Genomic DNA, 144,179 nt, shown 5'->3' with positions numbered 1-144,179 from the left:
TCTGCCCTGGGCCCCCCCGATCGCCGCTCTCAATAAAAAAAAAAAAAAAAAAAAAGTTCTGCTTACCTGACCGCGATCCTGCTCTCTCTGGTTATCGGTGGGGGCGGCCATCTTCCTGAGGCCGCGCGTGCGCAGGTGGAGTGCTCTGCTGACCGGGGCTTCAGGAAAATGGCCGCGGGATGCCGCGCATGCGCAGATGGAGATCGCGGCGGCCATTTTTATGAAGCCGCGATGCGAACAGGTAAATTCTGCGCCGCCGGCGACCCGCCCCCCGTATTGTGCCGCCCCCCGCATTGTGCCGCCCGGGGCGGCCCGCCCCCCCCTTCCTACGCCACTGCCAGTGGTAACCATTTTGAAAATTTCTATCTGCCAGCGTTCCGGTAATTGAAAATGGCATTTTCAATTACCGGAACGCTGGCAGATAGAAATTTTAGTAAACGGCTGCCCCGTACCGGGTCGTACCGGCTGAATCCCACCCCTGGTAACCTGTCATAAGCCCATACATCTGAGCACTACATAAAGCCCCGCCCACAGGACCTCCCACAGCCCCGCCCCCGGAGCACCAAACTCTTATAATTGAAAACTACAAATACAGATTGCACAACAACCACAAGATGGATTTCATCACAAAGGTATCATTTTAATCAGTATAACGGCGCCAACCTGATACTGTCTGTCCTTTATTACTATTATTATTATTATCATTATTATTATTTATTTATATAGCACCATTGATTCCATGGTACATGAGAAGGGGTTACATACAAATTACAGATATCACTTATAGTAAGCAAACTAACAATGACAGACTGATACAGAGGGGCGAGGACCCTGCCCTTGGGGCTTACATTCTACAGGATGGTGGGGAAGGAGACAATAGGTTGAGGGTTGTAGCAGCTCCGGTGTTGGTGAGGCGGTAGCTCCGCTAGTGGTGAGTAGGCAACGGGGTCAGTGCAGGCTGTAGGCTTTCCTGAAGAGGTGGATTTTCAGGTTCCGTCTGAAGGATCCGAATGTAGTTGATAGTCGGATGTGTTGGGGCAAAGAATTCCAGAGGATGGGGGATATTCGGGAGAAGTCTTGGAGGCGGTTGGGTGAGGAGCGGAGAAGTGTGGAGGAGAGAAGGAGGTGTTGGGAGGACTTGGGATATTAGTTTGGAGATATATGGAGGAGACAGATTATGGATGGCTTTGTAGGTCAGTATAAGTAATTTGAACTGGATACGCTGAGGGAATGGGAGCCAGTGAAGAGATTTGCAGAGGGGGGAAGTGGAGGAATAGTGAGGATAGAGATGAATTAGTTGGGCAGCAGAGTTAAGGATGGACTGGAGAGGTGCAAGGGTATTAACAGGGAGGCCACAGAAAAGGATGTTGCAGTAGTCAAGGTGGGAGATGATTAGGGCATGCACAAGCATTTTAGTAGATTGACAGTTGAGGAAAGGACAGATTCTGGAGATATTTTTGAGCTGGAGGCGACAGGAGGTGGAAAGAGCTTGGATGTGCGGGTTGAAGGACAGGGCAGAGTCAAGGGTTACTCCGAGGCAGCGGACTTCCGGTACGGGGGAAAGCGTGATGTCATTAAAAGTGATAGATAGGTCAGGTAAGGAAGATCTATGAGATGGAGGAAAGATGATGAGTTCAGATTTGTCCACATTGAGTTTGAGGAAGCGAGAGGAGAAGAACGAGGATATGGCTGAGACACTTCGGGATTTTGGACAGCAGAGAGGTGACGTCTGAGCCAGAGCGGTAGATCTGAGTGTCATCAGCATATAGATGGTACTGGAATCCATGGGACTTTATGAGTTGTCCCAGGCCAAGTGTACTGTGCACAATCCTGCTGACAGGTTCCCTTTAAATCTAAAGTTTAATAAGTTTGTTGTTTTCTGCTCTAGACATACCCTCAAACCCTGAGGAGGGCAGCTATCAGGTGCTGAGAAAAGCTAGGTGGCATGTGTGCTAGTGTGTGACGCAGTGCTGGCGTCTCGCTGGCCTATCAAAACGGTGAGTGATAGAAGCAATAAGTGTGACGTGGATGTGAGAACTGTCTGTGGGGTGCACTTAGGTGAGTGGACGAGTGAGTGCGGGAGGTCCCCTGTATAGTAACATCCCAGGCAGGTGTGTCGTGAGCAAGTGGTGTTCAAGAAACATTGGTGGCAGCGGTTGTGGCCAGGGGCGTAACTACCGCGGTCGCAGCGGTCGCAGTTGCGACGGGGCCCAGACTACTTAGGGGCCCCATGGACAGTAGTGAAGCCGGAGAATGAAATGACCCATGATTGCACCATTTGTGAGTGACCCGCGGCAGGGAGCCGTCACCGCTCTCTAATTATACTTACCTACTCCCGGCGCGGTCCCTGGAAGTCCCTGCTTCTTCCAGCGCTGCAGATTCTTCCTGCACTGAGCGGTCACATGGTCCCGCTCATTACAGAAATGAATATGCGGCTCCACCTCCCATAGAGGTGGAGCCTCATATTCATTTCTGTAATGAACGGGACCATGTGACCGCTCAATACAGGAAGAAGATGCAGCGGTGGAAGAAGCAGGGACGCAGCGCCAGGAGCAGCCTGCAGGTGACTGGTGGTGAGTATACAGCGCTGCGCAGCGCTGGGCGATATTTACCTCTCCTCGTTCCGGTGCGGCTCTGTCATCAGCGTCCTCTGGCAGTGACGTTCAGGTCAGAGGGCGCGGTGACGTAGTCAGTGCGCGCCCTCTGCTGAACGTCAGTGCCGAAGACGGAGCCGCATGAGGAGCAGCCAGGTAAATATTGATAGTGCCGGGGGTCCTGAGCGAAGAGAGAGAGGTGAGGTGAGTATGTGATTTATTTTTTTTATGGCAGCAAAAGCAAAAGGGGCAAGTCGCAAGTGGCTATACGGAGCATCTTATGGGGCCATAACACTTGTGCAGCGCCAGCACTATAAGGGGCAGTGGCTGTGCGGAGCATCTTATGGGGCCATAACTCTTGTGCAGCACTATAAGGGGCATTGACTGTGCGGAGCATCTTATGGGGCCATAACTCTTGTGCAGCACTATAAGGGGCATTGACTGTGCGGAGCATCTTATGGGGCCATAACACTTGTGCAGCACTATAAGGGGCAGTGGCTGTGCGGAGCATCTTATGGGGCCATAACTCTTGTGCAGCACTATAAGGGGCAAGTGGCTGTGCGGAGCATCTTGTGGGGCCATAACACTTGTGCATCACTATAAGGGGCAAGTGGCTGTGCGGAGCATCTTATGGGGCCATAACACTTGTGCAGCACTATAAGGGGCAGTGACTGTGCGGAGCATCTTATGGGGCCATAACACTTGTGCAGCACTATAAGGGGCAGTGGCTGTGCGGAGCATCTTATGGGGCCATAACACTTGTGCAGCACTATAAGGGGCAGTGACTGTGCGGAGCATCTTATGGGGCCATAACACTTGTGCAGCACTATAAGGGGCAGTGACGGTGCGGAGCATCTTATGGGGCCATAACTCTTGTGCAGCACTATAAGGGGCAGTGACTGTGTACGGAGCATCTTATGGGGCCATAACTCTAGTGCAGCACTATAAGGGACAGTGGCTGTGCGGAGCATCTTATGGGGCCATAACTCTTGTGCAGCACTATAAGGGGCATTGACTGTGCGGAGCATCTTATGGGGCCATAACTCTTGTGCAGCACTATAAGGGGCAGTGGCTGTGCGGAGCATCTTATGGGGCCATAACTCTAGTGCAGCACTATAAGGGGCATTGACTGTGCGGAGCATCTTATGGGGCCATAACACTTGTGCAGCACTATAAGGGGCAGTGGCTGTGCGGAGCATCTTATGGGGCCATAACTCTAGTGCAGCACTATAAGGGGCATTGACTGTGCGGAGCATCTTATGGGGCCATAACTCTTGTGCAGCACTATAAGGGGCAGTGGCTGTGCGGAGCATCTTATGGGGCCATAACTCTAGTGCAGCACTATAAGGGGCATTGACTGTGCGGAGCATCTTATGGGGCCATAACACTTGTGCAGCACTATAAGGGGCAGTGGCTGTGCGGAGCATCTTATGGGGCCATAACTCTAGTGCAGCACTATAAGGGGCATTGACTGTGCGGAGCATCTTATGGGGCCATAACTCTTGTGCAGCACTATAAGGGGCAGTGACAGTGTACGGAGCATCTTATGGGGCCATAACTCTTGTGCAGCACTATAAGGGGCAGTGGCTGTGCGGAGCATCTTATGGGGCCATAACTCTTGTGCAGTACTATGCAGTGGCTGTGCGGGCTGTGCTGTATATATCCCTGTGCGGGCTGTGCTGTATATATCCCTGTGCGGGCTGTGCTGTATATATCCCTGTGCGGGCTGTGCTGTATATACCCCTGTGCGGGCTGTGCTGTATATATCCCTGTGCAGGCTGTGCTGTATATATCCCTGTGCGGGCTGTGCTGTATATATCCCTGTGCGGGCTGTGCTGTATGTATCCCTGTGCGGGCTGTGCTGTATATATCCCTGTGCGGGCTGTGCTGTATATATCCCTGTGCGGGCTGTGCTGTATATATCCCTGTGCGGGCTGTGCTGCATATATCCCTGTGCGGGCTGTGCTGTATATATCCCTGTGCGGGCTGTGCTGTATATATCCCTGTGCGGGCTGTGCTGGATAAATCCCTGTGCGGGCTGTGCTGTATATATCCCTGTGCGGGCTGTGCTGGATATACCACTGTGTTGGCTGTGCTCTATATACCCCTGTGCGAGCTGTGCTGGATATACCACTGTGCGGGCTGTGCTGGATATACCACTGTGCGGGCTGTGCTGGATATACCACTGTGCGGGCTGTGCTGGATATATCCCTGTGCGGGCTGTGCTGTATATACCCCTGTGCGGGCTGTATATCCCTGTGCGGGCTGTGCTGGATATACCCCTGTGCTGGCTGTGCTGGATATACCCCTGTGCGGGCTGTGCTCTATATACCCCTGTGCGGGCTGTGCTGGATATACCACTGTGCGGGCTGTGCTGGATATACCACTGTGCGGGCTGTGCTGTATATACCCCTGTGCGGGCTGTGCTGGATATACCACTGTGCGGGCTGTGCTGGATATACCACTGTGCGGGCTGTGCTGGCACCCAACACCATGTTGCAGTGCAGGAGATTCCTGCAACAATCCGAGGCGTATCTAGGGGAAGGTGGGGGGGGCCCCATTTGGAAGTTCGCACCGGGGCCCATGACTTTGTAGTTACGCCACTGGTTGTGGCTTATCCTGACACATAATGTACAGGGAATTTGGAAAATTGTGAAAGAAACACAATTCTGACATTGTTTTTTGGGAATTATGTTTACGGCGTACATCATGTGGTAAAAATGACCTTGCACTATGATTCTCCACATCAGTATGATTACAGCGATACTAAACTTGATCAGCTTTTTTATTATTTTAGTGGTGGAAAAACATCAGGACTTTGAAATAAAAAAATTGGGAGATTGTGTTGCCATTTTCCGAGACCCCTTGTTTTAATTTTTCAGCCAATAAAGCTGTGTGAGGAGTTATTTTTTTTGTCAGGTGAGACAATGTTTTATTGATATTACTTTGGAATAGATATGACATTTTAATTGTTTCTTCCAGCATTTTTAGTGGTATGGCAGCGACCAAACAATACCGCCATATTGGCATTTTTAAATTTTTTACTGTTTCCGGAGTTTACCAGTTGGGTTAATTATCTTTATATTTTGATCGCACGGACTTTGCTTGATGCGGTGATATCACTTGACTATTTTTTTATTATTATGTTCATTTTTTATCGCTCCCTAAGCTGTACTACATACAGGGGTTCATGATGCAGCAGAACGGTGAACTTTTTGATGCGTTTTTAAAAATTTGCCATTAATAGTATAGTATAGTATATGGAGAGCATAAAAAATGCATGCAAAATTCCAATGAAATCTCCAATTGTGGAACTGAAGCATTGCTCTACTAAAAAAAAATGCATTGTAAAAAGCTGCAAAAAAAATACAATAAAAAGTTTTGACTATTTTGGTGCAAATACGTATGGAAACAATACAGCACTTCTGCACTTGTGAACATGGGTCACACTTGTGGTTTTTTATTTTTTGATCACTACTTGGAATTACAGACAAATTTAAATTTCTGGAAGGAGCTGACAATATATAGATCACATTGCTCACATATGAGGCTACAGAATTATACAATTTTGTAAATCTGAAATAAACAGGTAAAAAAAACTACAAAAAACAGTAACTTAAACTTGACTTGTGCTCTAGTAAGTTTTTATACATCTCATCCCAATCCAGCTAACCCCTATCCGTACAGTGACAGCTGGTATTGGATTGTCTGCCATGGGTGACATACCTAGTTCTCCTATATTAGACCCATTGCCATGTTCTGCTTTATGACATCACAGAAGTGTTGTCCACGAGTCATGGAATGTTCCGCAAGAACGGTCAGTGCGAGGCAATCAGAGGTAGAGAGGAGAGCTGAACACTAACCCAGAGCGACTTGTATACTGCTTGTTTACTTTATTGTATTTTTTTTTACTTTATTTCTTTTTTTGGGAGTGTTATCTACCATCCACACACACTTTTGTGTGTGTGGAGAGGAAAGCAGCCTAATGGCTGCACCCGTAGCTGGAGGAAAGTTCCAACCACGGAGACATCTCCCATATGCCAGAACATCCCCATACAGCCAGAGGCCTGAACACCACCAAAGGCAATCTGGCTTCACTGGGTATGTGATGGCAGCACTTGGTAACATCGTGCCATTTATTACCTCCCTGTTCAAAAGACCGGAAAAGGCATCGAACCGATATTTGAGAAGGAGAAGACCACAACCATATCCTTCAGTACCCGAAATTGGCCGATATGTACCACCTGCAGCAAACATCAGCGCAGAGCCAGAGGTTACGAAGAAACGCCTGATAATTACCAGAACAGAAGATGAGGTAGAGACAGAAGCCACATCGCCCAGGAGCCCATCCCCCTGGAAGGCCCTAACTTCCTCTCAAGTAATGAAACTCTTAGGTATGCCTTACGCCTATCAACCGCGTATTAAGGTGACAGCTAGAGAAGGCTACAATCCTATACCACCACACATGCCAGTCAGCTATGCTGCTAGAAACATCATGCAAGCAATGCTGAAGAGCCCACAGGATGTACGCCGGACCTACATGAGAGATGGGGGCTACCTTCCAAGTGCCAGGAATCTCATTCTCCCGAGAAGAGAAATCCGCGGGACACTATCATTTAGCCGGAGGAAAATGTAGTGGCGAGTGGCTTGCAGCATGTCCATAACAACTTCTGCAAAGCTGCTTCTCGGACAGATTTTCTGGTTTTCACTATGGCTTGCTCAATGGATTATGTTACTACAATGCCGCCTGCCCTGACCTCTGCTTGTTTCTGGATATGTTTCTGCACTGCCGCCTGCCCTGACCTCTGCTTGTTTCTGGATGTTTCTGCACTGCCGCCTGCCCTGACCTCTGCTTGTTTCTGGATATGTTTCTGCACTGCCGCCTGCCCTGACCTCTGCTTGTTTCTGGATATGTTTCTGCACTGCCGCCTGCCCTGACCTCTGCTTGTTTCTGGATATGTTTCTGCACTGCCGCCTGCCCTGACCTCTGCTTGTTTCTGGATATGTTTCTGCACTGCCGCCTGCCCTGACCTCTGCTTGCTCAATAAATTATGTTACTGCACTGCCGCCTGCCCTGACCTCTGCTTGCTCAATGGATTATGTTTCTGTGTAAATCATGTTTATTAAAGCGAATAAACAATACAAAAACAAAGTAGAATAAGAACATAATCAGTCTAATTAATAGAATCATAACTACATTTCTAGCATAAGGTTAATGACCTATCATTGTCAGGATTTTTATTGGCCAGAGCCAAGATTATCTCTTCTTCTGTTTAATAAAGTTAGTTATTATTATTATTATTATTATTATTATTACTATTATCATCAATCAATAAGAAAACCAGTCATAACTCCAAAAACTAAGTTACATATATTGGTATAAATCAAAATATGCAAAGTAAGGAAATTATTAGGAAAATAAAGAAGGAGACGAGTGAAGAGAGGAGAGAAGGGGAAGAGAAAAGGAGAGAGATAAAGACAAGAAGGTATATTGTATGAAATTAGGTATGAGGGGACTGGGTTCACCCTGCATCCCCCCCCCCCCCCCCTCCGAGCAGGTCCACATCCCCGACCGACAATGGGGAAGATAATAGCCACTTCAAATGTAAGTCGGGGTCTAGATAACCAGAAGTCTAATTCTGGGGTTTCCCTAAATACGATCCAGGGAGCCCAAGTATTGTACATTGTTTCAGGATCCCCGGTAGTCTGGTTTATCAATCGTTTCATTCTGTAAATATCATTAAGTTCTGCAACAAATTCAGAACGTGAGGGAAATTTCTCTTCTTTCCAATGTCTGAGAAGATTCTTCTTATACCTAGATATCGACAAGTCACATAAGGACAGAAGAGCTAGTTCTACTGTGGGTTGGACCTTACGAATAGATAGTTTATTATAGAGATCAAAAATTGACATCCATAATTTCTTTATAGGCGGGCAATCCCACCAGATATGGACATATGTTCCCTTTTCTTCTACGCATCTCCAGCATGTATCTGGGATCTCCGGGAACATGGCATGCACCAACGAAGGGCATCTATACCACCTTGATAAGATCTTATAGATCCTCTCCTGTGACACAGAGGACAACGAGGTCCTGAATGTAAATAACAGGATCTTGTCTCTCTCCTCTTGAGATTGAGATATCCCCAGATCATTCTCCCATTTTGAGAAAAATATTGAGAAATTGTGCATCGGGGTTTGACCTCTTTGGAAAAGATTATATAGCAGAGAGACCGTGTGGACCAGAGACTCCCTAGTAATGCAAAGTTTTTCAAAAGGAGTTAATGTTCTAATAATATTATTTTGTTTAGATGTTGTGTTTATGAAGCTTTTTAATTGTTCGTAGAAAAACCAGGTGCCAGTAGGAGGTTCCACTCCCTGAAATATTTAATGTAGGGATTTGATGCCGATTTGATTTAAATAGTCATGGATGATAGGTCTTGAGACTCTACATTTATTCAAGTAAAGGTACCGTCACATTAAGCGACGCTGCAGCGATATCGACAACGATGCCGATCGCTGCAGCGTCGCTGTGTGGTCGCTGGAGAGCTGTCACACAGACAGCTCTCCAGCGACCAACGATGCTGAAGTCCCCGGGTAACCAGGGTAAACATCGGGTTACTAAGCGCAGGTCCGCGCTTATTAACCCGATGTTTACCCTGGTTACCAGTGTAAAATGTAAAAAAAAAACAGTACATACTCACCTTCTGATGTCCGTCAGGTCCCTGGCCATCTGCTTCCTGCACTGACTGTGAGCTCCGGCCGGCCGTAAAGTAAAAGCAGAGCATAGCGGTGACGTCACCGCTGTGCTGTGCTTTATGGCCCAGGCCTTAGCGATGCTCCCGGCAGCTCCTGTTCCCAGTGATGCTTTGCGACAATGACCTGTGATGACGTAGCGGTCTCGCATGATCCTGCATCATCTGGGGTCATTTCGCAAGGCTTCGCTGGGAACGGGAGCTGCCGAGAGCATTGCGAGGATCTGGAAGGCTGCGGAGGCCGCGGGAAGGTGAGAATAGCACGATTTGTTATTTTTAAAGGGAACCTATCACCCCGTTTTTTTCGGTATGAGATAAAAATACTGTTAAATAGGGCCTGAGCTGTGCATTACAATAGTGTAGTTTGTGGACCCCGATTCCCCACCTATGCTGCCGAAATACGTTACCAAAGTAGTCATTTTCGCCTGTCAATCAGGCTGGTCAGGTCGGATGGGCGTGGCTTCTTCCCCCAGATATTGCGTAGTTTTCCGTTGGTGGCGTAGTGGTGTGCGCATGTCCAAGGTCCCCAATCCTGCACGGGGGGGTGAAAATAGCAGCGATGTCCGTTATTCCATTGGTGGTCGGTGGGCGCGGCCATCTTCCTTTGGTCGCGCGTGCGCAGAAGCGGCGCTCTGCTGGCCGCGGCTTCAGGAAAATGGCCGCGGGATGCCGCGCGTGCGCAGATGGAGATCGCGGTGGCCATTTTCCTGAAGCCGCGGCCAGCAGAGCGCCGCTTCTGCGCACGCGCGGCCAAAGGAAGATGGCCGCGCCCACCGACCACCAATGGAATAACGGACATCGCTGCTATTTTCACCCCCCCGTGCAGGATTGGGGACCTTGGACATGCGCACACCACTACGCCACCAACGGAAAACTACGCAATATCTGGGGGAAGAAGCCACGCCCATCCGACCTGACCAGCCTGATTGACAGGCGAAAATGACTACTTTGGTAACGTATTTCGGCAGCATAGGTGGGGAATCGGGGTCCACAAACTACACTATTGTAATGCACAGCTCAGGCCCTATTTAACAGTATTTTTATCTCATACCGAAAAAACGGGGTGATAGGTTCCCTTTAAAATTATTTTTAACATTATATCTTTTTACTATTAATGCTGCATAGGCAGCGTCAATAGTAAAAAGTTGGTCACACTTGTCAAAATGGGCCCCCCAGTCTCTCTAGGGCCCCGGCACTTGCCCAGATGCGCGGGTGCAGATGCCGGCCCTGATGGCGGCCCTGTGGTGGGCCCCCCACACCACTGGGCCCTGGGCTACCGCCCAGATTAACCTCATTATAATCCGCCACTGTTCAGATGTCTGTTTGTGACAGGTAGGACAGTGCCTGCTAGGGTAGGGTTATGTGGCGCCCCAGGGTCCTGGTCGTCACAGTAGCATTGTTTTCCTCAAGGGGAGAGTGATGTTACGCTTGAAGGCAAGAAGGGATAACTGCAACCAGGTACCACAAACATGCAACACATTCACACTCCAGGCCACCAGGGGGAGCTTTTGATCCTACTTGCTAGGTGACTCCCCATATATATATAACTGGTAGTCTGTAGGGAAAGTTTGTCAGTTTTCCACAGGGTTCCTGCTAGAAAACAGACAGAAGCCATCTGAGGGAGACGAAGGTTTTACGGAGCTGTGTAACCCCAGGGCAGCAGTTCCTGGAAAGAGACATACAGAAAGCTGAATTGATTGCAGCGAACATTCAGGAGAGCAAAGCACAGAAGTCGATATCAGAGGGAGACCAGCTCCGAGCAGGCTGCCACCTTCTGAGGCGCAGGACCAGTAGCTGGAACATAGAGGGTGTAAGGACCGCTATGGCTTACATCAGAGACCAGCAGGACAGCTGAACTTTACGTTACCTGTCCGACCTAACAGCCAGGAGGCACGGTGACAACCTTAGAGGCTGGGGAGTGCTAGAGTCCCTATAAACCGCCTCAAGTCACTAGTTATGTGGGTTGGGTTATGTCCTATCCTACCCGGGGGACAGAGAGAGAGACAACATCTGTGAGGACCTTATGTGAGCTTTTAGCAGTAAGGGACTACAACACTATGGCGCCAGGACCCGGTACTGAGTACCCAGCTGCCCTGACGGGGCAATCCAGTTACACAAAAATTGTTAATGGAGTTTCATCCACAAATTACTTGGTTGTTTTTTTTTCTCACTTGTCATCTGTCCATATTTTACTGCAGCAGCTATTAATCACTTACAGGACCTTTTACAGTTCGGATACTTTACTGTAGCTCTGTATGGCATCCGATTTTTTTTTTCCCCCACCCATAGACTTGAATGGGTAAGTCTCATCCGATTTACAGAAGAAACTCATGCATGCTGCATTCAGTCCATGGAAAAAAACACTAATCTGCACTGCCTCATTGAGTAACATTGCGCCAAGTACAGCCTGTTCTTTTCACTTGGACCAAAACTACGGATGCGTGACCGAGCACTTATAGTTCATGTGGATGCTCACAGGGCAGATCGATTGTCTGCAAAAAGAAAGAGCAGAAACATGTCAGTATTAGATCCAATTTGTGAATCAAACTCACCCTATTAAGTGAATGGGTCCTAGGAAGAAACAGGTCACACTCAGATGCCATCAGGGCGTTATCCCAATGCCGCCTGTTATGAAATATCCAGAAAACGGCAGAAAAAAAGGCAGAGATGTTTACCTGCCCAGGCCTCCAAACAAATGCACTAAAAGGATGCAGTGGACCCATTCAACACAGGTGCAAAAATACCGATGAGACAACCACTCACAGCCTGCAAGTCCATGGAGGGGGTGGTTGCTTGGCATATTGATGATACAGATACAGACCTTTTTTGCATCAGGGGTCAGTAACCTGCAGGGGTGGGATTCAAATTTTTAACAACAGGTCCTCTAAGTCGCGGCGGCCGGAATTTTGGCCACGCCCATTTTCAATAACCCCACCCATACTAATAAGCCACGCCCAGTGGCATGATTCATATTTTTGGAAGCAGTTTGTCTCCCTTAATGACAAGAATACGTTGTGACATACGGTATTAAAGTCATTCAAAGAAACAAACAACTAAAGCAAATGTACTGCACAGGACAATTGTCCGTGTACAAGGTGCTTTAGCTGATCAGTCCACAACATCCTTAGTTAAATTACTAAAGTAGAAGTATGAAACAGTAAACTATGTAGTACTCACTTGAAAGCAAAAATAGTATTCAAGGATTCTAACCAAAGAAAAGTTTAATACTGTAATATAATATAAAAAAGTTTAATTTTCTTTTATAAAAGTATTTAAAAGTGTTATAATAAACAGTATACAATATAAACCTTACAACAAGGTAAATCGAACTTTACAGCCCACGGATCGCAATATTAACAATATTAACAAAAACAATGCCCTCTAAAGGGAACCTGCCACTCACTATAAGTCCTCTAATCTAGTACTCAATGGAGAATCCAGGGAGGTATCCCTTTGACTCAACTGAAGTGCTATCAGAATTACAGCAATGACCATATAGCTGTTGAATGATCTTCATGCTGAATTTTGGGGGCTTTTCGCACTCTCTGGTCTGTGGCAGTATGGTGTTTCTTCCGTAACCAGGATTTGACATATTTAAGCGGCTCCCAATCCGTCACAGGTTTCCCAAGTATCTTCACAGTCATCAGATGCGATATATTAGATACAGTGAGTGCGCTTCTCTCATGTGTAGCTATATTGTTCATAATACTGAACCCTCTTTCTGCCTCTGCACTACTAACAGCGATGACTCGAACTATTTTTTTGGCCTGCTGAATGGAAGGCGGCATAGAGCGATTTGAAAGATATCGGTTATCAACAAAGTCACGGAAATCGTTTATTGGAATCTGATATTTGACTAGCTGACTTAATTGTTCCAATTTGTGTTCCCCTTCTCGCCACGGTGACAATGTAACATCAGCTGTCCACGATTCAGGCTCAAGCAAAGAGAATAGGGACAGTAAATGTTTGTAGTGGTCCGCATTGTGTTCACGTGTGTCACTGTCCATTAGTCGACTATTTGCAGTGGAAAACAAGCGGCTTTGCATATTGTCTATGACACACTGAATTAAGAGCGCTCTTGGAAGGGCAGTATTTTTCTCACTGGATTCAAAAGGAATACTTTTAAATGGCTCGGTTTGGATAATAGTACCAGCCTGTACCTCATACTTTCCGGGACAATCTTTTAAGTTTTGAAGTGCCCTAATGCACCTGCAGAGAAGTCGGTCAGCTTTCACTACAGATACCTCCCTTTCTTGTAAAGCAAGTGATAAAAGTGCTAGTTCATCTAGAATATCAATCATTAAAGCTAGATCTTTTAAAAAAGAAATGTTAGCCATCTTTTTTGCCATTCCGATGAGAGACTTAGAGCTGGAAAAATGCTGGTACAAAGCTGGATATGCTCTCCACACTGCTTTGGCAGCACGGACACTACATGCCACCCACCGAGGTCCTAGAATTCGACCTATCTTAATAATCTCCAATTCTAAATCTGCTGCAATATTGTGGAGCTGAGAATATTGTTTGTTAGAAACATGGTAGATGCTGTAGATTTTTTCCAGAAACATTTTAAAGTGATTAACTTGAGAAACTGTTTTAACAGCATCATCAAGTGCAAGCTGTATTCTGTGGCTTAAGCAGTGCCATATGACTACATTTGGGAATGCTTTTTGAATTTTGGAAGCCACACCAGACTTACTCCCCAACATGGCACTAGCCCCATCAGAGCAAAATCCAATTAAATTTTCTTGCATATACTGCTGGTCAAAGCCATTCTCCTTCAAGCAGGCAAACAGGGCATTGGTTATTGAGTCAGCACTAGTACATTCAAGCTCCTTTAAATCTACAAAGATGTTAACAGGCTCTGGAGCATCGGGAAGCTCACAACGGATGTAGATCACAAGCACACTTTTCTGTGACACAGTTGACGATTCATCAGTTACAATGGAAAATTTAGACCTGAAACTAATTATTTTCGAAAACAAAGACTTCCTCATTTCGGAGGATATATGCTGGATTATTGTTATAGCAGTCTTCCTAGAATGAAGGCCTACTCCAAGGTCCACACCAATGGTTTGCAACAGTTCAACGTGCCCTTGTATGTCAGACATAGGCCGATTATGCAGCGCTAGGCTATAAACAACATGAAAAACATTTACAGTGGAAGCCAATGCCTTCTCATGGACCCGGTCAAGTGCCTTTACTAGTGCATCATTTTTAGCGGCATTAACAATTTCCTCTGCTTTATTATGAGCTTTGGACATTGCATGTTCTCTAATTTTTTTGCAAAAAGAGGATTGCTGGTTTTTTTTCAGGGTTCCACATGGCTTCACTGAAAAAGTCTTCCACTCCTCAGAAAGATGACATGATTTGGCCCTTTCAGCTCCTAATGAGCTTCCAACTTTACTGCACACAGTACACCCCAGTTTTCCATCCTTTAGTTTGACCCATGGATGCAAGTTTGTGAAGTAGTCAATTTGTTTTTGTGACCAACATGGAACACTAAGCGGCTGGGTCTCTAATGAAGCATCAGAAACTGAACTCTGACCATCCACGATGCTGCTATCATGTATAGCTGAAGCAGTGTCATCATCAGAATGATCACATAGAACGTCAGCAACACCATGTACATCACTGCTAATCTCACTTATGACATCCGATTCAGCTACTACATTTCCCATGTTCCTTCTAACATTATCATCTTGTACATCACTGTCCAGTTCATGTAAAGCGTTGGCACCACATGAATCAGTGTTCTGGCCAATGTTAACATTGGTACCATGAACAATATTGCCACAAGTTTCAGATGCTTTATTGGCATTTGAAGTACTAGCACCAATGTTCACTTCCTCAATTCTTCCCTTCTTGTTTCCAGTGTGGAAAAAAGACAAAAGTGTAGATTGTCTCTTCATTTTGTGTGTAAATGATTCAAAAGGTTTGGTCAAACCTTGAGGCGTCTTCTATAAAGTCAATGTGGCGTCCACTGTGTTTGGAGCCAGTAGCTTTACAGTTGGTCACTAAAAATAAACAACATTCTGGGATGTATCAAGACAACTATTGAATCTAGATCAGGGGAGGTGATTATCCCGCTATGCTTTGCCCTGGTCAGACCTCACCTGTATACTGTGTACAGTTCTGGGAGCCTCAATTTAAGAAATACATCAATATACTGGAGCAAGTCCAGAGAAGAGCAACCAAGATGGTAGAAGGTCTGCAAACCACGTCCTATGAGGAGCGGCTACAAGAACTAGGAATGTTTAGTTTGTAAAAGAGAATGAGAGGAGACTTAATAGCGGTCTACAGATATCTGACAGGTAGTCACAGTGCAGAGGGATCAGTCCTATTCTCATTAGCACAAGGAAGTACAAGAAGCAATAGGATGACACTAACAGGAAGGAGATACAGATTAGACATTAGGAGACACTTTCTGACAGTGGGGGTAGTTAGAGAGTGGAACAGGCTGCCATGAGAGGTGGTGAGCTCTCCATCAATAGGAGTCGTCAAGCGGAAGCTGGATAAACATATAGTTGGGATGATTTAGGGCAGGCGCTCACGGACGATTTTGCTGCGATTATACGGTGCGTATAATCGCAGCAAAGCAGCTGTCAAACCTGCCCTGCGAGCAGGTCTGAGAGTGCTGGAGCGCATACCTGCGCTCCTGTTACAGAGCCCGCCCCGACCGCAGGTGTCCTAAACGGGACTCAGAGAGGCAGCGCGATGCTGCCTCTTTGAGTCCCGTTCAGGACACTTGCGGTCGACTCCGGGCTTTGAACAGGAGCGCAGGTATGCGCTCCCTCCAGCACTCTCAGACCCGCTCGCAGGGCAGGTTTGACAGCCGCTTTGCTGCGATTATACGCACCGTATAATCGCAGCAAAATCGTCCGTGTGCGCCTGCCCTTAGGTAAACCTGCATTCGCAGGGGGTTGGACCCGATGGCCCTTGAGGTCCCTTCCAACTCTACAATTTTATAATTCTAAGAATGCTAGCACCAAAGAACAGGGCGCTGATACTGTATACGGGAGAGGGGTGTTATACGGGTTGTGTACTACAGCTCTGCATTTCTCTATACATTATTCAAGGACCAAACAAACCTTGAGGAGTCTTCCATGATGTCAACGTGGCATCCACTGTGTTTCTAGCCAGCAGCTTCAGCTGGTAGCTAAAAATAAGAGAGAAAGTGTTAGGGGCACTGTGATGTCTATATGAACACGATCGTGTCATATACACATCAGCTTCTCCCTCCTATATAGTCCATGACTGGCTGCCACATCCAACAGGGCCCAGGGAAGGCTAGAGGGCTGCAGGGCAAAGGAGGAGGCTAGTGGGGACTGGGTGCTGCAGGGCCCAGGAGGGAGGCTACAGAGTCCAGCGGGAGGCTAGTGGGACTGGGGGCTGCAGGGCCCAGGGGGGAGGCTACAGAGTCCAGTGGGAGGCTAGTGGGACTGGCGGCTGCAGGGCCCAGGGGGAGGCTAGTGGGGACTTGGGGCTGCAGGGCCCAGGGGGAGGCTAGAGGGCTGCAGGGCCCAGGGGGAGGCTGGTGGGGACTTGGGGCTGCAGGGCCCAGGGGGAGGCTACAGGGCTGCAGGGCCCAGGGGGAGGCTAGTGGGGACTTGGGGCTGCAGGGCCCAGGGGGAGGCTAGAGGGCTGCAGGGCCCAGGGGGAGGCTGGTGGGGACTTGGGGCTGCAGGGCCCAGGGGGAGGCTACAGGGCTGCAGGGCCCAGGGGGAGGCTAGTGGGGACTTGGGGCTGCAGGGCCCAGGGGGAGGCTACAGGGCTGCAGGGCCCAGGGGGAGGCTAGTGGGGACTTGGGGCTGCAGGGCCCAGGGGAAGGCTAGAGGGCTGCAGGGCCCAGGGGGAGGCTGGTGGGGACTTGGGGCTGCAGGGCCCAGGGGGAGGCTACAGGGCACCCCCCCTCTATAATACTATCTACAAGGCACAAATACCGCCACACCATGACCAGATGACATATTACCACCACAGTGATCGAATAATATCAAATACAAGGAACAAATACCAAAACATCATGACCAGACCACATATTACCACCACATAGTGACTGAATACTATAGTACTGATCAATAATAAAAAAACCCCCACAATACTATCACCATAAGTGCCATTATACACAGGAGATCTGTACTTAGTATGCAGTGTCTGTGTACAGGTAATCCAGTGATCACCAGTGACATTATACACAGGAGCTCTGTATATAGTGTATGGGTAATACAGTGATCACCAGTGACATTATACACAGGACCTCTGTATATAGTATACAGTGTATAGTGTCAGTGTATAGGTAACACACTGACTCACCAGTGACGTCTCTAGGTGAAGTCCTTCATCTTTCATCCCGCACAGACCGCCATCACTTCATCCAGCCAGGACTCGTCTCTGCAGGAAATAACACAGTTATCTCGAGTTCCACTTGCAGAACACATTACTTAATTTTCCCAACTTTTACATTACACCACACGAAGAAGGCGACATAGTGTCACTGTACACAGTGATAGGACCGCCCCTCCATTTAAAACAGTGTACTCAAAAAATAAAATAAATACATCACTGCAGTAATAATATCCCTTAATTAGCCCCCTATGGTAATAATATTCGCCATCCTAGCCCCTGTGTGTCTCATTCCTGGCGTCAGCCATATGTTCTCCCATCCTGCCCTAATGAGTATCCATCCTGCCCCATATGATCTTCCCATCCTGCCCCATCTGTCTCCATCGTATCCATCCTGCCCCATGATCCTGCCCCATCTGTCTCCAATCCTGCCTCCAGTGTCTCCAGTCATGCCGCCATGTCTGTCATCCTGCCCCCTGTGTCTCCAATCATGCCCCGTTTCTCCATTCTGCCCCTGTGTCCAGCAATCTGCCTCTGTGTCCAGCTTTCTACCCCCGTGTCCAGCTTTCTGCCCCCCTGTGTCCAGCTTTCTGCCCCCCTGTGTCCAGCTTTCTGCCCCCCAGTGTCCAGCTTTCTGCCCCCCAGTGTCCAGCTTTCTGCCCCCCAGTGTCCAGCTTTCTGCCCCCCAGTGTCCAGCTTTCTGCCCCCCAGTGTCCAGCTTTCTGCCCCCCAGTGTCCAGCTTTCTGCCCCCCAGTGTCCAGCTTTCTGCCCCCCAGTGTCCAGCTTTCTGCCCCCCTGTGTCCAGCTTTCTGCCCCCCTGTGTCCAGCTTTCTGCCCCCCTGTGTCCAGCTTTCTGCCCCAGTGTCCAGCTTTCTGCCCCCGTGTCCAGCTTTCTGCCCCAGTGTCCAGCTTTCAGCCCCAGCGTCCAGCGTTCTGCCCCAGCGTCCATCGTTCTGCCCCAGCGTCCAGCTTTCTGACCCCCTGTGTCCAGCTTTCTGACCCCCTGTTTCCAGCTTTCTGCCCCCCTGTGTCCAGCTTTCTGCCCCAGTGTCCAGCTTTCTGCCCCCGTGTCCAGCTTTCTGCCCCAGCGTCCAGCTTTCAGCCCCAGCGTCCAGCCCCAGCGTCCAGCGTTCTGCCCCAGCGTCCATCGTTCTGCCCCAGCGTCCAGCTTTCTGACCCCAGTGTCCAGCTTTCTGCCCCTGTGTCCAGCATTCTGCCCCCCTGTGTCCTGCTTTCTGCCCCAGTGTCCAGCTTTCTGCCCCCGTGTCCAGCTTTCTGCCCCAGCGTCCAGCTTTCAGCCCCAGCGTCCAGCGTTCTGCCCCAGCGTCCATCGTTCTGCCCCAGCGTCCAGCTTTCTGACCCCCTGTGTCCAGCTTTCTGACCCCCTGTTTCCAGCTTTCTGCCCCCCTGTGTCCAGCTTTCTGCCCTGGGCCCCCCCGATCGCCGCTCTCAATAAAAAAAAAAAAAAAAAAAAAAGTTCTGCTTACCTGACCGCGATCCTGCTCTCTCTGGTTATCGGTGGGGGCGGCCATCTTCCTGAGGCCGCGCGTGCGCAGGTGGAGTGCTCTGCTGACCGGGGCTTCAGGAAAATGGCCGCGGGATGCCGCGCATGCGCAGATGGAGATCGCGGCGGCCATTTTTATGAAGCCGCGATGCGAACAGGTAAATTCTGCGCCGCCGGCGACCCGCCCCCCGTATTGTGCCGCCCCCCGCATTGTGCCGCCCTGGGCGGCCCGCCCCCCCCCTTCCTACGCCACTGCCAGTGGTAACCATTTTGAAAATTTCTATCTGCCAGCGTTCCGGTAATTGAAAATGGCATTTTCAATTACCGGAACGCTGGCAGATAGAAATTTTAGTAAACGGCTGCCCCGTACCGGGTCGTACCGGCTGAATCCCACCCCTGGTAACCTGTCATAAGCCCATACATCTGAGCACTACATAAAGCCCCGCCCACAGGACCTCCCACAGCCCCGCCCCCGGAGCACCAAACTCTTATAATTGAAAACTACAAATACAGATTGCACAACAACCACAAGATGGATTTCATCACAAAGGTATCATTTTAATCAGTATAACGGCGCCAACCTGATACTGTCTGTCCTTTATTACTATTATTATTATTATCATTATTATTATTTATTTATATAGCACCATTGATTCCATGGTACATGAGAAGGGGTTACATACAAATTACAGATATCACTTATAGTAAGCAAACTAACAATGACAGACTGATACAGAGGGGCGAGGACCCTGCCCTTGGGGCTTACATTCTACAGGATGGTGGGGAAGGAGACAATAGGTTGAGGGTTGTAGCAGCTCCGGTGTTGGTGAGGCGGTAGCTCCGCTAGTGGTGAGTAGGCAACGGGGTCAGTGCAGGCTGTAGGCTTTCCTGAAGAGGTGGATTTTCAGGTTCCGTCTGAAGGATCCGAATGTAGTTGATAGTCGGATGTGTTGGGGCAAAGAATTCCAGAGGATGGGGGATATTCGGGAGAAGTCTTGGAGGCGGTTGGGTGAGGAGCGGAGAAGTGTGGAGGAGAGAAGGAGGTGTTGGGAGGACTTGGGATATTAGTTTGGAGATATATGGAGGAGACAGATTATGGATGGCTTTGTAGGTCAGTATAAGTAATTTGAACTGGATATGCTGAGGGAATGGGAGCCAGTGAAGAGATTTGCAGAGGGGGGAAGTGGAGGAGTAGTGAGGATAGAGATGAATTAGTTGGGCAGCAGAGTTAAGGATGGACTGGAGAGGTGCAAGGGTATTAACAGGGAGGCCACAGAAAAGGATGTTGCAGTAGTCAAGGTGGGAGATGATTAGGGCATGCACAAGCATTTTAGTAGATTGACAGTTGAGGAAAGGACAGATTCTGGAGATATTTTTGAGCTGGAGGCGACAGGAGGTGGAAAGAGTTTGGATGTGCGGTTTGAAGGACAGGGCAGAGTCAAGGGTTACTCCGAGGCAGCGGACTTCCGGTACGGGGGAAAGCGTGATGTCATTAAAAGTGATAGGTAGGTCAGGTAAGGAAGATCTATGAGATGGAGGAAAGATGATGAGTTCAGATTTGTCCACATTGAGTTTGAGGAAGCGAGAGGAGAAGAACGAGGATATGGCTGAGACACTTCGGGATTTTGGACAGCAGAGAGGTGACGTCTGAGCCAGAGCGGTAGATCTGAGTGTCATCAGCATATAGATGGTACTGGAATCCATGGGACTTTATGAGTTATCCCAGGCCAAGTGTACTGTGCACAATCCTGCTGACAGGTTCCCTTTAAATCTAAAGTTTAATAAGTTTGTTGTTTTCTGCTCTAGACATACCCTCAAACCCTGAGGAGGGCAGCTATCAGGTGCTGAGAAAAGCTGGGTGGCATGTGTGCTAGTGTGTGACGCAGTGCTGGCGTCTCGCTGGCCTATCAAAACGGTGAGTGATAGAAGCAATAAGTGTGACGTGGATGTGAGAACTGTCTGTGGGGTGCACTTAGGTGAGTGGACGAGTGAGTGCGGGAGGTCCCCTGTATAGTAACATCCCAGGCAGGTGTGTCGTGAGCAAGTGGTGTTCAAGAAACATTGGTGGCAGCGGTTGTGGCCAGGGGCGTAACTACCGCGGTCGCAGCGGTCGCAGTTGCGACGGGGCCCAGACTACTTAGGGGCCCCATGGACAGTAGTGAAGCCGGAGAATGAAATGACCCATGATTGCACCATTTGTGAGTGACCCGCGGCAGGGAGCCGTCACCGCTCTCTAATTATACTTACCTACTCCCGGCGCGGTCCCTGGAAGTCCCTGCTTCTTCCAGCGCTGCAGATTCTTCCTGCACTGAGCGGTCACATGGTCCCGCTCATTACAGAAATGAATATGCGGCTCCACCTCCCATAGAGGTGGAGCCTCATATTCATTTCTGTAATGAACGGGACCATGTGACCGCTCAATACAGGAAGAAGATGCAGCGGTGGAAGAAGCAGGGACGCAGCGCCAGGAGCAGCCTGCAGGTGACTGGTGGTGAGTATACAGCGCTGCGCAGCGCTGGGCGATATTTACCTCTCCTCGTTCCGGTGCGGCTCTGTCATCAGCGTCCTCTGGCAGTGACGTTCAGGTCAGAGGGCGCGGTGACGTAGTCAGTGCGCGCCCTCTGCTGAACGTCAGTGCCGAAGACGGAGCCGCACGAGGAGCAGCCAGGTAAATATTGATAGTGCCGGGGGTCCTGAGCGAAGAGAGAGAGGTGAGGTGAGTATGTGATTTATTTTTTTTATGGCAGCAAAAGCAAAAGGGGCAAGTCGCAAGTGGCTATACGGAGCATCTTATGGGGCCATAACACTTGTGCAGCGCCAGCACTATAAGGGGCAGTGGCTGTGCGGAGCATCTTATGGGGCCATAACTCTTGTGCAGCACTATAAGGGGCATTGACTGTGCGGAGCATCTTATGGGGCCATAACTCTTGTGCAGCACTATAAGGGGCAGTGACTGTGCGGAGCATCTTATGGGGCCATAAGTCTTGTGCAGCACTATAAGGGGCAGTGACTGTGTACGGAGCATCTTATGGGGCCATAACACTTGTGCAGCACTATAAGGGGCAGTGACTGTGCGGAGCATCTTATGGGGCCATAACTCTTGTGCAGCACTATAAGGGGCAGTGACTGTGCGGAGCATCTTATGGGGCCATAAGTCTTGTGCAGCACTATAAGGGGCAGTGACTGTGTACGGAGCATCTTATGGGGCCATAACTCTTGTGCAGCACTATAAGGGGCAGTGACTGTGCGGAGCATCTTATGGGGCCATAAGTCTTGTGCAGCACTATAAGGGGCAGTGACTGTGTACGGAGCATCTTATGGGGCCATAACTCTTGTGCAGCACTATAAGGGGCAGTGCGGGCTGTGCTCTATATACCCCTGTGCGGGCTGTGCTGTATATATCCCTGTGCGGGCTGTGCTGTATATATCCCTGTGCGGGCTGTGCTGTATATACCCCTGTGCGGGCTGTGCTCTATATACCCCTGTGCGGGCTGTGCTGTATATATCCCTGTGCAGGCTGTGCTGTATATATCCCTGTGCGGGCTGTGCTGTATATATCCCTGTGCGGGCTGTGCTGTATATATCCCTGTGCGGGCTGTGCTGTATATATCCCTGTGCGGGCTGTGCTGTATATATCCCTGTGCGGGCTGTGCTGTATATATCCCTGTGCGGGCTGTGCTGTATATATCCCTGTGCGGGCTGTGCTGTATATATCCCTGTGCGGGCTGTGCTGTATATATCCCTTTGCGGGCTGTGCTGTATATATCCCTGTGCGGGCTGTGCTGTATATATCCCTGTGCGGGCTGTGCTGTATATATCCCTGTGCGGGCTGTGCTGTATATATCCCTGTGCGGGCTGTGCTGGATATAGCACTGTGTTGGCTGTGCTCTATATACCCCTGTGCGGGCTGTGCTGGATATACCACTGTGCGGGCTGTGCTGGATATACCACTGTGCGGGCTGTGCTGGATATACCACTGTGCGGGCTGTGCTGGATATATCCCTGTGCGGGCTGTGCTGGATATACCCCTGTGCGGGCTGTGCTGGATATACCCCTGTGCGGGCTGTGCTCTATATACCTATGTGCGCAGTGGCGTAACTACAAAGTTATGGGCCCCGGTGCGAACTTCCAAATGGGGCCCCCCCCCTACCCCCCCACCTTCCCCCGCCCCCGCAACCCCCCCACCTTCCCCCGCCCCGCTTCCCCTAGATACGCCTCGGACTGTTGCAGGAATCTCCTGCACTGCAACATGGTGTTGGGTGCCAGCACAGCCCGCACAGTGGTATATCCAGCACAGCCCGCACAGTGGTATATCCAGCACAGACCGCACAGTGGTATATCCAGCACAGACCGCACAGTGGTATATCCAGCACAGACTGCACAGTGGTATATCCAGCACAGACCGCACAGTGGTATATCCAGCACAGACCGCACAGTGGTATATCCAGCACAGCCCTCACAGTGGTATATCCAGCACAGACAGCACAGTGGTATATCCAGCACAGACCGCACAGTGGTATATCCAGCAGAGCCCGCACAGTGGTATATAGAGCACAGCCCGCACAGTGTTATATACAGCAGAGCCCGCACAGTGGTATATACAGCAGAGCCCGCACAGTGGTATATACAGCAGAGCCCGCACAGGGATATATACAGCAGAGCCCGCACAGGGATATATACAGCAGAGCCCGCACAGGGATATATACAGCAGAGCCCCCACAGGGGTATATACAGCAGAGCCCGCACAGTGGTATATACAGCAGAGCCCGCACAGTGGTATATACAGCAGAGCCCGCACAGGGATATATACAGCAGAGCCCGCACAGGGATATATACAGCACAGCCCCCACAGGGGTATATACAGCAGAGCCCGCACAGGGATATATACAGCACAGCCCCACAGGGGTATATACAGCACAGCCCGCACAGGGGTATATAGAGCACAGCCCACATCTCATCTCATCCCCCCCGATAATGGCCCCACAGTCCGGTTAAAAAGAAAAAAAAAAAAAAACTCTCCTCACCCTTCCTTTTGCCCGCGCTGCTCCTGGCGGCTGCAGTCTGCCCAGGACACTGCAGGTGCGCGATGATATGACGTCATCGCGCACCCGCAGTGTACTGTCAGAGGCAGAGCGGGGAATGATGGGAGAGGAAGCGTCAGGTGACGCTCTCTCCTCCCATCATTGCATTGAACTATACCGGTGTCATAGACGCCGGTATAGTTAAATGCGGCGGCGGCGGCGGCACTGGGGGGGTTCCGGGGGAGGAACAGTGCAGCGGCCCACTACTGGCATCGGCTCTTCTGGCATTTGCCAGAAGTGCCCGATGGCCAGCCTGGCCCTGCTCAGACCTGCCGGCCCGGGGCCCCTGACCTGCGGGGCCCGGTCGCAATGGCGACCGCTGCGACCGCGGTAGTTACGCCCCTGTATGTGCGGGCTGTGCTGGATATACCACTGTGTGGGCTGTGCTGGATATACCACTGTGCGGGCTGTGCTGGCACCCAACACCATGTTGCAGTGCAGGAGATTCCTGCAACAATCCGAGGCGTATCTAAGGGAAGGTGGGGGGGGGCCCCATTTGGAAGTTCGCACCGGGGCCCATGACTTTGTAGTTACGCCACTGGTTGTGGCTTATCCTGACACATAATGTACAGGGAATTTGGAAAATTGTGAAAGAAACACAATTCTGACATTGTTTTTTGGGAATTATGTTTACGGCGTACATCATGTGGTAAAAATGACCTTGCACTATGATTCTCCACATCAGTATGATTACAGCGATACTAAACTTGATCAGCTTTTTTATTATTTTAGTGGTGGAAAAAAATCAGGACTTTGAAATAAAAAAATTGGGAGATTGTGTTGCCATTTTCCGAGACCCCTTGTTTTAATTTTTCAGCCAATAAAGCTGTGTGAGGAGTTATTTTTTTGTCAGGTGAGACAGTGTTTTATTGATATTACTTTGGGATAGATATGACATTTTAATTGTTTCTTCCAGCATTTTTAGTGGTATGGCAGCGACCAAACAGTACCGCCATATTGGCATTTTTAAATTTGTTACTGTTTCCGGAGTTTACCAGTTGGGTTAATTATCTTTATATTTTGATCGCACGGACTTTGCTTGATGCGGTGATATCACTTGACTATTTTTTTATTATTATGTTCATTTTTTATCGCTCCCTAAGCTGTACTACATACAGGGGTTCATGATGCAGCACAACGGTGAACTTTTTGATGCGTTTTTAAAAATTTGCCATTAATAGTATAGTATAGTATATGGAGAGCATAAAAAATGCATGCAAAATTCCAATGAAATCTCCAATTGTGGAACTGAAGCATTGCTCTACTAAAAAAAAATGCATTGTAAAAAGCTGCAAAAAAAATACAATAAAAAGTTTTGACTATTTTGGTGCAAATACGTATGGAAACAATACAGCACTTCTGCACTTGTGAACATGGCCCAGGAGAGACTCCGGACAATTTGTACCTTCTACACCAGGGTCACACTTGTGGTTTTTTATTTTTTGATCACTACTTGGAATTACAGACAAATTTAAATTTCTGGAAGGAGCTGACAATATATAGATCACATTGCTCACATATGAGGCTACAGAATTATACAATTTTGTAAATCTGAAATAAACAGGTAAAAAAAACTACAAAAAACAGTAACTTAAACTTGACTTGTGCTCTGGTAAGTTTTTATACATCTCATCCCAATCCAGCTAACCCCTATCCGTACAGTGACAGCTGGTATTGGATTGTCTGCCATGGGTGACATACCTAGCTCTCCTATATTAGACCCGTTGCCATGTTTGGCTTTATGACATCACAGAAGTGTTGTCCACGAGTCATGGAATGTTCCGCAAGAACGGTCAGTGCGAGGCAATCAGAGGTAGAGAGGAGAGCTGAACACTAACCCAGAGCGACTTGTATACTGCTTGTTTACTTTATTGTATTTTTTTTTACTTTATTTCTTTTTTTGGGAGTGTTATCTACCATCCACACACACCTTTGTGTGTGTGGAGGGGAAAGCAGCCTAATGGCTGCACCCGTAGGTGGAAGAAAGTTCCAACCACGGAGACATCTCCCATATGCCAGAACATCCCCATACAGCCAGAGGCCTGAACACCACCAAAGGCAAACTGGCTTCACTGGGTATGTGATGGCAGCACTTGGTAACATCGTGCCATTTATTACCTCCCTGTTCAAAAGACCGGAAAAGGCATCGGACCGATATTTAAGAATGAGAAGACCACAACCATATCCTTCAGTACCCGAAATTGGCCGATATGTACCACCTGCAGCAAACATCAGCGCAGAGCCAGAGGTTACGAAGAAACGCCTGATAATTACCAGAACAGAAGATGAGGTAGAGACAGAAGCCACATCGCCCAGGAGCCCATCCCCCTGGAAGGCCCTAACTACCTCTCAAATACTGAAACTCTTAGGTATGCCTTACGCCTATCAACCGCGTATTAAGGTGACAGCTAGAGAAGGCTACAATCCTATACCACCACACATGCCAGTCAGCTATGCTGCTAGAAACATCATGCAAGCAATGCTGAAGAGCTCACAGGATGTACGCCGGACCTACATGAGAGATGGGGGCTACCTTCCAAGTGCCAGGAATCTCATTCTCCCGAGAAGAGAAATCCGCGGGACACTATCATTTAGCCGGAGGAAAATGTAGTGGCGAGTGGCTAGCAGCATGCCCATAACAACTTCTGCAAAGCTGCTTCTCGGACAGATTTTCTGGTTTTGACTATGGCTTGCTCAATGGATTATGTTACTACAATGCCGCCTGCCCCGACCTCTGCTTGTTTCCGGTTATGTTTCTGCACTGCCGCCTGCCCTGATCTCTGCTTGTTTCTGGATATGTTTCTGCACTGCCGCCTGCCCTGACCTCTGCTTGTTTCTGGATATGTTTCTGCACTGCCACCTGCCCTGATCTCTGCTTGTTTCTGGATATGTTTCTGCACTGCCGCCTGCCCTGACCTCTGCTTGCTCAATAAATTATGTTTCTGTGTAAATCATGTTTATTAAAGCGAATAAACAATACAAAAACAAAGTAGAATAAGAACATAATCAGTCTAATTAATAGAATCATAACTACATTTCTAGCATAAGGTTAATGACCTATCATTTTCAGGATTTTTATTGGCCAGAGCAAAGATTATCTCTTCTTCTGTTTAATAACGTTAGTTATTATTATTATTACTATTATAATCAATCAATAAGAAAACCAGTCATAACTCCAAAAACTAAGTTACATATATTGGTATAAATCAAAATATGCAAAGTAAGGAAATTATTAGGAAAATAAAGAAGGAGACGAGTGAAGAGAGGAGAGAAGGGGAAGAGAAAAGGAGAGAGATAAAGACAAGAAGGTATATTGTATGAAATTAGGTATGAGGGGACTGGGTTCACCCTGCTTCCCCCCCCCCCCTCCGAGCAGGTCCACATCCCCGACCGACAATGGGGAAGACAATAGCCACTTCAAATGTAAGTCGGGGTCTAGATAACCAGAAGTCTAATTCTGGGGTTTCCCTAAATACGATCCAGGGAGCCCAAGTATTGTACATTTTTTCAGGATCCCCGGTAGTCTGGTTTATCAATCGTTTCATTCTGTAAATATAATTAAGTTCTGCAACAAATTCAGAACGTGAGGGAAATTTCTCTTCTTTCCAATACCGAGGGATCGAGTTCCTAGCAGCCGTGAGGAAGTGTCTGAGAAGATTCTTCTTATACCTAGATATCGACAAGTCACATAAGGACAGAAGAGCTAGTTCTACTGTGGGTTGGACCTTACGAATAGATAGTTTATTATAGAGATCAAAAATTGACATCCATAATTTCTTTATAGGCGGGCAATCCCACCAGATATGGACATATGTTCCCTTTTCTTCTACGCATCTCCAGCATGTATCTGGGATCACCGGGAACATGGCATGCACCAAGGAAGGGCATCTATACCACCTTGATAAGATCTTATAGATCCTCTCCTGTGACACAGAGGACAACGAGGTCCTGAATGTAAATAACAGGATCTTGTCTCTCTCCTCTTGAGATAGAGATATCCCCAGATCATTCTCCCATTTTGAGAAAAATATTGGGAAATTGTGCGATGGGGTTTGACCTCTTCGGAAAAGATTATATAGCAGAGAGACCGTGTGGACCGGAAATTCCCTAGTAATGCAACGTTTTTCAAAAGGAGTTAATGTTCTAATAATATTATTTTGCTTAGATGTCTTATTTATGAAGCTTTTTAATTGTTCGTAGAAAAACCAGGTGCCAGTAGGAGGTTCCAGTCCCTGAAATATTTGATTTAAATAGTCATGGATGATAGGTCTTGAGACTCTACATTTATTCAAGTAAGTCTCCCTGTGAAACCCCGCGGGAAAAAAGGCATCATAGTATCACTCTACACAGTAACAGGACCGCCCCCCATTTAAAACAGTACACTCAAAAAATAAATACATCACTGCAGTAATAATATCCCTTAATGGGCCCCTATGGTAATAATATTCCTCATCCTAGCCCCCGTGTATCTCATTCCTGGCTTCAGCCATAAGTTCTCCCATCCTGCCCTCATGAGTATCCATTCTGCCCCATATGATCTCCCCATCCTGCCCCATCTGTCTCCATCGTATCCATCTTTCCCCATGATCCTGCACGATCTGTCTCCAACCCTGACCCATCTGTCTCCAATCCTGCCCCCAGTGTCTACAATCATGCCCCCATGTCTTTAATCCTGCCCCGTGTCTCCATTTATGCCCGTATCTCCATTCTACCCCTATGTCTCCAATCATGCCCCCATGTCTGCAATCCTGCCCCGTGTCTCCAATCATGCCCAGTGTCTCCATTCTGCCCATCTGTCTCCAATCCTGCCCCATCTGTCTCCAATCCTGCACCCAGTGTCTCCAATCCTGCCCCCAGTGTCTCCAATCCTGCCCCCAGTGTCTCCAGTCATGCCCCCATGTCTTTCATCCTGCTCCCTGTGTCTCCAATCATGCCCTGTATCTCCATTCTGCCCCCTGTGTCTCACCTTCTGCCCCCATGTCCAGCATTCTGCCCCCCGTGTCCAGCATTCTGTCCCCATATCCAGCATTCTGTCCCCATGTCCAGCATTCTGTCCCCGTGTCCAGCATTCTGCCCCCCCTGTCCAACATTCTGCCCCACATTCTGTCCCCGTGTCCAGCATTCAGCACCATGTCCAGCATTCTGCCCCATGTCCAGCATTTTGTCCCCATGTCCAGCGTTCTGCTCATGTAGCATATAACACAGCTCACGTAGTACATAGCACAGCCACGTAGCATATAGCACAGCAACGTAGCATATATCACAGCCCACGTAGCATATAACACAGCCCACGTAGTATACAGCACAGCCACGTAGTATATAACACAGCCCACGCAGCATATAACACAGCCCACTTAGTATATAACACAGCCCATGTAGCATATAGCACAGTCACGTAGTATATAGAACAGCCATGTAGTATACAGCACAGCCCACATAGTATATAGCACAACCACGTAGTGTATAACACAGCCCATGTAGTATATAGCACAGCCACGTAGCATATAGCACAGCCACGTAGTATATAACACAGCCCACATAGTATATAACACAGCCCACGCAGCATATATCACAGCCACGTAATGTATAGCACAGCCCACTTAGCACATAACACAGCCACGTAGCATATAACAGCCCACGTAGCATATAGCAGCTACGTAGTATATAACACAGGCACGTAGCATATAACACAGCCCACGTAGCATATAGCAGCCACGTAGTATATAGCACAGCCCACACAGAATATAGCACAGCCCACGTAGTATATACCACAGCCACGTAATATATACCACAGCTACGTAGTACATAGCACAGCCACATAGTATATAACACAGCCACGTAGTATATAGCAGTGTGGGTACCATATCCCTGTTAAAAAAAAAGAGAATTTAAATAAAAAATAGTTATATACTCACCTTCTAACGGCCCCCGGATCCAGCCCAGGCCTTAGCGATGCTCCCGGCAGCTCCTGTTCCCAGTGATGCTTTGCGACAATGACCTGTGATGACGTAGCGGTCTCGCATGATCCTGCATCATCTGGGGTCATTTCGCAAGGCTTCGCTGGGAACGGGAGCTGCCGAGAGCATCGCGAGGATCTGGAAGGCTGCGGAGGCCGCGGGAAGGTGAGAATAGCACGATTTGTTATTTTTTAAATTATTTTTAACATTATATCTTTTTACTATTAATGCTGCATAGGCAGCGTCAATAGTAAAAAGTTGGTCACACTTGTCAAAATGGGCCCCCCAGTCTCTCTAGGGCCCCGGCACTTGCCCAGATGCGCGGGTGCAGATGCTGGCCCTGATGGCGGCCCTGTGGTGGGCCCCCCCACACCACTGGGCCCTGGGCTACCGCCCAGATTAACCTCATTATAATCCGCCACTGTTCAGATGTCTGTTTTTGACAGGTAGGACAGTGCCTGCTAGGGTAGGGTTATGTGGCGCCCAAGGGTCCTGGTCGTCACAGTAGCATTGTTTTCCTCAAGGGGAGAGTGATGTTACGCTTGAAGGCAAGAAGGGATAACTGCAACCAGGTACCACAAACATGCAACACATTCACACTCCAGGCCACCAGGGGGAGCTTTTGATCCTACTTGCTAGGTGACTCCCCATATATATATAACTGGTAGTCTGTAGGGAAAGTTTGTCAGTTTTCCACAGGGTTCCTGCTAGAAAACAGACAGAAGCCATCTGAGGGAGACGAAGGTTTTACGGAGCTGTGTAACCCCAGGGCAGCAGTTCCTGGAAAGAGACATACAGAAAGCTGAATTGATTGCAGCGAACGTTCAGGAGAGCAAAGCACAGAAGTCGATATCAGAGGGAGACCAGCTCCGAGCAGGCTGCCTCCTTCTGAGGCGCAGGACCAGTAGCTGTAACATAGAGGGTGTAAGGACCTCTATGGCTTACATCAGAGACCAGCAGGACAGCTGAACTTTACGTTACCTGTCCGACCTAACAGCCAGGAGGCACGGTGACACCCTTAGAGGCTGGGGCGTGCTAGAGTCCCTATAAACCGCCTCAAGTCACTAGTTATGCGGGTTGGGTTATGTCCTATCCTACCCGGGGGACAGAGAGAGAGACAACATCTGTGAGGACCTTATGTGAGCTTTTAGCAGTAAGGGACTACAACACTACGGCGCCAAAGGAAAGCTTTTGATTTCCACCTGGGTAAGGGGAGTCCTAATTTGCCTTCAAGCCGGCTGGACCTTGCCTGCCCTGTGATCTGGTGCTCTGGACGGTGGATGCTGAAGTCTTCAGTAAACCAAGGTAAAGAGTCTGCAAACCTGTGTCCTCATTCTTTACTGCACTCCTCACCATCTTCCACCTACACCACGTGAACCCTGGGGATACACTTCACCTGTGGGAAGTTATACTATCAAGTTCCCATAACATCACCCCAGAGGACCCCTTAAAGCAGCGTCGGTCTCCACTGACCGAATACCACAGGTGGCATCACGAACACAAACTTTATTCCCTTTAAAGACCTTTCCCTTTTACATGGACACTCCAGGGCCATGGACCGGGTCGCCGCCGTGACATCCCCCTGTGAACTCAGGACCCGGTACTGAGTACCCCGCTGCCCTGAGGGGCAATCCAGTTACACAAAAATTGTTAATGGAGTTTCATCCACAAATTACTTGGTTGTTTTTTTTTCACTTGTCATCTGTCCATATTTTACTGCAGCAGCTATTAATCACTTACAGGACCTTTTACAGTTCGGATACTTTACTGTAGCTCTGTATGGCATCCGATTTTTTTTTTCCTCCACCCATAGACTTGAATGGGTAAGTCTCATCCGATTTACAGAAGAAACTCGTGCATGCTGCATTCAGTCCGTGGAAAAAAACACTAATCTGCACTGCCTCATTGAGTAACATTGGGCCAAGTATAGCCTGTTCTTTTCACTTGGACCAAAACTACGGATGCGTGACCGAGCACTTATAGTTCATGTGGCTGCTCACAGGGCAGATCGATTGTCTGCAAAAAGAAAGAGCAGAAACATGTCAGTATTAGATCCAATTTGTGAATCAAACTCACCCTATTAAGTGAATGGGTCCTAGGAAGAAACAGGTCACACTCAGATGCCATCAGGGCGTTATCCCAATGCCGCCTGTTATGAAATATCCAGAAAAAGGCAGAGATATTTACCTGCCCAGGCCTCCAAACAAATGCACTAAAAGGATGCAGTGGACCCATTCAACACAGGTGCAAAAATACCGATGAGACAACCACTCACAGCCTGCAAGTCCATGGAGGGGGTGGTTGCTTGGCATATTGATGATACAGATACAGACCTTTTTTGCATCAGGGATCAGTAACCTGTCATAAGCCCATACATCTGAGCACTACATAAAGCCCCGCCCACAGGACCTCCCACAGCCCCGCCCCGGAGCACCAAACTCTTATAATTGAAAACTACAAATACAGATTGCACAACAACCACAAGATGGATTTCATCACAAAGGTATCATTTTAATCAGTATAACGGCGCCAACCTGATACTGTCTGTCCTTTATTACTATTATTATTATCATTATTATTATTTATTTATATAGCACCATTGATTCCATGGTACATGAGAAGGGGTTACATACAAATTACAGAGATCACTTATAGTAAGCAAACTAACAATGACAGACTGATACAGAGGGGCGAGGACCCTGCCCTTGGGGCTTACATTCTACAGGATGGTGGGGAAGGAGACAATAGGTTGAGGGTTGTAGCAGCTCCGGTGTTGGTGAGGCGGTAGCTCCGCTAGTGGTGAGAAGGCAACGGGGTCAGTGCAGGCTGTAGGCTTTCCTGAAGAGGTGGATTTTCAGGTTCCGTCTGAAGGATCCGAATGTAGTTGATAGTCGGATGTGTTGGGGCAAAGAATTCCAGAGGATGGGGGATATTCGGGAGAAGTCTTGGAGGCGGTTGGGTGAGGAGCGGAGAAGTGTGGAGGAGAGAAGGAGGTGTTGGGAGGACTTGGGATATTAGTTTGGAGATATATGGAGGAGACAGATTATGGATGGCTTTGTAGGTCAGTATAAGTAATTTGAACTGGATACGCTAAGGGAATGGGAGCCAGTGAAGAGATTTGCAGAGGGGGGAAGTGGAGGAGTAGTGAGGATAGAGATGAATTAGTTGGGCAGCAGAGTTAAGGATGGACTGGAGAGGTGCAAGGGTATTAACAGGGAGGCCACAGAAAAGGATGTTACAGTAGTCAAGGTGGGAGATGATTAGGGCATGCACAAGCATTTTAGTAGATTGACAGTTGAGGAAAGGACAGATTCTGGAGATATTTTTGAGCTGGAGGCGACAGGAGGTGGAAAGAGTTTGGATGTGCGGGTTGAAGGACAGGGCAGAGTCAAGGGTTACTCCGAGGCAGCGGACTTCCGGTACGGGGGAAAGCGTGATGTCATTAAAAGTGATAGATAGGTCAGGTAAGGAAGATCTATGAGATGGAGGAAAGATGATGAGTTCAGATTTGTCCACATTGAGTTTGAGGAAGCGAGAGGAGAAGAACGAGGATATGGCTGAGACACTTCGGGATTTTGGACAGCAGAGAGGTGACGTCTGAGCCAGAGCGGTAGATCTGAGTGTCATCAGCATATAGATGGTACTGGAATTCATGGGACTTTATAAGTTGTCCCAGGCCAAGTGTACTGTGCACAATCCTGCTGACAGGTTCCCTTTAAATCTAAAGTTTAATAAGTTTGTTGTTTTCTGCTCTAGACATACCCTCAAACCCTGAGGAGGGCAGCTATCAGGTGCTGAGAAAAGCTAGGTGGCATGTGTGCTAGTGTGTGACGCAGTGCTGGCGTCTCGCTGGCCTATCAAAACGGTGAGTGATAGAAGCAATAAGTGTGACGTGGATGTGAGAACTGTCTGTGGGGTGCACTTAGGTGAGTGGACGAGTGAGTGCGGGAGGTCCCCTGTATAGTAACATCCCAGGCAGGTGTGTCGTGAGCAAGTGGTGTTCAAGAAACATTGGTGGCAGCGGTTGTGGCCAGGGGCGTAACTACCGCGGTCGCAGCGGTCGCAGTTGCGACGGGGCCCAGACTACTTAGGGGCCCAATGGACAGTAGTGAAGCCGGAGAATGAAATGACCCATGATTGCACCATTTGTGAGTGACCCGCGGCAGGGAGCCGTCACCGCTCTCTAATTATACTTACCTACTCCCGGCGCGGTCCCTGGAAGTCCCTGCTTCTTCCAGCGCTGCAGATTCTTCCTGCACTGAGCGGTCACATGGTCCCGCTCATTACAGAAATGAATATGCGGCTCCACCTCCCATAGAGGTGGAGCCTCATATTCATTTCTGTAATGAACGGGACCATGTGACCGCTCAATACAGGAAGAAGATGCAGCGGTGGAAGAAGCAGGGACGCAGCGCCAGGAGCAGCCTGCAGGTGACTGGTGGTGAGTATACAGCGCTGCGCAGCGCTGGGCGATATTTACCTCTCCTCGTTCCGGTGTGGCTCTGTCATCAGCGTCCTCTGGCAGTGACGTTCAGGTCAGAGGGCGCGGTGACGTAGTCAGTGCGCGCCCTCTGCTGAACGTCAGTGCCGAAGACGGAGCCGCACGAGGAGCAGCCAGGTAAATATTGATAGTGCCGGGGGTCCTGAGCGAAGAGAGAGAGGTGAGGTGAGTATGTGATTTATTTTTTTTATGGCAGCAAAAGCAAAAGGGGCAAGTCGCAAGTGGCTATACGGAGCATCTTATGGGGCCATAACACTTGTGCAGCGCCAGCACTATAAGGGGCAGTGGCTGTGCGGAGCATCTTATGGGGCCATAACTCTTGTGCAGCACTATAAGGGGCATTGACTGTGCGGAGCATCTTATGGGGCCATAACACTTGTGCAGCACTATAAGGGGCAGTGGCTGTGCGGAGCATCTTATGGGGCCATAACACTTGTGCAGCACTATAAGGGGCAGTGACTGTGCGGAGCATCTTATGGGGCCATAACACTTGTGCAGCACTATAAGGGGCATTGACTGTGCGGAGCATCTTATGGGGCCATAACACTTGTGCAGCACTATAAGGGGCAGTGACTGTGCGGAGCATCTTATGGGGCCATATCTCTTGTGCAGCACTATAAGGGGCAGTGACTGTGTACGGAGCATCTTATGGGGCCATAACTCTAGTGCAGCACTATAAGGGACAGTGGCTGTGCGGAGCATCTTATGGGGCCATAACTCTTGTGCAGCACTATAAGGGGCAGTGATTGTGTGGAGCATCTTATGGGGCCATAACTCTTGTGCAGCACTATAAGGGGCAGTGACTGTGTACGGAGCATCTTATGGGGCCATAACTCTAGTGCAGCACTATAAGGGACAGTGGCTGTGCGGAGCATCTTATGGGGCCATAACTCTTGTGCAGCACTATAAGGGGCAGTGACTGTGTACGGAGCATCTTATGGGGCCATAAGTCTTGTGCAGCACTATAAGGGGCATTGACTGTGCGGAGCATCATATGGGGCCATAACTCTTGTGCAGCACTATAAGGGGCAGTGGCTGTGCGGAGCATCTTATGGGGCCATAACTCTTGTGCAGTACTATGCAGTGGCTGTGCGGGCTGTGCTCTATATACCCCTGTGCGGGCTGTGCTGTATATATCCCTGTGCGGGCTGTGCTGTATATATCCCTGTGCGGGCTGTGCTCTATATACCCCTGTGCGGGCTGTGCTGTATATATCCCTGTGCAGGCTGTGCTGTATATATCCCTGTGCGGGCTGTGCTGTATATATCCCTGTGCGGGCTGTGCTGTATATATCCCTGTGCGGGCTGTGCTGTATATATCCCTGTGCGGGCTGTGCTGTATATATCCCTGTGCGGGCTGTGCTGTATATATCCCTGTGCGGGCTGTGCTGTATATATCCCTGTGCGGGCTGTGCTGCATATATCCCTGTGCGGGCTGTGCTGTATATATCCCTGTGCGGGCTGTGCTGTATATATCCCTGTGCGGGCTGTGCTGTATATATCCCTGTGCGGGCTGTGCTGTATATATCCCTGTGCGGGCTGTGCTGGATATACCACTGTGTTGGCTGTGCTCTATATACCCCTGTGCGAGCTGTGCTGGATATACCACTGTGCGGGCTGTGCTGGATATACCACTGTGCGGGCTGTGCTGGATATACCACTGTGCGGGCTGTGCTGGATATATCCCTGTGCGGGCTGTGCTGTATATACCCCTGTGCGGGCTGTGCTGGATATATCCCTGTGCGGGCTGTGCTGGATATACCCCTGTGCGGGCTGTGCTCTATATACCCCTGTGCGGGCTGTGCTGGATATACCACTGTGCGGGCTGTGCTGGATATACCCCTGTGCGGGCTGTGCTGGATATACCACTGTGCGGGCTGTGCTGGATATACCACTGTGCGGGCTGTGCTGGCACCCAACACCATGTTGCAGTGCAGGAGATTCCTGCAACAATCCGAGGCGTATCTAGGGGAAGGTGGGGGGGGGCCCCATTTGGAAGTTCGCACCGGGGCCCATGACTTTGTAGTTACGCCACTGGTTGTGGCTTATCCTGACACATAATGTACAGGGAATTGGGAAAATTGTGAAAGAAACACAATTCTGACATTGTTTTTTGGGAATTATGTTTACGGCGTACATCATGTGGTAAAAATGACCTTGCACTATGATTCTCCACATCAGTATGATTACAGCGATACTAAACTTGATCAGCTTTTTTATTATTTTAGTGGTGGAAAAACATCAGGACTTTGAAATAAAAAAATTGGGAGATTGTGTTGCCATTTTCCGAGACCCCTTGTTTTAATTTTTCAGCCAATAAAGCTGTGTGAGGAGTTATTTTTTTGTCAGGTGAGACAATGTTTTATTGATATTACTTTGGGATAGATATGACATTTTAATTGTTTCTTCCAGCATTTTTAGTGGTATGGCAGCGACCAAACAATACCGCCATATTGGCATTTTTAAATTTTTTACTGTTTCCGGAGTTTACCAGTTGGGTTAATTATCTTTATATTTTGATCGCACGGACTTTGCTTGATGCGGTGATATCACTTGACTATTTTTTTATTATTATGTTCATTTTTTATCGCTCCCTAAGCTGTACTACATACAGGGGTTCATGATGCAGCAGAACGGTGAACTTTTTGATGCGTTTTTAAAAATGTGCCATTAATAGTATAGTATAGTATATGGAGAGCATAAAAAATGCATGCAAAATTCCAGTGAAATCTCCAATTGTGGAACTGAAGCATTGCTCTACTAAAAAAAAATGCATTGTAAAAAGCTGCAAAAAAAATACAATAAAAAGTTTTGACTATTTTGGTGCAAATACGTATGGAAACAATACAGCACTTCTGCACTTGTGAACATGGCCCAGGAGAGACTCCGGACAATTTGTACCTTCTACACCAGGGTCACACTTGTGGTTTTTTATTTTTTGATCACTACTTGGAATTACAGACAAATTTAAATTTCTGGAAGGAGCTGACAATATATAGATCACATTGCTCACATATGAGGCTACAGAATTATACAATTTTGTAAATCTGAAATAAACAGGTAAAAAAAACTACAAAAAACAGTAACTTAAACTTGACTTGTGCTCTAGTAAGTTTTTATACATCTCATCCCAATCCAGCTAACCCCTATCCGTACAGTGACAGCTGGTATTGGATTGTCTGCCATGGGTGACATACCTAGCTCTCCTATATTAGACCCGTTGCCATGTTTGGCTTTATGACATTACAGAAGCGTTGTCCACGAGTCATGGAATGTTCCGCAAGAACGGTCAGTGCGAGGCAATCAGAGGTAGAGAGGAGAGCTGAACACTAACCCAGAGCGACTTGTATACTGCTTGTTTACTTTATTGTATTTTTTTTTACTTTATTTCTTTTTTTGGGAGTGTTATCTACCATCCACACACACCTTTGTGTGTGTGGAGGGGAAAGCAGCCTAATGGCTGCACCCGTAGGTGGAAGAAAGTTCCAACCACGGAGACATCTCCCATATGCCAGAACATCCCCATACAGCCAGAGGCCTGAACACCACCAAAGGCAAACTGGCTTCACTGGGTATGTGATGGCAGCACTTGGTAACATCGTGCCATTTATTACCTCCCTGTTCAAAAGACCGGAAAAGGCATCGGACCGATATTTAAGAATGAGAAGACCACAACCATATCCTTCAGTACCCGAAATTGGCCGATATGTACAACCTGCAGCAAACATCAGCGCAGAGCCAGAGGTTACGAAGAAACGCCTGATAATTACCAGAACAGAAGATGAGGTAGAGACAGAAGCCACACCGCCCAGGAGCCCATCCCCCTGGAAGGCCCTAACTTCCTCTCAAATACTGAAACTCTTAGGTATGCCTTACGCCTATCAACCGCGTATTAAGGTGACAGCTAGAGAAGGCTACAATCCTATACCACCACACATGCCAGTCAGCTATGCTGCTAGAAACATCATGCAAGCAATGCTGAAGAGCTCACAGGATGTACGCCGGACCTACATGAGAGATGGGGGCTACCTTCCAAGTGCCAGGAATCTCATTCTCCCGAGAAGAGAAATCCGCGGGACACTATCATTTAGCCGGAGGAAAATGTAGTGGCGAGTGGCTAGCAGCATGCCCATAACAACTTCTGCAAAGCTGCTTCTCGGACAGATTTTATGGTTTTGACTATGGCTTGCTCAATGGATTATGTTACTACAATGCTGCCTGCCCTGACCTCTGCTTGTCTCTGGATATGTTTCTGCACTGCCGCCTGCCCTGACCTCTGCTTGTTTCTGGATATGTTTCTGCACTGCCGCCTGCCCTGATCTCTGCTTGTTTCTGGATATGTTTCTGCACTGCCGCCTGCCCTGACCTCTGCTTGCTCAATAAATTATGTTACTGCACTGCCGCCTGCCCTGACTTCTGCTTGCTCAATGGATTATGTTTCTGTGTAAATCATGTTTATTAAAGCGAATAAACAATACAAAAACAAAGTAGAATAAGAACATAATCAGTCTAATTAATAGAATCATAACTACATTTCTAGCATAAGGTTAATGACCTATCATTTTCAGGATTTTTATTGGCCAGAGCCAAGATTATCTCTTCTTCTGTTTAATAACGTTAGTTATTATTATTATTACTATTATAATCAATCAATAAGAAAACCAGTCATAACTCCAAAAACTAAGTTACATATATTGGTATAAATCAAAATATGCAAAGTAAGGAAATTATTAGGAAAATAAAGAAGGAGACGAGTGAAGAGAGGAGAGAAGGGGAAGAGAAAAGGAGAGAGATGAAGACAAGAAGGTATATTGTATGAAATTAGGTATGAGGGGACTGGGTTCACCCTGCTTCCCCCCCCCCCCCCTCCGAGCAGGTCCACATCCCCGACTGACAATGGGGAAGACAATAGCCACTTCAAATGTAAGTCGGGGTCTAGATAACCAGAAGTCTAATTCTGGGGTTTCCCTAAATACGATCCAGGGAGCCCAAGTATTGTACATTTTTTCAGGATCCCCGGTAGTCTGGTTTATCAATCGTTTCATTCTGTAAATATAATTAAGTTCTGCAACAAATTCAGAACGTGAGGGAAATTTCTCTTCTTTCCAATACCGAGGGATCGAGTTCCTAGCAGCCGTGAGGAAGTGTCTGAGAAGATTCTTCTTATACCTAGATATCGACAAGTCACATAAGGACAGAAGAGCTAGTTCTACTGTGGGTTGGACCTTACGAATAGATAGTTTATTATAGAGATCAAAAATTGACATCCATAATTTCTTTATAGGCGGGCAATCCCACCAGATATGGACATATGTTCCCTTTTCTTCTACGCATCTCCAGCATGTATCTGGGATCACCGGGAACATGGCATGCACCAAGGAAGGGCATCTATACCACCTTGATAAGATCTTATAGATCCTCTCCTGTGACACAGAGGACAACGAGGTCCTGAATGTAAATAACAGGATCTTGTCTCTCTCCTCTTGAGATAGAGATATCCCCAGATCATTCTCCCATTTTGAGAAAAATATTGGGAAATTGTGCGATGGGGTTTGACCTCTTCGGAAAAGATTATATAGCAGAGAGACCGTGTGGACCGGAAATTCCCTAGTAATGCAAAGTTTTTCAAAAGGAGTTAATGTTCTAATAATATTATTTTGCTTAGATGTCTTATTTATGAAGCTTTTTAATTGTTCGTAGAAAAACCAGGTGCCAGTAGGAGGTTCCAGTCCCTGAAATATTTGATTTAAATAGTCATGGATGATAGGTCTTGAGACTCTACATTTATTCAAGTAAGTCTCCCTGTGAAACCCCGCGGGAAAAAAGGCATCATAGTATCACTCTACACAGTAACAGGACCGCCCCCCATTTAAAACAGTACACTCAAAAAATAAATACATCACTGCAGTAATAATATCCCTTAATGGGCCCCTATGGTAATAATATTCCTCATCCTAGCCCCCGTGTATCTCATTCCTGGCTTCAGCCATAAGTTCTCCCATCCTGCCCTCATGAGTATCCATTCTGCCCCATATGATCTCCCCATCCTGCCCCATCTGTCTCCATCGTATCCATCTTTCCCCATGATCCTGCACGATCTGTCTCCAACCCTGACCCATCTGTCTCCAATCCTGCCCCCAGTGTCTACAATCATGCCCCCATGTCTTTCATCCTGCCCCGTGTCTCCATTTATGCCCGTATCTCCATTCTACCCCTATGTCTCCAATCATGCCCCCATGTCTGCAATCCTGCCCCGTGTCTCCAATCATGCCCAGTGTCTCCATTCTGCCCATCTGTCTCCAATCCTGCCCCATCTGTCTCCAATCCTGCACCCAGTGTCTCCAATCCTGCCCCCAGTGTCTCCAATCCTGCCCCCAGTGTCTCCAGTCATGCCCCCATGTCTTTCATCCTGCTCCCTGTGTCTCCAATCATGCCCTGTATCTCCATTCTGCCCCCTGTGTCTCACTTTCTGCCCCCATGTCCAGCATTCTGCCCCCCGTGTCCAGCATTCTGTCCCCATATCCAGCATTCTGTCCCCATGTCCAGCATTCTGTCCCCGTGTCCAGCATTCTGTCCCCCGTGTCCAGCATTCTGCCCCCCCTGTCCAACATTCTGCCCCACATTCTGTCCCTGTGTCCAGCATTCAGCACCATGTCCAGCATTCTGCCCCATGTCCAGCATTTTGTCCGTTCTGCTCATGTAGCATATAACACAGCTCACGTAGTACATAGCACAGCCACGTAGCATATAGCACAGCAACGTAGCATATATCACAGCCCACGTAGCATATAACACAGCCCACGTAGTATACAGCACAGCCACGTAGTATATAACACAGCCCATGTAGCATATAGCACAGTCACGTAGTATATAGAACAGCCATGTAGTATACAGCACAGCCCACATAGTATATAGCACAGCCACATAGTATATAGCACAACCACGTAGTGTATAACACAGCCACGTAGTATATAGCAGTGTGGGTACCATATCCCTGTTAAAAAAAAAGAGAATTTAAATAAAAAATAGTTATATACTCACCTTCTGACGGCCCCCGGATCCAGCCCAGGCCTTAGCGATGCTCCAGGCAACTCCTGTTCCCAGTGATGCTTTGCGACAATGACCTGTGATGACGTAGCGGTCTCGCATGATCCTGCATCATCTGGGGTCATTTCGCAAGGCTTCGCTGGGAACGGGAGCTGCCGAGAGCATCGCGAGGATCTGGAAGGCTGCGGAGGCCGCGGGAAGGTGAGAATAGCACGATTTGTTATTTTTTAAATTATTTTTAACATTATATCTTTTTACTATTAATGCTGCATAGGCAGCGTCAATAGTAAAAAAGTTGGTCACACTTGTCAAAATGGGCCCCCCAGTCTCTCTAGGGCCCCGGCACTTGCCCAGATGTGCGGGTGCAGATGCCGGCCCTGATGGCGGCCCTGTGGTGGGCCCCCCCACACCACTGGGCCCTGGGCTACCGCCCAGATTAACCTAATTATAATCCGCCACTGTTCAGATGTCTGTTTTTGACAGGTAGGACAGTGCCTGCTAGGGTAGGGTTATGTGGCGCCCCAGGGTCCTGGTCGTCACAGTAGCATTGTTTTCCTCAAGGGGAGAGTGATGTTACGCTTGAAGGCAAGAAGGGATAACTGCAACCAGGTACCACAAACATGCAACACATTCACACTCCAGGCCACCAGGGGGAGCTTTTGATCCTACTTGCTAGGTGACTCCCCATATATATATAACTGGTAGTCTGTAGGGAAAGTTTGTCAGTTTTCCACAGGGTTCCTGCTAGAAAACAGACAGAAGCCATCTGAGGGAGACGAAGGTTTTACGGAGCTGTGTAACCCCAGGGCAGCAGTTCCTGGAAAGAGACATACAGAAAGCTGAATTGATTGCAGCGAACGTTCAGGAGAGCAAAGCACAGAAGTCGATATCAGAGGGAGACCAGCTCCGAGCAGGCTGCCTCCTTCTGAGGCGCAGGACCAGTAGCTGGAACATAGAGGGTGTAAGGACCTCTATGGCTTACATCAGAGACCAGCAGGACAGCTGAACTTTACGTTACCTGTCCGACCTAACAGCCAGGAGGCACGGTGACACCCTTAGAGGCTGGGGCGTGCTAGAGTCCCTATAAACCGCCTCAAGTCACTAGTTATGCGGGTTATGTCCTATCCTACCCGGGGGACAGAGAGAGAGACAACATCTGTGAGGACCTTATGTGAGCTTTTAGCAGTAAGGGACTACAACACTATGGCGCCAAAGGAAGGCTTTTGATTTCCACCTGGGTAAGGGGAGTCCTAATTTGCCTTCAAGCCGGCTGGACCTTGCCTGCCCTGTGATCTGGTGCTCTGGACTGTGGATGCTGAAGTCTTCAGTAAACCAAGGTAAAGAGTCTGCAAACCTGTGTCCTCATTCTTTACTGCACTCCTCACCATCTTCCACCTACACCACGTGAACCCTGGGGATACACTTCACCTGTGGGAAGTTATACTATCAAGCTCCCATAACATCACCCCAGAGGACCCCTTAAAGCAGCGTCGGTCTCCACTGACCGAATACCACAGGTGGCATCACGAACACAAACTTTATTCCCTTTAACCCCTTCCCGACATGTGACGGAATAGTACGTCACATGTCGGGACCCCCGCTTTGATGTGCGCTCCGGCGGTGAGCGCACATCAAAGTCGCGACATGTCAGCTGTTTTTTACAGCTGACATGTGCGCGCAATAGCGGCGGGTGAAATCGCGATCACCCGCCGCTATTAACTAGTTAAATGCCGCTGTCAAACTCAGACAGCGGCATTTAACTACCGCATCCGGCCGTGCGGCCGGATATGAGCGCATCGCCGACCCCCGTCACATGATCGGAGGTCGGCGATGCTTGTACATTGTAACCATAGAGGTCCTGGAGACCTCTATGGTTACTGATCGCCGGTGGCTGTGAGCGCCCCCCTGTGGTCGGCGCTCACAGCACACCTGCATTTTAGCTACATAACAGCGATCTGATGATCGCTGTTATGTAGCAGAGCCGATCGGGCTGTGCCTGCTTCTAGCCTCCCATGGAGGCTATAGAAGCATGGTAAAAGTTAAAAAAAAAAGTAAAAAAAAATGTGAAAAAAATAAAAAAAATATAAAAGTTTAAATCACCCCCCTTTCGCCCCAATCAAAATAAATCAATAAAAAAAAACCCCAACCTACACATATTTGGTATCGCCGCGTTCAGAATCGCCCGATCTATCAATAAAAAAAAAGCATTAACCTGATCGCTAAACGGCGTAATGAAAAAAAAATCGAAACGCCAGATTTACGTTTTTTTGGTCGCCACGACATTGCATTAAAATGCAATAACGGGCGATCAAAAGAACGTATCTGCACCAAAATGCTATCATTAAAAATGCCAGCTCGGCACGCAAAAAATAAGCCCTCACCCGACCCCAGATCACGAAAAATGGAGACGCTACGGGTATCGGAACATGGCGCAATTTTATTTATTTATTTTTTTGCAAAGTTTGGAATTTTTTTTCACCACTTAGGTAAAAAAGAACCTAGTCATGTTAGGTGTCTATGAACTCGTACTGACCTGGAGAATCATAATGGCAGGTCAGTTTTAGCATTTAGTGAACCTAGCAAAATAGGCAAGCAAAAAACAAGTGTGGGATTGCACTTTTTTTGCAATTTCACTGCACTTGGAATTTTTTTCCCGTTTTCTAGTACACGACATGGTAAAACCAATGATGTCGTTCAAAAGTACAACTCGTCCCGCAAAAAATAAGCCCTCACATGGCCAAATTGACAGAAAAATAAAAAAGTTATGGCTCTGGGAAGGAGGGGAGTGAAAAACGAAAACGGAAAAACGGAAAAAGCTCCGGGGGTGAAGGGGTTAAAGACCTTTCCCTTTTACATGGACACTCCAGGGCCATGGACCGGGTCGCCGCCGTGACATCCCCCTGTGAACTCAGGACCCGGCACCGAGTACCCAGCTGCCCTGACGGGGCGATCCAGTTACACAAAAATTGTTAATGGAGTTTCATCCACAAATTACTTGGTTGTTTTTTTTTCTCACTTGTCATCTGTCCATATTTTACTGCAGCAGCTATTAATCACTTACAGGACCTTTTACAATTCGGATACTTTACTGTAGCTCTGTATGGCATCCGATTTTTTTTTTCTGCACCCATAGACTTGAATGGGTGAGTCTCATCCGATTTACAGAAGAAACTCGTGCATGCTGCATTCAGTCCATGGAAAAAAACACTAATCTGCACTGCCTCATTGAGTAACATTGGGCCAAGTACAGCCTGTTCTTTTCACTTGGACCAAAACTACGGATGCGTGACCGGGCATTTATAGTTTATGTGGCTGCTCACAGGGCAGATCGATTGTCTGCAAAAAGAAAGAGCAGAAACATGTCAGTTTTAGATCCAATTTGTGAATCAAACTCACCCTATTAAGTGAATGGGTCCTAGGAAGAAACAGGTCACACTCAGATGCCATCAGGGCGTTATCCCAATGCCGCCTGTTATGAAATATCCAGAAAACGGCAGAAAAAAGGCAGAGATATTTACCTGCCCAGGCCTCCAAACAAAGGCACTAAAAGGATGCAGTGGACCCATTTAACACAGGTGCAAAAATACCGATGAGACAACCACTCACAGCCTGCCAATCCATGGAGGGGGTGGTTGCTTGGCATATTGATGATACAGATACAGACCTTTTTTGCATCAGGGATCAGTAACCTGTCATAAGCCCATACATCTGAGCACTACATAAAGCCCCGCCCACAGGACCTCCCACAGCCCCGCCCCGGAGCACCAAACTCTTATAATTGAAAACTACAAATACAGATTACACAACAACCACAAGACGGATTTCATCACCCAGGTATCATTTTAATCAGTATAACGGCGCCGACCTGATACTGTCTGTCCTTTATTTCTATTATTATTATTATTATCATTATTATTATTTATTTATATAGCACCATTGATTCCATGGTACATGAGAAGGGGTTACATACAAGTTACAGATATCACTTATAGTAAGCACACTAACAATGACAGACTGATACAGAGGGGCGAGGACCCTGCCCTTGGGGCTTACATTCTACAGGATGGTGGGGAAGGAGACGATAGGTTGAGGGTTGCAGCAGCTCCGGTGTTGGTGAGGCGGTAGCTTCAGTAGTGGTGAGGAGGCAGCGGGGTCAGTGCAGGCTGTAGGCTTTCCTGAAGAGGTGGATTTTCAGGTTCCGTCTGAAGGATCCTAATGTGGTTGATAGTCGGATGTGTTGGGACAAAGAATTCCAGAGGATGGGGGATATTCGGGAGAAGTCTTGAAGGCGGTTGGGTGAGGAGCGGAGAAGTGTGGAGTGTGGATTAGAGAAGGAGGTCTTGGGAGGACTTGGGAGATTAGTTCAGAGATATATGGAGGAAATAGGTTATGGATGGCTTTGTAGGTCAGTATAAGTAATTTTTGAACTGGATACGCTGAGGGAATGGGAGCCAGTGAAGAGATTTGCAGAGGGGAGAAGCGGAGGAGTAGCGAGGAGAAAGATGAATTAGTCGGGCAGCAGAGTTAAGGATGGACTGGAGATGTGCGAGAGTGTTAGCAGGGAGGCCCCAGAAAAGGATGTTGCCGTAGTCAAGGCGGGAGATGATGAGGGCATGCACAAGCATTTTAGTAGATTGACGGTTGAGGAAAGGACGGATTCTGGAGATATTTTTGAGCTGGAGGCGACAGGAGGTGGAAAGAGCTTGGATGTGCGGTTTGAAGGACAGGGCAGAGTCAAGGGTTACTCCGAGGCAGCAGACTTCCGGTAAGGGGGAAAGCGTGATGTCATTAAAAGTGATAGATAGGTCGGGTAAGGAAGAGAGATACAGGAAAGATGATGAGTTCAGATTTGTCCACATTGAGTTTGAGGAAGCGTGAGGAAAAGAAGGAGGATATGGCTGATAGACACTTCTGGATTTTGGACAGCAGAGAGGTGACATCTGGGCCAGAGAGGTAGATCTGAGTGTCATCAGCATACAGGTGGTACTGGAATCCATGGGACTTTATGAGTTGTCCCAGGCCAAGTGTACTGTGCACAATCCTGCTGACAGGTTCCCTTTAAATCTAAAGTTTAATAAGTTTGTCGTTTTCTGCTCTAGAAGTACCCTCAACCCTGAGGAGGGCACCTATCAGGTGCTGAGAGAAGCTGGGTGGCATGTGTGCTAGTGTGTGATACAGTGCAGGCGTCTCGCTGGCCTATCAAAACGGTGAGTGATAGAAGCAATAAGTGTGACGTGGATGTGAGAACTGTCTGTGGGGTGCACTTAGGTGAGTGGACGAGTGAGTGTGGGAAGTCCCCTGTATAGTAGCATCCCAGGCAGGTGTGTCGTGAGCAAGTGGTGTTCAAGAAACATTGGTGGCAGCGGTTGTGGCTTATCCTGACACATAATGTACTGGGAATTGGGAAAATTGTGAAAAAAAACACAATTCTGACATTGTTTTTTTGGGAATTATGTTTACGGCGTACATTATGTGGTAAAAATGACCTTGCACTATGATTCTCCACATCAGTATGATTACAGCGATACTAAACTTGATTAGTTTTTTTATTATTTTAGTGGTGGAAAAAAATCAGGACTTTGAAATAAAAAAATTGGGAGATTGTGTTGCCATTTTCCGAGACCCCTTGTTTTAATTTTTCAGCCAATAAAGCTGTGTGAGGAGTTATTTTTTTGTCAGGTGAGACAATGTTTTATTGATATTACTTTGGGATAGATATGACATTTTAATTGTTTCTTCCACCATTTTTAGTGGTATGGTAGTGCAGCACCCCAGAGTCCTGGTTGTTGCAGTACTGTGGCTCCGCCACTATGGGGAGCTATGTTACGTCTGATTGCACTAAGGAGTTTCTCTGACCAGGTACACTCACACCACACTTCACACTCCGGCCACCAGGGGGGGTGGTCCTATCTAGTAGGCCACTCCTCACAACTCTGGTAAAACTGGGGGTTGGACAGGAAGACAGGGAGAAGTAGCTGGGAAGAGCTAGTGAGAGGACCTGTCAGGGATGGGATCCTGGCAGACTCCTCAGAGCAGAACAAACCAGTGAACAACGGGAATACAGTGAAAGAGGAATTAGAACCAGAAGGAGTCGTGCTGTTAGACCGAGGCAACATCCTTCTGAGGCGCAAACAGTCGGTGGCCGGAACGCCGAGCAAGTAAGAGACTTTAAGTACTACTGCAAACCACGGCCGGGCAGCTAATTACAGGTTGGCTGTCTCACTTAACACCTAAGCAGACAACGGAGGCAGCTGTGGGAGAGGGGCGACTCTAGGGTCCCGGAAGAACTCCAGGCCTACCTCGTCATACGGGTGCGTCCTACCATATCATCTGGGGGACGGAGAAAGCAAACATCAGAGACAGACAGAAACAGTTGTGAGGACTATCCCGGGAGCTCAGCAGGGAAGAACTACAACACATAGCGCTAGAAGGTAGACACTGCTTCTCACCTGTAAAGAGAACTCCTGATGTGCCTTTGGACCGGCCGGTCTCTGACAACCCAGTTAACAGCGCTCTGGACTGAGGTCTCCAAAACCTTCAGTAAAGAGGTAAAGAGACTGCAACCTGGTGTCCTCATTATTTACCGCGACCTGCACCCCACAACTGCACCGTTACAACACCACTTATTTCACCGGACGTCCCCCACTGACAGACAGGGCCACGGACTGGGTCTAGCCACCGTGACAACCCCAGAACTGAGACTCAGAGGCCCGGCTCCGGGTACCCCTCGGCCCTGCGGCGGTGTGGGGGCGCTCCAACTTGGCGTCACGAACAGGATCTACTTAAGCCTGAAGAATCAGGTCATGTGTGCCTTGGAACTGTGATTTATTGCGCTTGAATTGTACTTTATTGAAAAGACTGTGTATTGCCATTTACCGCCAAAATTCGCCATTGCCGCGCACGGAGGGAGGAGCCTTAACTACGTGGGCGGAATCAGCCAAAAGAAGCGCGGAACGGAAAGCGCGGTAAGGCGCCAATCCCGGAAGAGGAACTCCGACCTCCAGCAGGTTCGTGGGAGGAAGGGACAGCCATGTCTGAGTCGGGAGGAGAGGAGGTGGCGGTCGCAGCCGCGGATGCAGGGGCAGCTCCGGTCCCCGCAGCGGACGGAGCCGCGGCCCTAATACCACCACCGGTAGCCGCAGAACCCGCTGTTCCTCCCAACCAGCCGGACGCTGCCGCTAACACAAAAGCCATAATGCCCTTCTCTATGCCGTACCTGCCCGGAGCGGCTTGGCTTCCGCGATACTCTGGGGAGTCGCATACGTTCACTGACTTTAAAGAGGGGCTCTGCAGCCTGCTCGAGTTCTATCCCCTAACCGAGCCTCAGAAGGTCCATATGATAACCGGCCAACTCTTTGGGGCGGCTCTGAGAGAATTGAAATCCTGGCCCGCTGAGGATAAAGAAACTGCACAACAGATTTTTGCCAAGCTTAAAGCCACCTTTGATACTCGCACTGCTACAGAAATTAAACTGACTTTTTATGGATGCAAACAAAGGCCACAGGATAGCTTACGGGACTATGCCCTTAATCTCCAGGAAGCGATGCGGGCCATTAAGCAGAGTGACCCCGGCAGCATGCAGGATGAGGATAAAATCCTGAAGGAGCGGTTCATTGAGGGGCTCCTGTGCAGTCACCAGCGGGGCCAATTGCACTTCCTGGCCATGCAAAATCCAGACTTGACTTTTGCGCAGTTTAAAGATAAAGCTATCCAGGCATTGCAGGAGTGACAGCCCAGCCGCGCAGTACCACCCAGGCGCCCCGCTCTCACATACCACCAGGAGTTGGCATCGGATACCCCAGTTGCTGCGGAGGCCGACGCCCAGAGCTTCGAGGACGACTCTCCTGCAGGACTCTGTCTCCAGATGCAAGAGCTAACCAAGAGCGTTGTTGCCCTGGCCCGGACGGTGCAGTCCCTACAGGAGGCCCCCAAAGAGAAGATCCAGTTGGCTTCCAGCCCGGAGGATGTCCCTTGGATGCGACAGAGGAGGACTCCGCCGACCAGGAGCCGGCCCGACGATCGCTTCCACCAGGATGGACGACCCATCTGCCGCCGCTGTCACCAGGTGGGCCATCTTGAAAGGTACTGTCCTTTAAACGAGCAACCGCTGGGGCAAAGGGCCAACCCCCAGGAGTAGGACGGTCAGGCCCGCAGCATTGGAGAACCAAGTATATTGGAGGACGACTAGTTCTCCCCGTAGTGATTGATGGAATCCCCTTGAACGCTTTGCTGGACACCGGTTCTCAGGTGACGACTATACCTTACGTGCTCTACAAACGGTATTGGGAGGACGCTGATATTACTCGTGGCCCTGACGATGATTTCACCATAATTGCCAGTAATGGTCAGCCGTTGCCACAAGTGGGGTATAAGGAGGTCACCATCAAAGTGGGGCGGGTGGAATTGAAAGCCCAAGGGATTGTGATTGTAGATATTGATCGTCGAGAATGTAATCCCATGATGACTCTTGGTACTAATGTTATAGAAAATTGTCTTGCAGAAGTGATTGTTTTGTTGCAACAGGTGGCAGAAACCGCTGGCCACAGTGAGCAACGTGCCCTGCAGAAGGAAATCAGAGCTCTGATGCAGAGACAGCAGGTAGAGCTGACTGGTGGTGAGATTGGTCGTGTCACTGTGAGTGATTCAAACCCCATCGCGATACCCCCCAAGAGTGAAATGTTAATATGGTGTCGAGCAGCCATAGGCCTCAGGGGTAAGGACTACCAGGCCTTGGTAGAACCCGTATATTCAGACAATAGGCCTACTGTTCTGACAGCCCGGGGGGTGGTCGACGTCCGACAGGGGAGAGTGCCCGTACGTGTCCTCAATTGTGGGGAGGAAGAGGTCCACCTAACCAAGTATACCACGCTCGCCAAACTGTTCACTGTCAATAATAGTGTAATACAGACACCTGAACCCTTGGTCCCGTCAAACGTGGTGGAGAACAAAGGTTCTGCAGAGCACTCGAAAGACTGGTGTCGGGAATTGCATGTGGGCACTGACTCTACCCCATCTCATCAAATACAGGGGGCTTACAGGGTGGTACACGAGTACGAGCAGGTATTCAGCAAACACCCCTCAGATTTTGGGCAGGTGAAAGGGATCCAACATCACATCCCCACGGGAGATCACCGACCCATAAAAGAGAGATATCGCCCTGTACCCCCAGCTCATTACCAGTGTGCCAAGGACATGTTACGGGAAATGAAGGAGGCTGGGGTGGTGAGAGACAGCTGTAGCCCCTGGGCAGCTCCGTTAGTCCTTGTTAAAAAGAAAGATGGTACAATGAGGATGTGTGTTGATTACAGGCAGTTGAATCGCATTACACATAAGGACGCATACCCACTGCCCAGGATAGAGGAGTCTCTGGCTGCCTTAAAATCTGCTAACTACTTCTCTACCTTAGATCTCACCAGTGGGTACTGGCAGGTTCCTGTGGCGGAGGCGGACAAAGAGAAGACGGCCTTCACGACGCCAGTGGGTCTCTGTGAGTTCAACTACATGCCCTTCGGATTGTGCAATGCTCCCGGAACGTTCCAGAGGATGATGGAGTGCTGCCTGGGACACCTGAACTTTGAAACCGTGCTGCTATATCTGGATGACGTCATAGTCTTCTCTAAAACCTACGAAGACCATCTGAAGCACCTGGCCGAGGTGTTTGAAGCCTTGTCCAACTTCGGCCTAAAAGTGAAACCGTCCAAGTGTCATCTGCTGAAACCTAAAGTGCAGTACCTGGGCCATGTGGTGAGCGCTGAAGGAGTGGCCCCAGACCCCGACAAGGTCACAGTGATCAAGGACTGGCCAAAGCCCAGTGACCTCCACGAAGTCCGGCAGTTCCTCGGGCTGGTAGGCTATTACCGGAGGTTCATTAAAGACTTCACCAAGAAGGCCGCACCCTTGCAAAACCTGTTGGTGGGCCAACCAAAGAAGACCAAGGGGAAGAACACCCCCTTTGACTGGAACGGGGAGATGGAGGAATCCTTCACCTGCTTGAAGTCGGCGCTGACGGGAGAAGAGGTACTGGCTTACCCCGAATGCTTGAAGTCGGCGCTGATGGGAGAAGAGGTACTGGCTTACCCCGAATACGACCAACCGTTTGTGCTGTACACAGATGCCAGTAATGTGGGACTAGGAGCCGTGCTGTCTCAAGTCCAGAAAGGCAAAGAAAGAGTGATCGCTTACGCCAGCAGGAAACTCCGTCCCACGGAAAGGAACCCTGACAACTACAGTTCCTTCAAACTGGAATTCCTTGCCCTTGTCTGGGCAGTGACAGAGAGGTTTAAGCACTACCTGGCCTCCGCGAAATTCACCGTCTTCACGGACAACAATCCGCTAACGCATCTGGATACTGCCAAACTCGGGGCTTTGGAACAACGGTGGATGGCCCGGCTGTCCAACTATGATTTCACCATCAAATATCGGGCAGGACACCAGAATGCCAATGCCGATGCTCTGTCCCGAATGCCCAATTTACCAGAAGTGGGAGAAGACCCGGAGGCACTTGAAGAGGTGGAGCTGCCTGCCTTCCATCGCCCCAAAGCCACTCAGAACTCTCACCATGTGAAGAACAGGCACAAGAACCAACCGGATGCCACGCTGAATCCCCTGCCCCACCACGGATGGGCAGAAACCCAGGATAGTGACCCCGCGGTCCGTCAGGTGAAGGAACTCTTGACGCAGGCTGGGTTGCACCCTGGCCCAGATGATCCACAAGAAACCCAACAGCTGTGGAAGGGGAGAAGCAAACTGTTTATCCATGATGGCAAGTTGTGCAGGAGGAGCATCGACCCACGTACTCATGAATTGGTGTGGCAGATAGTGGTGCCAAGGCGAGATGCGCCCATGGTTCTGGGAGCCTACCATGATGGAGCCGGACACTTCGGATGGAGGAAGCTGGAGAAGCTGCTCCGAGGGAGGTTCTATTGGATTGGCATGAAGAGAACCATTGAGAAGTGGTGTCGGGAGTGTGGTCCATGTAGTCTGCGCAGGAAGGACCGTGACAGTCAACGGGCTCCCCTGCGGCCTATCATCACCAAACGGCCGCTCGAACTGGTCGTGCTGGATCATGTGAAGCTGACACCTAGCCGGTCGGGCTATATCTACGCCCTTACCATCGTGGACCACTACTCCAGGTTTTTGGTGGTTGTGCCTGTCAAGGATCTAACAGCTAGGACTGCCGCCAGGGCCTTCCAGCAGCACTTTTGTAGGCCCCATGGCTACCCAGAGAAAGTACTGACCGATCAGGGGCCTGCATTCGAAGCGGAAGTGTTCCAAGAATTCTGCCAGTTGTACGGGTGTAAGAAGATCAGAACTACACCGTACCACCCTCAAACCAACGGGATGTGTGAGAAGATGAACCAGGTAGTAATCGATTTATTGAAGACCTTGCCTGTGGAGGAACGGAACCTGTGGCCGACAAAGTTGCCTGACTTGGTGGATATGTACAACCACATCCCAGTAAGTTCCACCAACTGTACTCCAGCGTACCTGATGCGAGGAAGGTCTAGTCGGTTACCCGTTGATCTGGACATGGGGGTCCTAGTACCCGAAGATACCTCGCCGGATGCAGATTGGGATGCAGAAAGGCAGCAATGGTACCGCGAAGTACAGGAGTGTGTAGAGAGAAGTCTCGCCCAGGCTAGGCAGAAGCAAGAAAGGGACTACAACCAACACGCTCCTGCGATTCCCCTGTCACCTGGTGAGCAAGTACTTAAACGAAAGAGGAGATTACACAAGCTCGATGACCAATGGGAAGCAGAACCGTATACCATCCTGCCATCCGACTTCGACAACACAAAGGTCTGTCTCATCAGCAAGGACAGAGGGGAGACCTCGACAGCGGTATCCAGGGATCACCTTAAGGTCTGCCCCGATAAGTTAAAAGAGAGGGGCACGGCCCCAGAAATCTCCCCGCCGGTGGAAAAGGAGAAGATGTTCCATACTGTCCTTGGTGACTTTCCCCAGTCCTGGACTCAGATAAACCAAGCCGTCGTGGTACCTGTCATAATGTTTCAACAGCCGGACCCGCCAGAAACGATGGTGGTACCAGATCATCTGGCCCCGCTACCTCAACGAGCCTTACCTGATGAAGCCATGCCAACCATTCAGCCGGCAAATCCTCCCTCTGCTATCAGTGAATCTGCTGTACCCACTGTTGATAACCGCAGCTCTGAGAGCCCCAACCTGCCAGTGCTACCCAGACTCACTAGAAGTGTAGTTAGAAGACAGTGCACTACACCAGCGGTAGCAAGCATAGCGGGCCCTGTTAGGCCAATAGCAACCCCTGCGCTGCGAAGGTCCACACGCAGCACTCAAAATCAAACTCCCCTCCGCTACAAAACTTGGAGGTATTGATAAGGGCTGCTATTTAATTGAAAATGTTTGTATGCATATCTTTTTGTTACAGGTTTTTAAATGGACACTAGTAATGGACGGTGAATTGCTCAAAAACTTTCATAAGGGGGACCCCTTTGTTTACCCGGGGTCCCCGCTGTTTCAACCACTGAACTGAGAGTCATAAACTGTGCATGACCTAACTTTTGCAGCGTTCAAGAATCCTCACCTCCCGTAAAGGGAAGCATAGTTATGTTCAATTGTTATGCTATTTCAAAAATTTGTGTGTTTCCTGTTAACATGTATTATTGTTCTTGTTTTCCCAGTCCCGGAGTACTGGATTTAACCGGGGGGGAGTGCAGCACCCCAGAGTCCTGGTTGTTGCAGTACTGTGGCTCCGCCACTATGGGGAGCTATGGTACGTCTGATTGCACTAAGGAGTTTCTCTGACCAGGTACACTCACACCACACTTCACACTCCGGCCACCAGGGGGGGTGGTCCTATCTAGTAGGCCACTCCTCACAACTCTGGTAAAACTGGGGGTTGGACAGGAAGACAGGGAGAAGTAGCTGGGAAGAGCTAGTGAGAGGACCTGTCAGGGATGGGATCCTGGCAGACTCCTCAGAGCAGAACAAACCAGTGAACAACGGGAATACAGTGAAAGAGGAATTAGAACCAGAAGGAGTCGTGCTGTTAGACCGAGGCAACATCCTTCTGAGGCGCAAACAGTCGGTGGCCGGAACATCGAGCAAGTAAGAGACTTTAAGTACTACTGCAAACCACGGCCGGGCAGCTAATTACAGGTTGGCTGTCTCACTTAACACCTAAGCAGACAACGGAGGCAGCTGTGGGAGAGGGGCGACTCTAGGGTCCCGGAAGAACTCCAGGCCTACCCCGTCATACGGGTGCGTCCTACCATATCATCTGGGGGACGGAGAAAGCGAACATCAGAGACAGACAGAAACAGTTGTGAGGACTATCCCGGGAGCTCAGCAGGGAAGAACTACAACACATAGCGCTAGAAGGTAGACACTGATTCTCACCTGTAAAGAGAACTCCTGATGTGCCTTTGGACCGGCCGGTCTCTGACAACCCAGTTAACAGCGCTATGGACTGAGGTCTCCAAAACCTTCAGTAAAGAGACTGCAACCTGGTGTCCTCATTATTTACCGCGACCTGCACCCCACAACTGCACCGTTACAACACCACTTATTTCACCGGACGTCCCCCACTGACAGACAGGGCCACGGACTGGGTCTACCCACCGTGACAACCCCAGAACTGAGACTCAGAGGCCCGGCTCCGGGTACCCCTCGGCCCTGCGGCGGTGTGGGGGCGCTCCAGTAGCGACCAAACAACATCGCCATGTTGGCATTTTTAAAATTTGTTACTGTTTCCGGAGTTTACCAGTTGGGTTAATTATCTTTATATTTTGATCGCACGGACTTTGCTTGATGCGGTGATATCACTTGACTATTTTTTTATTATTATGTTCATTTTTTATCGCTTCCTAAGCTGTACTACATACAGGGGTTAATGATGCAGCAGAATGGTGAACTTTTTGCTGCTTTTTTAAAAAATTGCCATTATACTGTAGTATATGGAGAGCATAAAAAATGCATGCAAAATTCCAATGAAATCTCCAATTGTGGAACTGAAGCATTCCTCTACTAAAAAAATGCATTGAAAAAAGCTGCAACAATAATACAATAAAAAGTTTTAATTATTTTGGTGCAAATATGTATGGAAACAATACAGCACTTCTGCACTTGTGAACATGGCCCAGGAGAGACTCCGGACAATTTGTACCTTCTACACCAGGGTCACACTTGTGGTTATTTATTTTTTGATCACTACTTGGAATTACAGACAAATTTAAATTTCTGGAAGGAGCTGACAATATATAGATCACTTTGCTCACATATGAGGCTACAGAATTATACAATTTTGTAAATATGAAATAAACAGGTAAAAAAAACTACAAAAAACAGTAACTTAAACTTGACTCGTGCTCTAGTAAGTTTTTATACATCTCATCCCAATCCAGCTAACCCCTATCCGTACAGTGACAGCTGGTATTGGATTGTCTGCCATGGGTGACATACCTAGTTCTCCTATATTAGACCCGTTGCCATGTTCGGCTTTATGACATCACAGAAGCGTTGTCCACGAGTCATGGAATGTTCCACAAGAACGGTCAGTGCGAGGCAATCAGAGGTAGAGAGGAGAGCTGAACACTAACCCAGAGCGACTTGTATACTACTTGTTTACTTTATTGTATTTTTTTTACTTTATTTCTTTTTTGGGAGTGTTATCTACCATCCACACACACTTTTGTGTGTGTGGAGAGGAAAGCAGCCTAATGGCTGCACCCGTAGGTGGAAGAAAGTTCCAACCACGGAGACATCTCCCATATGCCAGAACATCCCCATACAGCCAGAGGCCTGAACACCACCAAAGGCAAACTGGCTTCACTGGGTATGTGATGGCAGCACTTGGTAACATCGTGCCATTTATTACCTCCCTGTTCAAAAGACCGGAAAAGGCATCGGACCGATATTTGAGGACGAGAAGACCACAACCATATCCTTCAGTACCCGAAATTGGCCAATATGTACAACCTGCAGCAAACATCAGCGCAGAGCCAGAGGTTACGAAGAAACGCCTGATAATTACCAGAACAGAAGATGAGGTAGAGACAGAAGCCACATCGCCCAGGAGCCCATCCCCCTGGAAGGCCCTAACTTCCTCTCAAATACTGAAACTCTTAGGTATGCCTTACGCCTATCAACCGCGTATTAAGGTGACAGCTAGAGAAGGCTACAATCCTATACCACCACACATGCCAGTCAGCTATGCTGCTAGAAACATCATGCAAGCAATGCTGAAGAGCCCACAGGATGTACGCCGGACCTACATGAGAGATGGGGGCTACCTTCCAAGTGCCAGGAATCTCATTCTCCCGAGAAGAGAAATCCGCGGGACACTATCATTTAGCCGGAGGAAAATGTAGTGGCGAGTGGCTAGCAGCATGCCCATAACAACTTCTGCAAAGCTGCTTCTCGGACAGATTTTCTGGTTTTGACTATGGCTTGCTCAATGGATTATGTTACTACAATGCCGCCTGCCCTGACCTCTGCTTGTCTCTGGATATGTTTCTGCACTGCCGCCTGCCCTGACCTCTGCTTGTTTCTGGATATGTTTCTGCACTGCCACCTGCCCTGACCTCTGCTTGTTTCTGGATATGTTTCTGCACTGCCGCCTGCCCTGACCTCTGCTTGCTCAATAAATTATGTTACTGCACTGCCGCCTGCCCTGACTTCTGCTTGCTCAATGGATTATGTTTCTGTGTAAATCATGTTTATTAAAGTGAATAAACAATACAAAAACAAAGTAGAATAAGAACATAATCAGTCTAATTAATAGAATCATAACTACATTTCTAGCATAAGGTTAATGACCTATCATTTTCAGGATTTTTATTGGCCAGAGCCAAGATTATCTCTTCTTCTGTTTAATAACGTTAGTTATTATTATTATTATTATTATTATTATTACTATTATAATCAATCAATAAGAAAACCAGTCATAACTCCAAAAACTAAGTTACATATATTGGTATAAATCAAAATATGCAAAGTAAGGAAATTATTAGGAAAATAATGAAGGAGACGAGTGAAGAGAGGAGAGAAGGGGAAGAGAAAAGGAGAGAGATAAAGACAAGAAGGTATATTGTATGAAATTAGGTATGAGGGGACTGGGTTCACCCTGCATCCCCCCCCCCCCCCCCCGAGCAGGTCCACATCCCCGACCGACAATGGGGAAGATAATAGCCACTTCAAATGTAAGTCGGGGTCTAGATAACCAGAAGTCTAATTCTGGGGTTTCCCTAAATACGATCCAGGGAGCCCAAGTATTGTACATTTTTTCAGGATCCCCGGTAGTCTGGTTTATCAATCGTTTCATTCTGTAAATATAATTAAGTTCTGCAACAAATTCAGAACGTGAGGGAAATTTCTCTTCTTTCCAATACCGAGGGATCGAGTTCCTAGCAGCCGTGAGGAAGTGTCTGAGAAGATTCTTCTTATACCTAGATATCGACAAGTCACATAAGGACGGAAGAGCTAGTTCTACTGTGGGTTGGACCTTACGAATAGATAGTTTATTATAGAGATCAAAAATTGACATCCATAATTTCTTTATAGGCGGGCAATCCCACCAGATATGGACATATGTTCCCTTTTCTTCTACGCATCTCCAGCATGTATCTGGGATCACCGGGAACATGGCATGCACCAAGGAAGGGCATCTATACCACCTTGATAAGATCTTATAGATCCTCTCCTGTGACACAGAGGACAACGAGGTCCTGAATGTAAATAACAGGATCTTGTCTCTCTCCTCTTGAGATAGAGATATCCCCAGATCATTCTCCCATTTTGAGAAAAATATTGGGAAATTGTGCGATGGGGTTTGACCTCTTCGGAAAAGATTATATAGCAGAGAGACCGTGTGGACCGGAAATTCCCTAGTAATGCAAAGTTTTTCAAAAGGAGTTAATGTTCTAATAATATTATTTTGCTTAGATGTCTTATTTATGAAGCTTTTTAATTGTTCGTAGAAAAACCAGGTGCCAGTAGGAGGTTCCAGTCCCTGAAATATTTGATTTAAATAGTCATGGATGATAGGTCTTGAGACTCTACATTTATTCAAGTAAGTCTCCCTGTGAAACCCCGCGGGAAAAAAGGCATCATAGTATCACTCTACACAGTAACAGGACCGCCCCCAATTTAAAACAGTATACTCAAAAAATAAATACATCACTGCAGTAATAATATCCCTTAATTAGCCCCTATGGTAATAATATTCCTCATCCTAGCCCCCGTGTATCTCATTCCTGGCTTCAGCCATAAGTTCTCCCATCCTGCCCTCATGAGTATCCATTCTGCCCCATATGATCTCCCCATCCTGCCCCATCTGTCTCCATCGTATCCATCCTTCCCCATGATCCTGCACGATCTGTCTCCAACCCTGACCCATCTGTCTCCAATCCTGCCCCCAGTGTCTACAATCATGCCCCCATGTCTTTCATCCTGCCCCGTGTCTCCATTTATGCCCGTATCTCCATTCTACCCCTATGTCTCCAATCATGCCCCCATGTCTGCAATCCTGCCCCGTGTCTCCAATCATGCCCAGTGTCTCCATTCTGCCCATCTGTCTCCAATCCTGCCCCATCTGTCTCCAATCCTGCACCCAGTGTCTCCAATCCTGCCCCCAGTGTCTCCAATCCTGCCCCCAGTGTCTCCAGTCATGCCCCCATGTCTTTCATCCTGCTCCCTGTGTCTCCAATCATGCCCTGTATCTCCATTCTGCCCCCTGTGTCTCACTTTCTGCCCCCATGTCCAGCATTCTGCCCCCCGTGTCCAGCATTCTGTCCCCATATCCAGCATTCTGTCCCCATGTCCAGCATTCTGTCCCCGTGTCCAGCATTCTGTCCCCCGTGTCCAGCATTCTGCCCCCCCTGTCCAACATTCTGCCCCACATTCTGTCCCTGTGTCCAGCATTCAGCACCATGTCCAGCATTCTGCCCCATGTCCAGCATTTTGTCCGTTCTGCTCATGTAGCATATAACACAGCTCACGTAGTACATAGCACAGCCACGTAGCATATAGCACAGCAACGTAGCATATATCACAGCCCACGTAGCATATAACACAGCCCACGTAGTATACAGCACAGCCACGTAGTATATAACACAGCCCACGCAGCATATAACACAGCCCACTTAGTATATAACACAGCCCATGTAGCATATAGCACAGTCACGTAGTATATAGAACAGCCATGTAGTATACAGCACAGCCCACATAGTATATAGCACAGCCACATAGTATATAGCACAACCACGTAGTGTATAACACAGCCCATGTAGTATATAGCACAGCCACGTAGCATATAGCACAGCCACGTAGTATATAACACAGCCCACATAGTATATAACACAGCCCACGCAGCATATATCACAGCCACGTAATGTATAGCACAGCCCACTTAGCACATAACACAGCCACGTAGCATATAACAGCCCACATAGCATATAGCAGCTACGTAGTATATAACACAGGCACGTAGCATATAACACAGCCCACGTAGCATATAGCAGCCACGTAGTATATAGCACAGCCCACACAGAATATAGCACAGCCCACGTAGTATATACCACAGCCACGTAATATATACCACAGCTACGTAGTACATAGCACAGCCACACAGTATATAACACAGCCACGTAGTATATAGCAGTGTGGGTACCATATCCCTGTTAAAAAAAAAGAGAATTTAAATAAAAAATAGTTATATACTCACCTTCTGACGGCCCCCGGATCCAGCCCAGGCCTTAGCGATGCTCCCGGCAGCTCCTGTTCCCAGTGATGCTTTGCGACAATGACCTGTGATGACGTAGCGGTCTCGCATGATCCTGCATCATCTGGGGTCATTTCGCAAGGCTTCGCTGGGAACGGGAGCTGCCGAGAGCATCGCGAGGATCTGGAAGGCTGCGGAGGCCGCGGGAAGGTGAGAATAGCACGATTTGTTATTTTTTAAATTATTTTTAACATTATATCTTTTTACTATTAATGCTGCATAGGCAGCGTCAATAGTAAAAAGTTGGTCACACTTGTCAAAATGGGCCCCCCAGTCTCTCTAGGGCCCCGGCACTTGCCCAGATGCGCGGGTGCAGATGCTGGCCCTGATGGCGGCCCTGTGGTGGGCCCCCCCACACCACTGGGCCCTGGGCTACCGCCCAGATTATCCTCATTATAATCCGCCACTGTTCAGATGTCTGTTTTTGACAGGTAGGACAGTGCCTGCTAGGGTAGGGTTATGTGGCGCCCCAGGGTCCTGGTCGTCACAGTAGCATTGTTTTCCTCAAGGGGAGAGTGATGTTACGCTTGAAGGCAAGAAGGGATAACTGCAACCAGGTACCACAAACATGCAACACATTCACACTCCAGGCCACCAGGGGGAGCTTTTGATCCTACTTGCTAGGTGACTCCCCATATATATATAACTGGTAGTCTGTAGGGAAAGTTTGTCAGTTTTCCACAGGGTTCCTGCTAGAAAACAGACAGAAGCCATCTGAGGGAGACGAAGGTTTTACGGAGCTGTGTAACCCCAGGGCAGCAGTTCCTGGAAAGAGACATACAGAAAGCTGAATTGATTGCAGCGAACGTTCAGGAGAGCAAAGCACAGAAGTCGATATCAGAGGGAGACCAGCTCCGAGCAGGCTGCCTCCTTCTGAGGCGCAGGACCAGTAGCTGGAACATAGAGGGTGTAAGGACCTCTATGGCTTACATCAGAGACCAGCAGGACAGCTGAACTTTACGTTACCTGTCCGACCTAACAGCCAGGAGGCACGGTGACACCCTTAGAGGCTGGGGCGTGCTAGAGTCCCTATAAACCGCATCAAGTCACTAGTTATGCGTAGGGTTGAGCGACTTTCATTTTTTTAAGATCGAGTAGGGTTTTGGGAAACCCGATTTTGTCCAGAGTCGAGTCGAGTGCAGTCGGCCGATTATCGCTAAAAGTCGGGGATCGACCGAAACACGAAACCCAATGCAAGTCAATGGGGAAGCATAGTCGGCAGTGAGTGGAGGCCAGGAAAACACCTACAGTGCCCATTTTAATGCCAAAAACATCCATTCTTGTTTCTGAAGCTTGCCAATCTTAATTAACTGTATAATAATAGTTGGGCATAGGGAATTGGGGGAAAGTTGTGGGGGGAGTAGGGCTGGCTCAAGTTTTTCGTGGGCCCAGGAAATGCGGACTACGTCACGGCGGTGTTGCAGGGAAAGGTAAGTATTTAAAAGTTGCAAGTGCTGTGATCCTGAGCAAGCAGGGGGGGGCCCACTCGTTCGCATTGCCACTGGCACAGGGCCCCTCAAAGTACGGCGGTGTGTTTGCATGGCGGGGGCGCCTCCCACCAGCAGCGACACTTTTGCGTACTCTGAGGGGCCCTGTGCCAGTGACGTCGCCAACGAGTATGCCCCCCCACCTGATGAAGGAACCTGCACTTTCATCTGCACCTTCCTCTTTGTCCCTGTGTAAGGTGGTATAACATGCGGGAAGGGGAACCTTACTTTCAGCAGGGACAGATTCTGGCTGTGTAGAGTACAAGGGGAATGTAGTGGTCTAGGTCAATGTACCAGCAGACTCATTTAGCAGTGGCTGGGCAATGGGCAGGATGAGGAGGAAACAGATATAGGGCCAAAGAATAAAGTAGGCTACATGCAGTTCAAAATTGGTAACAGGACTAAACAGGCGGCATTGCTTTGTTCAGTGGAGTAGCAAACCCAAGAGCAGCAGACACTGTTTCAAGGGCCTAACCACACTAGTAGGCCAAATGCAGTTTAATATCTGATAGTATAGGGCGAAAGCCAGAATGTGGAAGATCAGCTTTGTTCAGTTGAGGACAACACCAGGGAGGGGCAGACACCTTTAGTAGGCCGGAAAAGCCTATTGCAATTTTTAAAATGGTAATTTGGAGCAGAAGGTTGAAGCTCAGCTTTATTTAGTTGAGGGCAACACCAGGGAGGGGCAGAAGCCGTTAGTAGGCCCTAACCACCATTTTTTTTTTTAAAACCACTTAATGAGAGCCGGAAGGTTGAAGCTCAGCTTTATTTAGTTGAGGACAACACCAGGCAGGGGCACACAGACAGACACCTTTAGTAGGCCGGAAAAGCCTATTGCATTTTTCAAAATGGTAATTTGGAGCAGAAGGTTGAAGCTCAGCTTTATTTAGTTGAGGGCAACACCAGGCAGGGGCACACAGACAGACACCTTTAGTAGGCCGGAAAAGCCTATTGCATTTTTCAAAATGGTAATTTGGAGCAGAAGGTTGAAGCTCAGCTTTATTTAGTTGAGGGCAACACCAGGGAGGGGCAGAAGCCGTTAGTAGGCCCTAACCACCATTTTTTTTTTTTAAAACCACTTAATGAGAGCCGGAAGGTTGAAGCTCAGCTTTATTTAGTTGAGGACAACACCAGGCAGGGGCACACAGACAGACACCTTTAGTAGGCCGGAAAAGCCTATTGCATTTTTCAAAATGGTAATTTGGAGCAGAAGGTTGAAGCTCAGCTTTATTTAGTTGAGGGCAACACCAGGCAGGGGCACACAGACAGACACCTTTAGTAGGCCAGAAAAGCCTATTGCATTTTTCAAAATGGTAATTTGGAGCAGAAGGTTGAAGCTCAGCTTTATTTAGTTGAGGGCAACACCAGGGAGGGGCAGAAGCCGTTAGTAGGCCCTAACCACCATTTTTTTTTTTTAAAACCACTTAATGAGAGCCGGAAGGTTGAAGCTCAGCTTTATTTAGTTGAGGACAACACCAGGCAGGGGCACACAGACAGACACCTTTAGTAGGCCGGAAAAGCCTATTGCATTTTTCAAAATGGTAATTTGGAGCAGAAGGTTGAAGCTCAGCTTTATTTAGTTGAGGGCAACACCAGGCAGGGGCACACAGACAGACACCTTTAGTAGGCCGGAAAAGCCTATTGCATTTTTCAAAATGGTAATTTGGAGCAGAAGGTTGAAGCTCAGCTTTATTTAGTTGAGGGCAACACCAGGCAGGGGCACACAGACAGACACCTTTAGTAGGCCGGAAAAGCCTATTGCATTTTTCAAAATGGTAATTTGGAGCAGAAGGTTGAAGCTCAGCTTTATTTAGTTGAGGACAACACCAGGCAGGGGCACACAGACAGACACCTTTAGTAGGCCGGAAAAGCCTATTGCATTTTTCAAAATGGTAATTTGGAGCAGAAGGTTGAAGCTCAGCTTTATTTAGTTGAGGGCAACACCAGGGAGGGGCAGAAGCCGTTAGTAGGCCCTAACCACCATTTTTTTTTTTTAAAACCACTTAATGAGAGCCGGAAGGTTGAATCTCAGCTTTATTTAGTTGAGGACAACACCAGGCAGGGGCACACAGACAGACACCTTTAGTAGGCCGGAAAAGCCTATTGCATTTTTCAAAATGGTAATTTGGAGCAGAAGGTTGAAGCTCAGCTTTATTTAGTTGAGGGCAACACCAGGCAGGGGCACACAGACAGACACCTTTAGTAGGCCAGAAAAGCCTATTGCATTTTTCAAAATGGTAATTTGGAGCAGAAGGTTGAAGCTCAGCTTTATTTAGTTGAGGGCAACACCAGGGAGGGGCAGAAGCCGTTAGTAGGCCCTAACCACCATTTTTTTTTTTTAAAACCACTTAATGAGAGCCGGAAGGTTGAAGCTCAGCTTTATTTAGTTGAGGACAACACCAGGCAGGGGCACACAGACAGACACCTTTAGTAGGCCGGAAAAGCCTATTGCATTTTTCAAAATGGTAATTTGGAGCAGAAGGTTGAAGCTCAGCTTTATTTAGTTGAGGGCAACACCAGGCAGGGGCACACAGACAGACACCTTTAGTAGGCCGGAAAAGCCTATTGCATTTTTCAAAATGGTAATTTGGAGCAGAAGGTTGAAGCTCAGCTTTATTTAGTTGAGGGCAACACCAGGCAGGGGCACACAGACAGACACCTTTAGTAGGCCGGAAAAGCCTATTGCATTTTTCAAAATGGTAATTTGGAGCAGAAGGTTGAAGCTCAGCTTTATTTAGTTGAGGACAACACCAGGCAGGGGCACACAGACAGACACCTTTAGTAGGCCGGAAAAGCCTATTGCATTTTTCAAAATGGTAATTTGGAGCAGAAGGTTGAAGCTCAGCTTTATTTAGTTGAGGGCAACACCAGGGAGGGGCAGAAGCCGTTAGTAGGCCCTAACCACCATTTTTTTTTTTTAAAACCACTTAATGAGAGCCGGAAGGTTGAATCTCAGCTTTATTTAGTTGAGGACAACACCAGGCAGGGGCACACAGACAGACACCTTTAGTAGGCCGGAAAAGCCTATTGCATTTTTCAAAATGGTAATTTGGAGCAGAAGGTTGAAGCTCAGCTTTATTTAGTTGAGGGCAACACCAGGCAGGGGCACACAGACAGACACCTTTAGTAGGCCAGAAAAGCCTATTGCATTTTTCAAAATGGTAATTTGGAGCAGAAGGTTGAAGCTCAGCTTTATTTAGTTGAGGGCAACACCAGGGAGGGGCAGAAGCCGTTAGTAGGCCCTAACCACCATTTTTTTTTTTTAAAACCACTTAATGAGAGCCGGAAGGTTGAAGCTCAGCTTTATTTAGTTGAGGACAACACCAGGCAGGGGCACACAGACAGACACCTTTAGTAGGCCGGAAAAGCCTATTGCATTTTTCAAAATGGTAATTTGGAGCAGAAGGTTGAAGCTCAGCTTTATTTAGTTGAGGGCAACACCAGGCAGGGGCACACAGACAGACACCTTTAGTAGGCCGGAAAAGCCTATTGCATTTTTCAAAATGGTAATTTGGAGCAGAAGGTTGAAGCTCAGCTTTATTTAGTTGAGGGCAACACCAGGCAGGGGCACACAGACAGACACCTTTAGTAGGCCGGAAAAGCCTATTGCATTTTTCAAAATGGTAATTTGGAGCAGAAGGTTGAAGCTCAGCTTTATTTAGTTGAGGACAACACCAGGCAGGGGCACACAGACAGACACCTTTAGTAGGCCGGAAAAGCCTATTGCATTTTTCAAAATGGTAATTTGGAGCAGAAGGTTGAAGCTCAGCTTTATTTAGTTGAGGGCAACACCAGGGAGGGGCAGAAGCCGTTAGTAGGCCCTAACCACCATTTTTTTTTTTTAAAACCACTTAATGAGAGCCGGAAGGTTGAAGCTCAGCTTTATTTAGTTGAGGACAACACCAGGGAGGGGCAGAAGCCGTTAGTAGGCCCTAACCACCATTTTTTTTTTTAAAACCACTTAATGAGAGCCGGAAGGTTGAAGCTCAGCTTTATTTAGTTGAGGACAACACCAGGGAGGGGCAGAAGCCGTTAGTAGGCCCTAACCACCATTTTTTTTTTTAAAACCACTTAATGAGAGCCGGAAGGTTGAAGCTCAGCTTTATTTAGTTGAGGACAACACCAGGCAGGGGCACACAGACAGACACCTTTAGTAGGCCGGAAAAGCCTATTGCATTTTTCAAAATGGTAATTTGGAGCAGAAGGTTGAAGCTCAGCTTTATTTAGTTGAGGGCAACACCAGGGAGGGGCAGAAGCCGTTAGTAGGCCCTAACCAAAGTTGAAGGCCAAATGCAGTTTAATTTCTGATACTATAGGCCGAAAGCCAGAAGGTGGAAGCTCCGATTTAGACAGTGGAGGACAATTTGAATTAGGGACTGCAGACAGACTTAGTAGGCTGTCCCCTGTGGACCATGCATCCACCACATTAACCCATTGCGCCGTAATGGACACGTAATCTTCCGTGGCCATGCCTACATGTCCATGCGTCTGTTGTCAGGTGCACCTTTGTACTCACAGATTGCCAGAGTGCATGGACAATGCGGTCTTCTACATGCTGGTGGAGGGTTGGGATGGCTTTTCTCGCAAAAGAAGTGTCGACTAGGGTTGAGCGACTTTCATTTTTTTAAGATCGAGTAGGGTTTTGGGAAACCCGATTTTGTCCAGAGTCGAGTCGAGTGCAGTCGGCCGATTATCGCTAAAAGTCGGGGATCGACCGAAACACGAAACCCAATGCAAGTCAATGGGGAAGCATAGTCGGCAGTGAGTGGAGGCCAGGAAAACACCTACAGTGCCCATTTTAATGCCAAAAACATCCATTCTTGTTTCTGAAGCTTGCCAATCTTAATTAACTGTATAATAATAGTTGGGCATAGGGAATTGGGGGAAAGTTGTGGGGGGAGTAGGGCTGGCTCAAGTTTTTCGTGGGCCCAGGAAATGCGGACTACGTCACGGCGGTGTTGCAGGGAAAGGTAAGTATTTAAAAGTTGCAAGTGCTGTGATCCTGAGCAAGCAGGGGGGGGCCCACTCGTTCGCATTGCCACTGGCACAGGGCCCCTCAAAGTACGGCGGTGTGTTTGCATGGCGGGGGCGCCTCCCACCAGCAGCGACACTTTTGCGTACTCTGAGGGGCCCTGTGCCAGTGACGTCGCCAACGAGTATGCCCCCCCACCTGATGAAGGAACCTGCACTTTCATCTGCACCTTCCTCTTTGTCCCTGTGTAAGGTGGTATAACATGCGGGAAGGGGAACCTTACTTTCAGCAGGGACAGATTCTGGCTGTGTAGAGTACAAGGGGAATGTAGTGGTCTAGGTCAATGTACCAGCAGACTCATTTAGCAGTGGCTGGGCAATGGGCAGGATGAGGAGGAAACAGATATAGGGCCAAAGAATAAAGTAGGCTACATGCAGTTCAAAATTGGTAACAGGACTAAACAGGCGGCATTGCTTTGTTCAGTGGAGTAGCAAACCCAAGAGCAGCAGACACTGTTTCAAGGGCCTAACCACACTAGTAGGCCAAATGCAGTTTAATATCTGATAGTATAGGGCGAAAGCCAGAATGTGGAAGCTCAGCTTTGTTCAGTTGAGGACAACACCAGGGAGGGGCAGACACCTTTAGTAGGCCGGAAAAGCCTATTGCATTTTTTAAAATGGTAATTTGGAGCAGAAGGTTGAAGCTCAGCTTTATTTAGTTGAGGGCAACACCAGGGAGGGGCAGAAGCCGTTAGTAGGCCCTAACCACCATTTTTTTTTTTTTTAAAACCACTTAATGAGAGCCGGAAGGTTGAAGCTCAGCTTTATTTAGTTGAGGACAACACCAGGGAGGGGCAGAAGCCGTTAGTAGGCCCTAACCACCATTTTTTTTTTAAAAACACATAATGAGAGCCGGAAGGTTGAAGCTCAGCTTTATTTAGTTGAGGACAACACCAGGGAGGGGCAGAAGCCGTTAGTAGGCCCTAACCACCATTTTTTTTTTTTTTAAAACCACATAATGAGAGCCGGAAGGTTGAAGCTCAGCTTTATTTAGTTGAGGACAACACCAGGGAGGGGCAGAAGCCGTTAGTAGGCCCTAACCACCATTTTTTTTTTTTAAACCACATAATGAGAGCCGGAAGGTTGAAGCTCAGCTTTATTTAGTTGAGGACAACACCAGGGAGGGGCAGAAGCCGTTAGTAGGCCCTAACCACCATTTTTTTTTTTTAAACCACATAATGAGAGCCGGAAGGTTGAAGCTCAGCTTTATTTAGTTGAGGACAACACCAGGGAGGGGCAGAAGCCGTTAGTAGGCCCTAACCACCATTTTTTTTTTTTAAACCACATAATGAGAGCCGGAAGGTTGAAGCTCAGCTTTATTTAGTTGAGGACAACACCAGGGAGGGGCAGAAGCCGTTAGTAGGCCCTAACCACCATTTTTTTTTTTTAAACCACATAATGAGAGCCGGAAGGTTGAAGCTCAGCTTTATTTAGTTGAGGACAACACCAGGGAGGGGCAGAAGCCGTTAGTAGGCCCTAACCACCAATTTTTTTTTTTTTAAAACCACTTAATGAGAGCCGGAAGGTTGAAGCTCAGCTTTATTTAGTTGAGGACAACACCAGGGAGGGGCAGAAGCCGTTAGTAGGCCCTAACCACCATTTTTTTTTTTTTTAAAACCACTTAATGAGAGCCGGAAGGTTGAAGCTCAGCTTTATTTAGTTGAGGACAACACCAGGGAGGGGCAGAAGCCGTTAGTAGGCCCTAACCACCAATTTTTTTTTTTTTAAAACCACTTAATGAGAGCCGGAAGGTTGAAGCTCAGCTTTATTTAGTTGAGGACAACACCAGGGAGGGGCAGAAGCCGTTAGTAGGCCCTAACCACCATTTTTTTTTTTTTTAAAACCACTTAATGAGAGCCGGAAGGTTGAAGCTCAGCTTTATTTAGTTGAGGACAACACCAGGGAGGGGCAGAAGCCGTTAGTAGGCCCTAACCACCAATTTTTTTTTTTTTAAAACCACTTAATGAGAGCCGGAAGGTTGAAGCTCAGCTTTATTTAGTTGAGGACAACACCAGGGAGGGGCAGAAGCCGTTAGTAGGCCCTAACCACCATTTTTTTTTAAAAACCACTTAATGAGAGCCGGAAGGTTGAAGCTCAGCTTTATTTAGTTGAGGACAACACCAGGGAGGGGCAGAAGCCGTTAGTAGGCCCTAACCACCATTTTTTTTTAAAAACCACTTAATGAGAGCCGGAAGGTTGAAGCTCAGCTTTATTTAGTTGAGGACAACACCAGGGAGGGGCAGAAGCCGTTAGTAGGCCCTAACCACCATTTTTTTTTAAAAACCACTTAATGAGAGCCGGAAGGTTGAAGCTCAGCTTTATTTAGTTGAGGACAACACCAGGGAGGGGCAGAAGCCGTTAGTAGGCCCTAACCACCAATTTTTTTTTTTTTAAAACCACTTAATGAGAGCCGGAAGGTTGAAGCTCAGCTTTATTTAGTTGAGGGCAACACCAGGGAGGGGCAGAAGCCGTTAGTAGGCCCTAACCAAAGTTGAAGGCCAAATGCAGTTTAATTTCTGATACTATAGGCCGAAAGCCAGAAGGTGGAAGTTCCGATTTAGACAGTGGAGGACAATTTGAATTAGGGACTGCAGACAGACTTAGTAGGCTGTCCCCTGTGGACCATGCATCCACCACATTAACCCATTGCGCCGTAATGGACACGTAATCTTCCGTGGCCATGCCTACAGGTCCATGCGTCTGTTGTCAGGTGCACCTTTGTACTCACAGATTGCCAGAGTGCATGGACAATGCGGTCTTCTACATGCTGGTGGAGGGTTGGGATGGCTTTTCTCGCAAAAGAAGTGTCGACTGGTTAGCTTGTAGCGTGGTACAGCGTAGTCCATCATGGCCTTATTAATAGTAAATAAAATATATAACTAGGCTCTATGAACTTTTAAATAGGTTCCAGGGGTACACGGGCAGCATTGGTGTGGTCAGTGGAGGAGTATTGCAAGTAGGGGCTGCAGACAGGCTATCAAAGGCCTAAAATAACAAACAGTAGGCAGTCATGGCAGTTTTACATCGGTTACATGGATACACAGGCAGGCACTCCAGGCAGCATTGTGGTCAGTGGAGGAGTATTGCAAGTAGGGGCCGCAGACAGGCTATCAAAGGCCTAAAATAACAAACAATAGGCTCATGGCAGTTTTACAGCGGTTACATGGATACACGGGCAGGCAGCTTGGTGGTCAGTGGAGGAGTATTTAAAGTAGGGACCGCAGACAGGCTATCAAAGGCCTAAAATAACAAACAGTAGGCAGTCATGGCAGTTTTACATCGGTTACATGGATACACAGGCAGGCACTCCAGGCAGCATTGTGGTCAGTGGAGGAGTATTGCAAGTAGGGGCCGCAGACAGGCTATCAAAGGCCTAAAATAACAAACAGTAGGCAGTCATGGCAGTTTTACATCGGTTACATGGATACACAGGCAGCTAGGTGGTGAGTGGAGGAGTATTTAAAGTAAGGACCGCAGACAGGCTATCAAAGGCCTAACATAACAAACAATAGGCTCATGGCAGTTTTACAGCGGTTACATGGATACACGGGCAGGCAGCTTGGTGGTGAGTGGAGGAGTATTTAAAGTATGGACCGCAGACAGGCTTCGAAGGCCTAACACAATAAAATGGGCTGGCTGTAGGCACTTTAAAATTGGTTCCAGGGGTACACGGGCAGCAGTGGTCTGGTCAGTGGAGGCCTAGTGGAAGTATGGACCGCAGACAGGCTTCGAAGGCCTAACACAATAAAATGGGCTGACTGTAGGCACTTTAAAATTGGTTCCAGGGGTACACGGGCAGCAGTGGTCTGGTCAGTGGAGGACTAGTGGAAGTATGGACCGCAGACAGGCTTCGAAGGCCTAACACAATAAAATGGGCTGGCTGTAGGCACTTTAAAATTGGTTCCAGGGGTACACGGGCAGCAGTGGTCTGGTCAGTGGAGGACTAGTGGAAGGAGGGAGCGCAGAAAGGCTTCAAAGGCCTAACATAACAAACAATAGGCTCATGGCAGTTTTACAGCGGTTACATGGATACACGGGCAGGCAGCTTGGTGGTGGTGAGTGGAGGAGTATTTAAAGTAGGGACCGCAGACAGGCTATCAAAGGCCTAACATAAAAAAACAATAGGCTCATGGCAGTTTCACAGCGGTTACATGGATACACGGGCAGGCAGCTTGGTGGTGGTGAGTGGAGGAGTATTTAAAGTAGGGACCGCAGACAGGCTATCAAAGGCCTAACATAACAAACAATAGGCTCATGGCAGTTTTACAGCGGTTACATGGATACACGGGCAGGCAGCTTGGTGCTGAGTGGAGGAGTATTTAAAGTATGGACCGCAGACAGGCTTCGAAGGCCTAACACAATAAAATGGGCTGGCTGTAGGCACTTTAAAATTGGTTCCAGGGGTACACGGGCAGCAGTGGTCTGGTCAGTGGAGGCCTAGTGGAAGTATGGACCGCAGACAGGCTTCGAAGGCCTAACACAATAAAATGGGCTGACTGTAGGCACTTTAAAATTGGTTCCAGGGGTACACGGGCAGCAGTGGTCTGGTCAGTGGAGGACTAGTGGAAGTATGGACCGCAGACAGGCTTCGAAGGCCTAACACAATAAAATGGGCTGGCTGTAGGCACTTTAAAATTGGTTCCAGGGGTACACGGGCAGCAGTGGTCTGGTCAGTGGAGGCCTAGTGGAAGTATGGACCGCAGACAGGCTTCGAAGGCCTAACACAATAAAATGGGCTGGCTGTAGGCACTTTAAAATTGGTTCCAGGGGTACACGGGCAGCAGTGGTCTGGTCAGTGGAGGCCTAGTGGAAGGAGGGACCGCAGACAGGCTTCGAAGGCCTAACACAATAAAATGGGCTGGCTGTAGGCACTTTAAAATTGGTTCCAGGGGTACACGGGCAGCAGTGGTCTGGTCAGTGGAGGACTAGTGGAAGGAGGGAGCGCAGAAAGGCTTCAAAGGCCTAACATAACAAACAATAGGCTCATGGCAGTTTTACAGCGGTTACATGGATACACGGGCAGGCAGCTTGGTGGTGGTGAGTGGAGGAGTATTTAAAGTAGGGACCGCAGACAGGCTATCAAAGGCCTAACATAACAAACAATAGGCTCATGGCAGTTTTACAGCGGTTGCATGGATACACGGGCAGGCAGCTTGGTGCTGAGTGGAGGAGTATTTAAAGTATGGACCGCAGACAGGCTTCGAAGGCCTAAAATAACAAACAATAGGCTCATGGCAGTTTTACAGCGGTTACATGGATACACGGGCAGGCAGCTTGGTGGTCAGTGGAGGAGTAGGGACCGCAGACAGGCTATCAAAGGCCTAAAATAACAAACAATAGGCTCATGGCAGTTTTACAGCGGTTACATGGATACACGGGCAGGCAGCTTGGTGCTGAGTGGAGGAGTAGTGCAAGGAGTGTCTGTCCCAGTACTCCCAAAATATAAATAGATGTTAATGTCTCGCAAAACAACCAAAACAAAAAAAAAGATGGCATACTTAGGTACAGGGGTGGGCTCATCTGCTGTGTTTCTGACATAGTAATTTGGCAGTAACTATTTAATGGTGCCAATATAGGACACAGACACAGACTACTTTAAGTTGCATCATAGATGTCTACAAATTTGTATTGTCAGTGCCAGACATTGAATGATGTCAGCGAATAGACTAAAGATTGGTGGAGCTGTGCGACATAATTTTGCACGTAGTAGAGCCCAGTTTGAGCTGGGGTAGGGGGGAACTCTCTTGAGGCCGGCGGGACCGCCCCAGGGCCACTCATGTTACAACGGTGTGTCTGACGTTGGGTGCGCACCACCACCGCCAGAGACACTACATTGTACTATGAGGGACCCAGTAGCAATGCCGTCAACCAAAAGCGAGCACACCCACCTCTTCAGACAAACAGCAGTCTCACGGGTGCTTGCGCCAAGTCGCGATACCACGGCCCCGTGTGGGGAGTTTGGCCATTTAGGGAGGTGTAAACATGTCGTATGCTGTACAATCTGCAGCAGCAAATTAGACATTAGAAAAGTAATTCACAGGCAAGAGCTTTTCATAGGAAAGCTAGGTGTCGGCCGGGCAAGGTGGGGCAAAAGATTTTGAAATCCAGTTGTGGTTCATTTTAATGAATGTTAGATCGTCAACATTTTGGGTAGCCAGACGAGTCCTTTTTTCGGTTAATATTGACCCTGCAGCACTGAATACTCTTTCTGATAGGACACTTGCTGCCGGGCAAGCAAGCTCCTGCAATGCATATTCTGCCAATTCTGGCCAGGTGTCTAATTTGGAGGCCCAGTAATCAAATGGGAATGACGGTTGAGGGAGAACATCGATAAGGGATGAAAAATAGTTAGTAACCATACTGGACAAATGTTGTCTCCTGTCACTTTCAATTGATGCAGCAGTACCTGTCCTGTCTGCGGTCATAGCAAAATCACTCCACAACCTGGTCAGAAAACCCCTCTGTCCAACGCCACTTCTGATGTGTGCACCCCTAACACTCCTAGTCTGCTGCCCCCTGGAGCTCGTGTGAGAACGATCACGTGCGCTGTGTGCTGGGAATGCCTGAAGCAAACGGTCAACAAGAGTTGATTGTTTGGTTGCTAATATTAGTTCCAAGTTCTCATGTGGCATAATATTTTGCAATTTGCCTTTATAGCGTGGATCAAGGAGGCAGGCCAACCAGTAATCGTCATCGTTCATCATTTTCGTAATGCGTGTGTCCCTTTGTAGGATACGTAAGGCATAATCCGCCATGTGGGCCAAAGTTCCACTTGTCAAATCTCCGGTTGTGATTGGTTGAGGGGCAGTTGCAGGCAAATCTACGTCACTTGTGTCCCTCAAAAAACCAGAACCCGGCCGTGACACGCAACCAATTTCCTGTGCCCCCGTGAAAGTTTCCGCATTAAAAATATACTCATCCCCATCATCCTCCTCGTCCTCCACCTCCTCTTCGCCCGCTACCTCGTCCTGTACACTGCCCTGACCAGACAATGGCTGACTGTCATCAAGGCTTCCCTCTTCCTCTGGTGCAGACGCCTGCTCCTTTATGTGCGTCAAACTTTGCATCAGCAGACGCATTAGGGGGATGCTCATGCTTATTACGGCGTTGTCTGCACTAACCAGCCGTGTGCATTCCTCAAAACACTGAAGGACTTGACACATGTCTTGTATCTTCGACCACTGCACACCTGACAACTCCATGTCTGCCATCCTACTGCCTGCCCGTGTATCCTCCCACAAATAAATAACAGCACGCCTCTGTTCGCACAGTCTCTGAAGCATGTGCAGTGTTGAGTTCCACCTTGTTGCAACGTCTATGATTAGGCGATGCTGGGGAAGGTTCAAAGACCGCTGATAGGTCTGCATACGGCTGGCGTGTACAGGCGAACGTCGGATATGTGAGCAAAGTGCACGCACTTTGAGGAGCAGGTCGGAGAACCCAGGATAAGTTTTCAATAAGCACTGCACCACCAGGTTTAAGGTGTGAGCCAGGCAAGGAATGTGTTTCAGTTGGGAAAGGGAGATGGCAGCCATGAAATTCCTTCCGTTATCACTCACTACCTTGCCTGCCTCAAGATCTACTGTGCCCAGCCACGACTGCGTTTCTTGTTGCAAGAACTCGGACAGAACTTCCGCGGTGTGTCTGTTGTCGCCCAAACACTTCATAGCCAATACAGCCTGCTGACGCTTGGCAGTAGCTGGCCCATAATGGGACAACTGGTGTGCAACAGTGTCATCTGCCGATGGAGTGGTTGGCCGACTGCGTTCTGTGGAAGAGCTGTAGCTTCTGCAGGAGGACGAGGAGGAGGAGGAGGGGGTGCGAACGCCTACAGCCAACTGTTTCCTAGACCGTGGGCTAGGCACAACTGTCCCTAAATTGATGTCGCCTGTGGACCCTGCATCCACCACATTCACCCAGTGTGCCGTGATGGACACATAACGTCCCTGGCCATGCCTACTGGTCCATGCATCTGTAGTCAGGTGCACCTTTGTACTCACAGATTGCCTGAGTGCATGGACGATGCGCTGTTTAACATGCTGGTGCAGGGCTGGGATGGCTTTTCTGGAAAAAAAGTGTCGACTGGGTAGCTCGTATCGTGGTTCAGCGTACTCCATCAGGGCTTTGAAAGCTTCGCTTTCAACTAACCGGTAGGGCATCATCTCTAACGAGATTAGTCTAGCTATGTGGGCGTTAAAACCCTGTGTACGCGGATGCGAGGATAAGTACTTCCTTTTTCTAACCAGAGTCTCATGTAGGGTGAGCTGGACTGGAGAGCTGTAGATCGTGGAACTTTCGGGTGTGCCGGTGGACATGGCAGACTGAGAGACGGTTGGAGACGGTATTGTTTCCGCCGGTGCCCTACATGCAATATTTCCTCCTACAAAACTGGTGATTCCCTGACCCTGACTGCTTTTGGCTGGCAAAGAAACCTGCACAGATACTGCCGGTGGTGCGGAAAATGGTGGCCTTACAGTGACGGAAGGGATGTTGCGTTGCTGACTAGCTTCATTGGCCGAGGGTGCTACAACCTTGAGGGACGTTTGGTAGTTAGTCCAGGCTTGAGAATGCATGGTGGTTAAGTGTCTATGCATGCAACTAGTATTTAGACTTTTCAGATTCTGACCTCTGCTTAAGCTAGTTGAACATTTTTGACAGATGACTTTGCGCTGATCAGTTGGATGTTGTTTAAAAAAATGCCAGACTGCACTCTTCCTAGACTCTGATCCCTTTTCAGGGATTGCAGACTGAGCTTTAACCGGATGGCAACGCTGTGCTCCAACAGGTTTTGGCTTTGACACGCGTTTTGGTCCAGATACGGGCCCGGCAGATGGAACCTGTTGCGATGTTGATGCCTGCTGCGGCCCCTCCTCCACCTCCGCTTCTGAACTACTGCCGCCTGCACCCTGTTCCCCCAATGGCTGCCAATCGGGGTCAATAACTGGGTCATCTATTACCTCCTCTTCGAGCTCGTGTGCAACTTCGTCTGTGTCACTGTGTCGGTCGGTGGTATAGCGTTCGTGGCGGGGCAACATAGTCTCATCAGGGTCTGATTGTGGATCTGTACCCTGAGAGGGCAATGTGGTGGTCTGAGTCAAAGGAGCAGCATAGTACTCTGGCTGTGGCTGTGCATCAGTGCACTCCATGTCAGAATATACTTGTAATGGGCATGGCCTGTTAAATGTTTCACTTTCTAAGCCAGGGACGGTATGTGTAAAGAGCTCCATGGAGTGACCCGTTGTGTCGCCTGCTGCATCCTTCTCTCTTGTTGTAGTTTTTGCTGAGGAGGACAAGGAAGCGACTTGTCCCTGACCGTGAACATCCACAAGCGACGCGCTGCTTTTACATTTACCAGTTTCGGAAGAGGAGGCAAAAGAGCTAGAGGCTGAGTCTGCAATGTAAGCCAAAACTTGCTGTTGCTGCTCCGCCTTTAAAAGCGGTTTTCCTACTCCCAGAAAAGAGAGCGTTCGAGGCCTTGTGTAGCCTGACGACGAAACTGGCTCCACAGCTCCAGACTTAGGTGGAATATTTTTATCCCCACGACCACCTGATGCTCCACTACCACTACCATCATTACCAGCTGACAATGAACGCCCACGACGACCTCTTGCACCAGACTTCCTCATTGTTTTAAAATCTTAACCAAAGTAACTTTATTTGTTGCTATCAAACAACTTACACGGTGAGCTATAACTTCAGTATGATTTCAATATCCCTTAACAGGTTGGTGAGACCACAAGGAAAATCAGGCACAATGTTACACACTCTGTTTTCTGTGGCACAAAATCACAGAGATGACACACACGCAGGACTGTCACTCAAGCACTAATGTCAATATTAATCTCCCACCTAATTTATTTATTTTTTTTTCTCAGGGAGACTTTAGAAACCAAATAATATTAAAAAAAAAAAAAAAAAAGGCTTTCTATGGCCCACAATTAGAGAGAGAGAGGTGGCACAACCAGGAGTCAAGACTGGCGCACAAGCTGAAAGGGCAATATTACTCTCCCACTGTTTTTTATGTTTTTTTTGTTTTTTTCAGGGAGACTTTAGAAACCAAATAATATTAAAAAAACCAAAAAAAAAAAAGGCTTTCTATGGCCCACTGAATGAGAGGGAGAGAGGTGGCACACCCAGGAGTCAAGACTGGCACACAAGCTGAAAGGGCAATATTACTCTCCCACTGTTTTTTTATGTATTTTTTGTTTTTTCAGGGAGACTTTAGAAACCCAATAATATTTAAAAAAAAAAATAAATAGGCTTTCTATGGCCCACTGAATGAGAGGGAGAGAGGTGGCACACCCAGGAGTCAAGACTGGCACACAAGCTGAAAGGGCAATATTACTCTCCCACTGTTTTTTTAGGTTTTTTTTTTTTTTTCAGGGAGAATTAGAAACCAAATAATATTAAAAAAAAAAAAAATAGGCTTTCTATGGCCCACTGAATGAAAGGGAGAGAGGTGGCACACCCAGGAGTCAAGACTGGCACACAAGCTGAAAGGGCAATATTACTCTCCCACTGTTTTTTTATGTATTTTTTGTTTTTTCAGGGAGACTTTAGAAACCCAATAATATTTTAAAAAAAAAATAAATAGGCTTTCTATGGCCCACTGAATGAGAGGGAGAGAGGTGGCACACCCAGGAGTCAAGACTGGCACACAAGCTGAAAGGGCAATATTACTCTCCCACTGTTTTTTTATGTATTTTTTGTTTTTTTCAGGGAGACTTTAGAAACCAAATAATATTAAAAAAACCAAAAAAAAAAAAGGCTTTCTATGGCCCACAATTAGAGAGAGAGAGGTGGCACAACCAGGAGTCAAGACTGGCGCACAAGCTGAAAGGGCAATATTACTCTCCCACTGTTTTTTATGTTTTTTTTTGTTTTTTTCAGGGAGACTTTAGAAACCAAATAATATTAAAAAAACCAAAAAAAAAAAAGGCTTTCTATGGCCCACTGAATGAGAGGGAGAGAGGTGGCACACCCAGGAGTCAAGACTGGCACACAAGCTGAAAGGGCAATATTACTCTCCCACTGTTTTTTTATGTATTTTTTGTTTTTTTCAGGGAGACTTTAGAAACCCAATAATATTTTAAAAAAAAAATAAATAGGCTTTCTATGGCCCACTGAATGAGAGGGAGAGAGGTGGCACACCCAGGAGTCAAGACTGGCACACAAGCTGAAAGGGCAATATTACTCTCCCACTGTTTTTTTAGGTTTTTTTTTTTTTTCAGGGAGACTTTTGAAACCAAATAATATTAAAAAAAAAAAAAAAAAAAAAAATATAGGCTTGCTATAGCCCACTGAATGAGAGATAGCGCACACACAGCAGTGGCACACAAGCCCTGACTGAGGCCAATATTTTTCTCCCACTGATTGATGTAGTGTTTCTGTGTTGAGGTAGATTTTAGAACACAAATCACGGAAAAAATAAATAGGCTTTCTATGGCCCACTCAGTGAGAGATGGCACACACAGGGATGGCACTGTAGCAGAAATGCCAATCTTAATCTCCCCCAAAAAAAAATCAAAAAAAAAAAAAAAACTGTCCTACAATTACTATCTCCCTGCAGTAATGTAAGCCAGGTATGGCAGGCAGCAATAGGAGTGGACTGATGCACAAATTAAATAAAAAGTGTGGACAAACAAAAAAGATAGCTGTGCAGAAAGGAAGGAACAAGAGGATATGTGCTTTGAAAAAAGCAGTTGGTTTCCACAGTGGCGTACACACAGCAATACAGCTATCACGGAGCCTTCTAGGGCAGCCCAATGAGCTACAGCGCTGAGGGGAAAAAAAAAAAAAAATAGCTTCCACTGTTCCTGCACACCGAAGGTGGTGTTGGACAGTGGAAATCGCTGCAGCACAAGCGGTTTGGTGGTTAGTGGACCCTGCCTAACGCTCTCCCTGCTTCTGATGAAGCGGCAGCAACCTGTCCCTAAGCTCAGATCAGCAGCAGTAAGATGGCGGTCGGCGGGAACGCCCCTTTATAGCCCCTGTGACGCCGCAGACAGCAAGCCAATCACTGCAATGCCCTTCTCTAAGATGGTGGGGACCAGGATCTATGTCATCACGCTGCCCACACTCTGCGTTCACCTTCATTGGCTGAGAAATGGCGCTTTTCGCGTCATTGAAACGCGACTTTGGCGCGAAAGTCGCGTACCGCATGGCCGACAAGCACAGGGGTCGGATCGGGTTTCATGAGACGCCGACTTAGCCAAAAGTCGGCGACTTTTGAAAATGATCGACCCGTTTCGCTCAACCCTAGTGTCGACTGGTTAGCTTGTAGCGTGGTACAGCGTAGTCCATCATGGCCTTATTAATAGTAAATAAAATATATAACTAGGCTCTATGAACTTTTAAATAGGTTCCAGGGGTACACGGGCAGCATTGGTGTGGTCAGTGGAGGAGTATTGCAAGTAGGGGCTGCAGACAGGCTATCAAAGGCCTAAAATAACAAACAATAGGCTCATGGCAGTTTTACAGCGGTTACATGGATACACGGGCAGGCAGCTTGGTGGTGGTGAGTGGAGGAGTATTTAAAGTAGGGACCGCAGACAGGCTTCAAAGGCCTAACATAAGAAAATGGGCTGGCTGTAGGCACTTTATAATTGGTTCCAGGGGTACACGGGCAGCAGTGGTCTGGTCAGTGGAGGACTAGTGGAAGGAGGGACCGCAGACAGGCTTCAAAGGCCTAAAATAACAAACAATAGGCTCATGGCAGTTTTACAGCGGTTACATGGATACACGGGCAGGCAGCTTGGTGGTCAGTGGAGGAGTATTTAAAGTAGGGACCGCAGACAGGCTATCAAAGGCCTAACATAAGAAAATGGGCTGGCTGTAGGCACTTTATAATTGGTTCCAGGGGTACACGGGCAGCAGTGGTCTGGTCAGTGGAGGACTAGTGGAAGGAGGGACCGCAGACAGGCTTCAAAGGCCTAAAATAACAAACAATAGGCTTATGGCAGTTTTACAGCGGTTACATGGATACACGGGCAGGCAGCTTGGTGGTGAGTGGAGGAGTATTTAAAGTAGGGACCGCAGACAGGCTATCAAAGGCCTAACATAACAAACAATAGGCTCATGGCAGTTTTACAGCGGTTACATGGATACACGGGCAGGCAGCTTGGTGGTGAGTGGAGGAGTATTTAAAGTAGGGACCGCAGACAGGCTATCAAAGGCCTAACATAACAAACAATAGGCTCATGGCAGTTTTACAGCGGTTACATGGATACACGGGCAGGCAGCTTGGTGGTCAGTGGAGGAGTATTTAAAGTAGGGACCGCAGACAGGCTTCAAAGGCCTAACATAAGAAAATGGGCTGGCTGTAGGCACTTTATAATTGGTTCCAGGGGTACACGGGCAGCAGTGGTCTGGTCAGTGGAGGAGTACTTAAAGTAGGGACCGCAGACAGGCTATCAAAGGCCTAAAATAACAAACAATAGGCTCATGGCAGTTTTACAGCGGTTACATGGATACACGGGCAGGCAGCTTGGTGGTGAGTGGAGGAGTATTTAAAGTAGGGACCGCAGACAGGCTATCAAAGGCCTAACATAACAAACAATAGGCTCATGGCAGTTTTACAGCGGTTACATGGATACACGGGCAGGCAGCTTGGTGGTGGTGAGTGGAGGAGTATTTAAAGTAGGGACCGCAGACAGGCTTCAAAGGCCTAACATAAGAAAATGGGCTGGCTGTAGGCACTTTATAATTGGTTCCAGGGGTACACGGGCAGCAGTGGTCTGGTCAGTGGAGGACTAGTGGAAGGAGGGACCGCAGACAGGCTTCAAAGGCCTAAAATAACAAACAATAGGCTCATGGCAGTTTTACAGCGGTTACATGGATACACGGGCAGGCAGCTTGGTGGTCAGTGGAGGAGTATTTAAAGTAGGGACCGCAGACAGGCTTCAAAGGCCTAACATAAGAAAATGGGCTGGCTGTAGGCACTTTATAATTGGTTCCAGGGGTACACGGGCAGCAGTGGTCTGGTCAGTGGAGGACTAGTGGAAGGAGGGACCGCAGACAGGCTTCAAAGGCCTAAAATAACAAACAATAGGCTCATGGCAGTTTTACAGCGGTTACATGGATACACGGGCAGGCAGCTTGGTGGTCAGTGGAGGAGTATTTAAAGTAGGGACCGCAGACAGGCTATCAAAGGCCTAACATAAGAAAATGGGCTGGCTGTAGGCACTTTATAATTGGTTCCAGGGGTACACGGGCAGCAGTGGTCTGGTCAGTGGAGGACTAGTGGAAGGAGGGACCGCAGACAGGCTTCAAAGGCCTAAAATAACAAACAATAGGCTTATGGCAGTTTTACAGCGGTTACATGGATACACGGGCAGGCAGCTTGGTGGTGAGTGGAGGAGTATTTAAAGTAGGGACCGCAGACAGGCTATCAAAGGCCTAAAATAACAAACAATAGGCTCATGGCAGCTTTACAGCGGTTACATGGATACACAGGCAGCTTGGTGGTGAGTGGAGGAGTAGTGCAAGGAGTGTCTGTCCCAGTACTCCCAAAATATAAATAGATGTTAATGTCTCGCAAAACAACCAAAACAAAAAAAAAGGTGGCATACTTAGGTACAGGGGTGGGCTCATCTACTGAGTTTCTGACATAGTAATTTGGCAGTAACTATTTAATGGTGCCAATATAGGACACAGACACAGACTACTTTAAGTTGCATCATAGATGTCTACAAATTTGTATTGTCAGTGCCAGACATTGAATGATGTCAGCGAATAGACTAAAGATTGGTGGAGCTGTGCGACATAATTTTGGACGTGGTAGAGCACATTTTGAGCTGGGGTAGGGGGGAACTCTCTTGAGGCCGGCGGGACCGCCCCAGGGCCCCTCATGTTACAACGGTGTGTCTGACGTTGGGTGCGCACCACCACCGCCAGAGACACTACATTGTACTATGAGGGACCCAGTAGCAATGCCGTCAACCAAAAGCGAGCACACCCACCTCTTCAGACAAACAGCAGTCTCACGGGTGCTTGCGCCAAGTCGCGATACCACGGCCCCGTGTGGGGAGTTTTGCCATTTAGGGAGGTGTAAACATGTCGTATGCTGTACAATCAGCTGCAGCAAATTAGACATTAGAAAAGTAATTCACAGGCAAGAGCTTTTCATAGGAAAGCTAGGTGTCGGCCGGGCAAGGTGGGGCAAAAGATTTCGAAATCCAGTTGTGGTTCATTTTAATGAATGTTAGATCGTCAACATTTTGGGTAGCCAGACGAGTCCTTTTTTCGGTTAATATTGAACCTGCAGCACTGAATACTCTTTCTGATAGGACACTTGCTGCCGGGCAAGCAAGCTCCTGCAATGCATATTCTGCCAATTCTGGCCAGGTGTCTAATTTGGAGGCCCAGTAATCAAATGGGAATGACGGTTGAGGAAGAACATCGATAAGGGATGAAAAATAGTTAGTAACCATACTGGACAAATGTTGTCTCCTGTCACTTTCAATTGATGCAGCAGTACCTGTCCTGTCTGCGGTCATAGCAAAATCACTCCACAACCTGGTCAGAAAACCCCTCTGTCCAACGCCACTTCTGATGTGTGCACCCCTAACACTCCTAGTCTGCTGCCCCCTGGAGCTCGTGTGAGAACGATCACGTGCGCTGTGTGCTGGGAATGCCTGAAGCAAACGGTCAACAAGAGTTGATTGTTTGGTTGCTAATATTAGTTCCAAGTTCTCATGTGGCATAATATTTTGCAATTTGCCTTTATAGCGTGGATCAAGGAGGCAGGCCAACCAGTAATCGTCATCGTTCATCATTTTCGTAATGCGTGTGTCCCTTTTTAGGATACGTAAGGCATAATCCGCCATGTGGGCCAAAGTTCCAGTTGTCAAATCTCCGGTTGTGATTGGTTGAGGGGCAGTTGCAGGCAAATCTACGTCACTTGTGTCCCTCAAAAAACCAGAACCCGGCCGTGACACGCAACCAATTTCCTGTGCCCCCGGGAAAGGTTCGGCATTAAAAATATACTCATCCCCATCATCCTCCTCGTCCTCCACCTCCTCTTCGCCCGCTACCTCGTCCTGTACACTGCCCTGACCAGACAATGGCTGACTGTCATCAAGGCTTTCCTCTTCCTCTGGTGCAGACGCCTGCTCCTTTATGTGCGTCAAACTTTGCATCAGCAGACGCATTAGGGGGATGCTCATGCTTATTACGGCGTTGTCTGCACTAACCAGCCGTGTGCATTCCTCAAAACACTGAAGGACTTGACACATGTCTTGTATCTTCGACCACTGCACACCTGACAACTCCATGTCTGCCATCCTACTGCCTGCCCGTGTATCCTCCCACAAATAAATAACAGCACGCCTCTGTTCGCACAGTCTCTGAAGCATGTGCAGTGTTGAGTTCCACCTTGTTGCAACGTCTATGATTAGGCGATGCTGGGGAAGGTTCAAAGACCGCTGATAGGTCTGCATACGGCTGGCGTGTACAGGCGAACGTCGGATATGTGAGCAAAGTGCACGCACTTTGAGGAGCAGGTCGGAGAACCCAGGATAAGTTTTCAATAAGCACTGCACCACCAGGTTTAAGGTGTGAGCCAGGCAAGGAATGTGTTTCAGTTGGGAAAGGGAGATGGCAGCCATGAAATTCCTTCCGTTATCACTCACTACCTTGCCTGCCTCAAGATCTACTGTGCCCAGCCACGACTGTGTTTCTTGTTGCAAGAACTCGGACAGAACTTCCGCGGTGTGTCTGTTGTCGCCCAAGCACTTCATAGCCAATACAGCCTGCTGACGCTTGGCAGTAGCTGGCCCATAATGGGACAACTGGTGTGCAACAGTGTCATCTGCCGATGGAGTGGTTGGCAGACTGCGTTCTGTGGAAGAGCTGTAGCTTCTGCAGGAGGACGAGGAGGAGGAGGAGGAGGGGGTGCGAACGCCTACAGCCAACTGTTTCCTAGACCGTGGGCTAGGCACAACTGTCCCTAAATTGATGTCGCCTGTGGACCCTGCATCCACCACATTCACCCAGTGTGCCGTGATGGACACATAACGTCCCTGGCCATGCCTACTGGTCCATGCATCTGTAGTCAGGTGCACCTTTGTACTCACAGATTGCCTGAGTGCATGGACGATGCGCTGTTTAACATGCTGGTGCAGGGCTGGGATGGCTTTTCTGGAAAAAAAGTGTCGACTGGGTAGCTCGTATCGTGGTTCAGCGTACTCCATCAGGGCTTTGAAAGCTTCGCTTTCAACTAACCGGTAGGGCATCATCTCTAACGAGATTAGTCTAGCTATGTGGGCGTTAAAACCCTGTGTACGCGGATGCGAGGATAAGTACTTCCTTTTTCTAACCAGAGTCTCATGTAGGGTGAGCTGGACTGGAGAGCTGGAGATCGTGGAACTTTCGGGTGTGCCGGTGTACATGGCAGACTGAGAGACGGTTGGAGACGGTATTGTTTCCGCCGGTGCCCTAGATGCAATATTTCCTCCTACAAAACTGGTGATTCCCTGACCCTGACTGCTTTTGGCTGGCAAAGAAACCTGCACAGATACTGCCGGTGGTGCGGAAAATGGTGGCCTTACAGTGACGGAAGGGATGTTGCGTTGCTGACTAGCTTCATTGGCCGAGGGTGCTACAACCTTGAGGGACGTTTGGTAGTTAGTCCAGGCTTGAAAATGCATGGTGGTTAAGTGTCTATGCATGCAACTAGTATTTAGACTTTTCAGATTCTGACCTCTGCTTAAGCTAGTTGAACATTTTTGACAGATGACTTTGCGCTGATCAGTTGGATGTTGTTTAAAAAAATGCCAGACTGCACTCTTCCTAGACTCGGATCCCTTTTCAGGGATTGCAGACTGAGCTTTAACCGGATGGCAACGCTGTGCTCCAACAGGTTTTGGCTTTGACACGCGTTTTGGGCCAGATACGGGCCCGGCAGATGGAACCTGTTGCGATGTTGATGCCTGCTGCGGCCCCTCCTCCACCTCCGCTTCTGAACTACTGCCGCCTGCACCCTGTTCCCCCAATGGCTGCCAATCGGGGTCAATAACTGGGTCATCTATTACCTCCTCTTCGAGCTCGTGTGCAACTTCGTCTGTGTCACTGTGTCGGTCGGTGGTATAGCGTTCGTGGCGGGGCAACATAGTCTCATCAGGGTCTGATTGTGGATCTGTACCCTGAGAGGGCAATGTGGTGGTCTGAGTCAAAGGAGCAGCATAGTACTCTGGCTGTGGCTGTGCATCAGTGCACTCCATGTCAGAATATACTTGTAATGGGCATGGCCTGTTAAATGTTTCACTTTCTAAGCCAGGGACGGTATGTGTAAAGAGCTCCATGGAGTGACCCGTTGTGTCGCCTGCTGCATCCTTCTCTCTTGTTGTAGTTTTTGCTGAGGAGGACAAGGAAGCGACTTGTCCCTGACCGTGAACATCCACAAGCGACGCGCTGCTTTTACATTTACCAGTTTCGGAAGAGGAGGCAAAAGAGCTAGAGGCTGAGTCTGCAATGTAAGCCAAAACTTGCTGTTGCTGCTCCGCCTTTAAAAGCGGTTTTCCTACTCCCAGAAAAGAGAGCGTTCGAGGCCTTGTGTAGCCTGACGACGAAACTGGCTCCACAGCTCCAGACTTAGGTGGAATATTTTTATCCCCACGACCACCTGATGCTCCACTACCACTACCATCATTACCAGCTGACAATGAACGCCCACGACGACCTCTTGCACCAGACTTCCTCATTGTTTTAAAATCTTAACCAAAGTAACTTTATTTGTTGCTGTCAAACAACTTACACGGTGAGCTATAACTTCAGTATGATTTCAATATCCCTTAACAGGTTGGTGAGACCACAAGGAAAATCAGGCACAATGTTACACACTCTGTTTTCTGTGGCACAAAATCACAGAGATGACACACACGCAGGACTGTCACTCAAGCACTAATGTCAATATTAATCTCCCACCTAATTTATGTTTTTTTTTTTTTCAGGGAGACTTTAGAAACCAAATAATATTAAAAAAAAAAAAAAAAAAAAGGCTTTCTATGGCCCACAATTAGAGAGAGAGAGGTGGCACACCCAGGAGTCAAGACTGGCACACAAGCTGAAAGGGCAATATTACTCTCCCACTGTTTTTTTATGTTTTTTTTTTTTTCAGGGAGACTTTAGAAACCCAATAATATTTAAAAAAAAAAATAAATAGGCTTTCTATGGCCCACTGAATGAAAGGGAGAGAGGTGGCACACCCAGGAGTCAAGACTGGCACACAAGCTGAAAGGGCAATATTACTCTCCCACTGTTTTTTTATGTATTTTTTGTTTTTTAAGGGAGACTTTAGAAACCCAATAATATTAAAAAAAATAAATAAATAGGCTTTCTATGGCCCACTGAATGAAAGGGAGAGAGGTGGCACACCCAGGAGTCAAGACTGGCACACAAGCTGAAAGGGCAATATTACTCTCCCACTGTTTTTTTATGTATTTTTTGTTTTTTAAGGGAGACTTTAGAAACCCAATAATATTTAAAAAAAAAATAAATAGGCTTTCTATGGCCCACTGAATGAGAGGGAGAGAGGTGGCACACCCAGGAGTCAAGACTGGCACACAAGCTGAAAGGGCAATATTACTCTCCCACTGTTTTTTTAGTTTTTTTTTTTTTTTTCAGGGAGACTTTAGAAACCAAATAATATTAAAAAAAAAAAAAAAAAAAATAGGCTTGCTATAGCCCACTGAATGAGAGATAGCACACACAGCAGTGGCACACAAGCCCTGACTGAGGCCAATATTTTTCTCCCACTGATTGATGTAGTGTTTTTGTGTTGAGGTAGAATTTAGAACACAAATCACGGAAAAAATAAATAGGCTTTCTATGGCCCACTGAATGAGAGGGAGAGAGGTGGCACACCCAGGAGTCAAGACTGGCACACAAGCTGAAAGGGCAATATTACTCTCCCACTGTTTTTTTTATGTATTTTTTGTTTTTTAAGGGAGACTTTAGAAACCCAATAATATTTTTTAAAAAAAAATAAATAGGCTTTCTATGGCCCACTGAATGAGAGGGAGAGAGGTGGCACACCCAGGAGTCAAGACTGGCACACAAGCTGAAAGGGCAATATTACTCTCCCACTGTTTTTTATGTATTTTTTGTTTTTTAAGGGAGACTTTAGAAACCCAATAATATTTAAAAAAAAAATAAATAGGCTTTCTATGGCCCACTGAATGAGAGGGAGAGAGGTGGCACACCCAGGAGTCAAGACTGGCACACAAGCTGAAAGGGCAATATTACTCTCCCACTGTTTTTTTAGGTTTTTTTTTTTTTTTTCAGGGAGACTTTAGAAACCAAATAATATTAAAAAAAAAAAATATATATAGGCTTGCTATAGCCCACTGAATGAGAGATAGCACACACAGCAGTGGCACACAAGCCCTGACTGAGGCCAATATTTTTCTCCCACTGATTGATGTAGTGTTTTTGTGTTGAGGTAGAATTTAGAACACAAATCACGGAAAAAATAAATAGGCTTTCTATGGCCCACTGAATGAGAGGGAGAGAGGTGGCACACCCAGGAGTCAAGACTGGCACACAAGCTGAAAGGGCAATATTACTCTCCCACTGTTTTTTTATGTATTTTTTGTTTTTTAAGGGAGACTTTAGAAACCCAATAATATTTTTTTTAAAAATAAATAGGCTTTCTATGGCCCACTGAATGAGAGGGAGAGAGGTGGCACACCCAGGAGTCAAGACTGGCACACAAGCTGAAAGGGCAATATTACTCTCCCACTGTTTTTTTAGGGTTTTTTTTTTTTTTTTCAGGGAGACTTTAGAAACCAAATAATATTAAAAAAAAAAAAAAAAAAATAGGCTTGCTATAGCCCACTGAATGAGAGATAGCACACACAGCAGTGGCACACAAGCCCTGACTGAGGCCAATATTTTTCTCCCACTGATTGATGTAGTGTTTTTGTGTTGAGGTAGAATTTAGAACACAAATCACGGAAAAAATAAATAGGCTTTCTATGGCCCACTGAATGAGAGGGAGAGAGGTGGCACACCCAGGAGTCAAGACTGGCACACAAGCTGAAAGGGCAATATTACTCTCCCACTGTTTTTTTATGTATTTTTTGTTTTTTAAGGGAGACTTTAGAAACCCAATAATATTTAAAAAAAAAAATAAATAGGCTTTCTATGGCCCACTGAATGAAAGGGAGAGAGGTGGCACACCCAGGAGTCAAGACTGGCACACAAGCTGAAAGGGCAATATTACTCTCCCACTGTTTTTTTAGGTTTTTTTTTTTTTTTCAGGGAGACTTTAGAAACCAAATAATATTAAAAAAAAAAAAAAAAAAAAAAATAGGCTTGCTATAGCCCACTGAATGAGAGATAGCACACACAGCAGTGGCACACAAGCCCTGACTGAGGCCAATATTTTTCTCCCACTGATTGATGTAGTGTTTTTGTGTTGAGGTAGATTTTAGAACACAAATCACGGAAAAAATAAATAGGCTTTCTATGGCCCACTCAGTGAGAGATGGCACACACAGGGATGGCACTGTAGCAGAAATGCCAATCTTAATCTCCCACAAAAAAAAACAAAACAAAAAAAAAAACTGTCCTACAATTACTATCTCCCTGCAGTAATGTAAGCCAGGTATGGCAGGCAGCAATAGGAGTGGACTGATGCACAAATTAAATAAAAAGTGTGGACAAACAAAAAAGATAGCTGTGCAGAAAGGAAGGAACAAGAGGATATGTGCTTTGAAAAAAGCAGTTGGTTTCCACAGTGGCGTACACACAGCAATACAGCTATCACGGAGCCTTCTAGGGCAGCCCAATGAGCTACAGCGCTGAGGGGAAAAAAAAAAAAAAATAGCTTCCACAGTCCCTGCACACCGAAGGTGGTGTTGGACAGTGGAAATCGCTGCAGCACAAGCGGTTTGGTGGTTAGTGGACCCTGCCTAACGCTCTCCCTGCTTCTGACGAAGCGGCAGCAACCTGTCCCTAAGCTCAGATCAGCAGCAGTAAGATGGCGGTCGGCGGGAACGCCCCTTTATAGCCCCTGTGACGCCGCAGACAGCAAGCCAATCACTGCAATGCCCTTCTCTAAGATGGTGGGGACCAGGATCTATGTCATCACGCTGCCCACACTCTGCGTTCACCTTCATTGGCTGAGAAATGGCGCTTTTCGCGTCATTGAAACGCGACTTTGGCGCGAAAGTCGCGTACCGCATGGCCGACAAGCACAGGGGTCGGATCGGGTTTCATGAGACGCCGACTTAGCCAAAAGTCGGCGACTTTTGAAAATGATCGACCCGTTTCGCTCAACCCTAGTTATGCGGGTTATGTCCTATCCTACCCGGGGGACAGAGAGAGAGATAACATCTGTGAGGACCTTATGTGAGCTCTTATCAGTAAGGAACTACAACACTACGGCGCCAAAGGAAGGCTTTTGATTTCCACCTGGGTAAGGGGAGTCCTAATTTGCCTTCAAGCCGGCTGGACCTTGCCTGCCCTGTGATCTGGTGCTCTGGACTGTGGATGCTGAAGTCTTCAGTAAACCAAGGTAAAGAGACTGCAAACCTGTGTTCTCATTCTTTACTGCACTTCTCACCATCTTCCACCTACACCACATGAACCCTGGGGATACACTTCACCTGTGGGAAGTTATACTATCAAGTTCCCATAACATCACCCCAGAGGACCCCTTAAAGCAGCGTCGGTCTCCACTGACCGAATACCACAGGTGGCATCACGAACACAAACTTTATTCCCTTTAAAGACCTTTCCCTTTTACATGGACACTCCAGGGCCATGGACCGGGTCGCCGCCGTGACATCCCCCTGTGAACTCAGGACCCGGTACTGAGTACCCAGCTGCCCTGACGGGACAATCCAGTTACACAAAAATTGTTAATGGAGTTTCATCCACAAATTACTTGGTTGTTTTTTTTTCACTTGTCATCTGTCCATATTTTACTGCAGCAGCTATTAATCACTTACAGGACCTTTTACAGTTCGGATACTTTACTGTAGCTCTGTATGGCATCCGATTTTTTTTTTCCTCCACCCATAGACTTGAATGGGTAAGTCTCATCCGATTTACAGAAGAAACTCGTGCATGCTGCATTCAGTCCATGGAAAAAAACACTAATCTGCACTGCCTCATTGAGTAACATTGGGCCAAGTACAGCCTGTTCTTTTCACTTGGACCAAAACTACGGATGCGTGACCGAGCACTTATAGTTCATGTGGATGCTCACAGGGCAGATCGATTGTCTGCAAAAAGAAAGAGCAGAAACATGTCAGTATTAGATCCAATTTGTGAATCAAACTCACCCTATTAAGTGAATGGGTCCTAGGAAGAAACAGGTCACACTCAGATGCCATCAGGGCGTTATCCCAATGCCGCCTGTTATGAAATATCCAGAAAATGGCAGAAAAAAGGCAGAGATATTTACCTGCCCAGGCCTCCAAACAAATGCACTAAAAGGATGCAGTGGACCCATTCAACACAGGTGCAAAAATACCGATGAGACAACCACTCACAGCCTGCAAGTCCATGGAGAGGGTGGTTGCTTGGCATATTGATGATACAGATACAGACCTTTTTTGCATCAGGGATCAGTAACCTGTCATAAGCCCATACATCTGAGCACTACATAAAGCCCCGCCCACAGGACCTCCCACAGCCCCGCCCCGGAGCACCAAACTCTTATAATTGAAAACTACAAATACAGATTGCACAACAACCACAAGATGGATTTCATCACAAAGGTATCATTTTAATCAGTATAACGGCGCCAACCTGATACTGTCTGTCCTTTATTACTATTATTATTATTATCATTATTATTATTTATTTATATAGCACCATTGATTCCATGGTACATGAGAAGGGGTTACATACAAATTACAGATATCACTTATAGTAAGCAAACTAACAATGACAGACTGATACAGAGGGGCGAGGACCCTGCCCTTGGGGCTTACATTCTACAGGATGGTGGGGATGGAGACAATAGGTTGAGGGTTGTAGCAGCTCCGGTGTTGGTGAGGCGGTAGCTCCGCTAGTGGTGAGTAGGCAACGGGGTCAGTGCAGGCTGTAGGCTTTCCTGAAGAGGTGGATTTTCAGGTTCCGTCTGAAGGATCCGAATGTAGTTGATAGTCGGATGTGTTGGGGCAAAGAATTCCAGAGGATGGGGGATATTCGGGAGAAGTCTTGGAGGCGGTTGGGTGAGGAGCGGAGAAGTGTGGAGGAGAGAAGGAGGTGTTGGGAGGACTTGAGATATTAGTTTGGAGATATATGGAGGAGACAGATTATGGATGGCTTTGTAGGTCAGTATAAGTAATTTGAACTGGATACGCTGAGGGAATGGGAGCCAGTGAAGAGATTTGCAGAGGGGGGAAGTGGAGGAGTAGTGAGGATAGAGATGAATTAGTTGGGCAGCAGAGTTAAGGATGGACTGGAGAGGTGCAAGGGTATTAACAGGGAGGCCACAGAAAAGGATGTTGCAGTAGTCAAGGTGGGAGATGATTAGGGCATGCACAAGCATTTTAGTAGATTGACAGTTGAGGAAAGGACAGATTCTGGAGATATTTTTAGCTGGAGGCGACAGGAGGTGGAAAGAGTTTGGATGTGCGGTTTGAAGGACAGGGCAGAGTCAAGGGTTACTCCGAGGCAGCGGACTTCCGGTACGGGGGAAAGCGTGATGTCATTAAAAGTGATAGATAGGTCAGGTAAGGAAGATCTATGAGATGGAGGAAAGATGATGAGTTCAGATTTGTCCACATTGAGTTTGAGGAAGCGAGAGGAGAAGAACGAGGATATGGCTGAGACACTTCGGGATTTTGGACAGCAGAGAGGTGACGTCTGAGCCAGAGCGGTAGATCTGAGTGTCATCAGCATATAGATGGTACTGGAATCCATGGGACTTTATGAGTTGTCCCAGGCCAAGTGTACTGTGCACAATCCTGCTGACAGGTTCCCTTTAAATCTAAAGTTTAATAAGTTTGTTGTTTTCTGCTCTAGACATACCCTCAAACCCTGAGGAGGGCAGCTATCAGGTGCTGAGAAAAGCTAGGTGGCATGTGTGCTAGTGTGTGACGCAGTGCTGGCGTCTCGCTGGCCTATCAAAACGGTGAGTGATAGAAGCAATAAGTGTGACGTGGATGTGAGAACTGTCTGTGGGGTGCACTTAGGTGAGTGGACGAGTGAGTGCGGGAGGTCCCCTGTATAGTAACATCCCAGGCAGGTGTGTCGTGAGCAAGTGGTGTTCAAGAAACATTGGTGGCAGCGGTTGTGGCTTATCCTGACACATAATGTACAGGGAATTTGGAAAATTGTGAAAGAAACACAATTCTGACATTGTTTTTTGAGAATTATGTTTACGGCGTACATCATGTGGTAAAAATGACCTTGCACTATGATTCTCCACATCAGTATGATTACAGCGATACTAAACTTGATCAGCTTTTTTATTATTTTAGTGGTGGAAAAAAATCAGGACTTTGAAATAAAAAAATTGGGAGATTGTGTTGCCATTTTCCGAGACCCCTTGTTTTAATTTTTCAGCCAATAAAGCTGTGTGAGGAGTTATTTTTTTGTCAGGTGAGACAATGTTTTATTGATATTACTTTGGGATAGATATGACATTTTAATTGTTTCTTCCAGCATTTTTAGTGGTATGGCAGCGACCAAACAATACCGCCATATTGGCATTTTTAAATTTGTTACTGTTTCCGGAGTTTACCAGTTGGGTTAATTATCTTTATATTTTGATCGCACGGACTTTGCTTGATGCGGTGATATCACTTGACTATTTTTTTATTATTATGTTCATTTTTTATCGCTCCCTAAGCTGTACTACATACAGGGGTTCATGATGCAGCAGAACGGTGAACTTTTTGATGCGTTTTTAAAAATTTGCCATTAATAGTATAGTATAGTATATGGAGAGCATAAAAAATGCATGCAAAATTCCAATGAAATCTCCAATTGTGGAACTGAAGGATTGCTCTACTAAAAAAAAATGCATTGTAAAAAGCTGCAAAAAAAATACAATAAAAAGTTTTTACTATTTTGGTGCAAATACGTATGGAAACAATACAGCACTTCTGCACTTGTGAACATGGCCCAGGAGAGACTCTGGACAATTTGTACCTTCTACACCAGGGTCACACTTGTGGTTATTTATTTGTTGATCACTACTTGGAATTACAGACAAATTTAAATTTCTGGAAGGAGCTGACAATATATAGATCACATTGCTCACATATGAGGCTACAGAATTATACAATTTTGTAAATCTGAAATAAACAGGTAAAAAAAACTACAAAAAACAGTAACTTAAACTTGACTTGTGCTCTAGTAAGTTTTTATACATCTCATCCCAATCCAGCTAACCCCTATCCGTACAGTGACAGCTGGTATTGGATTGTCTGCCATGGGTGACATACCTGGTTCTCCTATATTAGACCCGTTGCCATGTTTGGCTTTATGACATCACAGAAGTGTTGTCCACGAGTCATGGAATGTTCCGCAAGAACGGTCAGTGCGAGGCAATCAGAGGTAGAGAGGAGAGCTGAACACTAACCCAGAGCGACTTGTATACTGCTTGTTTACTTTATTGTATTTTTTTTTACTTTATTTCTTTTTTTGGGAGTGTTATCTACCATCCACACACACTTTTGTGTGTGTGGAGAGGAAAGCAGCCTAATGGCTGCACCCGTAGCTGGAGGAAAGTTCCAACCACGGAGACATCTCCCATATGCCAGAACATTCCCATACAGCCAGAGGCCTGAACACCACCAAAGGCAAACTGGCTTCACTGGGTATGTGATGGCAGCACTTGGTAACATCGTGACATTTATTACCTCCCTGTTCAAAAGACCGGAAAAGGCATCGGACCGATATTTGAGAAGGAGAAGACCACAACCATATCCTTCAGTACCCGAAATTGGCCGATATGTACAACCTGCAGCAAACATCAGCGCAGAGCCAGAGGTTACGAAGAAACGCCTGATAATTACCAGAACAGAAGATGAGGTAGAGACAGAAGCCACATCGCCCAGGAGCCCATCCCCCTGGAAGGCCCTAACTACCTCTCAAATACTGAAACTCTTAGGTATGCCTTACGCCTATCAACCGCGTATTAAGGTGACAGCTAGAGAAGGCTACAATCCTATACCACCACACATGCCAGTCAGCTATGCTGCTAGAAACATCATGCAAGCAATGCTGAAGAGCTCACAGGATGTACGCCGGACCTACATGAGAGATGGGGGCTACCTTCCAAGTGCCAGGAATCTCATTCTCCCAAGAAGAGAAATCCGCGGGACACTATCATTTAGCCGGAGGAAAATCTAGTGGCGAGTGGCTTGCAGCATGCCCATAACAACTTCTGCAAAGCTGCTTCTCGGACAGATTTTCTGGTTTTGACTATGGCTTGCTCAATGGATTATGTTACTACAATGCCGCCTGCCCTGACCTCTGCTTGTTTCTGGATATGTTTCTGCACTGCCGCCTGCCCTGACCTCTGCTTGTTTCTGGATATGTTTCTGCACTGCCGCCTGCCCTGACCTCTGCTTGTTTCTGGATATGTTTCTGCACTGCCGCCTGCCCTGACCTCTGCTTGTTTCTGGATATGTTTCTGCACTGCCGCCTGCCCTGACCTCTGCTTGTTTCTGGATATGTTTCTGCACTGCCGCCTGCCCTGACCTCTGCTTGTTTCTGGATATGTTTCTGCACTGCCGCCTGCCCTGACCTCTGCTTGCTCAATAAATTATGTTACTGCACTGCCGCCTGCCCTGACCTCTGCTCACTCAATGGATTATGTTTCTGTGTAAATCATATTTATTAAAGCGAATAAACAATACAAAAACAAAGTAGAATAAGAACATAATCAGTCTAATTAATAGAATCATAACTACATTTCTAGCATAAGGTTAATGACCTATCATTGTCAGGATTTTTATTGGCCAGAGCCAAGATTATCTCTTCTTCTGTTTAATAACGTTAGTTATTATTATTATTATTACTATTATAATCAATCAATAAGAAAACCAGTCATAACTCCAAAAACTAAGTTACATATATTGGTATAAATCAAAATATGCAAAGTAAGGAAATTATTAGGAAAATAACGAAGGAGACGAGTGAAGAGAGGAGAGAAGGGGAAGAGAAAAGGAGAGAGATAAAGACAAGAAGGTATATTGTATGAAGTTAGGTATGAGGGGACTGGGTTCACCCTGCATCCCCCCCCCCCTCCGAGCAGGTCCACATCCCCGACCGACAATGGGGAAGACAATAGCCACTTCAAATGTAAGTCGGGGTCTAGATAACCAGAAGTCTAATTCTGGGGTTTCCCTAAATACGATCCAGGGAGCCCAAGTATTGTACATTTTTTCAGGATCCCCGGTAGTCTGGTTTATCAATCGTTTCATTCTGTAAATATCATTAAGTTCTGCAACAAATTCAGAACGTGAGGGAAATTTCTCTTCTTTCCAATACCGAGGGATCAAGTTCCTAGCAGCCGTGAGGAAGTGTCTGAGAAGATTCTTCTTATACCTAGATATCGACAAGTCACATAAGGACAGAAGAGCTAGTTCTACTGTGGGTCGGACCTTACGAATAGATAGTTTATTATAGAGATCAAAAATTGACATCCATAATTTCTTTATAGGCGGGCAATCCCACCAGATATGGACATATGTTCCCTTTTCTTCTACGCATCTCCAGCATGTATCTGGGATCACCGGGAACATGGCATGCACCAACGAAGGGCATCTATACCACCTTGATAAGATCTTATAGATCCTCTCCTGTGACACAGAGGACAACGAGGTCCTGAATGTAAATAACAGGATCTTGTCTCTCTCCTCTTGAGATTGAGATATCCCCAGATCATTCTCCCATTTTGAGAAAAATATTGAGAAATTGTGCATCGGGGTTTGACCCCTTTGGAAAAGATTATATAGCAGAGAGACCGTGTGGACCAGAGACTCCCTAGTAATGCAAAGTTTTTCAAAAGGAGTTAATGTTCTAATAATATTATTTTGTTTAGATGTTGTGTTTATGAAGCTTTTTAATTGTTCGTAGAAAAACCAGGTGCCAGTAGGAGCTTCCACTCCCTGAAATATTTAATGTAGGGATTTGATGCCGATTTGATTTAAATAGTCATGGATGATAGGTCTTGAGACTCTACATTTATTCAAGTAAAGGTACCGTCACATTAAGCGACGCTGCAGCGATATCGACAACGATGCCGATCGCTGCAGCGTGGCTGTGTGGTCGCTGGAGAGCTGTCACACAGACAGCTCTCCAGCGACCAACGATGCCGAAGTCCCCGGGTAACCAGGGTAAACATCGGGTTACTAAGCGCAGGTCCGCGCTTAGTAACCCGATGTTTACCCTGGTTACCAGTGTAAAATGTAAAAAAAAACCAGTACATACTCACCTTCTGATGTCCGTCAGGTCCCTGGCCATCTGCTTCCTGCACTGACTGTGAGCTCCGGCCGGCCGTAAAGTAAAAGCAGAGCATAGCGGTGACGTCACCGCTGTGCTGTGCTTTATGGCCCAGGCCTTAGCGATGCTCCCGGCAGCTCCTGTTCCCAGTGATGCTTTGCGACAATGACCTGTGATGACGTAGCGGTCTCGCATGATCCTGCATCATCTGGGGTCATTTCGCATGGCTTCGCTGGGAACGGGAGCTGCCGAGAGCATCGCGAGGATCTGGAAGGCTGCGGAGGCCGCGGGAAGGTGAGAATAGCACGATTTGTTATTTTTTTAATTATTTTTAACATTATATCTTTTTACTATTAATGCTGCATAGGCAGCGTCAATAGTAAAAAGTTGGTCACACTTGTCAAAATGGGCCCCCCAGTCTCTCTAGGGCCCCGGCACTTGCCCAGATGTGCGGGTGCAGATGCCGGCCCTGATGGCAGCCCTGTGGTGGGCCCCCCCCCACACCACTGGGCCGTGGGCTACCGCCCAGATTAACCTCATTATAATCCGCCACTGTTCAGATGTCTGTTTTTGACAGGTAGGACAGTGCCTGCTAGGGTAGGGTTATGTGGCGCCCCAGGGTCCTGGTCGTCACAGTAGCATTGTTTTCCTCAAGGGGAGAGTGATGTTACGCTTGAAGGCAAGAAGGGATAACTGCAACCAGGTACCACAAACATGCAACACATTCACACTCCAGGCCACCAGGGGGAGCTTTTGATCCTACTTGCTAGGTGACTCCCCATATATATATAACTGGTAGTCTGTAGGGAAAGTTTGTCAGTTTTCCACAGGGTTCCTGCCAGAAAACAGACAGAAGCCATCTGAGGGAGACGAAGGTTTTACGGAGCTGTGTAACCCCAGGGCAGCAGTTCCTGGAAAGAGACATACAGAAAGCTGAATTGATTGCAGCGAACGTTCAGGAGAGCAAAGCACAGAAGTCGATATCAGAGGGAGACCAGCTCCGAGCAGGCTGCCTCCTTCTGAGGCGCAGGACCAGTAGCTGGAACATAGAGGGTGTAAGGACCTCTATGGCTTACATCAGAGACCAGCAGGACAGCTGAACTTTACGTTACCTGTCCGACCTAACAGCCAGGAGGCACGGTGACAACCTTAGAGGCTGGGGCGTGCTAGAGTCCCTATAAACCGCCTCAAGTCACCAGTCACACGGGTTATGTCCTATCCTACCCGGGGGACAGTGAGAGAGATAACATCTGTGAGGACCTTATGTGAGCTCTTATCAGTAAGGAACTACAACACTACGGCGCCAAAGGAAGGCCTTTGATTTCCACCTGGGTAAGGGGAGTCCTAACTTGCCTTCAAGCCGGCTGGACCTTGCCTGCCCTGTGATCTGGTGCTCTGGACTGTGGATGCTGAAGTCTTCAGTAAACCAAGGTAAAGAGTCTGTAAACCTGTGTTCTTGTTCTTTACTGCACTCCTCACCATCTTCCACCTACACCACCGGAGCCCTGGGGATAAACTTCACCTGTGGGAAGGTATACCATCTAGCTGCCATAACATCACCCAGAGGACCCCTTAAAGCAGCGTCGGTCCCCACTGACCGAATACCACAGGTGGTGCCACGAACACAAACTTTATTCCCTTTAAAGACCTTTCCCTTTTACATTGACACTCCAGGGCCATGGACCGGGTTGCCACTGTGACATCCCCCTGTGAACTCAGGACCCGGTACTGAGTACCCCACTGCCCTGAGGGGCGATCCAGTTACACAAAAATTGTTAATGGAGTTTCATCCAGAAATGACTTGGTTGATTTTTTTTCTCACTTGTCATCTGTCCATATTTTACTGCAGCAGCTATTAATCACTTACAGGACCTTTTACAGTTCGGATACTTTACTGTAGCTCTGTATGGCATCCGATTTTTTTTCCTCCACCCATAGACTTGAATGGGTAAGTCTCATCCGATTTACAGAAGAAACTCGTGCATGCTGCATTCAGTCCGTGGAAAAAAACACTAATCTGCACTGCCTCATTGAGTAACATTGGGCCAAGTACAGCCTGTTCTTTTCACTTGGACCAAAACTACGGATGCGTGACCAGGCATTTATAGTTCATGTGGATGCTCACAGGGCAGATCGATTGTCTGCAAAAAGAAAGAGCAGAAACATGTCAGTTTTAGATCCAATTTGTGAATCGAACTCACCCTATTAAGTGAATGGGTCCTAGGAAGAAACAGGTCACACTCAGATGCCATCAGGGCGTTATCCCAATGCCGCCTGTTATGAAATATCCAGAAAACGGCAGAAAAAAGGCAGAGATATTTACCTGCCCAGGCCTCCAAACAAATGCACTAAAAGGATGCAGTGGACCCATTTAACACAGGTGCAAAAATACCGATGAGACAACCACTCACAGCCTGCCAATCCATGGAGGGTGTGGTTGCTTGGCATATTGATGATACAGATACAGACCTTTTTTGCATCAGGGATCAGTAACCTGTCATAAGCCCAAACATCTGAGCACTACATAAAGCCCCGCCCACAGGACCTCCCACAGCCCCGCCCCGGAGCACCAAACTCTTATAATTGAAAACTACAAATACAGATTGCACAACAACCACAAGACGGATTTCATCACCCAGGTATCATTTTAATCAGTATAACGGCGCCGTCCTGATACTGTCTGTCCTTTATTTCTATTATTATTATTATCATTATTATTATTTATTTATATAGCACCATTGATTCCATGGTACATGAGAAGGGGTTACATACAAATTACAGATATCACTTATAGTAAGCAAACTAACAATGACAGACTGATACAGAGGGGCGAGGACCCTGCCCTTGGGGCTTACATTCTACTGGATGGTGGGGAAGGAGACAATACGTTGAGGGTTGCAGCAGCTCCGGTGTTGGTGAGGCGGTAGCTTCAGTAGTGGTGTGGAGGCAGCGGGGTCAGTGCAGGCTGTAGGCTTTCCTGAAGAGGTGGGTTTTCAGGTTCCGTCTGAACGATCCGAATGTGGTTGATAGTCGGATGTGTTGGGGCAAAGAATTCCAGAGGATGAGAGATATTCGGGAGAAGTGTTGGAGGCGGTTGGGTGAGGAACGGAGAAGTGTGGAGTGTGGATTAGAGAAGGAGGTCTTGGGAGGACTTGGGAGATTAGTTCAGAGATATATGGAGGAGATAGGTTATGGATGGCTTTGTAGGTCAGTATAAGTAATTTGAACTGGATACGCTGAGGGAATGGGAGCCAGTGAAGAGATTTGCAGAGGGGGGAAGTGGAGGAGTAGCGAGGAGAAAGATGAATTAGTCGGGCAGCAGAGTTAAGGATGGACTGGAGATGTGCGAGAGTGTTAGCAGGGAGGCCGCAGAAAAGGATGTTGCCGTAGTCAAGGCGGGAGATAATGAGGGCATGCACAAGCATTTTAGTAGATTGACAGTTGAGGAAAGGACGGATCATGGAGACATTTTTGAGCTGGAGGTGACAGGAGGTGGAAAGAGCTTGGATGTGCGGTTTGAAGGACAGGGCAGAGTCAAGGGTTACTCCGAGGCAGCGGACTTCTGGTACGGGGGAAAGCGTGATGTCGTTAAAAGTGATAGATAGGTCAGGTAAGGAAGAGAGATACAGGAAAGATGATGAGTTCAGATTTGTCCACATTGAGTTTGGGGAAGCGAGAGGAGAAGAAGGAGGATATGGCTGATAGACACTTCTGGATTTTGGACAGCAGAGAGGTGACGTCTGGGCCAGAGAGGTAGATCTGAGTGTCATCAGCATACAGGTGGTACTGGAATCCATGGGACTTTATGATTTGTCCCAGGCCAAGTGTACTGTGCACAATCCTGCTGACAGGTTCCCTTTAAATCTAAAGTTTAATAAGTTTGTCGTTTTCTGCTCTAGAAGTACCCTCAAACCCTGAGGAGGGCACCTATCAGGTGCTGAGAAAAGCTGGGTGGCATGTGTGCTAGTGTGTGACTCAGTGCAGACGTCTCGCTGGCCTATCAAAACGGTGAGTGATAGAAGCAATAAGTGTGATGTGGATGTGAGAACTGTCTGTGGGGTGCACTTAGGTGAGTGGACGAGTGAGTGTGGGAAGTCCCCTGTATAGTAGCATCCCAGGCAGGTGTGTCGTGAGCAAGTAGTGTTCAAGAAACATTGGTGGCAGCGGTTGTAGCTTATCCTGACACATGATGTACAGGGAATTTGGAAAATTGTGAAAAAAACACAATTCTGACATTGTTTTTTGGGAATTATGTTTACGGAGTACATTTTGTGGTAAAAATGACATTGCACTATGATTCTCCACATCAGTATGATTACAGCGATACTAAACTTGATCAGCTTTTTTATTATTTTAGTGGTGGAAAAAAATCAGGACTTTGAAATAAAAAAATTGGGAGATTGTGTTGCCATTTTCCGAGACCCCTTGTTTTAATTTTTCAGCCAATAAAGCTGTGTGAGGAGTTATTTTTTTGTCAGGTGAGACAATGTTTTATTGATATTACTTTGGGATAGATATGACATTTTAATTGTTTCTTCCAGCATTTTTAGTGGTATGGCAGCGACCAAACAATACCGCCATGTTGGCATTTTTAAATTTTTTTACTGTTTCCGGAGTTTACCAGTTGGGTTAATTATCTTTATATTTTGATCGCACGGACTTTGCTTGATGCGGTGATATCACTTGACTATTTTTTTATTATTATGTTCATTTTTTATCGCCTCCTAAGCTGTACTACATACAGGGGTTCATGATGCAGCAGAACGGTGAACTTTTTGATGCTTTTTTAAAAATTTGCCATTATAGTATATGCAGAGCATAAAAAATGCATGCAAAATTCCAATGAAATCTCCAATTGTGGAACTGAAGCATTGCTCTACTAAAAAAAAGTGCATTGTAAAAAGCTGCAACAAAAATACAATAAAAAGTTTTGATTATTTTGGTGCAAATACGTATGGAAACAATACAGCACTTCTGCACTTGTGAACATGGCCCGCCCAGGAGAGACTCTGGACAATTTGTACCTTCTACACCAGGGTCACACTTGTGGTTATTTCTTTTTTGATCACTACTTGGAATTACAGACAAATTTAAATTTCTGGAAGGAGCTGACAATATATAGATCACATTGCTCACATATGAGGCTACAGAATTCTACAATTTTGTAAATCTGAAATAAACAGGTAAAAAAAACAACAAAAAACAGTAACTTAAAGCAATGACTTGTGCTCTAGTAAGTTTTTATACATCTCATCCCAATCCAGCTAACCCCTATCCGTACAGTGACAGCTGGTATTGGATTGTCTGCCATGGGTGACATACCTAGTTCTCCTATATTAGACCCGTTGCCATGTTTGGCTTTATGACATCACAGAAGTGTTGTCCACGAGTCATGGAATGTTCCGCAAGAACGGTCAGTGCGAGGCAATCAGAGGTAGAGAGGAGAGCTGAACACTAACTCAGAGCGACTTGTATATTATTATTTTCTTTATTGTATTTTTTTTACTTTATTTCTTTTTTTGGGAGTGTTATCTACCATCCACACACACTTTTGTGTGTGTGGAGGGGAAAGCAGCCTAATGGCTGCACCCGTAGCTGGAGGAAAGTTCCAGCCACGCAGACATCTCCCATATGCCAGAACATCCCCATACAGCCAGAGGCCTGAACACCACCAAAGGCAAACTGGCTTCACTGGGTATGTGATGGCAGCACTTGGTAACATCGTGCCATTTATTACCTCCCTGTTCAAAAGACCGGAAAAGGCATCGGACCGATATTTGAGAAAGAGAAGACCACAACCATATCCTTCAGTACCCGAAATTGGCCGATATGTACAACCTGCAGCAAACATCAGCGCAGAGCCAGAGGTTACGAAGAAACGCCTGATAATTACCAGAACAGAAGATGAGGTAGAGACAGAAGCCACACCGCCCAGGAGCTCATCCCCCTGGAAGGCCCTAATGTTAGCCGGAGTATTACCACAGCAGCGCGTGTTGCTTCATATAAGCAGCAGAATCCAACGTAAGGCAAACTGTGTTTAATATATGCAGCTTGAACTGGAACAAAATAAGAAAGCTTTGACAGTAACTACCGATATAATCTAGTCCATGTAACACATGTCTCTCTGTGAAGGAAACAGCAGCAGAATGATGCAATCAGTGAGTGTCCTGTGACCTTTTTTTTTTTTTTACAAACTTTAACAATCACAGCATAGCTGACAAATGAACACTCATAGACATTCAATGCAGACTACAACAGGAATGGAGTTGTTGCATTTAAACTTATTCCAACACCCCCACTCAACAACTGCTTATCCTGTTAGTCCCATTGCAGTTCTGAATTCTTCAAACTTGGCTCTTGACAATGGCTTTGTCAAAACATCTGCTAACATCTTGTCAGATTCACAGTAAACAAACTTTAGAACTTCACGCTCTACTAAGTCACGCAAGTGATGATGTTTAACATCAATGTGCTTTGTTCTTGCACTTATCCTTTCACTGCTGGCGAGCTTGATACATCCTTGGTTGTCCTCATAGATAACAGTTGGTTCAGCTAGTGGTTTGCCGAATTCTTCCAAAAGTTGCTTCAACCAAATTAACTCTTGACTTGCATGAGCAGCTGATGTATATTCTGCTTCTGTAGAAGACAATGCAACTGACACTTGTTTTCTACTCGACCATGAGATTGAAGTGTGTCCTAACTTGAACAAGTAACCACTTGTTGATCTTCGATCACTTGAGTCTCCAGCCCAATCTGCATCTACATATCCTCTGAGAATTAGATCTCCTGATGCAGAAATCTTTAGACTTAACTCTTGGGTTGCCTTAAGATACTGAAGAAGTCTCTTAATTGCATTCCAATCTCTTTGGCGTGGCTTGCTTACACGTCGGCAGAGAATTCCCACTGTGGCTGAGATATCTGGACGGGTTGTGGTTGCTATGTATAGAAGTGCCCCCACTGCTTGTCTGTAACTGTCATTTGTGGGTAGCAGATCTTCTTCTCCTTCCAATTTTAGGTAAGATGGATCCATTGGAGTTGATATGCCTTTGGCTTCTGACATTCCAAACTGGTTTAAAACTGTGGAGATTTTAGAATTTTGATTAAGAAGAAAACTTCCATCTTCCTCTCTCTGGATTTGGATTCCCAAATAGTATGTCACATCTCCAAGGTCCTTGGTCTCGAAATGCTTGTTCAGAATTTGACCTAGTTTTGAAATTTCTCTCTCTTCTTGATGCGCTATTATTACATCATCCACATATAGAATAACATACATCCAATCTTGTGATACACCTTTTGTATACAAACATGGATCCGCTTGAGACCTTTTAAATCCTTCGTCGATTAACACTTTGTTCATCTTAGTGTTCCATGCTCTTGCTGATTGCTTAAGGCCGTAGAGAGATTTTTGCATTCTGCAAACAAGGTTCTCTTTACCCCTTTTAACATAGCCTTCTGGTTGAGTCATGTACAGCTCTTCTTCAATGTCTCCATGTAGAAAGGCTGTTTTGATGTCAAAATGTCTTACTTTCATCTGCTGAACAGCAGCTATGGATAATAAAGTTCTGAATGTAGTTTGCTTGGCAACTGGAGCAAAAGTAGCATCATAATCTTCACCATATTTTTGTGAATATCCTTTTGCGACCAATCTTGCTTTAAAACGGTGAATATTACCTTCAGAGTCATATTTGTTCTTAAAGACCCACTTACATCCAATTGCTTTCTTGCCTTGAGGTAGCTCTGTGAGCTCCTCCCATGTTTTGAGCTTATGAAGGGATTCCATTTCTTCATCAGCAGCTTTTATCCATTTTTGCTTCTTATGAATAGGCAGTTTTTGCATTTCCTGCCATGACTGTGGCTCTTCTTCTGGAATTGATCTGACCATATAAGAAAGGCGTTTAGCTGGAATTCCTTTATTTGATCTTTCTGATCTTCTGATCTCCTGAGGTTGGCTTGGTTCTTCTGTTTCTTTTTCAGTACTTTCAGAGCATATCCAGACTTCAGTATTTTCTTTGAGATTCTCTTCAATGTCTGGAATCACTGACTGAAATTCTTGTTCCTTAGGTTGAATTATTTGCGTAACCTCATGAAATTTGAGCGATACTGAGTTTTCATCAATCACTACATCTCTGCTGATTGTTACTGTGTTGGTCTGTGGATGCAGGATTCTGTATCCTTTCTGAGTTTCACTGTACCCCACAAGAACTCCTTCCTTTGCATGAGATTCCCACTTAGAACGTTTTTCTTTGGGAACATGCACAAAAGTTTTGCTTCCGAATATCCTGAGATGCTTCAGGTTGGGCTTCTCACAGTTCCATAACTCATATGGAGTTTTACTTGTAGCTTTACTTGGCAGTCGATTTTGAAGATAGGTAGCAGTCATGATGGCTTCTCCCCAATATGTTGTAGGTAGGTTTCCATCAAATAGCATACTTCTTCCACTTTCACAAAGAGTTCGGTTCTTTCTCTCTGCTGTGCCATTCTGCTCTGGGTTGTATGGAACGGTTGTCTGGAACACGATTCCATTCTTTTTCAGGATGGTTTGCACTTTACCACTTGTATATTCAGTTCCATTATCTGCTCGCAGTACCTTTGGTATTCTTCCAAATTTGTTAAGAACTGCAGCAAGATATTCTTCAAGTTTCTGTGGAACTTCATCTTTACTTTGAAGTAGGTAAGTAACAGTATATCTGGAATAATCATCAATGAATGTGAGAAAATATCTCTTCTTGCTGGGAGTAAGAACACTCATTGGACCACACACATCTGTATGTATCAAATCCAGTATCTGTGCAGATTTAGTAGTGCTTACTTTAGGAAACGATTTTCTGGACATTTTCCCTTTTAGGCAACTTGTGCACTTCATTGTTTGATTACACTGGTTGATTGCAATACCATTTGCAAGTTGAGCTAGTTTCTTTACTGCTTCTGGATCTCTGTGGCCTAGGCGTCTGTGCCACACATGAATACAGTCCTTATGAAAATCTTGTCTAGCACTGTAAACAGTTTCATTGCATTTCAGCTGATAAAGTTCATCTTTGATTTTTCCTTCGGCAAGGGTATGACCCTTCTTTGAAATGATGCATCTGTCATCCTTAAATGTAACTATATTTCCTTGTTGTGCAAGCTTCTTTACAGATAAAAGGTTACTTTCAAGTTTGGGAACATACAGCACGTCTTTAACTGGGATTTTTCTGACTTGTGCTGAGGATTGAACTTGACAATGGAAATAACCATCTCCTATTCCTTCTGATGTCATATAGTGACCATTAGCTAAAATTACCTTTTCAGACTTGCTTTCATCTAGATTAATGAAGAAATCCTTATCACGTGTCATGTGAGCAGTCGCTCCAGAGTCAATACACCAAACATGGTTTGCATATGGGCTTGTGCTGACCCCAAATGCAGTCGCAATACATGCATCTTCCTTCTTTACAGCTGTTTTAACCTTTTGATGACTGTCCTGCTTTTTAAACTGATTCATTCTTGCTTTCCACACTCTGCAGTCTGCTTTAAGGTGACCAGGCTTTTTACAGACAAAACATTCACGAGTTTCCTTTAAATGACTCTGAGCTTTAGAAAAGTACTGTGTCTTTAATGCTGTTTCTGCTTTGCATATATTATTGCTAATAGTCTCTGACTTTCTCTTGTATTCATCTGCAAGTTTCCCTTTCACATATTCTAGTGTGAGTTCATCATCTGGTCTGGCATCTAATGCAGTCACAAGCGTGTCATAACTTTCTGGAAGACCACTTAATAGTAATGCAGCAACATGAAAATCTTTAATTTCTTCACCAATACCCCTTAGGCGTTCGACAATCTCTAGGGTGTTTCTGATATAGTCCTGCATATGCTGGCCATCACTTAATTTAGACTGATACAGCTTTCTCATAAGATATAGCTTATTGCTGAGATTTGACCTTTCATGCACTTTCTGTAATTCTTCCCACATTTTCTTTGCAGTATCACATTTGCATACATGTACAATCTGGTTATCATCTATGCTGAGGGAAATAGTGCTTTGTGCTTTCTGATCAGTCTCTAGCCAATCACCCGGTACTGGGTCAGGCACAGGCTGTTCAATACATTTCCATGTACCCTCTCTTATAAGTAACATCTTTACCTTGAATTTCCAGGAGCTGTAATTGTGATTTGTGAGACTTGGCACTGTGTACTTCACTGCATTCCTTTCTGTAGACATTCTTGTCTCTTGTACCACTTTTTTTTTTGTTTGTTACTGGCCCTTTAAGCTGCGCTGTCCGGTGCTCTGTACACTGCGGTACCTTTGCGTTCCGGTGTCCTTGTATTCCGGGGGTTCCTCTGTGCTGTCTGCGCTTGGCTCGCTGCTTATTCCGGTGACTGGGCTTTTTACCATTTACTTTCCGGTGGCTGGGCCCATAACCTGTTAGCCGGAGTATTACCACAGCAGCGCGTGTTGCTTCATATAAGCAGCAGAATCCAACGTAAGGCAAACTGTGTTTAATATATGCAGCTTGAACTGGAACAAAATAAGAAAGCTTTGACAGTAACTACCGATATAATCTAGTCCATGTAACACATGTCTCTCTGTGAAGGAAACAGCAGCAGAATGATGCAATCAGTGAGTGTCCTGTGACCTTTTTTTTTTTTTTACAAACTTTAACAATCACAGCATAGCTGACAAATGAACACTCATAGACATTCAATGCAGACTACAACAGGAATGGAGTTGTTGCATTTAAACTTATTCCAACACCTAACTTCCTCTCAAATACTGAAACTCTTAGGTATGCCTTACGCCTATCAACCGCGTATTAAGGTGACAGCTAGAGAAGGCTACAATCCTATACCACCACACATGCCAGTCAGCTATGCTGCTAGAAACATCATGCAAGCAATGCTGAAGAGCCCACAGGATGTACGCCGGACCTACATGAGAGATGGGGGCTACCTTCCAAGTGCCAGGAATCTCATTCTCCCGAGAAGAGAAATCCGCGGGACACTATCATTTAGCCGGAGGAAAATGTAGTGGCGAGTGGCTAGCAGCATGCCCATAACAACTTCTGCACAGCTGGTTCTTGGACAGATTTTCTGGTTTTGACTATGGCTTGCTCAATGGATTATGTTTCTACACTGCCGCCTGCCCCGACCTCTGCTTGTTTCCGGTTATGTTTCTGCACTGCCGCCTGCCCTGACGTCTGCTTGTTTCTGGATATGTTTCTGCACTGCCGCCTGCCCTGACCTCTGCTTGCTCAATGGATTGTTTCTGAACTGCCGCCAGCCCTGACCTCTGCTTGCTCAATGGATTATGTTTCTGCACTGCCGTCTGCCCTGACCTCTGCTTGCTCAATGGATTATGTTACTGCACTGCCGCCTGCCCTGACCTCTGCTTGCTCAATGGATTATGTTTCTGTGTAAATCATGTTTATTAAAGCGAATAAACAATACAAAAACAAAGTAGAATAAGAACATAATCAGTCTAATTAATAGAATCATACCTACATTTCTAGCATAAGGTTAATAACCTATCATTTTCAGGATTTTTATTGGCCAGAGCCAAGATTATCTCTTCTTCAGTTTAATAACATTAGTAATTATTATTATTATTATTATTATTATTATTATTATTATTATTATTATCAATAAGAAAACCAATCATAACTCCAAAAACTAAGTTACATATATTGGTATAAATCAAAATATGCAAAGTAAGGAAATTTTTAGGAAAATAAAGAAGGAGATGAGTGAAGAGAGGAGAGAAGGGGAAGAGAAAAGGAGAGAGATAAAGACAAGAAGGTATGTTGTATGAAATTGGGTATGAGGGGACTGGGTTCACCCCGCATCCCCCCCCCGAGCAGGTCCACATCCCCGACCGACAATGGGGAAGATAATAAATTCTTTAAAATCAGTTCCAAATTATGGAGGCAAGTTAAATCAAGTGAACAGTGTACAGAATATATAAACATCTGAAGCCACTTCAAATGTAAGTCAGGGTCTAGATAACCAGAAGTCTAATTCTGGGGTTTCCCTAAATGTGATCCAGTGAACCCAAGTATTGTAAATTTTTTCAGGATCCCCGGTAGTCTGGTTTATCAATCGTTCCATTCTGTAAATATCATTAAGTTCCGCAAGAAATTCAGAACGTGAGGGAAATTTCTCTTGTTTCCAATACCGATGGATCAAGTTCCTAGCAGCCGTGAGGAAGTGTCTGAGGAGATTCTTCTTATACTTAGATATCGACAAGTCACATAAGGACAAAAGAGCTAGTTCTACTGTGGGCCGGACCTTACGAATAGATAGTTTATTATAGAGATCAAAAATTGACATCCATAATTTCTTTATAGGCGGGCAATCCCACCAGATATGGACATATGTTCCCTTTTCTTCTATGCATCTCCAGCATGTATCTGGGATCACCGGGAACATGGCATGCACCAAGGAAGGGCATCTATACCACCTTGATAAGATCTTATAGATCCTCTCCTTTGACACAGAGGACAACGAGGTCCTGAATGTAAATAACAGGATCTTGTCTCTCTCCTCTTGAGATAGAGATATCCCCAGATCATTCTCCCATTTTGAGAAAAATATTGGGAAATTGTGCGATGGGGTTTGACCTCTTTGGAAAAGATTATATAGCAGAGAGACCGTGTGGACCGGAGACTCCCTAGTAATGCAAAGTTTTTCAAAAGGAGTTAATGTTCTAATAATATTATTTTGCTTAGATGTCTTATTTATGAAGGTTTTTAATTGTTCGTAGAAAAACCAGGTGCCAGTAGGAGGTTCCACTCCCTGAAATATTTGATTTAAATAGTCATGGATGATAGGTCTTGAGACTCTACATTTATTCAAGTAAGTCTCCCTGTGAAACCCCGCGGGAAAAAAGGCATCATAGTATCACTCTACACAGTAACAGGACCGCCCCCAATTTAAAACAGTATACTCAAAAAATAAATACATCACTGCAGTAATAATATCCCTTAATTAGCCCCTATGGTAATAATATTCCTCATCCTAGCCCCCGTGTATCTCATTCCTGGCTTCAGCCATAAGTTCTCCCATCCTGCCCTCATGAGTATCCATTCTGCCCCATATGATCTCCCCATCCTGCCCCATCTGTCTCCATCGTATCCATCCTTCCCCATGATCCTGCACGATCTGTCTCCAACCCTGACCCATCTGTCTCCAATCCTGCCCCCAGTGTCTACAATCATGCCCCCATGTCTTTCATCCTGCCCCGTGTCTCCATTTATGCCCGTATCTCCATTCTACCCCTATGTCTCCAATCATGCCCCCATGTCTGCAATCCTGCCCCGTGTCTCCAATCATGCCCAGTGTCTCCATTCTGCCCATCTGTCTCCAATCCTGCCCCATCTGTCTCCAATCCTGCACCCAGTGTCTCCAATCCTGCCCCCAGTGTCTCCAATCCTGCCCCCAGTGTCTCCAGTCATGCCCCCATGTCTTTCATCCTGCTCCCTGTGTCTCCAATCATGCCCTGTATCTCCATTCTGCCCCCTGTGTCTCACTTTCTGCCCCATGTCCAGCATTCTGCCCCCCGTGTCCAGCATTCTGTCCCCATATCCAGCATTCTGTCCCCGTGTCCAGCATTCTGTCCCCCGTGTCCAGCATTCTGCCCCCCCTGTCCAGCATTCTGCCCCCCCTGTCCAACATTCTGCCCCACATTCTGTCCCCGTGTCCAGCATTCAGCACCATGTCCAGCATTCTGCCCCATGTCCAACATTTTGTCCCCATGTCCAGCGTTCTGCTCACGTAGCATATAACACAGCTCACGTAGTACATAGCACAGCCACGTAGCATATAGCACAGCAACGTAGCATATATCACAGCCCACGTAGCATATAACACAGCCCACGTAGTATACAGCACAGCCACGTAGTATATAACACAGCCCACGCAGCATATAACACAGCCCACTTAGTATATAACACAGCCCATGTAGCATATAGCACAGTCACGTAGTATATAGAACAGCCATGTAGTATACAGCACAGCCCACGTAGTATATAGCACAGCCACATAGTATATAGCACAGCCACGTAGTATATAACACAGCCCATGTAGTATATAGCACAGCCACGTAGCATATAGCACAGCCACGTAGTATATAACACAGCCCACATAGTATATAACACAGCCCACGCAGCATATATCACAGCCACGTAAAGTATAGCACAGCCCACTTAGCACATAACACAGCCACGTAGCATATAACAGCCCACATAGCATATAGCAGCTACGTAGTATATAACACAGGCACGTAGCATATAACACAGCCCACGTAGCATATAGCAGCCACGTAGTATATAGCACAGCCCACACAGAATATAGCACAGCCCACGTAGTATATACCACAGCCACGTAATATATACCACAGCTACGTAGTACATAGCACAGCCACACAGTATATAACACAGCCACGTAGTATATAGCAGTGTGGGTACCATATCCCTGTTAAAAAAAAAGAGAATTTAAATAAAAAATAGTTATATACTCACCTTCTGACGGCCCCCGGATCCAGCCCAGGCCTTAGCGATGCTCCCGGCAGCTCCTGTTCCCAGTGATGCTTTGCGACAATGACCTGTGATGACGTAGCGGTCTCGCATGATCCTGCATCATCTGGGGTCATTTCGCAAGGCTTCGCTGGGAACGGGAGCTGCCGAGAGCATCGCGAGGATCTGGAAGGCTGCGGAGGCCGCGGGAAGGTGAGAATAGCACGATTTGTTATTTTTTTAATTATTTTTAACATTATATCTTTTTACTATTAATGCTGCATAGGCAGCGTCAATAGTAAAAAGTTGGTCACACTTGTCAAAATGGGCCCCCCAGTCTCTCTAGGGCCCCGGCACTTGCCCAGATGCACGGGTGCAGATGCCGGCCCTGATGGCGGCCCTGTGGTGGGCCCCCCCACACCACTGGGCCCTGGGCTACCGCCCAGATTAACCTCATTATAATCCGCCACTGTTCAGATGTCTGTTTTTGACAGGTAGGACAGTGCCTGCTAGGGTAGGGTTATGTGGCGCCCCAGGGTCCTGGTCGTCACAGTAGCATTGTTTTCCTCAAGGGGAGAGTGATGTTACGCTTGAAGGCAAGAAGTGATAACTGCAACCAGGTACCAAAAACATGCAACACATTCACACTCCAGGCCACCAGGGGGAGCTTTTGATCCTACTTGCTAGGTGACTCCCCATATATACACTCACCGGCCACTTTATTAGGTACACCTGTCCAACTTCTTGTTAACACTTAATTTCTAATCAGCCAATCACATTGCGGCAACTCAGTGCATTTAGGCATGTAGACATGGTCAAGACAATCTCCTGCAGTTCAAACCGAGCATCAGTATGGGGAAGAAAGGTGATTTGAGTGCCTTTGAACGTGGCATGGTTGTTGGTGCCAGAAGGGCTGGTCTGAGTATTTCAGAAACTGCTGATCTACTGGGATTTTCACGCACAACCATCTCTAGGGTTTACAGAGAATGGTCCGAAAAAGAAAAAAAATCCAGTGAGCGGCAGTTCTGTGGGCGGAAATGCCTTGTTGATGCCAGAGGTCAGAGGAGAATGGGCAGACTGGTTCGAGCTGATAGAAAGGCAACAGTGACTCAAATCGCCACCCGTTACAACCAAGGTAGGCCTAAGAGCATCTCTGAACGCACAGTGCGTCGAACTTTGAGGCAGATGGGCTACAGCAGCAGAAGACCACACCGGGTACCACTCCTTTCAGCTAAGAACAGGAAACTGAGGCTACAATTTGTACAAGCTCATCGAAATTGGACAGTAGAAGATTGGAAAAACGTTGCTTGGTCTGATGAGTCTCGATTTCTGCTGCGACATTCGGATGGTAGGGTCAGAATTTGGCGTAAACAACATGAAAGCATGGATCCATCCTGCCTTGTATGGAGCATCTTTGGGATGTGCAGCCGACAAATCTGCGGCAACTGTGTGATGCCATCATGTCAATATGGACCAAAATCTCTGAGGAATGCTTCCAGCACCTTGTTGAATCTATGCCACGAAGAATTGAGGCAGTTCTGAAGGCAAAAGGGGGTCCAACCCGTTACTAGCATGTGTACCTAAAAAAGTGGCCGGTGAGTGTATATATAACTGGTAGTCTGTAGGGAAAGTTAGTCAGTTTTCCACAGGGTTCCTGCCAGGAAGCAGACAGGAGCCATCTGAGGGAGACGAAGGTTTACGGAGCTGTGTAACCCCAGGGCAGCAGGTCCTGGAAAGAGACATACAGAAAGCTGAATTGATTGCAGAGAACGTTCAGGAGAGCAAAGCACAGAAGTCGATATCAGAGGGAGACCAGCTCCGAGCAGGCTGCCTCCTTCTGAGGCGCAGGACTGGTAGCCGGAACACAGAGGGTGTAAGGACCTCTATGGCTTACATCAGAGACCAGCAGGACAGCTGAACTTTACGTTACCTGTCCGACCTAACAGCCAGGAGGCACGGTGACACCCTTAGAGGCTGGGGAGTGCTAGAGTCCCTATAAACCGCCTCAAGTCACTAGTTATGCGGGTTATGTCCTATCCTACCCGGGGGACAGAGAGAGAGACAACATCTGTGAGGACCTTATGTGAGCTCTTATCAGTAAGGGACTACAACACTATGGCGCCAAAGGAAGGCTTTTGATTTCCACCTGGGTAAGGGGAGTCCTAACTCGCCTTCAAGCCGGCTGGACCTTGTCTGCCCTGTGATCTGGTGCTCTGGACTGTGGATCCTGAAGTCTTCAGTAAACCAAGGTAAAGAGACTGCAAACCTGTGTTCTTGTTCTTTACTGCACTCCTCACCATCTTCCACCTACACCACCGGAGCCCTGGGGATACACTTCACCCGTGGGAAGTTATACCATCTAGCTGCAATAACATCACCCAGAGGACCCCTTAAAGCAGCGTCGGTCCCCACTGACCGAATACCACAGGTGGCGCCACGAACACAAACTTTATTCCCTTTAAAGACCTTTCCCTTTTACATGGACACTCCAGGGCCATGAACCGGGTCGCCACCGTGACATCCCCCTGTGAACTCAGGACCCGGCACCGAGTACCCCGCTGCCCTGACGGGGCGATCCAGTTACACAAAAATTGTTAATGGAGTTTCATCCAGAAATTACTTGGTTGATTTTTTTTCTCACTTGTCATCTGTCCATATTTTATTGCAGCAGCTATTAATCACTTACAGGACCTTTTACAGTTCGGATACTTTACTGTAGCTCTGTATGGCATCCGATTTTTTTTTCTGCACCCATAGACTTGAATGGGTGAGTCTCATCCGATTTACAGAAGAAACTCGTGCATGCTGCATTCAGTCCGTGGAAAAAAACACTAATCTGCACTGCCTCATTGAGTAACATTGGGCCAAGTACAGCCTGTTCTTTTCACTTGGACCAAAACTACGGATGCGTGACCGAGCATTTATAGTTTATGTGGATGCTCACAGGGCAGATCGATTGTCTGCAAAAAGAAAGAGCAGAAACATGTCAGTTTTAGATCCAATTTGTGAATCGAACTCACCCTATTAAGTGAATGGGTCCTAGGAAGAAACAGGTCACACTCAGATGCCATCAGGGCGTTATCCCAATGCCGCCTGTTATGAAATATCCAGAAAACGGCAGAAAAAAGGCAGAGATGTTTACCTGCCCAGGCCTCCAAACAAATGCACTAAAAGGATGCAGTGGACCCATTTAACACAGGTGCAAAAATACTGATGAGACAACCACTCACAGCCTGCCAGTCCATGGAGGGGGTGGTTGCTTGGCATATTGATGATACAGATACAGACCTTTTTTGCATCAGGGATCAGTAACCTGTCATAAGCCCATACATCTGAGCACTACATAAAGCCCCGCCCACAGGACCTCCCACAGCCCCGCCCCGGAGCACCAAACTCTTATAATTGAAAACTACAAATACAGATTACACAACAACAACAAGACGGATTTCATCACCCAGGTATCATTTTAATCAGTATAACGGCGCCGACCTGATACTGTCTGTCCTTTATTTCTATTATTATTATTATCATTATTATTATTTATTTATATAGCACCATTGATTCCATGGTACATGAGAAGGGGTTACATACAAGTTACAGATATAACTTATAGTAAGCACACTAACAATGACAGACTGATACAGAGGGGCGAGGACCCTGCCCTTGCGGGCTTACATTCTACAGGATGGTGGGGAAGGAAACAATAGGTTGAGGGTTGCAGCAGCTCCGGTGTTGGTGAGGCGGTAGCTTCAGTAGTGGTGTGGAGGCAGCGGGGTCAGTGCAGGCTGTAGGCTTTCCTGAAGAGGTGGATTTTCAGGTTCCGTCTGAAGGATCCTAATGTGGTTGATAGTCGGATGTGTTGGGACAAAGAATTCCAAAGGATGGGGGATATTCGGGAAAAGTCTTGAAGGCGGTTGGGTGAGGAACGGAGAAGTGTGGAGTGTGGATTAAAGAAGGAGGTCTTGGGAGGACTTGGGAGATTAGTTCAGAGATATATGGAGGAGATAGGTTATGGATGGCTTTGTAGGTCAGTATAAGTAATTTGAACTGGATACGCTGAGGGAATGGGAGCCAGTGAAGAGATTTGCAGAGGGGAGAAGCGGAGGAGTAGCGAGGAGAAAGATGAATTAGTCGGGCAGCAGAGTTAAGGATGGACTGGAGATGTGCGAGAGTGTTAGCAGGGAGGCCCCAGAAAAGGATGTTGCCGTAGTCAAGGCGGGAGATGATGAGGGCATGCACAAGCATTTTAGTAGATTGACGGTTGAGGAAAGGACGGATTCTGGAGATATTTTTGAGCTGGAGGCGACAGGAGGTGGAAAGAGCTTGGATGTGCGGTTTGAAGGATAGGGCAGAGTCAAGGGTTACTCCGAGGCAGCAGACTTCCGGTAAGGGGGAAAGCGTGATGTCATTAAAAGTGATAGATAGGTCGGGTAAGGAAGAGAGATACAGGAAAGATGATGAGTTCAGATTTGTCCACATTGAGTTTGAGGAAGCGTGAGGAAAAGAAGGAGGATATGGCTGATAGACACTTCTGGATTTTGGACAGCAGAGAGGTGACGTCTGGGCCAGAGAGGTAGATCTGAGTGTCATCAGCATACAGGTGGTACTGGAATCCATGGGACTTTATGAGTTGTCCCAGGCCAAGTGTACTGTGCACAATCCTGCTGACAGGTTCCCTTTAAATCTAAAGTTTAATAAGTTTGTCGTTTTCTGCTCTAGAAGTACCCTCAACCCTGAGGAGGGCAGCTATCAGGTGCTGAGAAAAGCTGGGTGGCATGTGTGCTAGTGTGTGATGCAGTGCAGGCGTCTCGCTGGCCTATCAAAACGGTGAGTGATAGAAGCAATAAGTGTGACGTGGATGTGAGTACTGTCTGTGGGGGGTGCACTTAGGTGAGTGGACGAGTGAGTGCGGGAGGTCCCCTGTATAGTAGCATCCCAGGCAGGTGTGTCGTGAGCAAGTGGTGTTCAAGAAACATTGGTGGCAGCGGTTGTAGCTTATCCTGACACATAATGTACTGGGAATTGGGAAAATTGTGAAAAAAAACACAATTCTGACATTGTTTTTTTGGGAATTATGTTTACGGCGTACATTATGTGGTAAAAATGACCTTGCACTATGATTCTCCACATCAGTATGATTACAGCGATACTAAACTTGATTAGTTTTTTTATTATTTTAGTGGTGGAAAAAAATCAGGACTTTGAAATAAAAAAATTGGGAGATTGTGTTGCCATTTTCCGAGACCCCTTGTTTTAATTTTTCAGCCAATAAAGCTGTGTGAGGAGTTATTTTTTTGTCAGGTGAGACAATGTTATTGATATTACTTTGGGATAGATATGACATTTTAATTGTTTCTTCCTCCATTTTTAGTGGTATGGCAGCGACCAAACAATACCGCCATATTGGCATTTTTAAATTTGTTACTGTTTCCGGAGTTTACCAGTTGGGTTAATTATCTTTATATTTTGATCGCACGGACTTTGCTTGATGCGGTGATATCACTTGACTATTTTTTTTATTATTATGTTCATTTTTTATCGCTCCCTAAGCTGTACTACATACAGGGGTTCATGATGCAGCAGAACGGTGAACTTTTTGATGCGTTTTTAAAAATTTGCCATTAATAGTATAGCATAGTATATGGAGAGCATAAAAAATGCATGCAAAATTCCAATGAAATCTCCAATTGTGGAACTGAAGCATTGCTCTACTAAAAAAAAATGCATTGTAAAAAGCTGCAAAAAAAATACAATAAAAAGTTTTGACTATTTTGGTGCAAATACGTATGGAAACAATACAGCACTTCTGCACTTGTGAACATGGCCCAGGAGAGACTCCGGACAATTTGTACCTTCTACACCAGGGTCACACTTGTGGTTTTTTATTTTTTGATCACTACTTGGAATTACAGACAAATTTAAATTTCTGGAAGGAGCTGACAATATATAGATCACATTGCTCACATATGAGGCTACAGAATTATACAATTTTGTAAATCTGAAATAAACAGGTAAAAAAAACTACAAAAAACAGTAACTTAAACTTGACTTGTGCTCTAGTAAGTTTTTATACATCTCATCCCAATCCAGCTAACCCCTATCCGTACAGTGACAGCTGGTATTGGATTGTCTGCCATGGGTGACATACCTAGCTCTCCTATATTAGACCCGTTGCCATGTTCGGCTTTATGACATCACAGAAGTGTTGTCCACGAGTCATGGAATGTTCCGCAAGAACGGTCAGTGCGAGGCAATCAGAGGTAGAGAGGAGAGCTGAACACTAACCCAGAGCGACTTGTATACTGCTTGTTTACTTTATTGTATTTTTTTTTACTTTATTTCTTTTTTTGGGAGTGTTATCTACCATCCATACACACTTTTGTGTGTGTGGAGAGGAAAGCAGCCTAATGGCTGCACCCGTAGCTGGAGGAAAGTTCCAACCACGGAGACATCTCCCATATGCCAGAACATCCCCATACAGCCAGAGGCCTGAACACCACCAAAGGCAAACTGGCTTCACTGGGTATGTGATGGCAGCACTTGGTAACATCGTGCTATTTATTACCTCCCTGTTCAAAAGACCGGAAAAGGCATCGGACCGATATTTGAGAATGAGAAGACCACAACCATATCCTTCAGTACCCGAAATTGGCCGATATGTACAACCTGCAGCAAACATCAGCGCAGAGCTAGAGGTTACGAAGAAACGCCTGATAATTACCAGAACAGAAGATGAGGTAGAGACAGAAGCCACACCGCCCAGGAGACCATCCCCCTGGAAGGCCCTAACTACCTCTCAAATACTGAAACTCTTAGGTATGCCTTACGCCTATCAACCGCGTATTAAGGTGACAGCTAGAGAAGGCTACAATCCTATACCACCACACATGCCAGTCAGCTATGCTGCTAGAAACATCATGCAAGCAATGCTGAAGAGCTCACAGGATGTACGCCGGACCTACATGAGAGATGGGGGCTACCTTCCAAGTGCCAGGAATCTCATTCTCCCGAGAAGAGAAATCCGCGGGACACTATCATTTAGCCGGAGGAAAATGTAGTGGCGAGTGGCTTGCAGCATGCCCATAACAACTTCTGCAAAGCTGCTTCTCGGACAGATTTTCTGGTTTTCACTATGGCTTGCTCAATGGATTATGTTACAACAATGCCGCCTGCCCTGACCTCTGCTTGTTTCTGGATGTTTCTGCACTGCCGCCTGCCCTGACCTCTGCTTGTTTCTGGATATGTTTCTGCACTGCCGCCTGCCCTGACCTCTGCTTGTTTCTGGATATGTTTCTGCACTGCCGCCTGCCCTGACCTCTGCTTGTTTCTGGATATGTTTCTGCACTGCCGCCTGCCCTGACCTCTGCTTGTTTCTGGATATGTTTCTGCACTGCCGCCTGCCCTGACCTCTGCTTGCTCAATAAATTATGTTACTGCACTGCCGCCTGCCCTGACCTCTGCTTGCTCAATGGATTATGTTTCTGTGTAAATCATGTTTATTAAAGCGAATAAACAATACAAAAACAAAGTAGAATAAGAACATAATCAGTCTAATTAATAGAATCATAACTACATTTCTAGCATAAGGTTAATGACCTATCATTGTCAGGATTTTTATTGGCCAGAGCCAAGATTATCTCTTCTTCTGTTTAATAAAGTTAGTTATTATTATTATTATTATTATTACTATTATCATCAATCAATAAGAAAACCAGTCATAACTCCAAAAACTAAGTTACATATATTGGTATAAATCAAAATATGCAAAGTAAGGAAATTATTAGGAAAATAACGAAGGAGACGAGTGAAGAGAGGAGAGAAGGGGAAGAGAAAAGGAGAGAGATAAAGACAAGAAGGTATATTGTATGAAATTAGGTATGAGGGGACTGGGCTCACCCTGCTTCCCCCCCCCCTCCGAGCAGGTCCACATCCCCGACCGACAATGGGGAAGATAATAGCCACTTCAAATGTAAGTCGGGGTCTAGATAACCAGAAGTCTAATTCTGGGGTTTCCCTAAATACGATCCAGGGAGCCCAAGAATTGTACATTTTTTCAGGATCCCCGGTAGTCTGGTTTATCAATCGTTTCATTCTGTAAATATCATTAAGTTCTGCAACAAATTCAGAACGTGAGGGAAATTTCTCTTCTTTCCAATACCGAGGGATCGAGTTCCTAGCAGCCGTGAGGAAGTGTCTGAGAAGATTCTTCTTATACCTAGATATCGACAAGTCACATAAGGACAGAAGAGCTAGTTCTACTGTGGGTTGGACCTTACGAATAGATAGTTTATTATAGAGATCAAAAATTGACATCCATAATTTCTTTATAGGCGGGCAATCCCACCAGATATGGACATATGTTCCCTTTTCTTCTACGCATCTCCAGCATGTATCTGGGATCACCGGGAACATGGCATGCACCAAGGAAGGGCATCTATACCACCTTGATAAGATCTTATAGATCCTCTCCTGTGACACAGAGGACAACGAGGTCCTGAATGTAAATAACAGGATCTTGTCTCTCTCCTTTTGAGATTGAGATATCCCCAGATCATTCTCCCATTTTGAGAAAAATATTGAGAAATTGTGCATCGGGGTTTGACCCCTTTGGAAAAGATTATATAGCAGAGAGACCGTGTGGACCAGAGACTCCCTAGTAATGCAAAGTTTTTCAAAAGGAGTTAATGTTCTAATAATATTATTTTGTTTAGATGTTGTGTTTATGAAGCTTTTTAATTGTTCGTAGAAAAACCAGGTGCCAGTAGGAGGTTCCACTCCCTGAACTATTTAATGTAGGGATTTGATGCCGATTTGATTTAAATAGTCATGGATGATAGGTCTTGAGACTCTACATTTATTCAAGTAAAGGTACCGTCACATTAAGCGACGCTGCAGCGATATCGACAACGATGCCGATCGCTGCAGCGTCGCTGTGTGGTCGCTGGAGAGCTGTCACACAGACAGCTCTCCAGCGACCAACGATGCCGAAGTCCCCGGGTAACCAGGGTAAACATCGGGTTACTAAGCGCAGGTCCGCGCTTAGTAACCCGATGTTTACCCTGGTTACCAGTGTAAAATGTAAATAAAAAACAGTACATACTCACCTTCTGATGTCCGTCAGGTCCCTGGCCATCTGCTTCCTGCACTGACTGTGAGCTCCGGCCGGCCGTAAAGTAAAAGCAGAGCATAGCGGTGACTTCACCGCTGTGCTGTGCTTTATGGCCCAGGCCTTAGCGATGCTCCCGGCAGCTCCTGTTCCCAGTGATGCTTTGCGACAATGACCTGTGATGACGTAGCGGTCTCGCATGATCCTGCATCATCTGGGGTCATTTCGCAAGGCTTCGCTGGGAACGGGAGCTGCCGAGAGCATCGCGAGGATCTGGAAGGCTGCGGAGGCCGCGGGAAGGTGAGAATAGCACGATTTGTTATTTTTTAAATTATTTTTAACATTATATCTTTTTACTATTAATGCTGCATAGGCAGCGTCAATAGTAAAAAGTTGGTCACACTTGTCAAAATGGGCCCCCCAGTCTCTCTAGGGCCCCGGCACTTGCCCAGATGCGCGGGTGCAGATGCCGGCCCTGATGGCGGCCCTGTGGTGGGCCCCCCCACACCACTGGGCCCTGGGCTACCGCCCAGATTAACCTCATTATAATCCGCCACTGTTCAGATGTCTGTTTTTGACAGGTAGGACAGTGCCTGCTAGGGTAGGGTTATGTGGCGCCCCAGGGTCCTGGTCGTCACAGTAGCATTGTTTTCCTCAAGGGGAGAGTGATGTTACGCTTGAAGGCAAGAAGGGATAACTGCAACCAGGTACCACAAACATGCAACACATTCACACTCCAGGCCACCAGGGGGAGCTTTTGATCCTACTTGCTAGGTGACTCCCCATATATATATAACTGGTAGTCTGTAGGGAAAGTTTGTCAGTTTTCCACAGGGTTCCTGCTAGAAAACAGACAGAAGCCATCTGAGGGAGACGAAGGTTTTACGGAGCTGTGTAACCCCAGGGCAGCAGTTCCTGGAAAGAGACATACAGAAAGCTGAATTGATTGCAGCGAACGTTCAGGAAAGCAAAGCACAGAAGTCGATATCAGAGGGAGACCAGCTCCGAGCAGGCTGCCACCTTCTGAGGCGCAGGACCAGTAGCTGGAACATAGAGGGTGTAAGGACCTCTATGGCTTACATCAGAGACCAGCAGGACAGCTGAACTTTACGTTACCTGTCCGACCTAACAGCCAGGACACCCTTAGAGGCTGGGGCATGCTAGAGTCCCTATAAACCGCCTCAAGTCACTAGTTATGTGGGTTATGTCCTATCCTACCCGGGGGACAGAGAGAGAGACAACATCTGTGAGGACCTTATGTGAGCTTTTAGCAGTAAGGGACTACAACACTATGGCGCCAGGACCCGGTACTGAGTACCCAGCTGCCCTGACGGGGCAATCCAGTTACACAAAAATTGTTAATGGAGTTTCATCCACAAATTACTTGGTTGTTTTTTTTTCTCACTTGTCATCTGTCCATATTTTACTGCAGCAGCTATTAATCACTTACAGGACCTTTTACAGTTCGGATACTTTACTGTAGCTCTGTATGGCATCCGATTTTTTTTTTCCCCCACCCATAGACTTGAATGGGTAAGTCTCATCCGATTTACAGAAGAAACTCGTGCATGCTGCATTCAGTCCATGGAAAAAAACACTAATCTGCACTGCCTCATTGAGTAACATTGCGCCAAGTACAGCCTGTTCTTTTCACTTGGACCAAAACTACGGATGCGTGACCGAGCACTTATAGTTCATGTGGATGCTCACAGGGCAGATCGATTGTCTGCAAAAAGAAAGAGCAGAAACATGCCAGTATTAGATCCAATTTGTGAATCAAACTCACCCTATTAAGTGAATGGGTCCTAGGAAGAAACAGGTCACACTCAGATGCCATCAGGGCGTTATCCCAATGCCGCCTGTTATGAAATATCCAGAAAACGGCAGAAAAAAAGGCAGAGATGTTTACCTGCCCAGGCCTCCAAACAAATGCACTAAAAGGATGCAGTGGACCCATTCAACACAGGTGCAAAAATACCGATGAGATAACCACTCACAGCCTGCAAGTCCATGGAGGGGGTGGTTGCTTGGCATATTGATGATACAGATACAGACCTTTTTTGCATCAGGGGTCAGTAACCTGCAGGGGTGGGATTCAAATTTTTAACAACAGGTCCTCTAAGTCGCGGCGGCCGGAATTTTGGCCACGCCCATTTTCAATAACCCCACCCATACTAATAAGCCACGCCCAGTGGCATGATTCATATTTTTGGAAGCAGTTTGTCTCCCTTAATGACAAGAATACGTTGTGACATACGGTATTAAAGTCATTCAAAGAAACAAACAACTAAAGCAAATGTACTGCACAGGACAATTGTCCATGTACAAGGTGCTTTAGCTGATCAGTCCACAATATCCTTAGTTAAATTACTAAAGTAGAAGTATGAAACAGTAAACTATGTAGTACTCACTTGAAAGCAAAAACAGTATTCAAGGATTCTAACCAAAGAAAAGTTTAATACTGTAATATAATATAAAAAAGTTTAATTTTCTTTTATAAAAGTATTTAAAAGTTTTATAATAAACAGTATACAATATAAACCTTACAACAAGGTAAATCGAACTTTACAGCCCACGGATCGCAATATTAACAATATTAACAAAAACAATGCCCTCTAAAGGGAACCTGCCACTCACTATAAGTCCTCTAATCTAGGTTATAGTACTCAATGGAGAATCCAGGGAGGTATCCCTTTGACTCAACTGAAGTGCTATCAGAATTACAGCAATGACCATATAGCTGTTGAATGATCATCATGCTGAATTTTGGGGGCTTTTCGCACTCTCTGGTCTGTGGCAGTATGGTGTTTCTTCCGTAACCAGGATTTGACATATTTAAGCGGCTCCCAATCCGTCACAGGTTTCCCAAGTATCTTCACAGTCATCAGATGCGATATATTAGATACAGTGAGTGCGCTTCTCTCATGTGTAGCTATATTGTTCATAATACTGAACCCTCTTTCTGCCTCTGCACTACTAACAGCGATGACTCGAACTATTTTTTTGGCCTGCTGAATGGAAGGCGGCATAGAGCGATTTGAAAGATATCGGTTATCAACAAAGTCACGGAAATCGTTTATTGGAATCTGATATTTCACTAGCTGACTTAATTGTTCCAATTTGTGTTCCCCTTCTCGCCACGGTGACAATGTAACATCAGCTGTCCACGATTCAGGCTCAAGCAAAGAGAATAGGGACAGTAAATGTTTGTAGTGGTCCGCATTGTGTTCACGTGTGTCACTGTCCATTAGTCGACTATTTGCAGTGGAAAACAAGCGGCTTTGCATATTGTCTATGACACACTGAATTAAGAGCGCTCTTGGAAGGGCAGTATTTTTCTCACTGGATTCAAAAGGAATACTTTTAAATGGCTCGGTTTGGATAATAGTACCAGCCTGTACCTCATACTTTCCGGGACAATCTTTTAAGTTTTGAAGTGCCCTAATGCACCTGCAGAGAAGTCGGTCAGCTTTCACTACAGATACCTCCCTTTCTTGTAAAGCAAGTGATAAAAGTGCTAGTTCATCTAGAATATCAATCATTAAAGCTAGATCTTTTAAAAAAGAAATGTTAGCCATCTTTTTTGCCATTCCGATGAGAGACTTAGAGCTGGAAAAATGCTGGTACAAAGCTGGATATGCTCTCCACACTGCTTTGGCAGCACGGACACTACATGCCACCCACCGAGGTCCTAGAATTCGACCTATCTTAATAATCTCCAATTCTAAATCTGCTGCAATATTGTGGAGCTGAGAATATTGTTTGTTAGAAACATGTTAGATGCTGTAGATTTTTTCCAGAAACATTTTAAAGTGATTAACTTGAGAAACTGTTTTAACAGCATCATCAAGTGCAAGCTGTATTCTGTGGCTTAAGCAGTGCCATATGACTACATTTGGGAATGCTTTTTGAATTTTGGAAGCCACACCAGACTTACTCCCCAACATGGCACTAGCCCCATCAGAGCAAAATCCAATTAAATTTTCTTGCATATACTGCTGGTCAAAGCCATTCTCCTTCAAGCAGGCAAACAGGGCATTGGTTATTGAGTCAGCAGTAGTACATTCAAGCTCCTTTAAATCTACAAAGATGTTAACAGGCTCTGGAGCATCGGGAAGCTCACAACGGATGTAGATCACAAGCACACTTTTCTGTGACACAGTTGACGATTCATCAGTTACAATGGAAAATTTAGACCTGAAACTAATTATTTTCGAAAACAAAGACTTCCTCATTTCGGAGGATATATGCTGGATTATTGTTATAGCAGTCTTCCTAGAATGAAGGCCTACTCCAAGGTCCACACCAATGGTTTGCAACAGTTCAACGTGCCCTTGTATGTCAGACATAGGCCGATTATGCAGCGCTAGGCTATAAACAACATGAAAAACATTTACAGTGGAAGCCAATGCCTTCTCATGGACCCGGTCAAGTGCCTTTACTAGTGCATCATTTTTAGCGGCATTAACAATTTCCTCTGCTTTATTATGAGCTTTGGACATTGCATGTTCTCTAATTTTTTTGCAAAAAGAGGATTGCTGGTTTTTTTTCAGGGTTCCACATGGCTTCACTGAAAAAGTCTTCCACTCCTCAGAAAGATGACATGATTTGGCCCTTTCAGCTCCTAATGAGCTTCCAACTTTACTGCACACAGTACACCCCAGTTTTCCATCCTTTAGTTTGACCCATGGATGCAAGTTTGTGAAGTAGTCAATTTGTTTTTGTGACCAACATGGAACACTAAGCGGCTGGGTCTCTAATGAAGCATCAGAAACTGAACTCTGACCATCCACGATGCTGCTATCATGTATAGCTGAAGCAGTGTCATCATCAGAATGATCACATAGAACGTCAGCAACACCATGTACATCACTGCTAATCTCACTTATGACATCCGATTCAGCTACTACATTTCCCATGTTCCTTCTAACATTATCATCTTGTACATCACTGTCCAGTTCATGTAAAGCGTTGGCACCACATGAATCAGTGTTCTGGCCAATGTTAACATTGGTACCATGAACAATATTGCCACAAGTTTCAGATGCTTTACTGGCATTTGAAGTACTAGCACCAATGTTCACTTCCTCAATTCTTCCCTTCTTGTTTCCAGTGTGGAAAAAAGACAAAAGTGTAGATTGTCTCTTCATTTTGTGTGTAAATGATTCAAAAGGTTTGGTCAAACCTTGAGGCGTCTTCTATAAAGTCAATGTGGCGTCCACTGTGTTTGGAGCCAGTAGCTTTACAGTTGGTCACTAAAAATAAACAACATTCTGGGATGTATCAAGACAACTATTGAATCTAGATCAGGGGAGGTGATTATCCCGCTATGCTTTGCCCTGGTCAGACCTCACCTGTATACTGTGTACAGTTCTGGGAGCCTCAATTTAAGAAATACATCAATATACTGGAGCAAGTCCAGAGAAGAGCAACCAAGATGGTAGAAGGTCTGCAAACCACGTCCTATGAGGAGCGGCTACAAGAACTAGGAATGTTTAGTTTGTAAAAGAGAATGAGAGGAGACTTAATAGCGGTCTACAGATATCTGACAGGTAGTCACAGTGCAGAGGGATCAGTCCTATTCTCATTAGCACAAGGAAGTACAAGAAGCAATAGGATGACACTAACAGGAAGGAGATACAGATTAGACATTAGGAGACACTTTCTGACAGTGGGGGTAGTTAGAGAGTGGAACAGGCTGCCATGAGAGGTGGTGAGCTCTCCATCAATGGGAGTCGTCAAGCGGAAGCTGGATAAACATATAGTTGGGATGATTTAGGGCAGGCGCTCACGGACGATTTTGCTGCGATTATACGGTGCGTATAATCGCAGCAAAGCAGCTGTCAAACCTGCCCTGCGAGCAGGTCTGAGAGTGCTGGAGCGCATACCTGCGCTCCTGTTACAGAGCCCGCCCCGACCGCAGGTGTCCTAAACGGGACTCAGAGAGGCAGCGCGATGCTGCCTCTTTGAGTCCCGTTCAGGACACTTGCGGTCGACTCCGGGCTTTGAACAGGAGCGCAGGTATGCGCTCCCTCCAGCACTCTCAGACCCGCTCGCAGGGCAGGTTTGACAGCCGCTTTGCTGCGATTATACGCACCGTATAATCGCAGCAAAATCGTCCGTGTGCGCCTGCCCTTAGGTAAACCTGCATTCGCAGGGGGTTGGACCCGATGGCCCTTGAGGTCCCTTCCAACTCTACAATTTTATAATTCTAAGAATGCTAGCACCAAAGAACAGGGCGCTGATACTGTATATGGGAGAGGGGTGTTATACGGGTTGTGTACTACAGCTCTGCATTTCTCTATACATTATTCAAGGACCAAACAAACCTTGAGGAGTCTTCCATGATGTCAACGTGGCATCCACTGTGTTTCTAGCCAGCAGCTTCAGCTGGTAGCTAAAAATAAGAGAGAAAGTGTTAGGGGCACTGTGATGTCTATATGAACACGATCGTGTCATATACACATCAGCTTCTCCCTCCTATATAGTCCATGACTGGCTGCCACATCCAACAGGGCCCAGGGAAGGCTAGAGGGCTGCAGGGCAAAGGAGGAGGCTAGTGGGGACTGGGTGCTGCAGGGCCCAGGAGGGAGGCTACAGAGTCCAGCGGGAGGCTAGTGGGACTGGGGGCTGCAGGGCCCAGGGGGGAGGCTACAGAGTCCAGTGGGAGGCTAGTGGGACTGGGGGCTGCAGGGCCCAGGGGGAGGCTAGTGGGGACTTGGGGCTGCAGGGCCCAGGGGGAGGCTAGAGGGCTGCAGGGCCCAGGGGGAGGCTGGTGGGGACTTGGGGCTGCAGGGCCCAGGGGGAGGCTACAGGGCTGCAGGGCCCAGGGGGAGGCTAGTGGGGACTTGGGGCTGCAGGGCCCAGGGGGAGGCTAGAGGGCTGCAGGGCCCAGGGGGAGGCTGGTGGGGACTTGGGGCTGCAGGGCCCAGGGGGAGGCTACAGGGCGCCCCCCCCTCTATAATACTATCTACAAGGCACAAATACCGCCACACCATGACCAGATGACATATTACCACCACAGTGATCGAATAATATCAAATACAAGGAACAAATACCAAAACATCATGACCAGACCACATATTACCACCACATAGTGACTGAATACTATAGTACTGATCAATAATAAAAAAACCCCCACAATACTATCACCATAAGTGCCATTATACACAGGAGATCTGTACTTAGTATGCAGTGTCTGTGTACAGGTAATCCAGTGATCACCAGTGACATTATACACAGGAGCTCTGTATATAGTGTATGGGTAATACAGTGATCACCAGTGACATTATACACAGGACCTCTGTATATAGTATACAGTGTATAGTGTCAGTGTATAGGTAACACACTGACTCACCAGTGACGTCTCTAGGTGAAGTCCTTCATCTTTCATCCCGCACAGACCGCCATCACTTCATCCAGCCAGGACTCGTCTCTGCAGGAAATAACACAGTTATCTCGAGTTCCACTTGCAGAACACATTACTTAATTTTCCCAACTTTTACATTACACCACACGAAGAAGGCGACATAGTGTCACTGTACACAGTAATAGGACCGCCCCTCCATTTAAAACAGTGTACTCAAAAAATAAAATAAATACATCACTGCAGTAATAATATCCCTTAATTAGCCCCCTATGGTAATAATATTCGCCATCCTAGCCCCTGTGTGTCTCATTCCTGGCGTCAGCCATATGTTCTCCCATCCTGCCCTAATGAGTATCCATCCTGCCCCATATGATCTTCCCATCCTGCCCCATCTGTCTCCATCGTATCCATCCTGCCCCATGATCCTGCCCCATCTGTCTCCAATCCTGCCTCCAGTGTCTCCAGTCATGCCGCCATGTCTGTCATCCTGCCCCCTGTGTCTCCAATCATGCCCCGTTTCTCCATTCTGCCCCTGTGTCCAGCAATCTGCCTCTGTGTCCAGCTTTCTACCCCCGTGTCCAGCTTTCTGCCCCCCTGTGTCCAGCTTTCTGCCCCCCTGTGTCCAGCTTTCTGCCCCCCAGTGTCCAGCTTTCTGCCCCCCAGTGTCCAGCTTTCTGCCCCCCAGTGTCCAGCTTTCTGCCCCCCAGTGTCCAGCTTTCTGCCCCCCAGTGTCCAGCTTTCTGCCCCCCAGTGTCCAGCTTTCTGCCCCCCAGTGTCCAGCTTTCTGCCCCCCAGTGTCCAGCTTTCTGCCCCCCTGTGTCCAGCTTTCTGCCCCCCTGTGTCCAGCTTTCTGCCCCAGTGTCCAGCTTTCTGCCCCCGTGTCCAGCTTTCTGCCCCAGTGTCCAGCTTTCAGCCCCAGCGTCCAGCGTTCTGCCCCAGCGTCCATCGTTCTGCCCCAGCGTCCAGCTTTCTGACCCCCTGTGTCCAGCTTTCTGACCCCCTGTTTCCAGCTTTCTGCCCCCCTGTGTCCAGCTTTCTGCCCCAGTGTCCAGCTTTCTGCCCCCGTGTCCAGCTTTCTGCCCCAGCGTCCAGCTTTCAGCCCCAGCGTCCAGCGTTCTGCCCCAGCGTCCAGCGTTCTGCCCCAGCGTCCAGCGTTCTGCCCCAGCGTCCAGCTTTCTGACCCCAGTGTCCAGCTTTCTGCCCCTGTGTCCAGCTTTCTGCCCCCCTGTGTCCAGCTTTCTGCCCCAGTGTCCAGCTTTCTGCCCCCGTGTCCAGCTTTCTGCCCCAGCGTCCAGCTTTCAGCCCCAGCGTCCAGCGTTCTGCCCCAGCGTCCATCGTTCTGCCCCAGCGTCCAGCTTTCTGACCCCCTGTGTCCAGCTTTCTGACCCCCTGTTTCCAGCTTTCTGCCCCCCTGTGTCCAGCTTTCTGCCCCAGTGTCCAGCTTTCTGCCCCCATGTCCAGCTTTCTGCCCCAGCGTCCAGCTTTCAGCCCCAGCGTCCAGCCCCAGCGTCCAGCGTTCTGCCCCAGCGTCCATCGTTCTGCCCCAGCGTCCAGCTTTCTGACCCCAGTGTCCAGCTTTCTGCCCCTGTGTCCAGCTTTCTGCCCCCCTGTGTCCTGCTTTCTGCCCCAGTGTCCAGCTTTCTGCCCCCGTGTCCAGCTTTCTGCCCCAGCGTCCAGCTTTCAGCCCCAGCGTCCAGCGTTCTGCCCCAGCGTCCATCGTTCTGCCCCAGCGTCCAGCTTTCTGACCCCCTGTGTCCAGCTTTCTGACCCCCTGTTTCCAGCTTTCTGCCCCCCTGTGTCCAGCTTTCTGCCCTGGGCCCCCCCGATCGCCGCTCTCAATAAAAAAAAAAAAAAAAAGTTCTGCTTACCTGACCGCGATCCTGCTCTCTCTGGTTATCGGTGGGGGCGGCCATCTTCCTGAGGCCGCGCGTGCGCAGGTGGAGTGCTCTGCTGACCGGGGCTTCAGGAAAATGGCCGCGGGATGCCGCGCATGCGCAGATGGAGATCGCGGCGGCCATTTTTATGAAGCCGCGATGCGAACAGGTAAATTCTGCACCGCCGGCGACCCGCCCCCCGTATTGTGCCGCCCCCCGCATTGTGCCGCCCGGGGCGGCCCGCCCACCCCTTCCTACGCCACTGCCAGTGGTAACCATTTTGAAAATTTCTATCTGCCAGCGTTCCGGTAATTGAAAATGGCATTTTCAATTACCGGAACGCTGGCAGATAGAAATTTTAGTAAACGGCTGCCCCGTACCGGGTCGTACCGGCTGAATCCCACCCCTGGTAACCTGTCATAAGCCCATACATCTGAGCACTACATAAAGCCCCGCCCACAGGACCTCCCACAGCCCCGCCCCGGAGCACCAAACTCTTATAATTGAAAACTACAAATACAGATTGCACAACAACCACAAGATGGATTTCATCACAAAGGTATCATTTTAATCAGTATAACGGCGCCAACCTGATACTGTCTGTCCTTTATTACTATTATTATTATTATCATTATTATTATTTATTTATATAGCACCATTGATTCCATGGTACATGAGAAGGGGTTACATACAAATTACAGATATCACTTATAGTAAGCAAACTAACAATGACAGACTGATACAGAGGGGCGAGGACCCTGCCCTTGCGGGCTTACATTCTACAGGATGGTGGGGAAGGAGACAATAGGTTGAGGGTTGTAGCAGCTCCGGTGTTGGTGAGGCGGTAGCTCCGCTAGTGGTGAGTAGGCAACGGGGTCAGTGCAGGCTGTAGGCTTTCCTGAAGAGGTGGATTTTCAGGTTCCGTCTGAAGGATCCGAATGTAGTTGATAGTCGGATGTGTTGGGGCAAAGAATTCCAGAGGATGGGGGATATTCGGGAGAAGTCTTGGAGGCGGTTGGGTGAGGAGCGGAGAAGTGTGGAGGAGAGAAGGAGGTGTTGGGAGGACTTGGGATATTAGTTTGGAGATATATGGAGGAGACAGATTATGGATGGCTTTGTAGGTCAGTATAAGTAATTTGAACTGGATATGCTGAGGGAATGGGAGCCAATGAAGAGATTTGCAGAGGGGGGAAGTGGAGGAGTAGTGAGGATAGAGATGAATTAGTTGGGCAGCAGAGTTAAGGATGGACTGGAGAGGTGCAAGGGTATTAACAGGGAGGCCACAGAAAAGGATGTTGCAGTAGTCAAGGTGGGAGATGATTAGGGCATGCACAAGCATTTTAGTAGATTGACAGTTGAGGAAAGGACAGATTCTGGAGATATTTTTGAGCTGGAGGCGACAGGAGGTGGAAAGAGTTTGGATGTGCGGTTTGAAGGACAGGGCAGAGTCAAGGGTTACTCCGAGGCAGCAGACTTCCGGTAAGGGGGAAAGCGTGATGTCATTAAAAGTGATAGATAGGTCGGGTAAGGAAGAGAGATACAGGAAAGATGATGAGTTCAGATTTGTCCACATTGAGTTTGAGGAAGCGAGAGGAGAAGAACGAGGATATGGCTGAGACACTTCGGGATTTTGGACAGCAGAGAGGTGACGTCTGAGCCAGAGCGGTAGATCTGAGTGTCATCAGCATATAGATGGTACTGGAATCCATGGGACTTTATGAGTTGTCCCAGGCCAAGTGTACTGTGCACAATCCTGCTGACAGGTTCCCTTTAAATCTAAAGTTTAATAAGTTTGTTGTTTTCTGCTCTAGACATACCCTCAAACCCTGAGGAGGGCAGCTATCAGGTGCTGAGAAAAGCTAGGTGGCATGTGTGCTAGTGTGTGACGCAGTGCTGGCGTCTCGCTGGCCTATCAAAACGGTGAGTGATAGAAGCAATAAGTGAGACGTGGATGTGAGAACTGTCTGTGGGGTGCACTTAGGTGAGTGGACGAGTGAGTGCGGGAGGTCCCCTGTATAGTAACATCCCAGGCAGGTGTGTCGTGAGCAAGTGGTGTTCAAGAAACATTGGTGGCAGCGGTTGTGGCAAGGGGCGTAACTACCGCGGTCGCAGCGGTCGCAGTTGCGACGGGGCCCAGACTATTTAGGGGCCCCATGGACAGTAGTGAAGCCGGAGAATGAAATGACCCATGATTGCACCATTTGTGAGTGACCCGCGGCAGGGAGCCGTCACCGCTCTCTAATTATACTTACCTACTCCCGGCGCGGTCCCTGGAAGTCCCTGCTTCTTCCAGCGCTGCAGATTCTTCCTGCACTGAGCGGTCACATGGTCCCGCTCATTACAGAAATGAATATGCGGCTCCACCTCCCATAGAGGTGGAGCCTCATATTCATTTCTGTAATGAACGGGACCATGTGACCGCTCAATACAGGAAGAAGATGCAGCGGTGGAAGAAGCAGGGACGCAGCGCCAGGAGCAGCCTGCAGGTGACTGGTGGTGAGTATACAGCGCTGCGCAGCGCTGGGCGATATTTACCTCTTTTCTTCGTTCCGGTGCGGCTCTGTCATCAGCGTCCTCTGGCAGTGACGTTCAGGTCAGAGGGCGCGGTGACGTAGTCAGTGCGCGCCCTCTGCTGAACGTCAGTGCCGAAGACGGAGCCGCACGAGGAGCAGCCAGGTAAATATTGATAGTGCCGGGGGTCCTGAGCGAAGAGAGAGAGGTGAGGTGAGTATGTGATTTATTTTTTTTATGGCAGCAAAAGCAAAAGGGGCAAGTCACAAGTGGCTATACGGAGCATCTTATGGGGCCATAACACTTGTGCAGCGCCAGCACTATAAGGGGCAGTGGCTGTGCGGAGCATCTTATGGGGCCATAACTCTTGTGCAGCACTATAAGGGGCATTGACTGTGCGGAGCATCTTATGGGGCCATAACACTTGTGCAGCACTATAAGGGGCAGTGGCTGTGCGGAGCATCTTATGGGGCCATAACTCTTGTGCAGCACTATAAGGGGCAGTGACTGTGCGGAGCATCTTATGGGGCCATAACACTTGTGCAGCACTATAAGGGGCATTGACTGTGCGGAGCATCTTATGGGGCCATAACACTTGTGCAGCACTATAAGGGGCAGTGACTGTGCGGAGCATCTTATGGGGCCATAACTCTTGTGCAGCACTATAAGGGGCAGTGGCTGTGCGGAGCATCTTATGGGGCCATAACTCTTGTGCAGCACTATAAGGGGCAGTGACTGTGCGGAGCATCTTATGGGGCCATAAGTCTTGTGCAGCACTATAAGGGGCAGTGACAGTGTACGGAGCATCTTATGGGGCCATAACTCTTGTGCAGCACTATAAGGGGCAGTGACTGTGTACGGAGCATCTTATGGGGCCATAACTCTTGTGCAGCACTATAAGGGGCAGTGCGGGCTGTGCTCTATATACCCCTGTGCGGGCTGTGCTGTATATATCCCTGTGCGGGCTGTGCTGTATATATCCCTGTGCGGGCTGTGCTGTATATACCCCTGTGCGGGCTGTGCTCTATATACCCCTGTGTGGGCTGTGCTGTATATATCCCTGTGCGGGCTGTGCTGTATATATCCCTGTGCGGGCTGTGCTGTATATATCCCTGTGCGGGCTGTGCTGTATATATCCCTGTGCGGGCTGGCTGTATATATCCCTGTGCGGGCTGTGCTGTATATATCCCTGTGCGGGCTGTGCTGTATATATCCCTGTGCGGGCTGTGCTGTATATATCCCTGTGCGGGCTGTGCTGTATATATCCCTGTGCGGGCTGTGCTGTATATATCCCTGTGCGGGCTCTGCTGTATATATCCCTGTGCGGGCTGTGCTGTATATATCCCTGTGCGGGCTGTGCTGGATATACCACTGTGTTGGCTGTGCTCTATATACCCCTGTGCGGGCTGTGGTGGATATACCACTGTGCGGGCTGTGCTGGATATACCACTGTGCGGGCTGTGCTGGATATACCACTGTGCGGGCTGTGCTGGATATATCCCTGTGCGGGCTGTGCTGGATATACCCCTGTGCGGGCTGTGCTGGATATACCCCTGTGCGGGCTGTGCTCTATATACCCCTGTGCGGGCTGTGCTGGATATACCACTGTGCGGGCTGTGCTGGATATACCACTGTGCGGGCTGTGCTGGATATACCACTGTGCGGGCTGTGCTGGATATATCCCTGTGCGGGCTGTGCTGGATATACCCCTGTGCGGGCTGTGCTGGATATACCACTGTGCGGGCTGTGCTGGATATACCACTGTGCGGGCTGTGCTGGATATACCCCTGTGCGGGCTGTGCTCTATATACCCCTGTGCGGGCTGTGCTGGATATACTACTGTGCGGGCTGTGCTGGATATACCCCTGTGCAGGCTGTGCTGTATATACCCCTGTGCGGGCTGTGCTGAATATACCACTGTGCGGGCTGTGCTGGATATACCACTGTGCGGGCTGTGCTGGCACCCAACACCATGTTGCAGTGCAGGAGATTCCTGCAACAATCCGAGGCGTATCTAGGGGAAGGTGGGGGGGGGCCCCATTTGGAAGTTCGCACCGGGGCCCATGACTTTGTAGTTACGCCACTGGTTGTGGCTTATCCTGACACATAATGTACAGGGAATTTGGAAAATTGTGAAAGAAACACAATTCTGACATTGTTTTTTGGGAATTATGTTTACGGCGTACATCATGTGGTAAAAATGACCTTGCACTATGATTCTCCACATCAGTATGATTACAGCGATACTAAACTTGATCAGCTTTTTTATTATTTTAGTGGTGGAAAAAAATCAGGACTTTGAAATAAAAAAAATTGGGAGATTGTGTTGCCATTTTCCGAGACCCCTTGTTTTCATTTTTCAGCCAATAAAGCTGTGTGAGGAGTTATTTTTTTGTCAGGTGAGACAATGTTTTATTGATATTACTTTGGGATAGATATGACATTTTAATTGTTTCTTCCAGCATTTTTAGTGGTATGGCAGCGACCAAACAATACCGCCATATTGGCATTTTTAAATTTGTTACTGTTTCCGGAGTTTACCAGTTGGGTTAATTATCTTTATATTTTGATCGCACGGACTTTGCTTGATGCGGTGATATCACTTGACTATTTTTTTATTATTATGTTCATTTTTTATCGCTCCCTAAGCTGTACTACATACAGGGGTTCATGATGCAGCAGAACGGTGAACTTTTTGATGCGTTTTTAAAAATTTGCCATTAATAGTATAGTATAGTATATGGAGAGCATAAAAAATGCATGCAAAATTCCAATGAAATCTCCAATTGTGGAACTGAAGCATTGCTCTACTAAAAAAAATGCATTGTAAAAAGCTGCAAAAAAAATACAATAAAAAGTTTTGACTATTTTGGTGCAAATACGTATGGAAACAATACAGCACTTCTGCACTTGTGAACATGGCCCAGGAGAGACTCTGGACAATTTGTACCTTCTACACCAGGGTCACACTTGTGGTTATTTATTTGTTGATCACTACTTGGAATTACAGACAAATTTAAATTTCTGGAAGGAGCTGACAATATATAGATCACATTGCTCACATATGAGGCTACAGAATTATACAATTTTGTAAATCTGAAATAAACAGGTAAAAAAAACTACAAAAAACAGTAACTTAAACTTGACTTGTGCTCTAGTAAGTTTTTATACATCTCATCCCAATCCAGCTAACCCCTATCCGTACAGTGACAGCTGGTATTGGATTATCTGCCATGGGTGACATACCTAGCTCTCCTATATTAGACCCGTTGCCATGTTTGGCTTTATGACATCACAGAAGTGTTGTCCACGAGTCATGGAATGTTCCGCAAGAACGGTCAGTGCGAGGCAATCAGAGGTAGAGAGGAGAGCTGAACACTAACCCAGAGCGACTTGTATACTGCTTGTTTACTTTATTGTATTTTTTTTACTTTATTTCTTTTTTGGGAGTGTTATCTACCATCCACACACACTTTTGTGTGTGTGGAGGGGAAAGCAGCCTAATGGCTGCACCCGTAGGTGGAAGAAAGATCCAACCACGGAGACATCTCCCATATGCCAGAACATCCCCATACAGCCAGAGGCCTGAACACCACCAAAGGCAAACTGGCTTCACTGGGTATGTGATGGCAGCACTTGGTAACATCGTGACATTTATTACCTCCCTGTTCAAAAGACCGGAAAAGGCATCGGACCGATATTTGAGAATGAGAAGACCACAACCATATCCTTCAGTACCCGAAATTGGCCGATATGTACAACCTGCAGCAAACATCAGCGCAGAGCCAGAGGTTACGAAGAAACGCCTGATAATTACCAGAACAGAAGATGAGGTAGAGACAGAAGCCACATCGCCCAGGAGCCCATCCCCCTGGAAGGCCCTAACTACCTCTCAAATACTGAAACTCTTAGGTATGCCTTACGCCTATCAACCGCGTATTAAGGTGACAGCTAGAGAAGGCTACAATCCTATACCACCACACATGCCAGTCAGCTATGCTGCTAGAAACATCATGCAAGCAATGCTGAAGAGCCCACAGGATGTACGCCGGACCTGCATGAGAGATGGGGGCTACCTTCCAAGTGCCAGGAATCTCATTCTCCCGAGAAGAGAAATCCGCGGGACACTATCATTTAGCCGGAGGAAAATGTAGTGGCGAGTGGCTTGCAGCATGCCCATAACAACTTCTGCAAAGCTGCTTTTCGGACAGATTTTATGGTTTTGACTATGGCTTGCTCAATGGATTATGTTACTGCAATGCCGCCTGCCCCGACCTCTGCTTGTTTCCGGTTATGTTTCTGCACTACCGCCTGCCCTGACCTCTGCTTGTTTCTGGATATGTTTCTACACTGCCGCCTGCCCTGACCTCTGCTTGTTTCTGGATATGTTTCTGCACTGCCGCCTGCCCTGACCTCTGCTTGTTTCTGGATATGTTTCTGCACTGCCGCCTGCCCTGACCTCTGCTTGTTTCTGGATATGTTTCTGCACTGCCGCCTGCCCTGACCTCTGCTTGCTCAATGGATTATGTTTCTGTGTAAATCATGTCTATTAAAGCGAATAAACAATACAAAAACAAAGTAGAATAAGAACATAATCAGTCTAATTAATAGAATCATAACTACATTTCTAGCATAAGGTTAATGACCTATCATTTTCAGGATTTTTATTGGCCAGAGCCAAGATTATCTCTTCTTCTGTTTAATAACGTTAGTTATTATTATTATTATTATTACTATTATAATCAATCAATAAGAAAACCAGTCATAACTCCAAAAACTAAGATATTGGTATAAATCAAAATATGCAAAGTAAGCAAATTATTAGGAAAATAAAGAAGGAGACGAGTGAAGAGAGGAGAGGAGGGGAAGAGAAAAAGAGAGAGATAAAGACAAGAAGGTATATTGTATGAAACTAGGTATGAGGGGACTGGGTTCACCCTGCATCCCCCCCCCCCCCCCCCGAACAGGTCCACATCCCCGACCGACAATGGGGAAGACAATAGCCACTTCAAATGTAAGTCGGGGTCTAGATAACCAGAAGTCTAATTCTGGGGTTTCCCTAAATACGATCCAGGGAGCCCAAGTATTGTACATTTTTTCAGGATCCCCGGTAGTCTGGTTTATCAATCGTTTCATTCTGTAAATATCATTAAGTTCTGCAACAAATTCAGAACGTGAGGGAAATTTCTCTTCTTTCCAATACCGAGGGATCAAGTTCCTAGCAGCCGTGAGGAAGTGTCTGAGAAGATTCTTCTTATACCTAGATATCGACAAGTCACATAAGGACAGAAGAGCTAGTTCTACTGTGGGTCGGACCTTACGAATAGATAGTTTATTATAGAGATCAAAAATTGACATCCATAATTTCTTTATAGGCGGGCAATCCCACCAGATATGGACATATGTTCCCTTTTCTTCTACGCATCTCCAGCATGTATCTGGGATCACCGGGAACATGGCATGCACCAAGGAAGGGCATCTATACCACCTTGATAAGATCTTATAGATCCTCTCCTGTGACACAGAGGACAACGAGGTCCTGAATGTAAATAACAGGATCTTGTCTCTCTCCTCTTGAGATAGAGATATCCCCAGATCATTCTCCCATTTTGAGAAAAATATTGGGAAATTGTGCGATGGGGTTTGACCTCTTTGGAAAAGATTATATAGCAGAGAGACCGTGTGGACCGGAAACTCCCTAGTAATGCAAAGTTTTTCAAAAGGAGTTAATGTTCTAATAATATTATTTTGCTTAGATGTCTTATTTATGAAGCTTTTTAATTGTTCGTAGAAAAACCAGGTGCCAGTAGGAGGTTCCACTCCCTGAAATATTTGATTTAAATAGTCATGGATGATAGGTCTTGAGACTCTACATTTATTCAAGTAAGTCTCCCTGTGAAACCCCGCGGGAAAAAAGGCATCATAGTATCACTCTACACAGTAACAGGACCGCCCCCCATTTAAAACAGTACACTCAAAAAATAAATACATCACTGCAGTAATAATATCCCTTAATTAGCCCCTATGGTAATAATATTCCTCATCCTAGCCCCCGTGTATCTCATTCCTGGCTTCAGCCATAAGTTCTCCCATCCTGCCCTCATGAGTATCCATTCTGCCCCATATGATCTCCCCATCCTGCCCCATCTGTCTCCATCATATCCATCCTTCCCCATGATCCTGCACGATCTATCTCCAACCCTGACCCATCTGTCTCCAATCCTGCCCCCAGTGTCTACAATCATGCCCCCATGTCTTTCATCCTGCCCCGTGTCTCCATTTATGCCCGTATCTCCATTCTACCCCTATGTCTCCAATCATGCCCCCATGTCTGCAATCCTGCCCCGTGTCTCCAATCATGCCCAGTGTCTCCATTCTGCCCATCTGTCTCCAATCCTGCCCCCTGTCTCCAATCCTGCACCCAGTGTCTCCAATCCTGCCCTCAGTGTCTCCAATCCTGCCCCCAGTGTCTCCAGTCATGCCCCCATGTCTTTCATCCTGCTCCCTGTGTCTCCAATCATGCCCTGTATCTCCATTCTGCCCCCTGTGTCTCACTTTCTGCCCCCATGTCCAGCATTCTGCCCCCCGTGTTCAGCATTCTGTCCCCATATCCAGCATTCTGTCCCCATGTCCAGCATTCTGTCCCCGTGTCCAGCATTCTGTCCCCCGTGTCCAGCATTCTGCCCCCCCTGTCCAACATTCTGCCCCACATTCTGTCCCCGTGTCCAGCATTCAGCACTATGTCCAGCATTCTGCCCCATGTCCAGCATTTTGTCCCCATGTCCAGCGTTCTGCTCACGTAGCATATAACACAGCTCACGTAGTACATAGCACAGCCACGTAGCATATAGCACAGCAATGTAGCATATATTACAGCCCACGTAGCATATAACACAGCCCACGTAGTATACAGCACAGCCACGTAGTATATAACACAGCCCACGCAGCATATAACACAGCCCACTTAGTATATAACACAGCCCATGTAGCATATAGCACAGTCACGTAGTATATAGAACAGCCATGTAGTATACAGCACAGCCCACGTAGTATATAGCACAGCCACATAGTATACAGCACAGCCACGTAGTATATAACACAGCCCACGCAGCATATAACACAGCCCACTTAGTATATAACACAGCCCATGTAGCATATAGCACAGTCACGTAGTATATAGAACAGCCATGTAGTATACAGCACAGCCCATGTAGTATATAGCACAGCCACATAGTATATAGCACAGCCACGTAGTATATAACACAGCCCATGTAGTATATAGCACAGCCACGTAGCATATAGCACAGCCACGTAGTATATAACACAGCCCACATAGTATATAACACAGCCCACGCAGCATATATCACAGCCACGTAATGTATAGCACAGCCCACTTAACACATAACACAGCCATGTAGCATATAACAGCCCACGTAGCAAACAGCAGCTACGTAGTATATAACACAGGCACGTAGCATATAACACAGCCCACGTAGCATATAGCAGCCACGTAGTATATAGCACAGCCCACACAGAATATAGCACAGCCCACGTAGTATATACCACAGCCACGTAATATATACCACAGCTACGTAGTACATAGCACAGCCACACAGTATATAACACAGCCACACAGTATATAACACAGCCACGTAGTATATAGCAGTGTGGGTACCATATCCCTGTTAAAAAAAAAAGAGAATTTAAATAAAAAATAGTTATATACTCACCTTCTGACGGCCCCCGGATCCAGCCCAGGCCTTAGCGATGCTCCCGGCAGCTCCTGTTCCCAGTGATGCTTTGCGACAATGACCTGTGATGACGTAGCGGTCTCGCATGATCCTGCATCATCTGGGGTCATTTCGCAAGGCTTCGCTGGGAACGGGAGCTGCCGAGAGCATCGCGAGGATCTGGAAGGCTGCGGAGGCCGCGGGAAGGTGAGAATAGCACGATTTGTTATTTTTTTAATTATTTTTAACATTATATCTTTTTACTATTAATGCTGCATAGGCAGCGTCAATAGTAGAAAGTTGGTCACACTTGTCAAAATGGGCCCCCCAGTCTCTCTAGGGCCCCGGCACTTGCCCAGATGTGCGGGTGCAGATGCCGGCCCTGATGGCGGCCCTGTGGTGGGCCCCCCCACACCACTGGGCCCTGGGCTACCGCCCAGATTAACCTCATTATAATCCGCCACTGTTCAGATGTCTGTTTTTGACAGGTAGGACAGTGCCTGCTAGGGTAGGGTTATGTGGCGCCCCAGGGTCCTGGTCGTCACAGTAGCATTGTTTTCCTCAAGGGGAGAGTGATGTTACGCTTGAAGGCAAGAAGGGATAACTGCAACCAGGTACCACAAACATGCAACACATTCACACTCCAGGCCACCAGGGGGAGCTTTTGATCCTACTTGCTAGGTGACTCCCCATATATATATAACTGGTAGTCTGTAGGGAAAGTTTGTCAGTTTTCCACAGGGTTCCTGCTAGAAAACAGACAGAAGCCATCTGAGGGAGACGAAGGTTTTACGGAGCTGTGTAACCCCAGGGCAGCAGTTCCTGGAAAGAGACATACAGAAAGCTGAATTGATTGCAGCGAACGTTCAGGAGAGCAAAGCACAGAAGTCGATATCAGAGGGAGACCAGCTCCGAGCAGGCTGCCTCCTTCTGAGGCGCAGGACCAGTAGCTGGAACATAGAGGGTGTAAGGACCTCTATGGCTTACATCAGAGACCAGCAGGACAGCTGAACTTTACGTTACCTGTCCGACCTAACAGCCAGGAGGCACGGTGACACCCTTAGAGGCTGGGGCGTGCTAGAGTCCCTATAAACCGCCTCAAGTCACTAGTTATGCGGGTTATGTCCTATCCTACCCGGGGGACAGAGAGAGAGACAACATCTGTGAGGACCTTATGTGAGCTTTTAGCAGTAAGGGACTACAACACTATGGCGCCAAAGGAAGGCTTTTGATTTCCACCTGGGTAAGGGGAGTCCTAATTTGCCTTCAAGCCGGCTGGACCTTGCCTGCCCTGTGATCTGGTGCTCTGGACTGTGGATGCTGAAGTCTTCAGTAAACCAAGGTAAAGAGTCTGCAAACCTGTGTCCTCATTCTTTACTGCACTCCTCACCATCTTCCACCTACACCACGTGAACCCTGGGGATACACTTCACCTGTGGGAAGTTATACTATCAAGCTCCCATAACATCACCCCAGAGGACCCCTTAAAGCAGCGTCGGTCTCCACTGACCGAATACCACAGGTGGCATCACGAACACAAACTTTATTCCCTTTAAAGACCTTTCCCTTTTACATGGACACTCCAGGGCCATGGACCGGGTCGCCGCCGTGACATCCCCCTGTGAACTCAGGACCCGGTACTGAGTACCCAGCTGCCCTGACGGGGCGATCCAGTTACACAAAAATTGTTAATGGAGTTTCATCCACAAATTACTTGGTTGTTTTTTTTTCTCACTTGTCATCTGTCCATATTTTACTGCAGCAGCTATTAATCACTTACAGGACCTTTTACAGTTCGGATACTTTACTGTAGCTCTGTATGGCATCCGATTTTTTTTTTCCTCCACCCATAGACTTGAATGGGTGAGTCTCATCCGATTTACAGAAGAAACTCGTGCATGCTGCATTCAGTCCATGGAAAAAAACACTAATCTGCACTGCCTCATTGAGTAACATTGGGCCAAGTACAGCCTGTTCTTTTCACTTGGACCAAAACTACGGATGCGTGACCGAGCACTTATAGTTCATGTGGATGCTCACAGGGCAGATCGATTGTCTGCAAAAAGAAAGAGCAGAAACATGTCAGTATTAGATCCAATTTGTGAATCAAACTCACCCTATTAAGTGAATGGGTCCTAGGAAGAAACAGGTCACACTCAGATGCCATCAGGGCGTTATCCCAATGCCGCCTGTTATGAAATATCCAGAAAACGGCAGAAAAAAAGGCAGAGATATTTACCTGCCCAGGCCTCCAAACAAATGCACTAAAAGGATGCAGTGGACCCATTCAACACAGGTGCAAAAATACCGATGAGACAACCACTCACAGCCTGCCAATCCATGGAGGGGGTGGTTGCTTGGCATATTGATGATACAGATACAGACTTTTTTTGCATCAGGGATCAGTAACCTGTCATAAGCCCATACATCTGAGCACTACATAAAGCCCCGCCCACAGGACCTCCCACAGCCCCGCCCCGGAGCACCAAACTCTTATAATTGAAAACTACAAATACAGATTACACAACAACCACAAGATGGATTTCATCACAAAGGTATCATTTTAATCAGTATAACGGCGCCAACCTGATACTGTCTGTCCTTTATTACTATTATTATTATCATTATTATTATTTATTTATATAGCACCATTGATTCCATGGTACATGATAAGGGGTTACATACAAATTACAGATATCACTTATAGTAAGCACACTAACAATGACAGACTGATACAGAGGGGCGAGGACCCTGCCCTTGGGGCTTACATTCTACAGGATGGTGGGGAAGGAGACAATAGGTTGAGGGTTGTAGCAGCTCCGGTGTTGGTGAGGCGGTAGCTTCAGTAGTGGTGAGTAGGCAACGGGGTCAGTGCAGGCTGTAGGCTTTCCTGAAGAGGTGGATTTTCAGGTTCCGTCTGAAGGATCCGAATGTAGTTGATAGTCGGATGTGTTGGGGCAAAGAATTCCAGAGGATGGGGGATATTCGGGAGAAGTCTTGGAGGCGGTTGGGTGAGGAGCAGAGAAGTGTGGAGGAGAGAAGGAGGTGTTGGGAGGACTTGGGATATTAGTTTGGAGATATATGGAGGAGACAGATTATGGATGGCTTTGTAGGTCAGTATAAGTAATTTGAACTGGATACGCTGAGGGAATGGGAGCCAGTGAAGAGATTTGCAGAGGGGGGAAGTGGAGGAATAGTGAGGATAGAGATGAATTAGTTGGGCAGCAGAGTTAAGGATGGACTGGAGAGGTGCAAGGGTATTAACAGGGAGGCCACAGAAAAGGATGTTGCAGTAGTCAAGGTGGGAGATGATTAGGGCATGCACAAGCATTTTAGTAGATTGACAGTTGAGGAAAGGACAGATTCTGGAGATATTTTTGAGCTGGAGGCGACAGGAGGTGGAAAGAGCTTGGATGTGCGGGTTGAAGGACAGGGCAGAGTCAAGGGTTACTCCGAGGCAGCGGACTTCCGGTACGGGGGAAAGCGTGATGTCATTAAAAGTGATAGATAGGTCAGGTAAGGAAGATCTATGAGATGGAGGAAAGATGATGAGTTCAGATTTGTCCACATTGAGTTTGAGGAAGCGAGAGGAGAAGAACGAGGATATGGCTGAGACACTTCTGGATTTTGGACAGCAGAGAGGTGACGTCTGAGCCAGAGCGGTAGATCTGAGTGTCATCAGCATATAGATGGTACTGGAATCCATGGGACTTTATGAGTTGTCCCAGGCCAAGTGTACTGTGCACAATCCTGCTGACAGGTTCCCTTTAAATCTAAAGTTTAATAAGTTTGTTGTTTTCTGCTCTAGACATACCCTCAAACCCTGAGGAGGGCAGCTATCAGGTGCTGAGAAAAGCTAGGTGGCATGTGTGCTAGTGTGTGACGCAGTGCTGGCGTCTCGCTGGCCTATCAAAACGGTGAGTGATAGAAGCAATAAGTGTGACGTGGATGTGAGAACTGTCTGTGGGGTGCACTTAGGTGAGTGGACGAGTGAGTGCGGGAGGTCCCCTGTATAGTAACATCCCAGGCAGGTGTGTCGTGAGCAAGTGGTGTTCAAGAAACATTGGTGGCAGCGGTTGTGGCTTATCCTGACACATAATGTACAGGGAATTTGGAAAATTGTGAAAGAAACACAATTCTGACATTGTTTTTTGGGAATTATGTTTACGGCGTACATCATGTGGTAAAAATGACCTTGCACTATGATTCTCCACATCAGTATGATTACAGCGATACTAAACTTGATCAGCTTTTTTATTATTTTAGTGGTGGAAAAAAATCAGGACTTTGAAATAAAAAAATTGGGAGATTGTGTTGCCATTTTCCGAGACCCCTTGTTTTAATTTTTCAGCCAATAAAGCTGTGTGAGGAGTTATTTTTTTGTCAGGTGAGACAATGTTTTATTGATATTACTTTGGAATAGATATGACATTTTAATTGTTTCTTCCAGCATTTTTAGTGGTATGGCAGCGACCAAACAATACCGCCATATTGGCATTTTTAAATTTGTTACTGTTTCCGGAGTTTACCAGTTGGGTTAATTATCTTTATATTTTGATCGCACGGACTTTGCTTGATGCGGTGATATCACTTGACTATTTTTTTATTATTATGTTCATTTTTTATCGCCT

General features: G+C 47.1%; 1 pseudogene; it reads right to left on the bottom strand.

The window, feature by feature from the left end:
• Positions 1-12,828: 12,828 nt before the first annotated feature.
• LOC143817777 (E3 SUMO-protein ligase KIAA1586 pseudogene) lies at positions 12,829-15,258 on the bottom strand (annotated as a pseudogene).
• Between the last annotated feature and the right edge of the window lie 128,921 nt (positions 15,259-144,179).

This window comes from Ranitomeya variabilis, chromosome 3 (assembly GCF_051348905.1).
Source record: "Ranitomeya variabilis isolate aRanVar5 chromosome 3, aRanVar5.hap1, whole genome shotgun sequence".
Taxonomy (NCBI): domain Eukaryota; kingdom Metazoa; phylum Chordata; class Amphibia; order Anura; family Dendrobatidae; genus Ranitomeya; species Ranitomeya variabilis.
The sequence above is the reverse complement of the archived record's forward strand: the minus strand, read 5'-3'. Positions and strand labels throughout refer to the sequence as shown.